Source organism: Ceratotherium simum, chromosome 22, assembly GCF_057802395.1.
Source record: "Ceratotherium simum simum isolate JZ-2026a chromosome 22, ASM5780239v1, whole genome shotgun sequence".
NCBI lineage: Eukaryota > Metazoa > Chordata > Mammalia > Perissodactyla > Rhinocerotidae > Ceratotherium > Ceratotherium simum.
Genome location: NC_141921.1, coordinates 19,144,051 through 19,288,229, shown reverse-complemented (window position 1 = coordinate 19,288,229; position 144,179 = coordinate 19,144,051). Strand labels below are relative to the sequence as shown.

General features: G+C 43.2%; 3 protein-coding genes across 5 annotated transcripts; 2 read left to right on the top strand and 1 right to left on the bottom strand.

Annotated features, from left to right (window-relative positions):
- Positions 1-5,823: 5,823 nt before the first annotated feature.
- Positions 5,824-18,592, top strand: MFSD2A (MFSD2 lysolipid transporter A, lysophospholipid). The gene is made up of 14 exons (XM_004426006.3): positions 5,824-6,029; positions 7,505-7,636; positions 9,319-9,443; positions 13,677-13,800; positions 13,919-13,997; positions 14,355-14,512; positions 14,975-15,065; positions 15,184-15,305; positions 15,509-15,592; positions 16,169-16,252; positions 16,349-16,461; positions 16,914-17,057; positions 17,149-17,325; positions 18,135-18,592. The coding sequence occupies exons 1-14, from the start codon at positions 5,937-5,939 to the stop codon at positions 18,196-18,198; spliced, it is 1,590 nt and encodes a 529-aa protein (XP_004426063.1). The 5' UTR covers positions 5,824-5,936; the 3' UTR covers positions 18,199-18,592.
- A 59,495-nt stretch (positions 18,593-78,087) lies between these two features.
- CAP1 (cyclase associated actin cytoskeleton regulatory protein 1) lies at positions 78,088-103,351 on the top strand. 3 transcript variants are annotated; one of them, XM_014784199.2, is made up of 13 exons: positions 78,088-78,240; positions 91,379-91,500; positions 92,128-92,228; positions 93,987-94,064; positions 95,630-95,773; positions 95,873-95,958; positions 97,324-97,429; positions 98,831-99,008; positions 100,393-100,577; positions 100,758-100,881; positions 101,025-101,107; positions 101,429-101,572; positions 102,178-103,351. In XM_014784199.2, the coding sequence occupies exons 2-13, from the start codon at positions 91,389-91,391 to the stop codon at positions 102,259-102,261; spliced, it is 1,425 nt and encodes a 474-aa protein (XP_014639685.1). In that variant the 5' UTR covers positions 78,088-78,240; positions 91,379-91,388; the 3' UTR covers positions 102,262-103,351. The 3 variants fall into 3 exon arrangements, with proteins under 3 accessions (XP_014639685.1, XP_014639686.1, XP_004426065.1); XM_014784200.2 differs by having other exon boundaries at positions 78,224-78,240; positions 91,376-91,500; XM_004426008.3 differs by having other exon boundaries at positions 78,240-78,258.
- A 70-nt stretch (positions 103,352-103,421) lies between these two features.
- Positions 103,422-125,584, bottom strand: PPT1 (palmitoyl-protein thioesterase 1). Its single transcript, XM_004426010.3, has 9 exons — positions 125,437-125,584; positions 122,249-122,358; positions 121,901-122,028; positions 121,508-121,578; positions 119,880-119,982; positions 108,682-108,772; positions 107,772-107,870; positions 106,200-106,271; positions 103,422-104,923 (listed from the first exon to the last, which is right to left on the bottom strand). The coding sequence occupies exons 1-9, from the start codon at positions 125,558-125,560 to the stop codon at positions 104,801-104,803; spliced, it is 921 nt and encodes a 306-aa protein (XP_004426067.1). The 5' UTR covers positions 125,561-125,584; the 3' UTR covers positions 103,422-104,800.
- Positions 125,585-144,179: the final 18,595 nt, after the last annotated feature.

Below are 144,179 nucleotides of genomic sequence, written 5' to 3'. Positions count from 1 at the left end.
ATGGCTCTCTGAGCCAAGGCTGACCTACCCAGCTTGTTCCACTCCCTCATTCTTATGTCTCCTCAGCAGTCAGAGTCTTCCTGGGGAGGAGATCTGTCTCTCTCTTCTGGGGAGGACCTTGAACTTGCGGAAGTCCAGGATGAGAAGATGCAAGGACATTGGTTGGTGGGGGGGCACCAGGTGTCCCAAGGAATCTCTTGGCACTCTCCATGCCCCTCAGCCCCCCGACAACTGAAGCTTAGAAGTCAGACCCGTCACAGCCCAGTCCTGAAGCCCAGGATAGGGGGCCTCCTGTGGAGTGGTCCATAGACTCATGGGATCAGACGGATCAGCCTTGAGGCCTCTCCTACCCCACAACTGCCCAACCAACATCCAGGCAGGCACTGGCAGCCTCCGGTGACTTCAAGGGCCCTCAGCTACTTCCTCCCCAAAGAGCCTCTCTTGGGACCCTCAAGAGTCCCTCCTTCCTACTTTTTGCCCTGCCTTCTCCCCACCAAGCAAACAAAGAGACTCTATGGGAACAGGCTGAGGCATCTTCATCACAGCAGCTGCTCCAGGAAGCCCTTGCTCCAGGGCCTGCCCAGCCCTTACCTTTCCAATCTGGCCATTCTCTGGCCTCAGGCCTTAGAGCGTCACCATCCAGGATGTAAACTTACCAGTTGCTGTTGAGCTAGGTATGTTTTAAGGCGTGGCTGTGCTCCTTTTCTCCAGAAGTCAGGGCGGTGTGTCTGCCAGTTAGAGACTGAAGAGATCTTGCCATTGGACGACAGACTGCAAGCTATCCCACTTGGCAACACTGGCATCTGGCAACACCTTCACTTAGCAACAATCTCCCAGCACAAACACCCCAATAGTCCCACCTGGATATCCTGCCCTGACAGCATCCCACTGTGCTGGAAATACCACCTTGAGTTACGAGACGTAAATCTAGCCCCTAGCCATTTATTTTTTTTATTTTTATTTTTATTTTTTTTAAAGATTTTATTTATTTTATTTTTTCCCCCCAAAGCCCCAGTAGATAGTAGATAGTATGTCATAGCTGCACATCCTTCTAGTTGCTGCATGTGGGACTCGGCCTCAGGATGGACGGAGAAGTGGTGCCTCGATGCGCACCCGGGATCCGAACCCCGGGCCACCAGCATTGCAGCGCGCACACTTAACCACCAAGCCACAGGGCCGGCCCATCCCCTAGCCATTTATGTCAGATTTTCTCCCCTCTGACTTAAGTGGCCTTACTTGGTGAGGTTTTGCTACTGATAGTGATCGTGATAATAATTATAATAAACCTTTTTAAGTGCTTACTATGTGCCAAGCACTGTTCTAACTGTTCTAAGCACCCTACATTTTTTTTTTTTTTACTTTATTTATTTATTTTTTTGTGAGGAAGATCAGCCCTGAGCTAACATCCGTGCTAGTCCTCCTCTTTTTGCTGAGGAGGACTGGCACTGAGGTAACATCTATTGCCAACCCCCCCCATCCCCTCTCCCCCAAAGCCCCAGTAGATAGTTGTATGTCATAGTTGCACATCCTTCCAGTTGCCGTATGTGGGACTCAGCCTCAGCATGGCCGGAGAAGCGGTGCGTCGGTGCGTGCCCAGGAACCGAACCTGGGCCACCAGTAGCGGAGCGCACGCACTTAACCGCTAAGCCACGGGGCCAGCCCTAAGCACCCTACTTAATCCTCATACGAACCCTACGAGATAGGTACAATTATTATCCCCATTTGACAGGTGGGGAAACTGAGGCTCAAAGTGATTCGGTAATGCCCAAGAGTAAACTGTAACAGTAGAGATGGGCTATGAAGTCAGGTAATCTGTCTCTGGGATCTTCGCACTTAACTCTGCTGCTCTGCCTCCCGAGAAGCTCAGGGTACCCAGTGGCCTCCTCCAAAGGAACCTCAAGGGAATATGCTAGGGCATACAGAGAAGCCCACCAGGCGGGGCATGGTGTCCTGTGCGGGCACAGACAGGTGGAGAGAAACAGGGGGAGCTCTTTTTTTTTTTGCTAAGGAAGATTTGCCCTGAGCTGGGGCCAGCCCAGTAGCGCAGTGGTTAAGTGCGTGCGCTCTGCTTCGGCGGCCCAGTGTTCGCAGGTTCAGATCCCGGGCGCACACCAACACACTGCTTGTCAAGCCATGCTGTGGCGGCATCCCATATAAAGTAGAGGAAGATGGGCACGGATGTTAGCCCAGGGGCAATCTTCCTCAGCAAAAAAAAAAAAAAAGAGGAGGACTGGCATCGGATGTTAGCGCAGGGCTGATCATCCTTACCAAAAAAAAAAAAAAAAGATTTGCCCTGAGCTAACATCTGTGTCAGTCTTCCTCTGTTTTGTATGTGGGTTGCTGCCACAGCATGGCCGCTGACGAGTGGCGTAGGTCTGTGCCCGGGCCGCTGAAGCAGAGCGTGCTGGACTTAACCACTAGGCCACGGGGCTGACCCCCAAGGGGAGCTCTTAAGTTCATTGTCCTAAGCTATAAGGCTGGGCTAGACCCATAAATGGTCAAGGATGGCCGAGAGGGTGATCCCACCACAGAGTGGGGAGCTGTCTGTCTGCTCCTCAGGGAGAAGCCCTTGTCCTCACTGCTGTCCTAGATGGAAAGAATGTTGCTACAAAGAATGGACCCAGGTCTCTGCTCCAGGCTCCTGAGGCTAATAGAGCTGGTGAGGTTGCCCTCTGACTAGTGTGGACTGGAGCCTCAGCCAACTCCAGATAGGAAGGGCCAAGAGGGCCAATGGAGACAGGTGGTCAGGACTGTAGGCACCTGGAGGACAACATCTCTAAAAACTACCCTCCCCAGTGGTGTTGCGAGGAGTAAATGAGATGGTATATATCAAAGCACTGAACACAGTGCTTCCCCAGCATAGAGTGGGTACTCAATAATTGGGAGCTGCTGTATTAGCAGCACCCTGATTCGGTTAATGGTGAATGAGGGTCTCTAGCGGTGTGTTATGGGGCTCTGCCCTGACCAACAGTATAGATGGTGGAATTGAAGTCGCAAGGAGCAGCCTGGATCTAAACTTAGAGAGGGAGAGAAAACAGTGGGCAATAGAACCAGCATTCAAAACAATTTCGATGGGCTGGAATAAGCAAGATGACGTTGTCCTTCTGTGAGCTTCAAGACGTTACACAAAGCAGAGGATCGGGGAGAGACCTGACTTGACCCCAGCTCCGGTGAAAAGGATCTGAATGATTTAGTTGATCACAACCTGATGGGAACTAATCACGGGAGAGAAAGGCTCTGAAACCCAGCAGTCTTAGGCTGCATTAACAATGTGTCATGTCCAGACTAGGGGAAATAATAGGCCTATTGTGCTGGCTTGGTCAGGCCATATCTGGAATCTTGCATTGCTACACTGAGACTGGAATCCGGCCAGGAGGGGGACCAGGCCAGCCTCAGCTCCCAGGCCCTTGTGCTAAGCACTTCCTGTGCATTTTCTTGTTTCATACCCGAAAAACCCTATCAGGTAGTCACTATTAATATCCCCACTTTACACGCAAGGAGGTTAACTGAGTTGCCCAGGTTAACCACATAGCTAGTAAATGGAGGATCCTGGGGCTTTTCCGAATGGGTTCCTCTTGTGCTTGTACCTGAGAAGGCATGCATCATTGAACACATATTTACTAAGTTCCTACTATGAGTCAGGCCCCAAGCTAGTCAGTGGGGATATGGCGGTGAAAAACATGTGGTTACTACCTTCCTGAAGCTCTTGGTCTGCCAGGGAGCTGTCATTTGTGATACAGTGTGATGCTATAGGAGTAAAGATTTTAGGGCTGGAAGGGATTGTAGAGTCTACCTCAGCTGACTCAAGCCCAGAGAGGGAAAGAGACAGAACAGTGTCACACAGCTCATAGCAGAGCCATGGGGGCCAGTCCATGCCTTCTTCATAGTATTCAACTGTCTTACTTTGGATCTCTTCTGCTCAGCAACGGCCAAGAGCTGGGTGCCAAGATGGGATCTGCCAGGACATATGAGGAAGCTTGGTGTGGCCATCTTGGGGCAGCCAGACCTGATCTCTCCTCCGGGCAATCAGAGATTTAAAAAAAAAAAAAAAAAAAAAAAAAGAGCCTGATGCTGAGCAACCACAGGAACAGGGATAAGTGGCCTTTGAGAATCTTAGCAGCCCCTTCACTAAGCAGAGCAAACTGGTCCCCATCAGCCTCTTGAGTATCTGAGAAGCCTGGGGTGGCATTGGCATAAGGGATCCAGAGGTGGTAGAAAGGACTGTTTTCTGGCATCTGTGTCTGGCCTCTGCTCTAAACTAATGTTCTTCGATCTTCTTCTTCTTCTTTTTTTTTTTTTGGTGAGGAACATTGGCCCTGAGCTAATATCTGTTGCGAATTTTCCTCTTTTTGCTTGAGGAAGATTGTTGCCAAGCTAACATCTGTGCCAATCTTCCTCTATTTTGTATGTGGATGTCACCACAGCATGGCTTGATGAGCAGTGTGTAGGTCCACACCTGGGATCCAAACCCACGTACCCCAGGCCACTGAAGCAGAGTGTGCAAACTTAACCGCTATGCCACCGGGTTGGCCCCCTTGCATCTCCTTTTTTTTTTTTGGTAAGAAAGATTAGCCCTGAGCTAACATCTGTTGCCAACCCTTCTCTTTCTGCTGAGGAAGATTGGCCCTGGGATAATATCCGTGCCCATCTTCCTCTGCTTTATATGTAGGATGCCACCACAGCATGTCTTGACAAGCAGTGCATAGGTCTGCGCCCAGGATCTGAACCCATGAACCCCCGGCCAGCAAAGTGGAGCGCTTATACTTAACCACTACGCCACCCAGCTGGCCCAGCATCTTCCTTTAAGTACACATTACTTAGTACTCTTTTTCAAACCTTTCCTTGATTGTTTCAACCCAGAGTGCCACTGCAGCTTTGTATCTCCCAGGACTTCTTGTTGGGGAGACACATGTACCCCCTTCAGCCTTCTGGTAATTTTTGCTGAGAGGGACAGAGCAGGGATGTTAAGAGGGAAGGCTTTGGAAAGGGACAAAACCTTCCAGGCCTGGCTCTGCCATGTAACAGCTATGTCACTTCTGTGAGTCTCCCTTTCCTCAGCTGTAGAATGGGGATGATAATAGTACCACCCTCATTTGGTGGTTGTGAAAGCTGAATGAGATTATGGTAAGCATGGAGGAAACTCTCCATAAAAGGCCGCCGTTACCATCATAGTGAACTGTGGTCCAATCTCCTCTCCACAACTTCCTTCCTGCCAGCAGGGGCAGTGACTGGGTAGCCTCATCTTTCTTCTCCATTGCTGAGGGCCCCAAAGATGCAGGAAGAGGGAATGGCCTGTATTGGGGGATGAGAAAGGGGCAGTGGCAGGAAGAGGGAATGGTTGGTCTTAGAGGATGAGAAAGGGGCACCCGTTGGTAAAGTGCCAGCGCTACATCCTCCAGGTTTGGAGGAGGGGGAGACTGGACCTGACTCCAAATTTTAAAGGGGACAGTGGCTTCCGAGCCCCCACCCTTCCTAGGCCTGGAGGTCAGAAATCATGGGGTGTAGGCTCGACTCAGGGAGAACTCACTCTAGGGGACCTCGGGCAGGTCACTTTCAGCCTTGAGGCTCAGGTGGGACTCCTGGCCTTCTCCTCGGGTTGCGAGGAGCACGCGCAGGCGGACGCCGGTTCCAGAGAATTGGGGAACGTGGCTCAGTGGCACTGAGCGAACAGGCGGCTTGGGCAGGCGGGAGGGCCAGCGGGCGAGGGGATTGGTTGGAGCCTGGGCATCCGGGCTCCGGGATTGGTCGGATCGGAGAGGGCGGGGCTGAACCTTTAATAGGCGCGAGGGGGTGTACTGGGGAGTGTGCTCCTCGCTGGCCTGCCTGCCGGGTTTACCAGTGCGCGGCGACTACGACGGGATCCCGGGCGGAGCGGAGGCCCGCGGAGCAGAGTTGTATCCCGGGGTCCCGGTCGCAGGCGGCGTGGCCCACGGGTCATGGCCAAAGGGGAGGGCGCCGAGAGCGGCTCCGCGGCGGGGCTGCTGCCCGCGGGCATCATTCAAGCCGGTGAACGCCCGGCCCAGGTGAAGGTGAGGGCCTGGCACCCCGGGTGGAGGGCAGGGGTTGGAGGGCAGGCTGAGATGGGGGCGTCGAGGGAAAGGCCTGGTTCTGGTAGCCCTTGGGCTACCCGGGGACAGACGGGCCCAGGGGCAGGAGAGGGCCCAGGGGTGTCCTTGGGGGCAGGGGGTGATGGAGAAGGTTTGTAGGCGCCGGCGCCCCCTTTTGCCCACTCCTATTCCGCATCTCTGCGGCCCCGCCAGCAGCTCCAACGTGGTGCCCGTCTCTGCCTAGCAGGTTTGCGTTCTCCTGTGTCGAGCGGCTTCGGTTTGCCCCCCGAGAAGCCAGCCAGACTCCAGAAATCTGGGAAACCCCCCTTGGATCCCCATCTCTCACCCTCTACTCCCCACCCCCACGCCTACACGTGAGCCTCAATTCTACTTTGCGGGCAGCTCAAGTTCATTCATAAGAACAGGGGCTCTGCTCTTAAAGGAGCCGCATGCCTGAGGCGGTTGTGTGAGTGTGGCTGTTGGCGCGGCGGCCCGGGGTGCTTTCCGCGTCTTGTGGTGCTTTGCGCGTCTTAACCTTTGGCCCCATCCCCAGCTCTCTGGACATAATGAAGGACAGAATGAAATCAGGAGACCCCAGGGAGAGATCCCGGGCAATAGATATCTGCCTGGGAGGTGACTGCCTTTTCCTTTTAATTTCATTAACTGATCCTTGGAAGGAGCCGGGGTGAGCAGTTATGCTGCTACCATGCATGAGTAATCTCTCCTTTCCCTGGGCAACCTCAACCTCCCTAGTGCTCCACCCAAAGAGGGCCCAGCCCTGCACCTAGAGGACTTTCCTCCCCACTCTAAGGTCCCCTAGGAACTGGGGCAGCAGGGACGGGGAGAGGGAGGGTAGGACAGCTCCTGGGTTTGCCTGAAGCTCTGGCTGCCTATGGAGGCCAGGGACGCCCTGGGACAGATGGAAGGAACAGCTGTCCCTGCAGCCAGCTGGGCTCGGCCCCTACAGTTCTCTAGAGCCCTCACCCAGTAGGCAGATGGGTCCTGGCCTCTGAACCTGAACCAGGGCGGGAGCTGGAGCTGGGCTTAGGCAGTTCTTGGAAGCAAGAGGATTTTCAGGTTGTGGCAGTTGGTGCCGGGCGGGGACAGGTCCGCTGCTGGAGCATGCTCCCCCTCCAACTTGGGAAGGAGTATGGCTGAGGCCTTGGGGGGAGTTTTTTAGGGATAGTGAGCTGATATGTCCTCAGAATCTGGGGGGTGAGAGTGGGGGTGTGGCTTAGGGGCAACTTCCTCAGTATGGATTCCCCTTTTCCAGGTTCCTAAGAACAGAGAATACCTTTCTTTTCTTGTGGGAGAGGTGATCTCCCTGGGTGGGAACAGGGCAAGGCAGACTTGTTCCTCCTGGCAGAGTTGGCTGGAGGGATGGTCCTGCCTCTGAAATCTTCTAGGATGGAGGCTAGGATCTTGAGCCTCCTTTCATCCTTTCCTCTTCTTCACAGAAGGAACCGAAGAAGAAACAACAGTTGTCTGTTTGCAACAAACTTTGCTACGCAGTTGGGGGGGCCCCCTACCAGGTGACGGGCTGTGCTCTGGGGTTCTTCCTGCAGATCTATCTGTTGGATGTGGCTCAGGTGAGTAGGCTGAGCCTGCCAGGGCTCCTCCGGCATCCCGAGGTAGGAAAGACTAGGGACTCCCCGGTAGGTTCATTCAGTTTTCCCCGTCTGTGAAAAGGGACTGGGAATCCCTACTTTTCTGCTTCTCAGAGTCACAGTGGATTAGAAACAAGAAGGATATGGAAAGTATCCAGAAGAGGAGTCTATCTGCCCCAGGAGTCTTAGCTGGCAGGGTCAGGCAACTCCTCCTAGCCTGGCAAGAGCAACAGAGCCTGGAGGGTAGGTGGTGGTGTGAGGGAGAATGGAGCCTGCTCGTGATGCTGTTCTTAGAAGAAACTGGCACACCATGTTCCTGGCTGGACAACAGTTAGCTGGCTTGCCTCAGGGGTTGGTGGATGTTGGCAGGCTTGTGGACGAGGTGCATCCCACCTTCCCCTGAGGAGCAGAGGCATGTCAGTGGGCAGAGGGGCCCTCAAGTGCTGGGCTAAGTTAGAGTGCCCCAGTACACAGGGTCTTTGACTGGGAGGGGTACTTAGGGTGAAGCAGGGTTCCTCTGTGCTTTAAGAAACCTTGGCCAGCAGCCTGGCATCCTGAGAATTCACCTTGTCTGGATGGGAGAGTGGGATGCTGAACAGCTATGGCTATTGGGGCACCCGCACTGGGCATCTTTTCTATGTAGCACCTAATTTGGCAAGCAAAGCATCTTTGTTGTATCCATTTATAGGTGGGGAACACTGAGCCCCAGAAAAGACAAATGACTTCATTTAGCTAGGTTTTTTTTTTTTTTTTTTTTTGTGAGGAAGATCAGCCCTGAGCTAACATCTGTGCTGATCTTCCTCCACTTTATGTGGGACGCCGCCACAGCATGGCCTGACAAGTGGTGCCTTGGTGCACGCCTGGGATCCGAACCTGGGCCGCCAGCAGTGGAGCACGAGCACTTAACCACTACGCCACAGGGCAGGCCCATTTAGCTAGTTTTTGAGTAACTCCCATGGGCTGGGCCCTGAGTAGGGTACAAATATGAGGAACCTGCAGTTAGTGTAAAACTGTGTTGTCGGGAGTGTTAGGGTTGGGAAAGTCAGATAGAGGAGACTGCAGTGTGGGTGAGGCCACCAGCTTCCCTACTTCCTGGAGCAATAACAATAGTAAGATGGATAGGAAGAGTGCAGAGAAGCTGTCTATTTGGGCCTGGAAGGTTTGGGGGGAGGTGGATAGCTTGAGTGGGTCTTGACAGGCCACTTTTTAAGAGCATCTATAGGCTCCTTTTTCCACATCTGAGATAAAGCTTGACCTTGTAAGATAGGGATCATAACTCCCATTATACAGATGGGGAAATTGAGGCCCACTGTGGTCACTCAGTAAATGCTAATCCTAATACCAGGTGGTTGGGGGCTCAGGGCTGTGAGAGGAAGGCACAGAAATGATTCGGGATTCATTTTAATTGATGGGAGTGTTTTCAAGTGGAGGGGAGGACATAAAGGGACTGATCTGGGAAAGTTTCTAAGGAGGCACACAGTGCTACTGCTATCAGAGAACTGTTATTGTCGTTATTAACAAAGCAAGTGAAGTTGCTTAAGGCCTGGGTGGGAGCAGCACAGGGCCTGGCTGAGGCTGGGAGGGAGCCCCTGCTTTTGCCTACCTGTAGGGTTGAGGTGGGTAGAAGGATGAACAGGTTGTCTTTTGCCTCTTCCCCATTCTAGGTGGACCCTTTCTCTGCCTCCATCATCCTATTTGTGGGCAGAGCTTGGGATGCCTTCACAGACCCCCTGGTGGGTTTCTGCATTAGCAAATCCTCCTGGACCCGCCTGGGCCACCTCATGCCCTGGTGAGTAGAAGAGGCTCCATTGAGGTGGCAGAAGGCAGGGCTTCCAACATGTCTACCCTTTGGTCCTTTCATCTGGCTTGTCACAAGCTGGGGGATGAGGGGAAGGAATGATGCAAAAACCTGGGAGTCAAAACCCCAGCCAAGGCCTCAGCTGCCCCAGACATGGGCACTGGGACACCCTTCCAGTTCATTCCCAGGCTGGCCATATTTCTAGATGGGGCAGCTTCCCCCAGCCCAGGCCCTGTTGCTCCGTAAGGTCCATTCTCTTCAATGAAGCTGGAATTCTGACTTCTCCCTCTCAGTCACTTCCCACAGTGGCAGAGGTAGTACTGCATAGTGGTTGCGAGGTTACACTCTGGAGCCAGCCTGCTTCAGTTTGAATCCCAGCTTCACCACTTAGAGCTGTGCAACCTTGGGCGAGTCACTTAACATCTCTAAGCCTCAAATTTCTTTATCTGCAAAATGGGGATAATAATTAGGCCTATCTCCCAGGGCTGTGGTGAGGGTTGAATGTTTCTTTGTATGTAAAGTACTTAGAACTGTGCCTGGCACATATTAAGTGATATATAATTTGGCACCCCCTCAGAGTGGCTCCTGGTAGGGCAATGATGGGAGGTAATAGCAAGAATGGACTAGCAGACCCGCAACCTCTTGCCCCTTGGATAATGTGAACTTTTTCCTTGGTACAAAGTGTACACTACTCAGCCTCAGGCTATGGGGCAAGATGGGAGGAGGTGGTGCCACAGATCAGACAGCAAAAGGAGACACACAGGACAGGCTGACAGGCCGGAGCTCTGGTTCCCTCCAGGACATCCTGCTTGGTGAGGGGGGGACCTACCTCTTTCATCTCCCGCCCATCCAGGCTCAAGTGGGCGCCTTCCTGCCCCAGGGGCGCCCATACCTGGTCTCCGGCCTTCAAGGCCTTCAAAGCTCTTCCCGCAGCCCCCGCCCCCCCACAGTTTCCTTTCTCACGAGCCCCCCCCCACCCACCCAAATCCCGAATCCCGCCAGCCCCTGGCTAAGACCCAGATTGGGGCCTTTGATCCTGGCTTCAGTGAGACTAGGAGGCAAGACAACCTGCTTTACCTGGGCAGGCTGCTCAGGCTGGTGATCCCAGAGAGCCAGCCCGTGAGGTACCGGCCTCCCTGGTAACCAGCGGGAGGCGGGGCTCTGCTGCCACATCTCCTCATGAGGCCCAGCCAATGGGAGGCAGCTGCTCTGGCCAGCACAGTGCAGCAGCAGCCTGGATTACTCCCGGTTACATTGGGCTGAGGAGAGGATGGAGTGTTGGACTGTTTGACGAAGGCTGATGGAGGAGCCCTTGTTCTGCGGGCATTCGGGAGGGGTGGAGGCGGGCAGAGAGGGAGAGCAGAGGAGGCCCTCCCTGTGGGAGGTAGGATCTGAGGGCCTCTTGCTGGGCAGGTGTGGCAGCTGGCTTGGTGAAGTTGCTGAGGGCCCTGCAGGCTGGTTTCTGATTTAGCGCAATGTCTGTATACATGTCCTCACCTGCCTGGGTGGTAACTCCTGGTGATGCTTCTTGAGTGGTACCCCCACCCCTGTGCCTGAGTGCCCTTGGATCACTCATGAACTGAGGCTTTGCCATGTGTATATGTGACTCCTTCCTGTTCATACCACCTTTAGGACCTGGGCCCCTCCTCAGGCCTGAGACCCAGCACCCTGACTCTTCTCGGTGTAGGAAGAAGGGTTCATGAGCCCTGTGACCCATGTCTCTTCGCGGGCCTCAGACCAGCCCCTGCCTTCAGCTGGCATTTAAATCCCCCCCTTCAGACCAGGAAGACTTTGACAGACACTTTCCCTGGAGTTCCCAAGGCCAGCCAGTGAGAGGCAGGGTATCAGCAGGCTCACACGAGGAGGCCGAGATGCTGCAGGGCTGGGCCTGAGCTCTTATTCCCAGCCTAGTGCTCTCCGCAGCTCCCGGGCTGTGGGCTTGTACCCTCCCACTGAGCTTTCCTGGTATGATAATCACAGCAAACACTTACCATGTCCCAAGCACTATCCCACATTTTAATATCATAAGTCTCAAAACTACTTCAACCCTATGAAATAGAACCAAAGTCCTCATACTGGCCTGTAAGACTCTACATGACCTGTTATTGCATTTCCTCTCCAACCTCATCTAATTCCATCTCCCGTGCTCCCTCCACTTCAGCCCCACTGGCCTCCTTACTCTTCCTCAGACCTGCCAGGCACATCTCCTGCCTGAGGGCCTTTGCATTGACTGTTCCCCATGCTTGGCACAATCTTGCCTCAGACATCTGCAAGGCTAACTCCCTCCTGTCATTCAGGTCTTGGCACAGATGTCACCTTCTTAGTGAGGGCTACCCTGTCCACTCGGTTGTGAATTGCACCCCAGCACTCCTAATCCCCTGTAGCCTGATTTATTTCTTTTCTCCATAGCACTTAATCTCCTTCTGTGTTATATAATTTTTTTCTTATTATAGTAAAATATACATAACATAAAGTTTACCATTTTAACCATTTTTAAGTGTACAATTGAGTGGCATTAAGTACATTCACATTGTTGTACAACCATCACCGCCAGCCATCTCCTGAATTTTTTCATCTTCCCAAACTGAAACTCTATACCCGTTAAACAATAACTCCTCATCCTCCCTTCCCGCAGCCTCTGGCAACCACCCTTCTACTTTCTGTCTCTGAATTTGACTACTCCAGGTACCTCAAGTGGGATCATACTATATTTGTCTTTTTTTTTTTTGGCTGGGAAAGATTTGCCCTAAGCTAACATCTGTTGCCAATCTTCCTCTCTTTTTTTTTTTCCTCCTCCCCACAGCCCCTGTACATAGTTGTATATTCTAGTTGTAGGTCCTTCTAGTTCTTATATGTGAGCGGCTGCCACAGCATGGCTACTGACAGACGAGTGGTGCGATTCAAACCCGGGCCGCCAAAGCAGAGCGTGCCGAACTTTAAGCACTAGGCCATGAGAGCTGGCTCGATATTTGTCCTTTTGTGTCTGGCTTATTTCACTTAGCATAATGTCTCCAAGGTTCATCCGTGTTGTGACATGTATCAGAATTTCATTCCTTTTTAAGGCTGAATAATATATATAACTTTTATTTTTATTTTTTTATTTTTTTGTGAGAAAGATCAGCCCTGAGCTAACATCCGATGCCAATCCTCCTCTTTTTGCCGAGGAAGATTGGCCCTGGGCTAACATCCGTGCCCATCTTCCTCTACTTTATGTGGGACGCCGCCACAGCATAGCTTGACAGGAGGTGCATCGGTGCATGCCCGGGATCCGAACCTGCGAACCCTGGGCCACCCTGGGCCACCGAAGCAGAGCACGCGCACTTAACCATTGCGCCACTGGGCTGGCCCCTATAACTTTTTAGTTACGTTTATTTTTTTCTTTGCTGACTAGAATGTGAGTTCCACAAGGGCAATGACTTGTCTGCTTGTTCACTGATGCATCCCAAGTAAGCAGAACAGTGCTCAGCACAGAGGTGGCACTTGAGTATTTCTTGAGTAAATGTTGAATGGAAGGTCAGTGCTATTACTATTCTCCAAATGAGAAAATGAGCCTCAGAGAAGTTAAATAACTTGCCCAACACTGTTATTTATAGTTATTTTGGTAGAGTCAGAATTAGATCCCTGACGTGTGGCTCCAAAGGCCTTTTAACCACCGTTCTCTGCTGCCTGTCTCTCCTGATGACATGAAGTTAGTCCATCTTGAGGTCTCACCACTAGTGATAGTGTGGGGCTCACAAGTGGGGGGCGACATTTGCCCCCCTTATACTTATTTCATTAGGCCTCTCCAGAAGGAAAACCTTCGCCTGGAGTTGGCCTCCCCAAGCCTGCACGTGTGCACCGTGTGTGTGCATGCATGAGAACACCAGGGTGAGGATTGCTCCTCCCTGCCTCCCCGACCCACCACCTGAGCTCTTGGCCTCCATTCTCAGCGCCCCCATCCCATAGGAAACCCCTGCCTCTGGAGCTCTCTCCCCTGGGGAGATGTAGGTGAGACTCAGGGTCTGACCTCATGTTCCTTGCTCAGGATTTCAGTCCAGGGGCCCTGTCCCAGGCTGCCCTTCCGGGCGTGGCCATCAGCCTCTTCCCAGAGACCCTGGGGTGGGTGGATTCAGGGGAGGAATTTCCTTCCTGGCAGGTACCCTGTGGGGTTACAGAGCAATCCAGGCTGGGCCCAGGTCCTGGGGTTTTGGCATCCAGCCCCCAATGAGACCTCCCCGTTCTCAGGATCATCTTCTCCACACCCCTGGCCGTCATTGCCTACTTCCTGGTCTGGTTCGTGCCTGACTTCCCACAGGGCCAGTTCCTGTGGTACCTGCTTTTCTATTGCCTCTTTGAGACACTGGTCACGGTGAGTGTGGGCACCCCCCCTGGTTGTCTGGGGGCAGGGGTGAGGGCAGTCCCTGGGGCCTCCAGAGTTGGTGCCCGAAGCCACGTCTGACTGGCCGAGGGCCTCTCTTCCATGCCAGTGTTTCCACGTTCCCTACTCAGCTCTCACCATGTTCATCAGCACAGAGCAGAGTGAGCGGGATTCTGCCACTGCATATCGTAAGTCTCTCCCCAGCCCACTGATTCCACCCACCAGGGACCCTGGGTCAACTGTTCCCTGACCCTCCTGCCACATTTCTCCCCTTGCTGGAAGTGAGTGTGAAACCATCTTAAAAATAACTCAATCTCTTTATTGCTCTGGTGAGACCAGAGAGGTGCAAAGACTAGCCAGAGGTCACATAGAGCAAGGCGATGAGTTTAGGCCAAGATGCTATCCGCCCCACCACCCTATACCCACCTGACTGGAGCTGCTGCCATCACCTGGGGCTAGAGCTGGGCTTCTCTCCATCTCACCTTCTTCCCTGGGGACCCACAAGTCATGAGCCCCCTCCAAAGGACCTCCTTTTCACTGCTCAGGGATGACTGTGGAGGTGCTGGGTTCAGTGCTGGGAACAGCGATCCAGGGGCAAATCGTGGGCCAAGCGGATACACCTTGTCTCCAGGACCCCAACGGTTCTGCAGTGGCCTCGGAAGGTGCCAATCGCACACACAGCACCACCTCACCCAGAGAAACGGTGAGGCTCCTGGCAGGCAGGGATTTGGGGAGACGAGGAACGATGGGGTGGTTTGCAGTTATCCTCAAAACAGTCATAATAACTAGTGTTCATTAGGTGTCTGGCATTTGATACACAAGCTGTTAACATGCCTACTTTGCAGATAAGGAAACTGAAGCATCAAGAAGCTAAACAATTTGCCCAGGGTCATAGAGCTCATGAGTTGCAGAAACTGGATTTGGGGAGATTTAAACTGTGCACTCTCCGACTCCACAGCCTGGCTTCTTAACATTTTGTTCCTCTGGACTTTGCCCAGGCTTGGGAAGCAGCAGCAGGCCCAGGATGACATTCCCATTTCACAGATGGAGATAGTGAGGCCCCCAGAGAAGAAGGGACTGGTCCAAGGTCATTGAGTGGAGCTACTGGGAGTTGGGATGAGATCAGACTGACTGTCTCTCTCTGTTGTCTTTACTCCCTTTCTAGCAAAATGCATACCTGCTGGCAGCAGGGGTCATTGCCTCCATCTACGTCATCTGTGCTGTCATCCTGACCCTGGGCGTGCGGGAGCAGAGAGGTGAGGGGCCCTGGGGAAGGGTACAGGCCCCAGCACAGGGTGGCTTTGTCCCTCCGCCTGGGCCCCAGGCTTTGGGAGGGGCCTCTGCTCCTTCCTCACTGTCCCCTCTGGCCCCCAGAACCCTGTGAGACTCAGCAGGCTGAGCCGATGTCCTTCTTTCGGGGCCTCCGGCTAGTCATGAGCCATGGCCCGTACGTCAAGCTTATTGCCGGCTTCCTCTTCACCTCCCTGGCTTTCATGGTGAGTGGGGTCCTGACATGCTCAGCCTTGGGAGGGTGCGTGTGCTAAGGACTCAGGTTGTGACAAAGCCGGAGGGATAGGCGGAATGGGGGTGGGATGAGCAGAGGTCCCTGGAGCATGGGGAGCAATATCTTGGGGAGGCTCAGCCCCAACATCACGTCTTTCCTTGTGTTTCCTTCCCCCTCTCCTGCCCCATCCCCCAGCTGGTGGAGGGGAACTTTGCCTTGTTTTGCACCTACACCCTAGGCTTCCGCAACGAATTCCAGAATCTGCTTCTGGCCATCATGGTGCGTGTGGGGCCCCGGGGGTGGGTAGGCAGCCTGGGCTGAAGTGGCATAGGCTGCGAGATGGTTCTTGGGGTAGTCAGGGGACGTTTCCCAGACTGGCCCAAGGTCGTGAAGGGAGGAGGGAGGTGTCTCAGAATATTTGGTTGGACCTGACCTCCAACTGCTTAGGTAGGACTGTGAAAGAAAGAGTTTGGGTACATATTTCAAAGCGTTATGTTGTACACCTTAAACTAATACAATGTTATATGTCAATTATATCTCAATAAAACTGGAAAAAAAGAGAAGAAGAAGTTTGGGGCTGGATGCTCAAGTAGAGAGCGTAGCAAAAGCAGGGGTGCGGAGGCCGAGGACTTCAGAACGTCGTGCTCAGCTGTGCTCAGGGAGGCAGGAGATGTGGTTGGGACTAGCTCTCGGCTCCCCTGGAGGCCATGAAAGGTGCCTGCAGCTTCCCCACTGCCCAGATGATGTCATCTGGCTCTCTCAGGCAGGGCTGGGAACACCTTTGGGGTTCTGGGAAGGGCGGGAGGGCTTCCCTGGCTCTAACCCACTTCCCTCACCCCCTTGGTCCATCCACAGCTCTCAGCCACATTCACCATCCCCCTCTGGCAGTGGTTCCTAACCCGGTTTGGCAAGAAGACGGCGGTATACATTGGGATCTCAGTGAGTGGCTGAAAGTGTAGGGTCTGGGCTGGGTTGGGGGTTGCTGGTGGGAGCCTCCCAGCTGACTCACCTTCCTGTCCCCACCCCCTCCCGTAGTCAGCAGTGCCATTTCTCATCTTGATGGTCCTCTTCGAGCATAACCTGATCGTCACATACGTGGTGGCTGTGGCAGCCGGCATCAGTGTAGCGGCTGCCTTCTTACTACCCTGGCAAGTATATACAGGCCCACCTATATAGAGTTGTGTTGCCCAGCCTCCCACCCCCAATTCTGAAGCTCCTTGGGGAGAATTCTGTGGAGGCTTCTCTTCCTGTAGGCCATTCTGTGGGTCCAGGTTGGAGGTGGGGCAGGTCTTCCCCATACAGTTATACAGGTTGTGAACTGTGCAAGAATACCTACTTAGTATAGGAAATGGGACTAAAATTTGGTCTGCACGCTACTTGCCAAGCTGAGCACCTAGAGAGTGCTACTTCATCTTGGAGGAAGGTGCCTTTTTTTCTTATTCACAAAAAGTTGCCACCTCCTCACTGAGCTGTGTGCCTGTGGGGCTGCAGAGTCCCCGAGGGCCACCTCTTCTCGTTGACACAGAGGCGCTGTATGGGCTAGTGGGGGCCCGGGGTTGCTGGGTGGGTGGGTCCTCATGGCTGGCACCGTTCTATGCAGGTCCATGCTTCCCGACGTCATTGACGACTTCCACTTGAAGCAGCCCCACTCCCGTGGAACCGAGCCCATCTTCTTCTCCTTCTATGTCTTCTTCACCAAGTTTGCCTCCGGAGTCTCACTGGGCATCTCCACCCTCAGTCTTGAGTGAGTGGGGCAGGGGCCTGGGGCAGTGCTGGGCACGGCCAGGCCCCAGCTGTGCCATCCTCATCATTCCCCTGCCCACTGGGTCCCACAGCTTTGCCGGGTACCAGACCCGTGGCTGCACCCAGCCAAGGCGTGTCAAGTTTACACTGAAGATGCTGGTGACCATAACTCCCATAGTCCTCATCCTGATAGGCCTGATGCTCTTCAAGCTGTACCCCATTGACGAGGAGAAGCGGCGGCAGAACAAGAAGGCCCTGCAGGCTCTGAGGTGAGAGCAGGGAGAGGATGGAGAGGTGGAGGAGGGGGCATCATCTAGTCTAAGCCCTCCACGCGGGCCTCCTGTGGCCAAGTCCAGACTCCCGCACGTCTGCCCTTGACGGCATCTGCCCCTTCCCATGGCACATTCACAACAATGGCAGCTGACATTTCCTGAACACTTAGCTGCATGCCAGGTACTGTGCTGAGTGGTTTTACATTTATTATTCAACAAATACTTATTGGAAGCCTACTATGTGCCAGCCATTGCTCTAGTGAATGAAACAAACATCCCTGCCTTCAAGGGGTGTGTATTTTAGGGAATGTGCATTCCTGATCTCCTGTAGTCCTTCAACAAGCCTAGGTGTCAGAGATGCTACAATTCCCACTCTGCAGATCAAGAAACTGAGGCTTAACTGGGAAGAGTGACTGGCCAATAAGGGGTAGAGGTGGAGTTTGAGCCCCGGGAGGGCAGTCTGACTCCAGAGCCTGTATTCTTCACAGCTCTCCCGGCAGGCAGGACCTCGAGTGTGGCCTGCGCCCTGCCTTTCAGGAGACAAGCAGGTAGGGTGAAGTGAGTCATGCCAGCCCATCAGCCAGCCCAGGCCAGAGCATAGTCCTGGGGCTTGTGAACAACGAACAGATCAACCAGCAGTTTCTGGGCTGAAAGTGGGAGTGAGCGAACTGTCTGCGTCCTGTGGTTTAGACTTGCCTTAGAGCTGGCTAAGACTGCAGGGCCCAGATCCCATGAGCAATGAGGCAGGTCGGGGCAGGGGACGGGTAAGGGTGCTTCCTTCAATCTGTCTCCTCTGGCTGTTGCAGGGAAGAGGCCAGCAGCTCCGGTTGCTCTGACACAGACTTTACAGAGCTGGCCAGCATCCTTTAGGGCCTGCGGTGTTGCCTGAAGCTACCATGCACACGGCCTGGGTCACCAGGGCACATGAGGAATCCGGGCCTGCTTGCCCACTCACTGAACATCTGGTGCCAGGAAGGGAGCCAAAGACTCGAGAGTAAGCGGCCCAGGACACCTCCTGTGCCCACTGTGGGGCAAATCGTTCATACAGCTGCCCGCCTCCCCTCTGCTCTCCCATGGGGCCGAGCCCTGGGGCTGCTACTGTGAATATGCCAAGGACTGATGGGGCCTAGCCTGGAACACTAATGTAGAAACATTTTATACAGAGACTAATTAATAACTTAATCACCATGTACATAGCAATGTGTGTATGTATATGTCTGTGAGCTATTAATGTTATTAATTTTCATAAAAGCTAGAAAACAGAGCTGCCTGTTTCTGTCTTTGTCCTCGGCCACTCACTGAACACTTCTGTGCTAAGACTCTGATAGTAAGAGCGAGCACTAAGCTGCAGGTGCCCTGGGTGGGGAGAATGTGTCTAGAGGTGTGATAACAGCATCAGCTAACCTTTACTAAACACCTCTCTGTACCAGGCACGGGGTGGAGGCTTCACGTTCACTTGGCTGGTGTTCTCACTTAATCTTTGAAACCATTTTGCTAAGTTACAACTATCTCCATTTTAAAGATGAAGAAACTGAGCTCCAGTGTAGAGAGGGACTTGGCTCAAGTCTGGAATTCCATCCCAGACTTGTGAGACTCCAGTACCTTCACCACCACCCTCCACTCCCCTGCGTCTGAGAACAACCGACCAACTGGCACACAGATGGCTGCTCTGCCCAGGCCCGTGCACTGTGCTTCCCGCCCTGCGCTTCCTGCCCTGTGCTTCCCGCCCTGCGTGTGCCTGAGCATGTGGGGCTGGCTGTGCTGGTGCAGACTCGGTGACTAAGGTCCAGTGGGGTGCTAGAGACCTGTTTCTCCATAACTGTTAATGACAGTGTTGGAGGATGAGAATGTAACTGTCTGGGTGTGTGTGTTGGTTCAAGAAGGGTCTCACCACTGGTGTGTTGGTGAAAAACCACCTCTGGTGGTGAGAAGGGTGGTGGGAAAGTCCTAGTTTACAGCATCTGCCTATTTCCATGGCGTAAATATTCCCACCATAGCCAATTTCAAGTTACCAGTCGTTGTACTGTCTTGTAAAATTCCTGAAAATGTAACAATCTGCTCTCACAAGCTGGTAGGAGCTTGCCCCAGCACATCACTGGGTTTCACACACTTAGGCCAAGCTCCAAAAATCAGAAACACAAAGCTGACAGAGTCAGGGCCTACTAGTCCAACCTATTTATTTTATTTTATTTTATTTTTTTTTTTAAAGATTTTATTTATTTATTTTTCCCCCCAAAGCCCCAGTAGATAGTTGTATGTCATAGCTGCACATCCTTCTAGTTGCTGTATGTGGGACACGGCCTCAGCATGGCCGGAGAAGCGGTGCTTCAGTACGCACCCGGGATCCGAACCCAGGCCTCCAGCAGCGGAGTGCACGCACTTAACTGCTAAGCCACAGGGCCGGCCCCAACCTATTTATTTTATAAATGAGGCCCAGAGAGGAAAGTGCGTAGAATATTCAGGCTTGGTTTTTACTTTGGGTGTGAGGCTCCATTTTTGCTGAGGAAGTTCTGCCAAGCCACTTTTATAAATTTATACTAACAGGCAGTGTTATACATGCTTAATAAATATCAATTCAGTTAGTCCTCCTAACTTCCCTATGAGGTAAGTATGTTCTTATCCCCATTTCTGAGGCGCAGAAAAGTTAAGTAGCTTGTCCAAGATCATCAGACAGGAAATGGAGGAGCTGACATTTGAATCCGGGCTGTCTAGGTGTATGTCCTGGGCTCTTAGCCACTCCTTTAGGCTGTTATGTGAACCAATATGTTTGCCACCACCAAGCCAGGTCCCACCGCCTTTGGTGCTGCCATCTCAGGGTCAGAGGCTGCCTGGGCAGGTCAGGAGCCCTGGGCTCTGGTCTGGCCTCCGTAGCTGGAGCACTCGAGGACTCTGAGATAATGTTTGCAGAGGTGCACTCACACCTCCCCTCTCCCTCCACTCCAATCATTAACCACCAAATCCTGTCTTTAAAACAGAAAAATTATTTTCAATTTCCTAACCACTCAAGCTTGCTTCTTTCTCATCCCTACAATTACTTACCAGGTCTTATCTTCTCTCACCTGGATGATTAGACCAGCATCCTCACTGGCCTCTGTCTTTGATTTGATCTCACATTTCTTCTGCAAACTATTCAAGATAACCCAATAGCTCTCTTGTTTGGAAACCCTTCTGTGAGTCCCCACTGCCCTCAGGAGGAAGTCCAAGACCCCTGCTGACCGCCCCAGATCTAGATGCAGCCCTTTGTGCAGGCACCTGCCCAGCCCCGGAATACACCTCTGGCCTCTGGTTCATCCGGCAGACACGAGTCCAGTGTGTCTTGGCTCTAGCCTGCCTCTCTAAAGCCTTTCCTGGCCCCCTGCTCCATGCCCCCTTCATCGTGGTCTCCCACACTGAGCCCAAGGCCGGGCATGGAGGGGTGGGGTGGGGCATGTGAAGCTAAATAAACATGAGCTTTGATGAAAAGGCTTTGTGAGCCCTACCCAACTCCCACTGACCCACTATAATGCTTCTCTCTCGGCCTCAGTTTCCCCCAACTGTACAATGAGAATTTGGAATTGAAAACCCTTGCCTCTCTCTAGTTTCATGCTCCCAGAAAATTGCTCTCTTCCTTAAAGACCCACTGCTGACTTCTTGGGGGATGATCTGGGGGTGGCATAGATGGGGGAAGTGGGAAAGCAATCTGGGATCCTAGAAACCCCCTGGGTCATTTGCTACTACGTGTCCTTTCTGGACAGCTCATACCTACTCATCCTTCGGCAGAGATGTCATCTTGACTTCCTCTATGCTTGAATCCAGCATTACTACAAAAAATCCTGCCTCTACCTCTCGACTCTCCTGCTGCCCTCAGCCATGCCAGTCACACCCCCACACTCCCCCAACCCCTGCTAAGGACCAGGTATGGCTTTGGCTCCACCTGCTGGAAGAGAGGGGCAACACCTTTTCAACACCTTCCAATAACAGACCAAGATCTGTCATTGACTGGCTCTGCGACCTTGGCTATCCATTTATAGAACAAATATTTATAATGGGCCTACTATGTGCCATGCACCAGCTAGGCTCTGAGGATAGAGTAGTGAACAAAATAGAGCTTACATTCTTGGTCGGACCAATGACAAGTAAATGGACATATAAATAAGATAATTTCAGATTGAAATAAGCACCATGAAAGAAAGAAGCAGGGTGAGGTAATAGAGGGGACTGGCAGGGAGGCTATTTTAAATTGACTGCTCAGAAAAGAACGTTCTGAGAAAGTGTCACTTGACTTGAATCACAAAAGAGAAGTAGCAGACATTTGAAGAGGAGGAAAGCATTGCAGGTGGAGGAGACAGCTAGCACAAAGACCTCAAGGTAGAAAAGAGCTTGGTGTATGTGAAGTACTGAAAGGAGACAGTGCAGCCAGAGTGTAGTGGACGAGAGGGCAGGTGGTACGAAGTGAGCTTGGAGAGGTATACAGGATCCTCCAGGGCCTTGTAGCCCACAGCAAGAGTTTGAATTTTACCTTGAGAACAGCCAAAAAGCCATTGAAGAGATTTAAACAGAGAAGTGATTTACATTTTTAAAAAAGGAAGGCAGAGGCACATGGCACAGGGCTTTATGGGCCATGTTAAGCATGTTGGTCTTTATCCTAAGAGCAGAGAGAAGCCATTGACAAGTTTTAAGTAGAGGAGTCATGTGATAGATCAAAAGTTGAGAAAGATTGTATCATCTGCTTTATGGAGAAAGGATTGAAGGAAGCGAAAGTAGAAGCAGGACAACTAATGCAGAGGCTGCTCTTGTAATGTTCTGAGGCCATGAAAAGTACCAGACTGGGGTGCTGGCAGAGGAAATGGAAAGAAGACAAATTTGGCAGCTGGTTGGCCTGGATTATTGAGAGAGAGGGAGAGGGGAAAAAATGCAAGTGATGCCTAGATTTCTCGCTTGGGAAACAGAGTGGCGCTTCAACTTAGTAACACAGGGAGCACCGGAGGAGAAGCAAGCTTGGGGGACAGAACAATTCATTTGTCACTTGTTTGTATCATTTTTACATGAAAAAAGAAGAAATCAGGGGCCAGCCCAGTGGCATAGTGGTTAAGTTCACATGCTCCGCTTCGGCGGCTTGGGGTTTGCGGGTTCGGATCCTGGGCACCGACATACACACTGCTCATCAAGCCATGCTGTGGCAGTGTCCCACATACAAAATAGAGGAACACTGGCACAGATGTTAGCTCAGGGCCAATCTTCCTCACCAAAAAGAAAAAAAAAAAGAAGTCACACTTAGAAATTTCACTGAGCCAGGAACAAGATTATACACTTTCACCAATATTACTATATAACGTTTAATTAGAGGTATTAGCCAATGCAACAAGATGAGATAAAGAAATAAAAATTGGAAAGGAGTAGGTAAAATTATCTTTATTTGTCAATGTTCGTATTCCAAGAGAGCCCAAATGAATCAACTGAAAAACTACTATAAAAAAGAAAATTCACTAAGGAAATGGGGTATAAAGGTAACACACAGGGGCCGGCCCTGTGGCGTGGTGGTTGAGTGCGCACGCTCCGCTGCTGGCAGCCCCGGTTCAGATCTCGGGAGCGCACTGATGCACTGCTTGTCAGGCCATGCTGTGGCGGCGTCCCATATAAAGTGGAGGAAGATAGGCACAGATGTTAGCCCAGGACCAGACTTCTTCAGCAAAAAAGAGGAGGATTGGCATGGATGTTGGCTCAGGGCTGATCTTCCTCACACACAAAAAAGTAATATACAAAAATCTATTCTCTTTATATATACAAACTGCAATCAGTTAAAACTGCATTATTCAACATGATATCCACTATCCTATGTGGCTATTTGAATTTAAATTTAAAATAATTAAAATTAAATAAAACTTAAAATTCAGTTTCTCAATCATACTAATTTCATTTTAAGTTCTTTTTTTTTTTTTTTTTTTTTCCTGGGAGGAAGATCAGCCCTGAGCTAACATCCATGCCAGTCCTCCTCTTTTTGCTGAGGAAGACCGGCCCTGAGCTAACATCTATTGCCAATCCTCCTCTGTTTTTTTTTTTTTTCCCCTTTTCTCCGCAAAGCCCCAGTAGATAGCTGTACATCATAGTTGCACATCCCTCTAGTTGCTGTACGTGGGATGCCGCCTCAGCATGGCCAGACAAGCGGTGTGTCGGTGTGCGGCCGGGATCCAAACCCGGGCCGCCAGTTGCAGAGCGCAGCGCACTTAACTGCTAAGCCATGGGGCAGGCCCTACATTTTAAGTTCTTATTAGCCATAAGTGATTAGTGGCAACTGTATTAGTGTATTTATAGAACACGTGGATCATTGCAGAAAGTTCTATTGTTCAGTGCCGAGTTAGAAGATACGGTGAAAGAGAATATCACATTTATGAAAGCAACAAAATACCTAGGAATAGGAAAGAAATAGATCTTTGTCAAACCACATGACTTAGTTTTTGGTCACAGGCCCCCTGTCTGGACCTCTCTGTACTTTAGGTCACAGCCAGAGTATCATCTCTTTGGGAGTCTTCTCTCACTCCTCTAGGCTGAGTTAGAAGTTTCTCTAGGCTCCCCCAGTACAACACACAGGTAATCCTCATTATTTGCAAATTCTATATTTGCCAATTTGCCTACTTGCTAAAATTTATTTGTAACCGCAAGAAGGGAGGCAAGAAAGAGAGAGGAGAAGAAAAAAGAAAAAAGCAGCAATGACAGAGAAAGCAGAGGGCCAGAGAAGGTTCAGGCCTGGGTGTTCTGGACTAGATCCAGAGCCTTCCCTTTTTCCTCCAGGGCAACTGGGCAGTGCAGGGTGGGGCTCACATCTCCAGGGCAATTAAGGAAGTCCCTGATTGCTGTGGCCTAAAGCCCTTTCCGGGGTGAGGCCCAAGCGCTAAAAAGGTCCAGCCCAGAGTGAGCTCTGATTGCTCACCATCCGGAAAATTGCCTTCTGTCTGGCAAAGATCGTGTTCAAACTGGCCTGAGTGGACTGGGTTTTCACCCCAGTGTGATCCAAAATGGCCTGGATAGCTTGGGATGAGTCTGGGATGTCCTGTGGTGACCTAGGGTCAGAGAATCAGGGAGGAGGCAGGACTGTCTGTCCTTATAAAGATTCATTAAAGATAGGGAATGAGCCTCTCTGTCTCCCACTCTAGTCACAACAGTCACTCATCCTATACTTTCTCCTTCAGGACACCTATGTAGCATGAAAGGATGTTTGTACTGGGGAAGGCAGGGGAACCACCCAGCCTAGCCCCCAGGCTCAGAGAGGGCAAAGGAGTCAGACAGGCAGCCAGAGGCAGAAGCAGCGTGGAATCTAGGTCTCACTCTTAAGCTCAGGGTTATTTTTATTTTCTCATCAAACTGTCAGTTTCTTAAGGACTAAGACTCTTGTCCTGTATCTTTTTATCCCCCTTCACTTCCACCAGGGCCCAGACTCCAGAGCTAGTTTCCCAGCAGTCTATGGCTGCCAGCGGATGGGCTTGGTCATTTCTGTTAATACCGAGGGGCAATGCAGTATGTGGGAAGACCTGTGGGACTCCCTGCTATTTATTGTTTTTCCCCACTTTTCTTTTTTTAATTTGTTTTTATTGAGTAACATTGGTTTATAACATTATGTAAATTTCAGGTGTACATCGTTATATTTTGACTTCTGTATAGACAACATTGTGTTCACCACCAGAAGTCTAGTTGCCATCTGTCACCGTACAAATGTGCCCCTTTACCCCTTTTGCCCTCCCCCATGCCCCCACCCCTCTGGTAACCACCAATTTATTCTCAGTGTCTATGTTGTTGTTTTTATCTTCCACATATGAGTGAAATCATATGGTATTTGTTTTTCTCTGTCTGACTTATTTCACTTAGCATGATACCCTCAGGGTCCATTCACATTGTTGCAAATGGCATGATTTCCTCTTTTTTATGGCTGAGTAGTATTCCATTATATATATACCACATCTTTATCCATTCATCTGTTGATGAGCCCTTACACTTGTTTCCAAGTCTTTGCTATTGTGAATAATGCTGCAATGAACATAGCGGTAAATATATCCTTTCAAATTAACGTTTTCATGTTTTTTGGGTAAATACCCAGAAGTGGAATAGCTGGATCATATGATAGCTCTATTTTTAATTTTTTGAGGAATCTCCACATTTTTTTCCATAGTGGCGGTACCAGTTTGCATTCCCACCAGCAGTATATGAGGGTTCCCTTTTCTCCATATCCCCTCTGTCGATGCAAAATAACCAATAACCATTCTATAGATAGGAGAAATAAGGTGAGTTTACTTGAGCCAGAGTGAGGATTATAACCCAGAAAGGCCTCAAAAGTGTTCCAGAGAAGCATGGTTTTCAGTACAGTCTTATACCTTTTAGGAACAAAGAACATACATTAAACACACCCAGGATACATTTTCATCAAAATTTCAAAGAAGTATCCAGGGGCCAGCCCTGTGACATAGCAGTTAAGTGCATGCACTCTGCTTCGGCGGCCTGGGGTTCACGGGTTCGGATCCCGGGCGCGCACCAATGCACCGCTTCTCAGGCCGTGCTGTGGCAGCGTCCCATATAAAGTGGAGGAAGATGGGCACAGATGTTAGCCCAGGGCCAGCAAAAAGAGAAGGATTCGCATGAATGTTAGCTCAGGGCTGATCCTCACAAAAGAAATTTAAAAAATAAAATAAAAAAACAAAGAGGTATCCAAACGTGACCATGATGTCAGGAAAGGGATAATCCGGGCCTTACCAATAGGGCATAGGAGGGGAAGTATGCATTCTTATCTTAAAAGAGTGTATTCTTTACTTTAATGGTTAAGCAGATGTACCATGTATGTTTGATAGGCCATAAGTCAGGCTTTTTAGTTTAAGCCAAATCAGTTTTGAACCCGAATAGTTACTCTATATACCTCAATATGTGAGACTCTCTTGTCACCTCCAACACTTGTTATTTCTTGTCTTTTTAATAATAACCATTCTGATCGGTGTGAGGTGATATGTCATTGTGGGTTTTTTTGTGGGTTTTTTTTTTTTTGTGAGGAAGATTGGCCCTGAGCTAACATCTGTGCCCATCTTCCTCTGCTTTATATGGGACGCCTGCCACAGCATGGCTTGATAAGTGGTCCATAGGTCCATACCTGGGATCCGAACCCACGAACCCTGAGCTGCCAAAGCAGAGCACATGCACTTAACCACTATGCCACTGGGCCAGCCCCTCATTGGGTTTTGATTTGTATTTCCCTAATAATTAGTGATGTTGAACATCTTTTCATGTGCCTGTTGGTCAGCTGTAAATCTTCTTTGGAAAAATGTTCAGATCCTCTGCCCATTTTTGATTAGGTTGTTTGTTTTTTGTTGTTGAGTTGTATGAGTTCTTTATACATTTTGGCTATTAACTCCTTACCAGATATATGCTTTGCAAACATCTTCTCCCAATTGGTGGGTTGTCTTTTCATTTTGTTGATGGTTTCCTTTGCTCTTCCCTGCCATTTCATTTTTTGTGTGTGTAAGGAAGATCAGCCTTGAGCTAACATCCGATGCCAATCCTCCTCTTTTTTGGCTGAGGAAGATTGGCCCTGGGCTAACATCCGTGCCCACCTTCCTCTACTTTTATATGGGACGCCGCCACAGCATGCCTTGACAAGTGGTGCATTGGTGCGCGCCCAGGATCCGAACCTGTGACCCCCGGGTCGCCGAAGCAGAGCGTGTGCACTTAACCGCTGCGCCACCGGGCTGGCCCCTCCCTGCCATTTCTTAAAGGAGCCCAGTGGCAGAGGCCACCAGGGAAGAGACCTACATTGTCTAACCCAACCCCCACCTGATGCTTGGATGCCCTCTACAACATCCTTGCCTTGTGGCTGGCTGGCACGCCACCATTGGCAGACAGCTCGTTATGGTTCAAGTCAGCCTATTTCATTTCTGGAGAAAGCTGTGAAAAAGATCTTCCTCATCTTGAATGGGAAGTATGTCCTTGTGGCTTGCCCCCACAGATCTTGGATCCACCCTTTGTTTTCTGCACAAAACACTCCCTCCCTCTGTCCCATCTCAGACCTGCAGGGAGTTGAAGATAGACCCACATCCCCAGAAATGGATTCAAGGCTTGGTTTCATTCTTCTAGTTGTACTTGTTTTAATTTCCTGTAAAAAGTATGCATTTATTTTGCTTTTGTAATTAAAAAAGAAACTCATTTTAAAATTTTTTATTAAGGTATAATTTCATATAGGAAAATGTACAAATCCTAACTGTATATCAATTTTTCCACATGTGTACACCTATAACCTCCACCCACTGTAAGAAATAGAACATTTCCATCTCTCTGGAAGGTTCTCTGTGCCCCATTTAATCAATACCCAACCCACCAGAGGTAACAACTCTTCTGATTTCTATCACTAATAGATTAGTTTTGCTCATTCTTGAACTTCTTATGAATGGAATCATATAGTATGTATTCTTTTGTGTCTGGCTTCTTTCTCTTAGCACAATATTTTTTGAGATGTGTCTGCACTGTTCTGTGTATTAAAATTTTTTTCATTTTGATTATTACTGGTAATATTCCATTTTGTGAATATATCACAAATTATTTTATTCTCCAGTTGATAGATATGTGGATTTTGTCCAATTTTTGGCTATCATGAATAAAGATAAACTAATCTTTCTTGAGTATATGTCTGGATATGGAATTATTGGATCATAGTGTAGGTGTATATTTGGCTTTATAATAAACTTTCAAATAATAACATATGAGAGTTCCAATTACTCCACATCCTCAGCAATCCTTAATAACGAGTTTTCTTAAAAAGCCATTCTGCTGAACATATTAAGTATCCTGTGGTTTTAGTTTGCATTTTTTAATGAGATATTATTTAAAGCACTCTTTCGGGGCCAGCCCCGCGGCTTAGCGGTTAAGTGCGCGCACTCCGCTTCTGGCGGCCCGGGGTTCGGATCCCAGGCACGCAACGACGCACTGCTTCTCCGGCCATGCTGAGGCCGCATCCCACATACAGCAACTAGAAGGATGTGCAACTATGACATACAACTATCTACTGGGGCTTTGGGGGGAAAAACGGAGAAAAAAGAGGAGGAGGATTGGCAATAGATGTTAGCTCAGGGCTGGTCTTCCTCACAAAAAAATAAATAAATAAATAAAAATTTAAAAAAAATTTTAAAAAAGCACTCTTTCATATGTTTATTGGCCATTTTAATGTCCTCTTTTGTGAAACGCTTGTTTAAGTCTTTTGCTCAGTTTTGAATTTAATATTTGTCTTTTTCTTCTTGATTTTTGGGAGTTCTTTGTATACCCTGGATATGATTTCTTTCTTTTTTTTTTTATAATTTTATTTTTTTCTTTCTTTTACCCCAAAGCCCCAGTAGATACCTGTACGTCATAGTTGCACATCCTTCTAGTCGCTGTATGTGGGACGCGGCCCCCGCATGGCCGGAGACGCGGTGCGTCGGTGCGCACCCAGGATCCGAACCTGGGGCCACCAGCAGCGGAGCGCGCGCACTTAACCACTAAGCCACGGGGCCGGCCCATGGATATGATTTCTTTATTAGTCCATATCCTGCCTATTTGCTTTCTGAATGGTATGCTTTGATGATCAGGTGTATTTAATTTTAATTAAGTCTAATTTATCAATTTTTTATGGTTTAATGCATTTTGTGATCTGATTAAGAAATCTTTACCTTACCCAAATATCAAAAAAAATTCTCGTGTGTTTTTATTTATGTCTGTTGAAGTTTTTATATTTTGGTCTACGATCCATCTCAAATTATTTTTTGTGTATAGTTTGAGTTAAGGTTGAGGGTTCATTTTTCTCCACATATATGTAATCGTTCCAACATCATTTATTAAAAGGTCATCCTTCCCCTACTTAATTACAGTGACACTTTTGCTGTAAATCAAGAGAGTGTAAATATGTGGGTCCATTTCTGAACTCTTTATTCTATTCCAGGGGTCTATTTGTCTATCATTGCTTCAAAAGTTCCCTGCATTAATTACTATAGCTTTATAGAAAATCTTTTTTTTTTTAAAGATTTTATTTATTTATTTTTCCCCCAAAGCCCCAGTAGATAGTTGTCTGTCATAGCTGCACATCCTTCTAGTTGCTGTATGTGGGACGCGGCCTCAGCATGGCCGGAGAAGCGGTGCATCGGTGCACGCCCGGGATCCGAACCCGGGCCGCCAGCAGCGGAGCGCGCATACTTAACTGCAAAGCCACGGGGCCGGCCCTAGAAAATCTTAAAATCTGGTGATGTAAGTCCTCCAACTTTGTTCATCAAGAGTTCTTGGATATTCTAGGTTCTTTGATTATCATATAAATCTTAGAATCAGCTTATCAATTTACACACACACACACACACTCACACACACACACCCAGAGCTTGCTGGAATTTCGATTGGATTGCATTGAACCTATAGACCAATTTGGAAAAAGTTGATATCTTAATGGTATTGAGTCTTCCAATTCATGAGCATGGAATATCTGTCCATTTACTGAGGTCATCTTTAATTTCTCTCAGAAATGTTTTGTAGTTTTTAGTGTCGAGGTCTTGCACACCTTTCAATAGATTTATTCTTAGGTATTTAATATTTTTCATGCAGTTATTAATGGTATTCTTTTGTAAGTTTCATTTTCCAATTGTTTCTTGCTAGTATATAGAAATACATTTGTTTTGTATATTGACCTTGTATCCAGTAGTCTTGTTAAATTCACTTACTAATTCTATGAAATTTCAACATATTTAATTTAAAAAACATTTCATTCATCTTAGAGTTCAAGCTAGTATTTTGATTATTTTTAAGCATCCCATTCTTTGACCATCTCTGCTTATATTTCTGGCTTGCTTTCTTTAGTAGCCTGAATCCAACAACTTTTCAACCTCTTCAGGACATCCAGCCCATCGACCCTTACACATTTGTATTGCCCTTCACCTTGCCTACTTACCTACCTTAAGGTCCATGGTCTCACAATTATTGTTACTTTCTTGCCCCCTTTCTCCTCTATAGATCTTTCCTGGATACACTCCGATTTAAATCCAAATCTCAGGCTCAACATGGTTGAGAAAAAGACACAACAATATTGACTAGTTTCACTATAATTTATGGGCCCATAATGCTACTCATTTCCCTGGTTTTTTGTTCTCCCACTCTTAGCCAACTATTTCACGCCCTCTGTCTCCTCAAACTGCTAAAGCCTCCTCTCCATCTTTACTCTCAACTAATGATCTTGCTTCTTATTTCATTAGAAAAGCAATCAGAAGAGAACCTCTACATTCTCCTACCACCACATCAACCTGCCCACCAGCATCTGTGCCCTCATGTTCTGCCTTCCCTCTTTTAACTATGAGTGAAGTGTCCTTGTTCCTATCTAAGGCCAACACCTCACCGACGCACTGGATGGCATCTCTGCTCCCCTACTGAAGCACATTCCTTCTATAATTATTTTGTCTCTCTCACTCCTGCATCTTCAATTTTTCCCTCTCTACTGATTAATTCCTGGCAGCTTACCAATATGCCATGATATCTCCTATCTTAAAACCCAAATCAAGGGCCGGCCCTGTGGCTTGGTGGTTAAGTGCGCGCGCTGCAATGCTGGTGGCCCGGGTTCGGATCCCGGGTGCGCATCGAGGCACCACTTCTCCGTCCATCCTGAGGCCGAGTCCCACATACAGCAACTAGAAGGATGTGCAGCTATGACATACAACTATCTACTGGGGCTTTGGGGGGAAAAAAAAAAAAAAAAAAAAAAAAAAAAAAAAAAAACCCAAATCAAACCAAATCCCTCCTCTGACACCATACTTTTTTCTAGCTATAGCCTCATTTCTCTACTCCTCTTTATAGCAAAATATCTTGAAAAACTGATTCTATTCTCTGTCTACTTTCTCTACTCCCATTCTCTCTTGAACCCACTCCAATCCATTTACCCTAGCCACAGGGAGTGCTGTAAAAGGGAGCAGGGGACAGTATCTAGAGAGAGGGATGATTGGACTCTAATCCAGTCAGGCTTTGTCCCCACCATTACACCAAAATTGTGCTTGTCAAAATCACCAATGACTTCCATGTTGCTAAACCCAGTGGTCAGTTCTCAGCTGCCCTGTTACTTTCCCCAACTGCAGCCCAGATGATCACTTCCTCCTTGAAACTCACTTGACCTCACAGGGCCACCCTTCTCTCTTTGTTCTCTTCTCCCCCCTGGCTTTTCCTCCCATCTTCCTAACCTCTACCTGGAGCGCCCAGGACTGAGTCTTAGACCTCTTTTCTTGTCTATACTGCCTGCCTTGGTTGATGGTTCTCAACCCTATCAGATCCAAACCCCCTTTTAATTTAATTGATTTTATAAATGTTTCACCATAAAGGATTTCAAACATACAAAAGTAGAGAGAACAGTACAATGTATTCCCATATACCTATTACTTGGATTCAATATTTAACAATATTTCTCCCCATTTGCTTTATCTATCCCTTGTTTTCTTTTTCTTTGCGGAAGTATTTGAAAGCAAATCCCAGACACCATGTCATTTCACTCCTATCTACTTCAGTATGCATTTATTAAAGACATGGTCCATTTTCTTGGAGAACCACAACACCGTGACCATACATAACAATATTTAAAATAGTTCTTTGGTATCATTTAGCATCCAGTCCACAATTACATTTTCCCTAATGTCTCAGATTGTGTTTTATTACAGTGGATTTGTTAAATTGGGATCCAACACGGTCTGAACATTACATTTTAGTGTTGTGGCCTTTCAATCTTTTTAATCTCCCACAGTCTTCCCTTTTCCTTTATTTTTCATACCATTGACTTAATGCAGAAACCAGCTCAATGGTCCTGTAGAATGTTCCAAATTTTGGATTTATTCCCTTTTTAGAACAAATCTTTTGTAATTTGCCCTTTACTGTCCTGAAATGAAATTCAGAAATAATGTAACTACTGTATTAGTGAGGGCCTGGCAGGAAACAGATGGCACACTCAAGCCGAGTCCAACTCAGGCCAGTTTAATGAAGGGATTATTGACAAAGATGTGGGCAAAGTTAAGGGAACCAACAAGGAATAAGGAAGCACTGGAGGGAGTGTCTGCCATCCCTAGGCTTGAAGGGCCAAGATGAGGAAGTGGTATCTCCCTTTTAGCTGAACCCACCAGAAGCCATTGGGCAAGGGAGCTGGTTGATGCCATTCACAAAAGTCAGCTTCCTGGGGCAGAGAGCAGGGTGCAGAAGAGCAGAGAGTAGACAGGGTCTGGAGGGGCAAAAGGAGAATACCCCCCACACCAATCTACACACATAATTTCAAAATAATGAATTAAATTCCTTGTAATATAAGGAGGAATAAGAGGAAACTAATGCATAAAAATATGATATATTTGAACACGTAAAAATTATGCACAACTTACCAGAAGCCCTAATGTAATCATCAGATGCTTCCAGCCATTCCTAGAAGCACTATGCCTGCCAAAGCTGCACATGCAGACTGATCCAGGAGAACTGGACTGGCATCTGAAATACAGAGAGCAGCCGTGTTGTCGATTTTAGGAACAAGACAAAGCACCCTCTCCCATCAGTTACACAGAATTGGTGTTACTGGGAAACTTTCTGTATATTAAAACCACACAAAAAATACTCTGTGTTGGGGCCAGCCCAGTAGCGTAGTGGTTAAGTTCATGCGCTCCGCTTCAGCAGCCCAGGGTCCGTGTGTTCGGATCCCAGGGGCAGACCTACACACCGCTCATCCAGCCATGCTGTGGCAGTGCCCCACGCACAAAATAAAGAAGAAGATTGGCAATAGATGTTAGCTCAGGGCCAATCTTCCTCACCATAAAACAAAGAAAGAAAAAAAAATACTCTGTGTTTATGTGGAGAATAGATTTAGGCTCTAGGTTGAGATAAATAATTAACATTTTTCACCAAATGAATGTCTGCTAGGACATTTGAAAATCACGTGGAATGTGGGACAATTCTGTTGTGCAGGATTGTCCTGTGCATTGCAGGAAGCCTAAGAGCCCTGGCCCTACCCACTAAAGCCTTAGGGTGCTCCCCACCCTAATCATTATGACACCCTCCTCCCCTAAGTGTTCTGGCAATTTTCCAAAATTTTCTCTACTGGGTGGATCACCCTGGTGGAGAATTATTAACTTAGGTGATCTCCCCTGGTCCCATGGATTTAAATACACTGATGCCTTCCAAATTATTCAATCTCATCCTCTCTCCTGAATACACACTTGTAGATTCAGCTTCTACTTGGTGTCTCTATTTACATCACTAACTGGCACCCCAAAATTTACACGTCAAAACCAGAACCTTGAATCTACTCTCCAACATGGTCACCCCTATTCTTCTCCTCTCCCGGATTTATTTTAGTTTAGTAAGTGTCAATTTAATTCTTCTAATTGTTCAGGTCAAAAATATTAGAATCATTCCAGGGGCCAGCCCCGTGTCATAGCGGTTAAGTGCACGCGCTCCACTGCTGGTGGCCCAGGTTCAGATCCCAGGCACGCACCAACGTACCACTTGTCAGGCCACGTTGTGGCAGCATCCCATATAAAGTGGAGGAAGATGGGCACAGATGTTAGCCCAGAGCCAGTCTTCCTCAGCTAAAAAACAGAAAGAGGAAGATTGGCACGGATGTTAGCTCAGGGCTGATCTTCTTCACACACACACAAAAAATATTAGAATCACTCCAGTCACCAGTATTTTTTTCATGCACCACATCTGATCCATCAGCCAATTCAGGTGGCTCTACCTGCAAAATAAACTCCAATCTGATTACTTTTTACCACCACCATTATCACCATCACCACCACCTTGGTTCAAGCTGTGATTATCTCCTTAAACTGTTATACCAGCCTTCAAAATGGTCTCCCTTCTTCCATCCTGGTCCCTACTTTCTAGCTGCAACATGGCAGGCAGTGTGATCATTTAAAAAATATGAGTTAGGGGCTGGCCAGGTGGCATAGTGGTTAAGTTTGCACACTCTGTTTTGGCTGCCCGAGGTTTGTGGTTTCGGATCCCGGGCATGGACCTACACACCGCTCATCAAACCATGCCGTGCCAGCATCCCATGTACAAAATGGAGAAAGACTGGCACAGATGTTAGCTCAGGGACAGTCTTCCTCACCAAACAAAAAAATAATAAATAAATAAAAAATGTGAGTTAGATTAGCTCATGCCTCTGCTCGAAACTCTGCAAGAATTCCCCATTTCACTGAGAGTTAGAAGTAAAGTCTTTGCCATAACTGCCCAAGCCCTAGGGCAGCTGGTCCTCTTAGCTCTCTGAGCTTGATTTTATTATCCTAAATATCTCTCCAGATTTGTCCACTTCTCTATATCCTCACTGCCACCACCCTAGACCAGACCATCATCATCTCTGACCTGGGTCAGTACTCACAGCCTCCTCGCAATCTCCTTGTCCTCCATCTTGCCTGCTTAAATCCATTTTCCACATTGTAGCCATAAGGATTTTTCTCTAACACAGATCTGACCATGAGACTACCTTACTTAAGACTTGTCATCAATTCCCCATTGTCTAGAGGACAAGTCTAAACACCCATCATGGCACCTCTACCCATCCACGCTGTCTTCCTTTCCCTTGTTGGACGAACCTGAGTGTGTTCCTGTCTTAAGCCAACCCTTCCACTTGTGCACTGGAATCTACCTCCTCTCTCTTACTCAAAGTCATTGTTTCTGAAATTACTCTGTTTCTTTCTGCGACATCAGTTTTCCCCACAGTACTGGACTATTCTCATTAGCACAAAAACATACTGTCGTATCTTCCATATTGGAAAAAGAAAACCCTCTATCTAGATCCTGCTCCATTCCTCTGCTCCCTTTTACAGCTCCCCCAGTGGCTAGGGTAATAAGTCATGATCATTTGAGACACTGCCAGCTGCAAGCAAAGGGAACACAGAATGGGGAATGGAAGGAGTAAGTTATAAATTCTGATTGTGGCCATGTGAGCTGATACAGAAATGGAGATTGTCGCAACTATGCATATTTTCTTCTTTACTTTTTTGTATATCTTAACCAATTTTTCCCTCTCCTCTTCCTCATTATCTTATCCAGGGAGTACTGGTGGAGGTTAACTTTGTGATTTAGTCTTTCACTCACAGGATGTTGAGGTGGTGTTGTGACTCAAGTAGAATAAGAGTTAACACCACCCTGAGATGGATACAGTGATTGATGGGACTTTGTGTCTTCGTTTTTTGGGGAAAGGGTGAACACATCTGTCTTAGTGTGCTAGGGCTGCCATAACAAAATACTGCAGACTGGGTGGCTTAAACAACAGAAATTCATTTTTTCACAGTCTAGAAGCTAGAAGTCCGAGATCAAGGTGTTGGCAGGTTTGGTTTCTCCTGAGGCCTCTCTCCTTGGCTTACAGGCAGCTGCCTTCTCATGGTGTCTTCACATGGCCTTTCCTCTATGCACACACACCCCTGGTGTCTCTGTGTGTCCAAATTTCCTCTTCTTTTAAAGTCAGATTAGATTAGGGCGCACCCTAACAGCCTCATTTTAACTTAATCACCTCTTTAGAGGCTCTATCGCCAAATACGGTCACATTCTGAGACATTAGGAGTTGGGCTTCAACATATGAATTTTAGGGGAACACAATTCAGCCTATAACAACATCTGTATTTATATGAGGGATAGCTGCATCATATTAGGGGAAACGTTAATGTTGTTTGAAAGCTAAATATGGATAGAAGAGTGCACTGACTAGCCAAAGGGGTAGACCACACTAGATTGTTGGTATCTTAGCACCATTCTCACTTCCTTCTATGATTTCCCCTATATTTTGAGGGCTGGAAGCTTCAAAACTACATTTCCCAGATTCCTTTAACAGCAGGGTTCCAGACTGTGCCCTGCAAATGAGAAGTGCTCATGTGAGATTTGGAAGGCAGAAGGAAAGAGAAAGCCATCATTACTCTATCGGTGGTGAACAGGCCCAGGGCTTCCACAGACATCAGATTGGGTGTGGGGTGTAGCTTCCCGGCATCCTCCTATGAATCATCCACTTTGGCACCTCTGGCAGCTGAGATCACTGGAGGTGGTTCTTTGTGATTCCCACACTTCCTGATTTTCTAACATTAGCAGACATATTTTTAGCTGCAGGATTCTTTGCAAATACTTCTCAAAATTTTATATTATCATTACTAAGCCCTCTTCCTCTTCCTCAAGAGGAAGCCTAGCTGGGCAGGCCAAGTTGGACTAGACTGTTCTCTAACCAAGGGAAGAGGCAGGGAGCTGCTTCCTTATCCGCTCTCATAACACCCTCAGGGCTTGTGTTCTAACATTTTTCCCAAGAAAACTCTGCAACTGGTGGTTGGTTGTAGGACATTAAGGGTGATGGACCAAACATTGAAGTAAAATCAGAACACTTTAGTTTTAGGCCCAGCCTTACTTTGTAATTGCTGCTTGGGTCTTAGTTTCCCCATGTATAAAATGGGAGCAAGGAGGAGAAGAAAACAAATGTGAATAATAGCTAACATTTACATACTGCTTTCTGTGTTCCAGTCATTATTCTGAGGACTTCTCATATATCCACCCATTTAATCATCACAAAAATCATATGAGAAAGGTACTATTCCTATCTTACAATTGGGGAAACAGATATTAAGAAACTTGCCTAAGTCACCCAGGAGTCTGTGTCCTCGTTGGGGCTTTTAGCCATTAAGCTATTTGGCCTCTTGTTACATGAAAATGTGTGATAAATGGCAATTGATTTATAGTTTGGAAATGACTAGTTTGGGATGTAGTGCCGTCTGTTCCAAGTTCTTTAGACTCCCCAAACAAAGTAGTAAGTCGTTGGATCCAGGAACTAAAGACGTCAGGAATCTCTTTCTATTTCTTCCTCTTGTATGTCATTCTTTCTCTCCCTGCACGCCATTCCTCAGCTTTCTGCTCCACATGGCAGGTAGAAGACGGCCAATCCATAGCTCTCAAGCACATTTCTCCTCTGTTCAAGTGACCTTCCCAGACTGAATTGGACGCTCCTGATTCTAATAATAGGTTTCCCTGAGAGAGAGAGAGAGAGAGAGAGAGAGAGAGAGAGAGAGAGAGAGAGAGAAAGTGAGGAGAGAGAGGGAGACCCTATTAGCCCAGCTAGAATCAGGAATGGATTGCTAGTCCAATCAACTGGTCACAAAGGGCAGAGTCATGTAGCCCAAACTTGGTACATAGGGCTACCCACTTGGGGGTGAGGTGGGCAGACACATCAGGAGGTAGTACTTCAGCTCTCACGACTATAGAGATATTTAGGTCCTGCATCGTATTTTTCAGCAGCTGAGGGACAGTAATATGTCTCTCTCCTCATGGGAAAACCTCTGACAAGAGATTTTCACATATTGAGGTATATGGGGTAACTGATTCGGCTTAAACTAAAAATCCTGACTTATGACCTATCAAACATACATTGTACATTGGCTTGACCATTAAAGTAAAGAATATACTCTCTTAAGATAATGCATACTTCCCCTCCTACGCCCTATTGGTAACGCCCTATGGGTAATGCCCTATTGGTAATGCCCAGATTAGTCCCTTCCCTGACATCACGGTCACGTTGACCTGATAATTTTGATAATTTGCAATTGAATACCTCTTTGAAATTTTGATAAAAATGTATCCTGGGTGTTTTTTGTGTGTGTGTGTGAGGAAGATCGGCCCTGAGCTAACATTTGCCAATCCTCCTCTTTTTGCTGAGGAAGACTGGCCCTGGGCTAATACTCGTGCCCATCTTCCTCCACTTTATACAGGACGCCACCACAGCATGGCTTGACAAGCGGTGTGTCCGTGCGCGCCCAGGATCCAAACTGGCGAACCCTGCCTGGGCCACCGCAGCGGAGAGCGCGCACTTAACCGCCTGCGCCACCGCGCCAGATCCTGGTGTTTTTAATGTATGTTCTTTGTTGTAAGAAGATATAAGACTGTACTGAAAACCATGCTTCTCTGGAATGCTTTCTAAGGCCTCCCCGGGTTATAATCCTCACTCTGGCTCAAGTAAACTCACCTTATTTCTCTTATCTATAGAATGGTTATTGGTTATTTTGCGTCAACACCTCTTTCTACTCCAGGCCTGGCAGCCAGCCTCAACCATCCAGGGACAGGTTAGCTAAAGTGGAAAGAGCCCTACGTGCAATCTGAAGTCCTGGGATGGGATTGACTTCCAGTTCACTACTTACTAGCTTTGTAACACTGGGCAAGTTATATAACCTCTCTGAGCCTCTGTGTCCTCATTTCAGAAAAATCAGAAAATACAAACAATTGTAACTAGAAAAAGAAAACCACACTCTTTGTCCCCTTCTTTCTGCCTTTCACCCAGGCTCCTTTTTATGTAACATGCACAAACACAGACTGGAGGAGTCTAAACTAAGGGTTTAGTTTCAAAGTTTTTGGCAGGGCCTTTGTGTCTTTGTGTAGAAAAAGGAGAAGCCATTAAGAGGTACCTGACTCTTCAATAGGCCTGCTCGCTATTCCCAGCAGGTCTAAAAGAACACAGTTTGGAAGGCCAAGGATCAAAGACATAAATCAAATTTTTTCTGCATTGCAAATAAAAGTCCTAACATCCTGGCGAGAGAGGCAGCTTTGCAAATTATGGGAGTAAAGGGAGTGAGGTAGCTAAGTCAGGAACAGTTAGTGAAACCCAAGAGTGGAGAATTGTATAAACCTCCAGGGGAAGGTAGGGAGGAGGTGTTATATAGGACAGGTATGGAAGGGGTAGGTTTCCCCTTCCTGTTCAAACTCAGTCAGTGGCAGCAGGGCCACCTCTGTCCCACAGAGCCCCTTAGAGAAAGTTAGAAAAGGGTGCAGGATGCAGGGTGCATCCCCCTCTCTGAGTGGATACAGCTCTGGGCCAGGGTGCAGGGTCTGGGGAGTGGAGTGTGGGCTGATGACCTTAAACACTGCACCATCTCCAAGTCTATGCTCAGTGGCCTTGAGTGCCGGCCCTCATCGGAGACTAGCGGGCTGCAAGGAACATCTGCTGACAGGAGTGGACCCAAATGGAGCCAGAAGAAGGGTGGTGCTCAGGACTCTCCCCCATCTCGAGAGACACCTGGTGGGATGAGAAAAAGAAAGGCCAAGCACACAGGTTTTGTATGTAGCCCAGGCCCCTACCCTCTGAGATTATTTAAAATTGCCTCTAACCTCCAATCCCAATCCCTGCTCAGGAAATCCACAGCCTCCTTAAGACTCCTGTGTATTCCTAGGAATTACATTCTCGTGTTATCCCTCCGGGTTCCGGATTCCTTCCATATGTATGACCTCACCTCTTTCTCCAAGTTTTACAAAAACTACTCACACTAAGTACATTAAGTTTAAGTAGTAGATATTACAGAAGATGGGGGTGGAGTCAGGGAACAGATGAAGGAAGTGTTTACATTGAAGCGATGTGCACTTAAACTTTGTATAAGGGAAAACTCCAATCTTAAAACTCTTTTCAGTTATTCTTCCATTCTACAGGTTTCTCACTGCTATTTAACCCTGTATACACCCAATTTTCCAGAATTTTGCTGGCTTCTGTTTCTCTCCCCTTGCCATCTCCTCCTCTCTCTAGAATTGCCTTCTGTACTCCAGATATGTCTTCCTCTATTATGCAGAGCAATTTGGCCCTCCCTAACTCTGAAACTACAACATGGATATCTAAGCTCATCAAAAGGGGTCTTATATTTAATGGAATCCATCCTTCTTGTAATACAATTACATAGGATACAGTGGTAAGAACCCAAGAAAAAAAAAGTTAGCTTTATTCAACCATGCAATTTCCTGGTCAACCTCCTGGGTAATGTGATACTTAATAAATAGGAGGCATAGAATATTAGGTAAAGTTAGAGGTAGAGTGATTTTTTAGCTAGACTGAAAACTTGAGTTGTCACCTTGATCTCCACATTGCTGGGAAATGTAGAATATTCTGCAATATTTAGTTTAGTCAGGAATATATTGATCTTTTATTTTTTTTATTTATTTATTTATTTTGTGAGGAAGATCAGCCCTGAGCTAACATCCATGCTAATCCTCCTCTTTTTGCTGAGGAAGACCGGCTCTGAGCTAACATCTACTGCCAATCCTCCTCCTTTTTTTTCCCCAAAGTCCCAGTAGATAGTTGTATGTCATAGCTGCACATCCTTCTGTATGTGCAGAAGGCTGCACATAGTTGCTGTATGTGGGATGCAGCCTCAGCATGGCCGGAGAAGTGGTGCATCTGTGCGCGCCCGGGATCCGAACCCGGGCCACCAGTAGCAGAGCGTGCACACTTAACCGCTAAGCCACGGGCCGGCCCTGATCTTTTATTAACTTGATCTTTAAGTAGAAATTAAGGTCTCTCAACAATGAAACCTTCAATTTGCTACTCCCTGAAGTATGGAAGAGAAAAAGTTGGGTTTTGTGGGGTCTGAGGATTATATAGTTTTATGGGGTGCCATTTTTTTTTTTTTGGAGGAAGATTGGCCCTGCACTAACATCTGTTGCCAGTCTTCTTCTTTTTCTTTGTTTTTTTTTTTCTCCCCAAATCCCCAGTACATAGTTGTGTACCATAGTTGTAGAGTTGTAGCTCTTCTATATGGGGCACCTCCTCAGCATGGCTTGATGAGCAGTGAGTAGGTCCACACCCAGGATCCGAACCGGCAGACCCGGGGCCACTGAAGCAGAGAGTGCAAACGTAACCGCTATGCCACCAGGCCGCACCCTATGGGGTGCTCTTTTAAATGGTGGTTCTTAAACATTAAAAAAATTGTTATTAAAAATGTAACTCGGTGAGCCTTCAGTGTCCTGCTTTGGAAATGATGAAGTGGAAATGATTTAACTAGTGTAATTACTAGTTAAATTAGTTTGTGTAATTTTGCTTAAAGATGGAGCTGTTTAAGTCTAGTAGTTAAATTACTACTAGTTAAATTACTTTGTGTAATTTTGCTTAAAGATGGAGCTACTTTAGTCAATGCAAATCCAAAATGTTTTTATTGTCCATGACCTGGGGGCAGAGATCAAAGCAAAAGGTCTCACTTCCAGTTAAGTTTCCTAAGTCAGAGAGTTTGCTGTATTCCAAGAAGTCCAACTTCAGTGACTCACAGCTCACGTCTCACATGGTAGAGAGGCGGGGCCAAGTAGAACTACTGACGTACTACAAACGTAGTATGCTCCTCTATGGAAAAGAGATGATTAAGGTGAAACACAGCTTCATAATCAAGAAAATTAGGATCATATTTTTCAATGAGATCTCACGGATATCCACACAGCTGGCAACCTGCCAGGATTCTTGGACAGGACAAAAAGCAGTGATTGCTGAGTTAAGGGTATGGATGTTGAGTGACTTGGAATGGCTAGGAGAGAAGCTTTCTCAGGGGGTCAGCAAAATAAAAGGTCCCAGAGACACAGCATTTGCTGCTCTTTTCCCCCAGCTCCTCAGGTTATCAACATCCTGAATCTCCTTTTCCTGGTAGCTGTCACAAAACCTGGGAGGGGCGGTTATCAACTTGCTTGCAAAAAGGTGGGGTCCTTTATAAGAAAAGAATACATAAGTATGAATACAAAACTAAGTGCAGGGCCTTGGAAGGATCTCATGCAAGGAAGGAGTCCTCAATCTTAAGCTTCATTAGCTTCACGATAAATGTCTCTATTTCTCCCTGAGATTTAGAAAACCCTTTTCTTCCCACTATTATTTCTGGCCATTGATCCTTCTGGAAGTCAGCATGGAAAAGGATCAAAATCCACCATATTAATTCCTGCTGAGTGATGGCATAACTTCAGAGCAGCAAACCTGGGATATCATACAATATCCTTTCAATAGCTCATCATAGGTCAACTTTGTAATGAGAGAACTGAGTACAACAGTAGGAACCTATCCGGAAAACATCAGGTTCTTATGACTATTTTTCCAGCATTCTCATGCTGATCTCTCAGAGGTTGTTTGCACTAGTTGCACAATGAAGTGTGGAGAAGAGCCAAGATGATTAGGCAAGTTCTGCTATTTATAACTTCCCATTGCAGCAATACCACCCTCTTTTTTTTGATTTGCTGGGGGATCACACTGTTTTTATGAGATGGCCCCTGGCTTCCTACATGTGGCCAGGGCTGACACGGTAGGCTATGTTTTCCATTTGCCTTTTAAATTGGCCCTTGACTATATATCTGATATGATCTGATTTATATTTTGAAAAGTTCCCTTTGGCTGTTGTGTGGAGAACCGATAGTGAGGACAACAGTGAAAGCTGGCAGATAAATTAGGGGACCTATTGCAGTAGGCTAGGCAAGAGAGGATGGGGGTTTAGACTTGGTAGGTAGGACTTCTGGGAAGAGGTTTGATTCTGGGTATCTTTTGAAAGAAGAGTCAACAGGACTGCTAATGAATTGGATGTGGGGTGAGTACTGGGGGGTGGGAAGAGAAAGAGGATTCATGGTTACTTCCTAGGGTTTTGCCTGAACTAGATAAAATTTCAGAAAAGTAGAAGATGGGGGCAAGTGCAGGGTTGGAAAAAAAAGAATCAAGAATTCTCTTTTGATGATGAAATTGACCAAGTCAAACTCCACAGACTACGGGACACGTATTCTAAACAATGCAGATTTTCAAGTCAATCACTAAACTGTCCATCCATTAAAGAACATGCTCTATAAATATCAATGCAAATAACATATTGATATAAATAAATTTTGCTTCTTTTACCCTGAAATGAAGAAGCCCATTCCCGTCACTGTTATAACTAGGTCAGCATAACCAAGAAGTGGAGACTTCTTTTGGAGACTTTCTTCTGGAGTCTTTCCACTTCTTCTGGAGACTTTCAAGGTTTAAAAAAAATAAATATAAAAAGAAGTAAAACACAAATGTCCCCCATGTCTTTAGGCTAAACAATGATATCTAAAAGGCAAGTCTGGAGGTTTAATTATCAGCAACAGATAATTCTGAAAGAGAATCTTGTTAAATGGGGCAAAGTCTTCTTCTTGTTAAATGGGGGAAAGTCTTCTATGTGCCTTCTTATTAATTGTTTAATTAATTAATATAATAATCTCACATGCAAACAAAAAATGCACCCAACACCTTCCAAAAGGAGACAACCCATGTCCAGTTATGGCATCCATTCCTTCCCTGATTACAGTCATTCATTTAACAAACATGCAATGAATATCTTTTATGTACCAGGCACAGTGCTAGATTATGGGAACCTAATTACGAACAAAACATACTCCCTGCCCCTATGAAGTTTGCGGTCTAGTTGGGGAGATAGAAAAGTAAACACATGGGGATTTTCAACTTCAGCAATCTGGAACACTAGATAACCTGGAAATGTTCTTATGATAAACACTTAGAAATGCTGGGTAAAATTTAAGGAAATGCATAAGTGAGCTGGTAAGAAGAAAGAGAAATCTCCAGAGTCCAAAGTGAAGAGAGAGCTGAAAATCAGAGTGGTAAGCATGAGAACAGATGGTGAAGCTACCCTGGGGGAGGACTTAATCCCAGTAATCTAAAATATTCTAAGATCTATTCAGTGTGGGAGGGGACTACACAGGATTTGAACCCAAGGAGGTGAGAATCATTGGGTGCTACCTTGAAGGCTGGCTACCACAACCTGCCTGGCAAAGCACTAGACCAACTGAGGTGCTGCAGAATGACAAGACATTGTGGATTGGTGAGGGGAAGAGAAGTCATAAATACCGTAATCAGTTCCATAAGTGGGGACTGTGGCCTCTACTTGTATTTCCTTCCTTGCTGTGTCATAGATATTTTTCCTCTTTTATGGAGGTATAACTTTGTGAGATAATAGAAAATATATATATTGGTCTCTGCCTCCAGTTCTTGGCACAAAGCTCCTAAAACTCTCATAATTTCCTAAATGATAAGAGCAGTAGGAGCATCTTTTGTTCTAATATTTGTTCTTTGATCCCAGGTCCTGACAAAGAGCTCCTAAATCCCTTGAAATTTCCTAAGTGATAGGAGTGTCTTTTGTTCTAATGAGGTGACTCTTGGTGGGCTCCTGGATGGTGGCTGGTCACCAAAAAGACCAAGCCATGACCCGACGCTTGGAATTTTTAGCCCCATCCCCCATTTTCCAGAGAGGAGAGAGGCACTGGAAATGGAGTTAATAATTGATCATGCCTATGTGATGAAGCCTCCATAAAAGTCCCAACAGTATGTGGTTCAAAGAGCTTCCAGTTGGTGAACATGCGAAGGTGCGGGGAGAGTGGCGTGCTCAGAGAGGGCATGGAAGCTCCATGCCGCTTCCCATATACCTTGCTCTATATATGTCTTCTATCTGGATGTATATCTGTGTTCTTTCCTTTTATTTTTGCTGAAGAAGATTTGCCCTGATGCCGCTTCCCATATACCTTGCTCTATATATGTCTTCTATCTGGATGTATATCTGTGTTCTTTTCTTTTATTTTTGCTGAAGAAGATTTGCCCTGAGCTAACAGGCATGCCAATCTTCCTCTATTTTTTTTTTTTAGTATGTGGGCCGCCAGCACAGCATGGCTGCTAACAGAGTGGTGTAGGCCCAGGAACCGAATCCCAGCTGCGGAAGCGGAGCCAGCTGAACTTAACCACTAGGCCCCTGGGGCCAGCCCTATCTGTGGTCTTTATCATATCTTTTATAATAAACTGGTAAACAGTAACTGAATGGATTTCCTGAGTCCTATGAGACACTCTAGCAAGTTAATCGAGCTTGAAGAGGGGGTCTTTTATAGCCAGTTGGTCAGAAGCACAGGTGACAACCTGGACTTTCAATAGGTAACTGAAGTGGAGAGAGGGGCACTCTTGTAGGACTGAGCCCTTAACTTTTGGGATCTGATGCTATCTCCAGGTTGATAGTGTCATAATTGAGTTAAATTATAGGACATCCTGCTGGTGTCACAGAGAATTGCTTGTTGTGAGGAAAAAAAACCCACGCAGTGGTGTCAGAAGTGCTGTGGGTGTGGTAGTGATGTGACAGTAAAGGAGAAACAGGAGGAAGACTGGGTTTTTCCTTCTCAAACTTACATATAGTAGTATGCAGAAAGTCAGATATATTTAAAAAGTAATTATCCTTCTCTTTCCCTTTCCCTTCCCCTAGAATTGTGTATGATGTGGGCTGGTGACAGTTAAATTTGTCATTTTGCCCACAAGTTGCAAAATATGTAGGGGTATCATGATGAAACTAGGGAAAGAATGGATGCCATAATTGGACATGGATTTTCTCCTTTTGGAAGGAGTTGAGTGTATTTTTTGTTTGCCTCTGAGATAATTACATTATGTTAGGCAGAGGCATTTGAAAAATTATATATGGTATGAAAAAAAGTGGGAGGATGTTGCTTGGCAACCCATGGTTGGAATGCAGAGGACATCTGTTGTTTTTCTCTATCAGCATTCTATCTCCTCCTTTTGGAGAATGCCTCCTCCCACACTGCACGCTGGCTTGGTTCTTGGTCAATCATGGTACTCTGCCCTTCCCTAGTCAGAGAATGGCATCCAATTCCAACTAGGCCAATTGGAGGTGCTTTCTCTGGAAGAATATTTTAGTGGAAGACAGGAAACTCTTGAAGCTGATTCATTCAAGGGCAGCATCCTGAAGGGACTTTCTATTTGTTTCTGTTAACTACATATCCAGAACTGCCCTGGTTCCTGAATGCCTTGATACTTGGCTGTTAAGATTGTCTTTTGATTTTGTAAATTTTCACATTTTCTTTCAATAAATTCCTTTATGTTCCCCCTGAAGTTAACCGGAGTTGATTTCTGTTGCTTGCAGTCAAAGGACTTTAATTAGTAGTTAATCCTTTAGCATTAAGCTCAATTAGGAGGGTCCCATGGCAACTTCCACAGTGTCTGGATTGGAAAGGTTTCAGGAAAGGTACCAGTAGTTGCTGATACGTCGTATTCAGAACCACTACCTAGGGTATGGACTTACAGGTTTTACACTACAAAAAACTCCAAGGAGTGCCATTCGCATAGATTATAATGTGAATGGTGCCCTTGGTGTTGTGCAGTACAGCGACCTGTTACTCCTCTCTCATAGTCCCTGTTGCTGGATTTGGCTTTTTTTTTTATTGATGTCATAATAGTTTATAACATTATGATCTTTTAGTTGTACGTTACTGTTTGTCAGTCACCATACAAATGCGTCCCTTCACCCCTGTGCCCACCCCCAACTCCCTTCCCCCTGGTATCCTCCAAACTGTTCCTCTGTCTGTGTGTTATTTTACCTTGCACATATGAGTGAAATCATGTGGTGTTTGTCTTTCTCTGTCTGGCTTATTTCGCTTAACATAATACCCGTGTTGTTGCAGATAGGATGATTTTGTCTTTCCAATGTCTTTCCATTTTGTCTGTCCATTCCATTGTATATATATACCACATCTTCTTTATCCAATTATCTGTTGATGGACACTTGGGTTGCTTCCACTTCTTGGCTGTAGTGGATAATGCTGCAATGAACACAGGGGTGCATAAGCCTCTTCGGATTGTTGATTTCAGGTTCTTTGGATAAATACCCAGTAGTGGGATAGCTGGATCATAAGGTATTTCTATTTTTAATTTTGTGTGTGTGCGCGCGTGTGTGTGTGTGTGTGTGTGTGTGTAAGGAGGATCAGCCCTGAGCTAACATGAGATGCCAATCCTCCTCTTTTTGCTGAGGAAGATTGGCCCTGGGCTAACATCTGTGCCCATCTTCCTCTACTTTATATGGGACGCTGCCACAGCATGGCTTGACAAGTGGTGTGTTGGTGTGCACCCGGGATCTGAACCTGCAAACCCCAGGCCACCAAAGCGGATCGAGAGCTCTTAACCGCTAGGCCACTGGGCCAACCCCCTCTATTTTTAATTTTTTGAGGACTCTCCATACTGTTTTCCACAGAAGCTGCACCAGTTTGTATTCCCGCCAGCAGTTAATGAGGATTCCCTTTTCTCCACAACCTCTCCAACATTTGTTATTTTTTGTCTTGATGATTATAGCCATTCTAATGGGTGTAAGGTTATATCTTAGTGTTGTTTTGATTTGTATTTCCCTGATGATTAGTGATGTTGAATATCTTTTCATGTGCCTATTGGCCATCTGTATATCTTCCTTGGAAAAATGTCTGTTCACATCCTCTGCCCATTTTTTGATTGGGTTGTTTGTTTTTTTGTTGTTCAGTTGTGTGAGTTCTTTATATATTATGGAGATTAACCCCTTGTCAGATATATGCTTTGCAAATACTTTCTCCCAGCTGGTGGGTTGTTTTTTAATTTTGATTCTGGTTTCATTTGCCTTGCAGAAGCTCTTTAGTCTGATGAAGTCCCACTTGTTTATTTTTTCTTTTGTTTCCTTTGTTCGTGTTGGAATTCGAAAAGATCCCTCCACGACCAATGTCAAAGAGTGTACTGCCTATATTTTCTTCCAGGAGTTTTATAGTTTCAGGTCTTACTTTCAAGTCTTTGATCTATTTTGAGTTATTTTTTGTGTGTGGTGAAAGAAGATGGTCTGCTTTCATTCTTTTGCATGTGGCTGTCCAGTTTTCCCAGCACCATTTATTGAAGAGACTTTCCTTTCTCCATTGTGTGTTCTTAGCTCCTCTGTAGAAGATTAGCTGTCTGTAGATGTGTGGTTTTATTTCTGGACTTTCAATTCTGTTCCATTGATCTGCTTGTCTGTTTTGCTACCAGTACTATGCCATTTTGATTACTATAGCTTTGTAGTATATTTTGAAATCAGGGATTGTGAGGCCTCCAGCTTTGTTCTTTTTTTCTCAGGATTTCTTTCGATATTTGGGGTCTTTGGTTGCCCCATATGAATTTTAGTATTCTTTGTTCTATTTCCGTGAAGAATGTCATTGGGATTCTAATTGGGATTACATTGAATCTGTAGATTGCTTTAGGTAGTATGGACATTTTAACTGTGTTTATTCTTCTGATCCATGTGCGTGGGATATCTTTCCATTTCTTTACGTGATCGGCGATTTCTTTCAATAGTGTCTTATAGTTTTCATTGTATAGATCTTTCACTTACTTGGTTAAATATATTCCTAGATATTTTATTCTTTTTGTTGTGATTGTAAATGGGATTGTCTTCTTGACTTCTCTTTCTGTTAGTTCATTATTAGAGCATAGAAATGCAACTGATTTTTGTTTTTTTTTTTTGTTTAAAAAAATTTTTTTTTAATTTATTTATTTTTTCCCCCAAAGCCCCAGTCGATAGTTGTATGTCATAGTTGCACAGCCTTCTAGTTGCTGTATGTGGGACGCGGCCTCAGCATGGCAGGAGAAGGGGCGCATCTCTGTGTGCCCGGGATCCGAACCCGGGCCGCCAGCAGTGGAGCGCGCGCACCCAACCGCTAAGCCATGGGGCCGGCCCACAACTGATTTTTGTAAGCTGATTTTGTACCCTGCAACTTTGCTGTAGTCATTGATTATTTCTAACGGTTTTCCAATGGATTCTTTAGGGTTTTCAATACATAAAATCATGTCGTCTGCAAACAGCAAGAGTTTCACTTCTTCGTTGCCTATTTGGATTCCTTTTACTCCTTATTCTTGCCTAATTGCTCTGGCCAAAACCTCCAGTACTATATTGAATAAGAGTGGCAAGAGTGGGCACCCTTGTCTTGTTCCTGTTCTCAGAGGAATGGCTTTCAGTTTTTCCCTGTTGAGTATGACATTGGCTGTGGGTTTTTCATATATGGCCTTTATTATGTTGAGGTACTTTCCTTCTATACCCATTTTGTTGAGAGTTTTTATCATAAATGGATGTTGGATCTTGTCAAATGCCTTCTCTGCATCTATTGAGATGATCATGTGGTTTTTATTCCTCGTTTTGCTAATGTGGTGTATCACATTGATTGATTTGCAGCTGTTGAACTATCCCTGTGACCCTGGTGTAAATCCCACTTGATATTTTTAATGTATTGCTGTATTCAGTTTGCCAATATTTTGTTGAGGATTTTTGCATCTATGTTCATCAGCAATATTGGCCTGTAATGTTCATTCTTTGTGTTGTCTTGTCTGGCTTTCGTATCAGGGTGATGTCGGCCTCATAGAATGTGTTAGGAACTGTTCCATCTTCCTCTATTTCTTGGAATAGTTTGAGAAAGATAGGTATTAAATCTTTGAATGTTTGGTAAAATTCTCCAGAGAAGCCATCTGGTCCTGGACTTTTATTTTTTGGGAGGTTTTTGATTACTGTTTCAATCTCTTTACTTGTAATTGGTCTATTCAGATTCTCTATTTCTTCTTGATTCAGTTTTGGGAGGTTGTATGAGTCTAAGAATGTATCCATTTCTTCTAGATTGTCCAATTGGTTGGCATATAGTTTTTCATAGTATAAATCCTTTGTATCTCTGTGGTGTCTGTTGTAATTTCTCCTCTTTCCTTTCTAATTTTATTTATTTGAGCCTTCTCTCTTTTTTTCTTAGTGAGTCTGACTAAGGTTTTGTCAATTTTGTTTATCTTCTCAAAGAACCAGCTCTTTGTTTTGTTGATCTTTTCTACTGTTTTTTTGGTTTCAATTTCATTTATTTCTGCTCTAATTTTTTTCTCCTGTTGATTTTGGGCTTTGTTTGTTCTTCTTTTTCTAACTCTGTTAGGCATAGTTTAAGATTGTTTATTTGGGATTTTTCTTGTTTGTTAAGGTGGGCCTGTATTGCTATGAGTTTCCCTCTCAGGACTGCTCTAGCTGCATCCCATATGAGTTGGTATGGTGTATTTTCATTTTCATTTGTCTCCAGATATTTTTTGGTTTCTCCTTTAATTTCTTCAATGACCCATTGGTTGTTCAGTAGCATGTTGTTTAGTCTCCAGATCTTTGTCACTTTCCCAGTTTTTTTCTTGTAGTTGATTTCCGGTTTCATAGCATTATGGTCAGAAAGGATGCTTGTTATGATTTCAATCTTCTTAAATTTATAGATGCTTGCCTTGTTTCCCAACATATGGTCTATCCTTGAGAATGTTCTATTCACGCTTGAGAAGAATGTGTAATCTGCTGTATTTGGATGGAGTCCTCTATGTATATCTATTAAGTTCATCTCATCTAGTTTTTCATTTAAGTCCACTATTTCCTTATTGACTTTCTGTCTGGATGATCTATCCATTGATGAAAGTGGGGTGTTAAGATCCCCTACCATTATTGTGTTGTTGTTAATATCTCCTTTTGGGTTTGTTAACAGTTGCTTTACGTACCTTGGTGCTCCTGTGTTGGGTGCATATATATGTAAGTGATATGTCTTCTCAGTGGAGAGTCCCTTTTATCAATATATATTGCCCCTCTTTGTCTCTCAATACCTGTTTTATCTTGAAGTCTACTTTGTCTGATATAAGTATGGCAACACATGCTTTCTTTTGTTTGCCATTAGCTTGGAGTATTGTCTTCCATTCTTTCACTCTGAGCCTGTGTTTGCCTTTAGAGCTGAGATGTGTTTCCTGGAGGCAGCATATTGTTGGATCTTGTTTTTTTTGTGTGTGTGTGTGAGGAAGATCAGCCCTGAGCTAACATCTCTGCCAATCCTCCTCTTTTTGCTGAGGAAGACTGGCCCTGAGCTAACATCTGTGCCCATCTTCCTCCACTTTATGTGGGATGCCACCACAGCATGACCTGACAAGCGGTGCGTTGGTGTGCGCCTGGGATCCAAACCTGGGCCACCAGCAGCAGAGCACTTGCACTTCACCACTACGCCACGGGGCCGGCCCCTGGATCTTGTTTTTTAATCTATCTTGCCACTCTGTGTCTTTTAATTGGAGAATTCAATCCATTTACATTTAGAGTGATTATTTATATATGAGGGCTTAATGTTGCTATTTTATGGCTCATTTTCCAGTTCTTTTGCATTTGCTTTGTTTCTCATCCCGTGTGTTTCAGACTATCAATTCAGTTTGGTAGACCCCCATTTCTTGTAGTGGGGGTCTTGTGGCAATGAACTCCCTTAGCTTTTGTTTATCTGAGATAGTTATTATTTCTCCATCATATCTGAAGGATATTTTCATTGGCTGGAGTATTCTTGACTGAAATGATGGGTTTCTTGGTTTTCTCTTTATTTATCATATGTGTCTCTTTTCTGTTTATTTATTTAGCGGTTACCATGAGGTTTGTATAAAAAATCTCATAGATGAGATAGTCCATTTTCTGATGGCCTCTTATTTCCTTAGACTAAGTCCATTCCATTCCTTTCCTCTTCCTCCTCTAAGTTATTATTGTCACAACTTATTCCATCTTGTGTTGTGAGTTTGTGTTTAAAGTGATGAGGTTAAATTTATTTTTGGTGTTTTCCTTCCCTTCATCCTTGATGTTATAATTAAGTGTTTGCTAACCTATTCTGATGGAGAGCTGCAATTTTTATGATTTTGTCTACGTATTTTTCTCCTTGCTCAAAGCTTTGCATCCACTTTCTCCTTTTTTTTTTTTTTTTTTCCAGGCATTAGGGCCTTCTTGAGCATTTCTTGTAGTGGGGGTCTTGTGGCAATGAACTCCCTTAGCTTTTGTTTATCTGAGATAGTTATTATTTCTCCATCATATCTGAAGGATATTTTCATTGGATGGAGTATTCTTGACTGAAAGTTTTTGTCTTTCAGAATTTTGAATATATCACTCCACTCACTCCTAGCCTGTAGAGTTTTTGCTGAGAAATTGGCTGACAGCCTGATTTGGATTCCTTTGCACATCATTTTTTTAGTCTTGCTGCACTGAATATCTTTTCCTTGTCATTGACTTTTGCCAGCTTTACTACTATGTGCCTTGGAGAGGGTCTTTTTATATTGATATATTTAGGAGATCTATTCACTTCATTCACTGGTATTTCCAGCTCCTTCCCCAGGTTTGGGAAGCTCTCAGCTATTATTTCTTTGAACAAGCTCTCTGCTCCTTTTTACCTTTCTTCTCCCTCTGGAATACCTATAATCTTTATGTTGCATTTCCTAATTGAGTCAGATATTTCCCTGAGAATTTCTTCATTTCTTTTTAGTCTTATTCTCTCTTCTCCTACATCTGGATCATTCCTGGATTCCTATCCTCAACAATGCTAATTCTTTCCTCCATATTGCCAGCTCTGTTCTTTAAAGATTCCAGATTTTTCTTTATCTCCTCCATTGTGCTTTTCATCTCTAACATTTCTTTCTTTTTTCTTCTTTATGAGGAAGATTAGCCCTGAGCTAACATCCATTGCCAATCCTCCTCTTTTTTTGCTGAGGAAGATTGGTCTTGGGCTAACATCCATGCCCATCTTCCTCTATTTTGTATGGGATGTTGCCACAGCATGGCTTGACAAGTGGCGCATCAGTCTGTGCCTGGGATCCGAACCTGTGAATCCCTGGCCGCTGAACCAGAGCGTGTGAAATTAACTGGCACACCACCTGGCTGGCCCCCTCCAACATTTCTGATTGGTTTTTCTTTATAGTTTCAATCTCTTTTGTGAAGAAGTTCCTGATTTTATTGAATTGTCTATCTGTGTTTTCTTGTAATTTGTTGAGCTTTTTTATGATAGCTATTTTGAATTCTCTGTTGTTTAGGTTACAAATTTCTGTGCCTTCAGGATTGATTTCTTAGTGTTTGTCATTTTCCTTCTGGTCTGGAGATTTAATATATTTTTGCATACTGCTTGAGGGCATGGGCTTATTTTTTCTCATTCTGAAAATATCTGGTTGCAGCTTCCACTTGCCGCCACTAGGTGGGGGTCAAGAGCTGTGTATTCTGAGCCTGCTGTGCTCCCTGGGTGCTCTGGCGGACCAGTTGTGCTGGGGCACCAGGTGGTGGGGAGGAGCTCTTTCTTTCACCTGCCCATCCCGGGGGCTTCTCACACTTCCCTTGTTATCTGCTCTCCTGGGGTGCTAGCTTAATGAAGGCACCCCCACAACAGTTCAGTCCCCTCCATATGGGAATTTCCCACCAGCCATGTGTGAGCTTGGAGAGGGATGGTTTTCCCACTGAGAGCCGCCCCTCCCCCCTCTCTCTCTGAGAGCCATGTGGTCTCAGAGGGGAGGGGCTCTTTCTTTTCCCTGTCCAATCTTGGGGGTTTCCCATGCTTCTCTCACTATCTGGTCTCCCGGGGAGCTAGCTTGATTAAGACACCCCACAACAGTTCAGTCCCCTCCATATGGGACTTTCCCACAGGCTATGAGAGAACTTGGAGGGCAACCGTTTTCCCACAGATGGTTGTCCCTCCCCTGCTCTCTCTGAGAGCCACGTGGATCCTGTCCCAGGGTCGCTGTCGTTCGGGTAGGAGAGGGGTTCTCCTTACCTCCTTCCACTTCCTCCAGGGGTTCAAGCACCTCCACCTTCAGATGTATGGCTGTGTGAGTCTCTCAGACATTTTTTGTGTTGTGTGAATGTCCTCTGTCAGTATATGAATGTCCTTTTTGTTGTATCTTAGTGGGGGAGAGTCTATGGAGAAAGCTCACTCTGCCGTGATGCTGATGTCACCCCCCCTGGATTTGGCTTTTTTTGCCAGCCACATGCAGCTCTCTCCTTCTCTTGAATTTTCTCTCAAGTGCGTAGTTGAGCTTCCCTGCAATCAGTCTGGGCATACCAATCCATCAGATCGGTTTGTATGTGTCTGAATCAAATAGTGGACAGAGATCAAGACTTTGTTTCTCAGGAGCCTCTTGGGAAATCAATGAACACACTGAATGCTGGTGCCTTCCCAAATTCTTATGTTGAAGCTCTAATCACTAGCATGGCTGTATTTGGAGATGAAGTATCTAAGGAAGAAATTAAGGTTAAATGAGGTCATGAGGGTGGATCCTTGATCCAATAGGATTAATGTCCTTATAAGAAGAAACACCAGAGAACTCGAATTCTCCCTTTCTCTCTCCACAAGCATGCACTGAGGAAAGGCCACGTGAGGACATAGCAAGAAGGTGGCCATCTGCAAGACAGAAAGAGAGTCCTCACAAGAAACTGAATTGGCTGGCACCTTGATCTTAGACTTTTCTGCCTCCAGAACTGTGAGAAAATTAATTTCTGTTTTTTAAGCAATGCAGTCTGTGGTATTTTGTTATGGCAGCCTGACCTAAGACAGATTTAAATAGATATGTGGAGATGAAGGATGTTAATGAATTTCACTTATCAGAAGCATGGACTCCCAAACCGTGTCCAATCACGTTGCTACATAAAGAAGTTAAAGTGAATTGATTGAGTGTCTTCTTCTTTGTTGTGGGGGAGGACAGGTGAATGTAAAATGTGGGCAAGAATAGAATCAACTCTTTTTATGTTTTCTTCAACATATAATCCATAAATATCTTGTCACTATAGCAAGGTAATTATTACACCACCACCACCACCACCACCACACACACACAAATACACACAAGCATTAAAACAGAAATGATATTAGTCATTAGGGAAATGCAAATTGAAACCACAATGAAATACCACTTCACACCCAATAGGATTGCTGTAATCAAAAAGACAGACAATAACAAGTGTTAGAGAGAATGTTGAGAAATTGGAACCCTGATATAAAAAGCTGGTGGGAATGTAAAATGGTGCATCCACTGTGGAAAATAGTTTAGCAGTTTCTCAAATAGTTAAACATAGCATTGCCATATGACCCAGCAGTTTTATTCCTGGGTATATACCTAAGAAAACTGAAAACAGATGTTCATACAAAAACTTGTACACAAATGTTCGTAGCAGCATTATTCATAATAGCCAAAAAGCAGAAACAACTCAAATGTCCATCAACTGTTGAATGAACAAAATGTGGTATATCTATAAATGAAATAGTATTCAGTTATAAAAAGGAAAGAAGTAGTGATATTTGCTGCAACATGGATAAACCTTGAAAACATTCAAGAGAATGTTTTCTGCTTAGAGAAAGAAGCCAGACACAAAAAGCCGCATACTGTATGTTCCACTTATATGAAATGCATGGTATAGGCAAATTCATAGAGACAGAAAGTAGATTAGTGGTTGTCAGATGCTGGGTGGGGGGCATGAGGAATGACTGCTAATGGGTATGGGGCTTCTTTTTGGGGTGATAAAAATGTTCTGGAATTAGATAGTGGTGATGGTTTCAAGACCTCATAAATATGCTAAAAACTACTGAATTGTACAGTTAGAATGGTGAATTTTATATGTGAATTACATCTCAAAAAGAAAATCAGAAATGATAATAAGCTAACTTCTATACTTATAGATCTTGGGCAATCAGCCGTTTGGTAACAACATCCAATTTTGCATTTTCTACCAAAATGTTAAGCAAGAAAGAATTACTTAGAGAACAAGGAGAAAGAGTTGGTTATAAATTATGAAACATTGATTTTAAAAAACATCTATATATATTGGGCTGGCTCCGTGGTGTAGTGGTTAAGTTCGGCACTCTCTGCTTCCGTGGCCCGGGTTCACAGGTTCAGATCCCAGGGGTGGACCTACACTACTCGTCAGCCATGCTGAGGCAGGAACCCACATACAAAATAGAGGAAGACTGTCACAGATGTTAGCTCAAGGCTAATCTTCCTCAAGCAAAAAAGAGGAAGATTGGCAGCAAATGTTAGCTCAGGGCAAATCTTCCTCACCAAAAAAAAAAAAAAAAACCAATCTATATTGTATATGAGCCTAATTATAAATACAATATAAAGTTCTACAAAATGTAAGTAATACCTAAATGCATAGTGTAGAAAATTAAAGTCTCCTCAATTATATTGTATGAGTTAATGTATGCTAGCAGTTTAACAAATCCTGACATCTCAAATGCCTAATAAAATAAAAATTTATTTTTTACTTCTGAAATCCAAACTAGGACTTCATTATTGATGAATAAACTGCTCTCCTCCAAGCAATGATTCAAAGACCCAGGATCCTTTCATTTTGTGTCTCCATCTTCAACACAGAGCTTCCAAAGTTGCCATAGAAAGAGAAAGAGCGTGCAGAATTGTCCACAATTCCATTGACCAGCTCTCAGGCACATGGCTGTACCTATCTGCAAGGGAGGTTGAGAAATGTAAGCTAATAAGCGCCCAGGAGAAAGAGGAAAGAGATTTGTTGAATTGTTGACCAGTCTCTGCCACACCCACCTCATGGATAACTCTGTCAACAATTTAGAGCAAAATCCTCCCAACTCTTTTTGCAAGCATATATTAATAAATAATAGCACCTTTTTATGAAAATGGAATCATACTATGCATATTGGATGGATAGGCTATGCATGGATAGGCTGATTCAGATAGAATCTACACTTATTTAGTTGTCCTCCATATACGTTCAGAATTTAGAATATACTGACTCAAACCTTGGAAACCTCAAACAGACGTTATGCACTGTTATTCAGATATTTTTCATGCTGATTCAGATGCTACCCAGCACACTCTCTCACATGCTAGCCTGTGCCGATGGCTAATCCCAAGTAAGAAAAATTGAATGGGAGATTCACAGCTCTCTTGAGGTTCATCTGTCTATAGAGTCACCTTCTTTACTCCTTCAAAAGAAAAATTGATATTCTCTGGCTTTTTATATTATCTATTGGTTTTATTTTAACCTCAGATGCTGTTAATCATTCTCATTTCATGGTACATTATCATCACTGATCAATGCAATGCTTTATATATATATTATATTATATATATAAATATATATATAATTTATATGTATTGTATAGTATATCTATTTTATATATATACTATATTATATATATATTCCATTTCATTCCATAACCCACTTCCTTTCCCAGCCCAGAGACAACCACTGTAATGTGCTTAATATGTATCTTTGTGGAGCTGGCCCCATGGCCTAGTGGTTAAGTTTGGCATGCTTCGCTTCAGCGGCCCGGGTTCGGTTCCTGGGCACAGACCTACATCACTCACCGGCAGCCACGCTGTGGTGGTGACCCACATACCAAGTAGAGGAGAATTGGCACGGATGTTAGCTCAGAGTGAATCTTCCTCAGGAAAAAATATATATATGTATCTTTGTGTTTGTGTTGGCAAAATGCATAGTGGTGTGATTTGTGTCCATATATTTTAAATTTCCATAAGTGGTTTGTGTTTTAAACTCAGCACTGTTTTTAAGTCCAAGATTCATCTTTGCTGTTAAGTGTACATCTAATCCATTGTTCCCAACTACTGTATAGTACTCCATGGTGTTTATTCACCACATTTTACATATTTACTCTCCAAATGATGGAAACCCAGATTGTCTCTGCTCCTCCACACCACAAATAATGCCTCAATTAACATTCTAGTTCATGATCCCTTATGGACTTGTGTGGGAATTTCATTGAGATATAGACTCAGGAGCAGATTTGCTGGGTCGTTAGGTATATACATACACTATTCGACTATGTGCCACTATATTACATTCTAGAATAATTGCACCAGTCTTTATTTCCATCATGAAGAGTTCCTATTTCCCCAACAAAGCTCACCCCTATCTCTCTAATTTTTGCTATCTGATTAGATGTAAAGCAAAGCCTCATTGTTAATTTATATTTTTCTGATTATAATTTAGTTTAAATATCTCTTCATACGTTTATTACCCTTCTGCGTTTCCTCTTCTGTGTATTGCCTACTAATATCCCTTTCTATTTTTAAAATTGGAGTTGCTATATTTTTCTTGTTGATATGTAGGAATTCCTTGTCTTTTCCAGATCAGGCCTCAGCAAACTATGGCCCACAGACCAAATTTGGCATACTTCCAGTCTTTGTAAATCGAGTTGTATTAGAACATAGTCACACTTACTCACTTTCTGTCTATGGCTGCTTTCCTGCTACAACAATAGAGTTGAATAGTTGTGTCAGAGCCCATCCAGCCCATAAAGCCAGCCTAAAATATTCACTGTTTGGTCCTTTACAGAACGAGATTGCCATACTCTGCTCTAGAAAATAATCTCTTATTGGCTTTAGACATGGCAAACATCTTCTCATTTTGTCATTGTCTTTTAACTTTTTCCATACAGTCCTTCACTGAACCAAAAATTTGGGTTTTAATACAATCAAATTCATTAATTTTTTTCTTTAAGTTACACTTTTTTGAAGTGTTAAAAAAATTTCTTCCCTGCCCCTAGGTTACAAAAATATCTTCATATTTTTTTTTCTATTAAATTCATAATTTTACCTTTCAGTTTAGGTCTTTAACCCATTTGGAGCTCACCATTATATGTGATATTAGATAAAGATCTAGTATTATTTTTCCCCATAAAATGAGCCAATTTATTATGCCCTTTCTACTAAATAATCCAATTAGCCTTTGTGCTAGTTTTCAATGTATTGCCTCACAGTTCCAAATCTACCCTTCATTGCCTCCTCAGCTAAAATTAAGACATCCCTTTAAACATTTCTCCCTTGCCATCTTGCCTGATGTTAAAATTTGTCAGTAGAGGATGCTGGACGGACATAGGAGAAAAAGGAAGTTTTCCTCTTTCTGGTTCCTCCTCTTGTCAGGTTCTTGCAGTATGCAGTTTCTGTGGTGCTAAGCTTGCAGCACATGGCTGCTCCAGCACCTGGTTCCTACCATGTGCAGGGGTCTGCAGTGCCCAGTATCCAGCAGTTTCCCCTGGCACCCCTTTGGATACATTTCCAGCAAATTCCACAGGTGCTGCAACTTAGCAACTTCTCCACCATCGAGTGATGAGGCCACTCCTTCTTCAACCCATTCTGGGTCTAAGCCAGAGAGCAAGGGAAACTCTTCTTTGGGCATTTTATCTTGCCCTAGAGGTAGTGTCTGTTCCTTACATCTGAGATTCTTATATCCTTTAGGGCTCTCTTTATTTCCTACTACCCTGTTCAAATTACTGTGTGATTTCTGTCTCTTGGTTGGACCCTGACTGATACAGTCATATTCTCATTGATTTGTGCTACACTTTTATCATATATTAAATTCCACTATTTGTACATAGGTCTATCTCTGAGATCTCTGTTTTGTTCTATTGGCCTATTGGCCTAGTTTAATCATAAATGAGATATTAAGTGTGAAGTCCTTAGCCATTACCTAGCATGTAGTAGGTACTCATTAAATGGTAGCTATATTGATCATGGTAGGGACTATCCATCTTGGCCCTCATAGAGTGCCCACCTAAGACCAAGAGTGCCCACCTAAGACCAACAATCTGGCTTTGGTTTAATTTTATGGGCTGGAAGAAGGGAGGAAGTCCCAGTCGGGGAGAGGGGCCTGTTTCTTAGTTCAATCAACTTATGAATGAATGAAAATCCAGAAATCAATGGATTTCTCTGACTTTAAGCTACTGCTTTAGCCATCATCCATAATTTAATTCACGTAGGCATTCATTCCTGTAATGATTCTGATAGGTCTATTCTATAATTTTTAAATTTTCTTGGACATAATTAATAATCATAAACCTGTACAATGCAACCTCATATAGGAACTCTAGTGAATGTTCCAAGTATACACAGTACTTTGTTTCTCTTACGTTCTTGTTCCAAAAGGGAAGTTTCTCTCACTGGTTAAATATAACTGAGTTATAAAACAAAATCTAAACAAATAGAAAACATCTCCTATTCTTGGAAGGGAAGGCTTAAAATGTCCAGTCTATCAAAATTAATACATTTAATACACTTCTAATGACAAACTTAGTAACGTTTTTGAAATGGACAAAACAATATTTAAGTTACTTTTGTAGATAGTCTCCAGAGATGAACATGATCAATTCCTTCCCTCTCTGATGTGGAGTTATCCCTCCCCTTGAACCTAGCCTGGACTCTAACTCAATCAATAGAATGCTGACTTGCTTAATCAATAGAATGCCAAGAATGTGGTTCTCGGACTTCCAAGGTTAGATCATAAGAAACATTGCAGCTTCATCTGGGTGTCTTAAAATGTTTTCTCTTAAGACACTCTCTCTCAGAACCCAGACACTATGGTGTGAGAATTCCAAGCCACACGGACAGGCCACCTGTAGCCACTCTGATTGACAGCCCCAACTAAGCTCCCAGCAGAGAGCCAGCATCAACTTCCATTTATGTGAATGAGCCATCTTAGATATTCAGCCCAGTCAAGACTTCAGATGGCTCCAGCCCCAGCCACCATCTGACAGTAATCACATGAGAGAGCCCAAACGAGGACTGCCCAGTTGAGCCCAGTTAACCCACCTGAGCATGACAGATAATAAGTTATTGTTTTAATTCCATAAGTTTTAATATGGTGTGTTATGCAATAATAGATAATTGGAGCAGAAATTGATACCAGAAGTGCTATCCTGTTATGACAAAAATCTAAAACATGTGGCAATGGCTTGGGATCAGGGAGTATTTGGAAGCTAGACAGGCCTCAAGGAGACTACTAGTGAAGATTTGAAGGAGAGAAAGGAAATTGTTATTGGAGGCTGGAGAAAAGGCAACCTCTGTTATGTAGTAGCAAAAAGTTCAGAAGAATGTCACCTGTGGTAAAACACAAAATAGAAAATATACTTAAGGTATAGGTGAATTTGGCCAAGGAGATTTTTAGGCAGAATGCTAACAGGTTTCTTTTAGTTGTCAACGATAAGGTAGAGGAAGAGAGAGATAAGCTAAAAAGGGAACAGTTCAGCTTTCTAGAAGAATTTAGAGGATATATAAAGGGCTCAAAGGGCTCAAAAGTTTCTCAAAGGAAGAATGCTCTTAAGATTAAAGACGAAGTCAAGAGTGCAGTTTAAGAGTTTAAGAGTCTTTGTCAAGACGTTAGAAGTTTTAAGTGCATGTTTAATAGATCCTCTCAAGTAAATGAAGTGGCTTCTAAGAATGCTAGAATGCCTCTTAGACTCTTTTTTATTTACTAGACAAGAGAGCTTTTAAGAATCTTAAAGGTATTTCCTACAGCATACTGAATCTCAGACCAAGGTGGAGAGGGGCCTATCTTGAAGACATTTATGGGCATAGCTTATGAGAACCTAAATAAAATTCACAGAATACATAAAAATGTAAGAGAACTGCATTTGTAGGAGCACCACCAGCTTCAAGTAAAAAGGGCAGTTCAAAATGAAAAGAACGCTTGGAACTCTGATCTTCCCATGGGCAAGACGCAGGCTCTGAAACTACACAGTAGCAAATATAAGCCACTTCTTATGGAAAAGGTAAGACGACTCAAAGTGAAGAACCAAGAGTCTAGGAGGCAGAGCTCAGAGCCACAGGGAATCACTCTCAGGGAGCAGGACTGGGTCCCAATAACAGAAACGGAAGCATGTACCTGGCTGGGATTTCAGAATTGCTACAGAACGCTGACTGTTATGTGCCTCCACTTTTGAACAGAAGTGTTTATTGCAGTTATCTTATCCCCATAAGACCATTGTGTGCTGTGTTTGTGTTGCAGACAACTTTGTTATTTCTTTCACAGGTCTTTAGATCAAAACGAACCACACCCAAGGAGCCACATATGAAGAGCCTCATCTACACCTGGACCTCATTTAGATGATGAGATCCTGAACTTTGAGCTGATGCTGTAAAGTGATGAGACTTGGGGAGTCCTGGGAGAGTGAGTGTATTTTGCACATTCAATGGATGTGAATTGTGTTGCCCTGAGGGTGGGCTTTTTAGATAGTCTTTTTATTTTATTTTTATTTTTTGTTGAGGAAGGTTCACCCTGAGTTAACACTTGTTGCCTATCTTCCTCCTTTTTTTTTTTTTTGCCTTTGCTTGAGGAAGATTAGCCCTGAGCTAAAATCTGTGCCAATCTTCCTCTATTTTGTTCATGGGTCACCGCCACAGCATGGCTGATGAGTGGTGTAGGTGTGCCCCTGGGATCCAAACCTCCAAACCCGGGCCACCAAAGTGGAGTGTGTCAAACTCAACCACTATGCTGCGAGGCCAGCTGATAGTCTTTAAATATGTACACCATCCGTCTCTACTGTATCTGTAGTATGTCTTCTTTTTAACTCTATTTTTTTGTGCCTTTTCTTCATCATTTCACCAGAGGTTTGTCTATTTTATTACTCTTCTCAAAGAATCAACTTTTGGCTATGTCAGTCTTTTTTAAATCACATGTATTTGTTTTTTGCTTATTTAGTTTCTACTCTTATTTTTATTAACTCATTACTTCTATTTTCTTTGGATCAGTTCTGTTGTTCTTTGTCTAACTTCTTGGGTATAACACTTAGCTCTTTAAATTTCTGCCTATCTTTTCTAATATAAGCACTCAAGGCTATGCATTAAGTACATCCCAAAAGTTTCAATACATAATATTTTTTAAGTCATTCAGTTCTAAGTATTTTCTGATATCCTATATGATGTCATCTTTGATCAGTTTAGCAGTATATTTTAAATTTTCCAAACACATAGGGCATTTTAAGTTGTTGCTGTTACCTTTTTCAACAAGTCTAGAACATGGTCTAGAGTATGGTCAATATTTACAAAAGCTCCATGGAAAGGCTTCATGAAAATATATACTCTCTAATATTGGGTAACGTTTTCTAAATAAAATCTATTAAATCAAACCTTTTTTAAAAACTGTTTCTTAGTCTGGGATCACCCTGTCATAATTGTACGCCATCTGTGACACCTTTTGTAGGGAGTAATCCACTGTTTCCTTTCTTTGTTAATGTTATATGAAATATTTGAATATTTTGTGGTGTAGGCAGTATGTTTGATATTAAACTATGAATTCATGGAGTTTTACACCTAATAGTTTATCAATATTTTAAGATACTGGTATTTGACATCCTCTTTATATGAACAAATTGACTCCAAATTTTAAGCTGGAAAATCATTGTAAAATTGTTCCAAAAATTATTACAACCATGTAACTTATAGAGATTTTCAATACTTAGATTAAGAATTACATACAAATTATTCATAATGTCTGTGTTCTGATCATCAAACAAAAATAATAAAATATTGGTTATAAAAAGGTATATGCTAGCATAGAAATAGACTGAGTTCAAACAAAGATCCCAGTGTACATGGGAATTTTAGTAATGACAAAATGGTATTTTAATTCAGCGAGGAATGTATGACTTATTTAAAAAATGGCACTGGCACAACTAGCCATCCGCCAGAAAGAAAGTAAGATTGGACCCCCAAACTCACTACATTCAGAGATAAATTCTGGATGCTTTAAAGTTTAAAGTTAAAAAAAACCCTAAAATTTTAAAATAATATTGTGGAGTCTGAAGACATAATTTAAGATTTAGAAAGACCTTTTATTTTTATTTCTATTTTTTTTGTGAGGAAGACTGGCCCTGAGCTAACATCCGATGCCAATCCTCCTCTTTTTGCTGAGGAACATTGGCCCTGGGCTAACATCCGTGCCCATCTTCCTCTACTTTTATATGGGATGCTGCCATAGCACGGCTTGACAAGTGGTGTGTCAGTGCATGCCCAGGATCCAAACCTGCAAACCCCAAGCCGCCGAAGCAGAGCACATGCACTTAACCACTGTGCCACCAGGCCGGCCCCAGAAAGACCTTTTAAACAAGGGAAGCACTCAGAAGATCAAGGAAAAGTTAGATTTATTTGGCCTCATAAAAATCCATTTTTTTAAATAAGGGAAAAGATAACAAAGCCCATAGATAGATTGGAAATATTTTTGCAATGGATGGCATTGAAAGGAGGTTAATATCTGTCATATACAATGAGAGTCTATAAATTAATTTTTTTTAAAAAAAGACAACTCAACCATCTGCAGCTATGGGGACTATACTTCATCCCATTAACCTCCCTCTTCTAAGTTTTCCCTCAGGAAGAGGGGCCTGTGACAACCATGGAAGAGGAGCTGCTCTCCAAAGATGTGTGGAAGAGTGGATCCCTGAGCAGTGCAAGGGATGGACTATGTCAGCAAGGGGTGGACTGTACGCATGACCTCTTAGATTTACCTTCAAAAAGAGAACTGCTGTGAGGAGTGTAGGTAGCTAACATCTTCCAACTGCCATACCATTGGGATTTGCCACAGCATCCATGTCAGGGCACACTCTCCCTGGATTAAGTCCACTCAGTGGCCATAGTAGAACTGGGTCATTTCTGCCTTATGTGGGATTCGTCTAACAGCAAATCAACCTGGCCAAGGCTTTCTCAGAACTGCACTGCATTCTGAGGCTCTTCTTACCCAATCCTCCTTTCACAGGTGTCAGTCTTGCATTATGATCTGAAGATTCTCCCTGTCTACTTCTGCCTCCTCTCATCTTTATCTTTCCTCTCATCTTTATCTGCATTTCCCCCTTGAACTTCCAATTCTATCCTTGGCATTCACTTGTGAGAGGACTCAAATTTATACAGCTTCTAAGTTTTGGGGTGATTCGTTATACAGCAATAGACAATGGAAGAGTTTGGTATGGTTGCTGCCATAACAAAAGCCTAAAACATGTGGCTTTGGCTTTGGAACTGCATGGCAGAGAGGCTGGAAGGGTCTTGAGGAAAAAGGGCCTCAGTGAGAGTGTTAGCTGAAATCTCAGGGGCCTGGAGGAGGTTTGTTGGTGGGATCACAAAGGAAAGTGAGGAAAATGTCATTTAAAGCTGGAGGAAAGGGGATCCTTTCCCAGAAAGCTTGGCAACACTGTTTTCATGTGAAGTAATACAGAAAATTAGAAATGTCCCCAATGAGCTCAAGGATCCAGCCAGAGAGATTTCTAGGCAGAATACTGAGAGTGCTACCTGCCTTCTACATGCTGCCTATGATAAAATATGAGAGGAAAGAGAGAAACTAAAAAACAAACTTAAGAGCCAGCCCCGATGGCCTAGTGGTTAAAGTTCAGCACGCTCTGCTTCAGCAGCCCAGATTCGGTTCCTGGGCATGGAACTCCACACCTAGTCTGTCAGTAGCCATGCTGTGGTGGTGGTTCACACAGAAGAACCAGAAGAACTTACAACTATACTCAACTATGTACTGGGGCTTTGTGAGAAAAAAGAAGGAAGGTTGGCAACAGATGTTAGCTTAGGGTGAATCTTCCTCTGCCAAAAATAAATAAATAAATAAATAAACTTAAATATAAAGAAGACCACATATTGTATTATTCTATTTATATGAAATTCCCAAATAGGCAAATTTATAGCGACAGAAAGTAGATTAGTGGTTGCCTACGGCTGGGAAGTGAGGGTTGGGGGAAAATGAGCAGTGACTACTAATTGGTACAGGTTACTTTTTGGGATGATGAAAATGTTCTAAAATTGATTGTAGTGATGGTTGTATAAGTCTGTGAATATACTAAAATGCATTGAATTGTATGTTTTAAATGGGTGAATTGTATGCTATGTGAATTTGTTGAATATCTCAATAAATCCTATATATCTATCTAGGACCAGGACTTACTGGACTTGAATATAAATACTGGTTTTCATTGTCATCTTCTCCAAATGGTAAATGATTCTAAAATTAAGAAATGGCTCTTGGCAAAAATAAAATCCAAGACACTGTCAAGAAAACATTATTGCAAAATGAAGTTAAGGGTTAAGACTTCAAAAAGATCTACGGAGGTGCCTCATAAAAACTGTCAGATAGAAAAAAGGCTCTCCAAAGATCTTAAGGATGTCATTTCACAGCAGTATCTCAGGGATCCCAAGGTAGAGAAGAGCTTATCTCAAAGAGAGTTGTGGGAGTGGCTTTTGTTAAATGGAGTGGATTATGAATTGATGCATAAAAACTCCACAAGGGTTTCAAGGGAATTGCTCTGGCAGAAGCATTATCAGTGCAGACTAACAGGGACATAGTACCAAATGAAAAGAGGCCCTTAGATCCCTTCCCTTTTACAGGCAGGAAGCAGGCTGAGAAAGCTACTCAGTTTTGAACTCAATTTTCTTGTGGAAAAAAAAAAGGATGATTCAGAAGGCAGAACCAAGAACCCAGACACTGGAGCCAAAAAACACAGTGAACAAGAACTACTCTCAGGCAATTGGACTAAGCTCTAATCAACACATGCTCTTTGGATTTCAGAATTGGCTCTGTTGTATATCTCCCGCTTTCCCTCTTTTTGAAGGAGAATGACTATAGAGGTTATCCTATGCCTTTCCCACCATTGTATGTATGATGTGTGTAGGGGAGAGATAACTTGCCTTTTTAGTTCACAGATCTGCTATGTAGGGAAGGGGTGTGAGGGAGAAACCAGCTAAGAGTTAAATTAAGAGGCTCTTAAGATAGTCCAGGCAAGAGATGATGGTGGTTTGGAGTAGACAGCAGTAGAGAAAGTGATAAGTGGTAAGAGTCAGAATATATTTTGAAATTAGAGCCAACAGGCTTTGTTGATATATTGGAAGTAGGACATGAAAGAAAGAGTTGAATATGACTCCACAATCTTTAGCTGGAAGAACTGGGTGAATGAATGTCCCCTCCAACCATTTTTGTCTGTCTCCTCTCAGAGCAGAATTTTCAAACATGACCTACACTGCTGTCTCCATTTTCTCACCTCTCAGTTCTCATCCCACTCCTATCTAGTCTCTGCCTACTACCACTTTGCAAAATTGCTGTTGACAATATCACCAATGGCCACCACATTTCTAAATCCAATGGACACTTTTCCACCTTTTTATTTGATCACTCTATTGCATTTACTGCAGGTATCTACTGCCTTTTCGAAACATTTTCTTCTTTTGGCTTTCTTGAACCTTGTATTTTTCTGATTTTTCTGCTACCTCTCTGGTTGTACCTTCTGAATCTCCTTTTCTGGCTTCTCTTTCTTGTTTTTTGTGAGGAGATCAGCTCTGAGCTAACATCTATGCCAATCCTTCTCTTTTTGCTGAGGAAGACTGGCCCTGGGCTAACATCTGTGCCTATCTTCCTCTACTTTATATGGGACGCCATCACAGCATGGCCTGACAAGCCGTGCGTCAGTGCGCGCCCAGGATCCGAACCCAGGCCGCCAGCAGCAGAATGCGAGCACTTAACCGCTATGCCACGGGGCCGGCCCCCTGGCTTCTCTTTTTTTTTTTTTTTTTGTTTAATTTTTTGTTTATTGCAGTAACATTGGTGTATAACATTGTAAAAATTTCAGGTGTACATCATTGTACTTCTATTTCTGCATAGATTACATCATGTTCACCACCAAAATACTAATTACAACCCATCACATGATCATCCCTGGCTTCTCTTCTAACTCAATATTAATGTAGCTCCTCAGTAGCTCTGGCTGACCCCTTTTTTTCTCACTCTATTCTCCTTCAATCCTAGAATTCCTAAATCCACACCTTCTGGCCAGACTTGTCTTCTAAGCTCCAGTTCTTATGTCTACTTGCATATTCAGGAAATCCCATAGACACCTCAAACTGAACATGTCCAAAACAGAACTCATCACCTTTCTCCATCAAACTTACTCTTCCTCCGATGTTCCCAGTCTCCATAATGAAAAACCATCTACCTGACTGCTCAAGCCAGAAAACTAAGTCTACTGGGCTACTCACCCTCTCTTACACACACCCCCATAGACAATCAATCACTAGCTCCTGTAATTTCCACCTCTTAGATCACTCACTTTCAAACCTGCCCATTTCTTTTCATCTACTGCTGCCTCTGTAGTCCAAGCCATCATTATCCCTTGTCTGGACTTCTGCATCACCCCCCATCTTTATTTTGCTGGCTGCCTTGCATCCACTTTGGCCCACCATGGTATGGCCAGCACGTTCTTGTTCAAACACAAATAGGACCGCGCACTTCCTCAGTTTAAAGTCTTTCAATGATCTCTATACCCTTGGAATGTATTACAAAATCCTTGATATAGCTTATAAGACTTTGCGTCATCTGGACCCTGCTGTCTCTTTCTCTTCAATCCCGTATCACTTGCCTTTATTTTCTGTGGCCAGTCACACTGATCTTTTCTCAATCCCTTGAACCTGCCCAGGTTCTCTCACCCTTGGGCCTTCACACTTTTTCTCTGCTCAAACAGTTCTTCTCCATTCTCTTTGTCTGGCTAACTCTTACTCATCCTTCAAGTCTCAGAGTAAATAACATTTCCTCAGGCCCTAATCACCCTAGATTAAGTCAGCTCACTCTGTTGTGTGTTTCCTTAACCTTCTGAACTTCTGTTTGGCATCACTTTGTTTGTGATTCTTGTAATTATTTAGTGGAATATCTGTTTCGTGTCTGTCTTCCCCACAAGACTGTTAGCTCCATGAGGACAGACTGTGTCTATTTTATTCACCATTGTATTCACAGTGCCTAGTAGTGCCTGGCATGTAGTTAGATGCTCATTAAGTATTTCTGGACTGGCTGACAATCAGGGAAGTCCCAGGTAGCACTGGCCTTTAGGCATAGGCTGGAATCGCCTAAGGCTACCACCGTCTACTCCCTTTCCTCCTTTAAGGGAAGTTGTAAGGGCCAGGGAAAAATGTAAGTACTTGATGACTTCATGCACTGTCTAGTACAATATGAAAGAATATTCATCACAATTTTACTTATTAGAGTGAGAAATTAGAAAAAAATCCAACAGCCCCTAAATGTCCAACAATATGGGAATGGCTTCATATATTACACTAGTGGTTTAAAAGTATTGTCTAATACATCTAATCCTTATTTTTCAAATAGAACCTGGCACGGGGCCCCAACATGTAAAATGTATTAAAATGGGGTTACTCTAGTTGAATGGGGGATGGGACAGAGCTTAATCTCTTGGGTCTCCCCAGCTTTCCCTTTCTCTTCCCTTCCCCCATTTTTCTGTTCCTCCTCCTCCAAATCTGGAAGGCTCTCCAGTTCCTAGTTCTATTCTTTCTTTTAAAACCAAGTCATTGTTTCTGTTTAAGTTTCCACGAGACACTCCCAAATGCTTTGCTGTGTTGCTGTTAAGTTAGCTCAAGTTGGTTTTCTGTTACTTGTAATTAAACAAAAACAAAACAAAAAAACCGTCAAATAATACTGTTGCAGCTTGAGATTCACTTATGTAATGGAAAGAGAATTGGGTTTGGAGTCAGAAAACTGGTTTCAAATCTAGGTCCTGACTTTGGGCAACTTAACCGATTGAACTCAGTTTTCTCATCTGCAAAGGGGATTATATTTAACGTTTGGGAATACTTTTTAAAAATACTAATATATTAAAAGATCCGATATTGAGCAGCCTCTCAACAAATGTTCAATAAATAAGATTAAAGTCTTATTAGAAGTTGCTCTTGGGCCGGCCCCGTGGCTTAGCGGTTAAGTGCACGCTCTGTGATGCTGGCGGCCCGGGGTTCGGATCCTGGGCGCGCACCGACGCACCACTTCTCCGGCCACATGGCCGCGTCCCACATACAGCAACTGGAAGGATGTGCAACTATGACATACAACTATCTACTGGGGCTTTGGGGGGAAAATAAATAAATAAATCTTAAAAAAAAAAAAAAAGAAGTTGCTCTTACCCTCTCCAGCTTGGCCAGCCAACATCAGCGTGGCCAAAATTAGCAAGGCTGCCATCTTGTGGCGATTTGTTGACACACTGTCCAACGTCATTTAGCACATTTGAAGCAAGATGTTCAAGAACCTAAAGCTACATAAGAGGATGGCAGACACACCAGAAAGACATTGGAATGAAGGTAATAACTAAAGAAATGAGACAAACTTAATTCATCATTGCAAAGAGCAAGGAATAAAGAACTTAAGACTGAACTTTCAGGAACTGTCACATGCAGCAGAGAAGTCAGGGAAAGGGACAGAAAGAAGTGACTGATGAAGGAGGAGGAGAAGTGAACAAGTATAATTCAGTATAACACTCAAGTCAGGGTTGACATATATATTTGTGTTGATAGCTAACCTGATCCTATCTTTTTTTTTTCAAGACTTCAAAAGCCATTAACAAAATAGCTAATACCATAATCCTTGTAATACCATTGCCCCAGGCCATTCAAATGTTACCTCTGCCTCTTAAGTTAATGCTTCACCTTCCTTCTACACCTTATTACAATATACCATTGGTACGAATTTTAGTAGTTATGAGGCTACTGCCTCTCAAGGGTTATCACCATTCCACCTACCAGCAGGAATGGGGTGCTCATTGGGGTCTGATTCAGTTCTAGAATCCCATCCTGAGAATCTGCTTTCTAGGGTCACTTCTACTAGCAAATATTTTAGAATTAATTTCTCCCCAAAGCAGAGCCTGAGACAAGGGCTTGCGAACACGTAGTTTATTTTCAGAAGTGATCCCGAGGAATAGGAATTGGAGATTAGGAAGAGTAAAACAGGCAAACCAGGAAAGTCAATCCAAGAATGAGTGATCCAGAAGGTCACTGCTTTGGGCATGTGGACTCTATTACCCTAGAGATACTCTGAGGTAGTGTAGAATGTGCTTCTTAATTGTCCAACCAAGGGAAGGAGGAGAGGAGTATTTATTCACCAGCTCCCTCATTGGTCAAGGGTTTCCCAATTGCTGGTTAACTCCCTTGCACTCTCAAGTTAGCACTTCCAGGTTGACATATGAGTCAAATTGATGTGCAAGTTCCTACAGGCATCCCAGGATCCATGACAGAAGCCCTGGGGCAGAAAGCAAGATACTTGGAGAAAGCAGTTGAAGCTTTGGACTGTCAGGTCACACCTGCATGCACCTGGTAGCCACAGCAATGGCTGGAGTAGAAAGGTGGGCCAACAGTTACAAAAGGTGCCCATAAATGGCCAGCAGTAACAGACAACACCTTGCCAGACTGAGTTCTACCCTATAGGATGCACCATAAGTTCTGAACCAATAACCAATGTGTGGTAGTGTTTCATTCATAGTCAAAATAGATCCCAGAAGAAAAGGGTAAACATGGAGTGGCAATTTTATTATACCTAATTAACTACTTTTAAATGCTTATCTTCACGTCTCTGTGATTCTGAGCATGGCTATTCACAAATTATATTACCCAAGGGAGGAATGCTTCCACCAGAGGACATGAAAAGAGTTCCATTGGGGGGCGGGCCCAATGGCATAGTGGTTAAGTTTATGTGCTCTCCTTTGTCGGCCCGGGGTTCACAGATTCAGATCCCAGGGGTGGACCTACATACTGCTCATCAAGCCATGCTGTGGCGGCATCCCACATACAAAATAGAGGAAGACTGGCACAGATGTTAGCTCAGCGACAATCTTCCTCAAGCAAAAAGAGGAAGATTGGCAACAGAATTTAGCTCAGAGCCAATCTTCCTCACCAAAAAAAAAAAAAAACATTTTCCATTGGATTGAAAACTAAAGCTGCCATTTTCCAATTTGGGCTTGTCATGCTAGTAGGTGAACAGAAAAAAAAAAAAAGATAGATTAATTCAGTGGTGTGCTAGAACCAGCTCATACAGACTTACAGGAGTTGATTGTGTGCATGTATTAGTTTCCTATTATTGCTATAACAAATTTAGTGCTTAAAACAACACAAATTTATTATCTTACAGTTCTGCAGATCAGAAATCTGAAATGAGTCTTTTAGGGCTAAAACCAAGGTGTCAGCACAGCTGTGTTCCTTTTGGAGGTTCTAGGAGAAAATCTGTTCCTTACCTTTTCCAGCTTCTAGAGGCTACTCGCATTCCTTGGTCACATAACTAAGACTTCTGCTTTCATTTCACATCTCTTTTTCTGACTCTGACTCTCCTGCTTCCTTCTTTCCCTTATAAGGCTCCGTGTGACTGTACTGGGCCTATCTGGATAATCCAGGATAATCTCCCCATCTCAAGATCCTTAATTTAATCACATCTACAAAATCCCTTTTGCCATCTAACACAGCATATTCACAGGTTCCAGAGATTAGGATGTGGACACCTTTGGAGGGCCATTATTTGGAGGGCATACCACAGGTGCATTTTTCTCAACTCTACATTCAGTGACATAACATTGGTAGCTTAAAATTGGCCATGGTGGGGATATTTGCACTATGGAAACTGGCAAATGCTACAAATTACGAATTTTACCCCTGGAGGGCCTATTGTTAAACTTTACCTGCATACCTCTGATTATGATGGCTGGCTAGGGTGAATGAGCCTATTATCAAGGCAAAAGAGAATTGTCACAATGCAATAGAGGGAGGGAGAATTATGATATAATTCAGAGGTTACCTGGGGTATCTCCTAGTTCTGCCATGTTTAGTGCAGAAAATTATGGGGTTATACAGGCAGGACCACCAAGGTCTGCAATCCCTCAAGAAAGGTTTGGGTCACCTACAGAAAATTCATTTATAGCCTCAACTATGTAATTAAGTTCTAGTTAATGCAGTACAAGTGGGAGTGATATATGCCACTTCTGGATCAGGGCCTTTAAGAGAGTAGCATGCCTCCTTCATGCCCTCTTTCTCTTTTCCATCACCATGACTCTGATGAACTAAGGTGCTGGTTCAAGACAAAGAGACTATGGAGTTGAAGTGGATATGTGAAGTCAAAACTATCAACTAAGGCCTTGTGATCAGTTACAGAAAGGTTTTTTTTGCCATTACAGTTCAATAATTACATATTGCATCTAATTTTCTTCTCCTTTCCTTTCCCTCACCCCCTACCAATATACATAGGGTGTGGTATGTGGTGGTGGTTGCCTTTAAAGTTCAGTTCATAGGCTGAAGAACATTGGGGCAGAATCATTATGGAACTGGAGGAAGAATGAACATTAGTCAGAGATGCTGGACCTGGAGCTGGAGGAAGTAACTGATGAGACTTTGGTCGATTCCTTTTCTGGGGTGGGTGGGTGAGTGTAGTGATGACAATTTAGGTTATAAAAAAGAGAGTTGTTTTAATTTGGAGTTTTGTCATTTTTTGAAGTGTAAGTATAGAAAGAAGGGTATACGTTGATGTTGGCCATTTCCAGGGGTTTATTATCATGGACATCTATCATTCTTATTGAACACTCAGCATCTGCAACCCCTTCATATATTTGGGCAATATCCCAAACAAAGAAAGAGTGCACTTTATACCATCAAAGTGACAATGCTCACTGTTACTTTCCTAGTGTCGTAGACACAGCCAACCCCATTCTCTTTGGTTTGGGTTCCCTGAGACAAGTGAGTTGAGGAAGGCAGAAAAGCCAACAGAGGGTTTATTAGTGAGGGGTTACTGCTGTGGGCGACTGGGGCTTGGTCCCTCTGGGGACTCTCAGAAAGACTGTGAAATGTGCACCTTGGAAGTGTCCCTCTGAGGGACAAGGAAGCTGAAATATTTGTTGACTCCTGGTTCTGGCTATGAGACAGAAAGCAGAGTGTGCTTTGTGGAGTTTCTTAGAAAACTTGAGCTTTCCACTTTCACAGGCATCCTGTTGTGCTGTGTAGGGAATCCTCTATTGGTTAATGAATGACCATTTAGTTGTAACTTAGAGGGGAGAGACAAAGTGAACAACAACTCACTCTGCCATGATGCTGACGTCACTCCACCTTTCCACTTTCAGATGCTGCACCTTCCCCTGCCTCTTTCTTCTTTCCTTAAACACGATGTGATGGCTTGGGCTTACAACAGCCACCCCACAACTCTAAGGGCAAGTCAAGCTGAATCACAGAGATATCAGCTCTGACATTACTGAGTCAGTAAAACTGCCTACCTCCATTCTTCTTGTATGTAAGAAAAATATACTAATTTTTTATGTCACCACAGGCAAGTTTTCTGTTACCTGGAGCCAAAAGCATATATATTCCTAACTGATTTATCTAGTCGTACTTGCATTCAAGGGCACAGGCCCGGACTTTGAATCAAAAGGTAGCAACATAAAGAAGCAGACACTGTGGGGAAACTTTCTAGTGATGGGGCAGTAGTGGCAATGGTTCTGGTGGCACCATCCAGTGTGTTGACACTACAGACCTTATTTTGCTTTCTGGTGGTTTTCACCAGGGACACAGACAATAGACTGCTCCGTATTGAAGAATAACTCTTACTATTAATCGAGTATTTACTGTGAGCCAAGTGTTTTATAAATTTTCTCTGCTAATCTTGATATCAACCATTCAAGATGAGTATTAATATCCTTCTCTGAGGTTAACTGACTTGACCAAGATCACACGGTTAGTAAGTGGCAGAGTTGGGATTCAGGTTCAGGTCAGAGTGACACCAAAGCCAGATCTTAAGCACTACATTATATTGCCAATATTTCTTTTGCCAACTTGTAATTTTTGGACTTGAGACCTTAACTCATAGCCTGGGGCCTATTGTAGGAGGCGAAGAAAGATGGGCTCACATAGATTGTTGTCTGTCATTGGCCCCTTCTGGCAGGGGAATACAGGATCTGCCCAAATGCAGACAGGCCCCGAGCCAGGCTGCACAGATGCAGGCAATCCTCTGAGTCAGGCTGGGAAACGCTCCAGATGAACCACCAGACTTCTGTGTCTGAAACTCTGAGAGATAAGGAAGAATCTTGGGTGGCACCTTCATAGACAAAGCGATTCTGCAGGTTTAGAATGTGCTGAAATCCAAGCAAAATAAGAAAGTGGCAAAATACATGTAGAGGGGCACTGTGAGAATCAACTCTCTGTTGGCGATTCTTGCTTGCAAAATGATTAACTGCATTCCTTTCTCCCTTTCTCTTTCAAGGTTGAATTTTGAAGTCTGAGGCTCAAAACCCCAAAGCCCTGATCCAGTCTTCCTCCCATCTTCCATTCACCCGAGCTCCAAGTCTCAGAGCCATCGTGGCCCCTCTCATCCTTTTCATTTACCCAAATTTTTCCAAAAATATCTATTGAGCATCAATTTTGTGTCAGAGAGGCAAGGACTCTAACCTCAGGGTACTCACAGAGAAAGAAGACATTAAAAGATAATTGCACAGGGCTGGCCCGGCAGCACAGCGGTTAAATGCACGCGCTCCGCTCTGGTGGCCCACAGTTCACAGGTTCGGATTCTGGGCACGCACTGTCAAACCGCTTGTCAAGCCATGCTGTGGAAGCGTCCCACATAAAGTAGAGGAAGATGGGCATGGATGTTAGCCCAGGGCCAATCTTCCCTAGCAAAAAAGAGGAGGATTGGCAACAAATGTTAGCTCAGGGCTGATCTTCCTCACCAAAAAAAAAAAAAAAAAAAAGATAATTGCACAAATAATTATTTTTTTTTTTTAAAGATTTTATTTTTATTTATTTACTTTTCCCCCCAAAGCCCCAGTAGATAGTTGTGTGTCACAGCTGCACATCCTTCTAGTCGCTGCATGTGGGACGCGGCCTCAGCATGGCCGGAGAAGCAGCGCGTTGGTGCGAGCCCAGGATCCGAACCCGGGTCGCCAGCAGTGGAGCGCGCTCACCCAACCACCAAGCCACGGGGCCGGCCCAACACAAATAATTATTTAATTAGGATTGTGATAGCTACCAGGAAGGAAAAGTAGTATTCAATGAGAGTGTATCCCCTGAGAACTAGATCTAGTCTGAAGATTCATATTCAAGTCATTCCTTTCCTATTTGTCTTCCTCCTTGTCATCAGAACCCTCACTATCTCCTTTATAAGAATGGTGTCTTCTGCATTGTCCCCTCTGCTGCATCCTCATACCACAGTCCTGATTCAGACCCTTGCTACATCTTTGTGTCTGTCTTCTAACAGGTCTCCTTGCCTCTTTTTTGCCCACTCAAGCCGATGCTCTACACTGCAGCTAGAGTTGTATTTCTAAAAGGCAATCTGACCAGCTCCTCCTTGCTTTTACATTAAGGTTTTACCTCTCTCTCTGGGCACAACTTGCTCAACCTCTTTTTTTTTTTTTTTCCAGCCTTATCTCTTATTCTTCTCCTACAGGAACCTCTCACCCTTTCACCTTAGCCAGTCACAGATTCCTATCTTCACTACTGTTTACTCATGTTTGCTCTGCAATGTTCCACCCATCCATCTCAGCCTACGAAATGACTACTCTGAGTTCAAGGCAGTCACTGGACATGTGCTCGATGAGAGCCCAGCATGGATGAGGTACTAGGCAAGATCAGTGAAGAGGAAAAAGCCAGAAGCCAGTAGTCAGCACATCTTCTGATGACCACCCCAGATGGCAATGCCTGTTTCCACAACAGACTGTAAGCTCCACGAGGATTTACAGTGACAGGGTCTGACTTGTCCACTGCTGTGCCCCTAGCTGTATATGGTACAAAGTAGCATGGTGCCTAGCACAGAGGAAGAACTCAATAATTTTTTTCGGTGTCTAAACAAATGAATGAATAAATAAAAGTGACAGACACTGCTCTTAAACTGCCTCCCACTAGAGTTATAAGTGCATATGTTTAGATTCCTTAAAAGATTAGAAGTTCCTTAGAGGCAGAGATTGTGACTTATTCATGTGTGCACTTTTTACAAAGAATCACTTTACAAATAACCAAAGCATAGGTTATTGCTTCTGCTTCTCATTACAACCCCATGAATTATTATCTCCATTTTATAGACAGGAAACTTTCTTCCTTTTCCTTTTTGTTTCCTCCTCTCTCTCCTCTTTCTCTAGAATGCATGTATAGTCTAGATATTTCCTGTCTCTAATCTAGAAAGAAATTTAGAAGGGCTAAACATAGAGCTGATTACAATGAGGGCCAGGGAGGCCATTTGCCCTGGGCTTCGCATACATGAAGCACTCAAATATAACCTTTTGTTGTTATGTCTGAATGAAGTTAAAGTGTGTATGTGTATGTGTGTGCATGACAGTGTTTTTGTTAAACGTAAATATTTAAAATATACTACAATTTTTGTACCATATTTTGTCATGTGGTCATTTTTCTTTTAAACATACTGGGAGTTATAAAATTGAGAAGAGGTCCAAGTTCAGAGAAGTCAGGTAACCTGACCAAAGTCTGACCCCTAGAAAAGCATCTAACTCAGTACTGGAACCCAGGATGGCTCCCTATCCAGGGGCATCACTGTCTCAAAACTGCTGCAAACAATTCCAGTATAGTCTATCATAGGAGTTAAGCTCATGGGATTTAGAGTCAGATAGATGTGTTCCTTTCAAAGTTCCACCTCTTACTTTGTGGCCTTGGCAAGTAATTCAGCTTCCTCATTTGAAAACTGGAGGCGCTCATGGTACCTACCACAGAGAGTTCCTATTAAGATTAAATAAAAACGCGCTTGAAGCATTCAGTACAGGCCTGGCACGTAGTCAGCGCGCAGTAAATAGTAGCTGTTATTATAAGAACTGTATTTGTTGAATGAGTGACTCTGGCATATAACGCCTGCATTCAACTTGAAGCTTGAAGCTGTCACAGTCGTTCAGCTGAAGGGGTGGGAACTGTAGCACCCGTCAATTTTTTCTGGAAATAAATATTTGTGGGAGGATAATCACCAGTTGGAAAGCGTGAGCCTTGAGGGAACAAAGCTCTGATCACCAGGCCGGAGGAGCACGGAAGCGAAGTCTCGCCTGCGGGCTTCGGCCACCGTGAAGAACCTCCCCCCGACTGAGTGGCAGCTGGCCGGGCACGCCCAGCCCGGGGCGAGGCTGCTTCAGACGGCGGGTTTTAGCGGAGTGGAGCAGCATCTCCTCTAATTCCCCTCATCTTATTCTCGGGGACCACACCCTGCGCGGCCGGATGAAAGACTCCAAGACTGTGGGGCGGAGGCTTCTGCGCGGCCCCAGACCTGACCATCTATGGTCACAGAGCGCACCGAACAAACAGGAAGTGGGGCGAGCTTCCACCTTCCCAGGAGAGCGAGCGGGGCGGCTGGGGGCACGCCCAGAAACCCAGGGCTGGGCCCATGCGCCCTCACCGACCCCCTCCCCACACCCAGCCTCCGCAGGTCCTCCTAGAACACTGTCCAGACCAATGGCCTTCCCACGTCACAAACGGGGAAACCGAGGTATGCACGCCCAGAGAGAGGTGGTGCTTAGCCTCGATCCCCGCGGAGAGTTGACGGCCGCCCAAGATTCCCGCCCTCAGAGAATCCTGCCCCTAGTCCCTCCAAGACCCCTTCCGGACTGCTGTGAAAAGGCACCAGCTTTTACCATTGAGGCCAAACTGACAGGAGAATTAGCCACTCATCTGTCTTCCTTTTCTGGAGGTGAAGCTTAGCCAGTAATTTCGGCCCTTCATTGGTCCGGGCGATTCGGCTCCTACAGTTGACAGAGGGGCGTGGCCTAGCCTTGAGCACGCCCCCCAGGTTGCTCCCGCCCTGGGGGCAGGGCTCTTTCCTCCAATGTGTCCACCCGGCTAACGAGGATTCTCTCTCCCGGGCGTGGTGAACTGGGGGCGGAGTCACGGGCACGGCGGCCAGACTTCCTCCCCGGTCCCTCCTCTAGCCTGGCGTTTCAGCCGGCCGTTCATTTCCGGTGGGGGCGCCGCGCCCAGTGAGGGCCCGGAAGTGGGTCGCGCGAAGATTGCTGGGCGGTTCTTGCCGGAAGTGGAGAGCGGCTGAACGCAGTCCCGAGGTGAGGTACAACTCTGAGGTGAGGGTGCGCGGCCGGGTAGAGACTGGGGTCCCGTCCGCGGCCCACTGGCCCCTGGCGTTGCTAATGGCCTTTCTGGCCTATGCGCGTGTGGCGAGCTCTGCTGAGGGGGTCGGAACGGAGGCCCTCAGGCCGACCCGGGATCCTGGGCGCGGTTTCTTGAGGTGGGGCCGGGGTGACTAACTGAGCGCGAGTCTCCTGGGGAGGCTCCTCCGCTGGATTTCTCAGTCCTGGCCATCAGCCTCAGCAGAGGCCCGATTCCTAAAGTGCCCAGACTGAGAGGAACCTCCGAGACCTTAGAGTCTTCCCTGTCCCCCATCTCGCCCCCATTGCACGGATGGGTAAATTGATCCCCGGAGAGACGAGGCTGGTTTAAAATCATGTAGCGAGTGAGGGAAACAATCGGAATCAAGACCTCAATTCCTTAGATTATTAGCTCCAGATCCTTCCCATGTACATTTCCGGGGAACCTCTCTACCTTGGAGTGGTCTTCCGGTCAGTGTCTTCTAGCTGCAGGTTAAAGACCACCCGCTGCGTGGAACTTTTTTTTTTTTTTTTTTTTTTAATGCAACCTGTTTTTAATGCCTGGGGAGTTTTTAAAAAGAGAGAGGGGCAGGTCCTTGCATTCAGGTAGGCTCCCCTTCCTCCCAGTCTGCTGCTCCTACTCTGGAAAGCCAAGTTAACTTTATTGAAGGTGTTGCATACTCCTGGACCTGAAATCAGATGGCTCAGGGTTAGTCTGGCCCCATTGCTAAGTATCTGTAGTCACAGATGTCTTATTTAACTTCTTTGAGCCTCATTTTTCTCCTCTGTTAAGTGGAGATCTCTGCTTACCTCACAGAATTAAAATCACTGTAACAAATTGTGTCTATTCTATGTCAGGCACTCTGCCACCTCTGGGGAATGCGGTTTTGAAACAAAACAAGCTAAACCCTGCCCTCATGGAGCTAACAGTGTTTGTAGGGACGTTTAAGTACCTATAAATGTGACGAGTGTCAGGAAGGAAGAACGGTGCTATGGAGGTATGTAAGGACAGAGGATGAGAACCTTTTAAGGTAGAGATTAGTATCAGAACTTTGTCAGTTGAAGCTCTTTGTAGGGATCCCTGTTCAAGTGGAAAATGGGGCAGCCCAGCACATGCATCATTCACCAATCGTTTATTGAGCCCTTAATGAGTGAGAGACACATTAAATGAGGCCTTTGGCCTGGTGGCTAAGAATCCAGTTGTTCTCATGGAGTGGAGGAGGGGACAGACAAGTCGGGAGTGGCTAACAGTGTCATAGTGCACTGTGTGAACACAGGGCTGAGAGAACAAAGGACGAATACCTGAGCCAGGTGTCCAGGCTTTGAGGAGGAAATGGGAGGCTACGTCTTTCAGGATTTATTTAGCCAAATGGTGAATCTAGAAAAGGGAAAGAGTACAAGTGCAAAGACATGGAGATCTGGACATGTGAAAGACCATGACTAGTTCATTGTGACTGGAATTCCGGTAATGCTTGGAGAGGTGGAGGAAGTGGGAAGTGGTGAGGTTGAATATGAAGGACATTGTAAACCATGCTAAGGAATTTGGATCTTACCCGGAAAGCTGTGGGGAGGCTTTGAGGGGTTTTATGTAGGATGATGATGTGGTCAGATTTATGTTTTAGAAAGTTCAGTCTGTCAAGTGGAAGTGGACATGATGGGGAAGTAGACCAGTGTTTGGGAGCTTTTGCCATAGTCATGGCTTGAACTGGGACAGTGAGAGTGGGAGGGAGAGGAAGGATTGGATTTGAGCAATATTAAAAAGATGGAATCCGTAGAGTTGGAGGCTGATTGTTTATGGGAATGAAAAAATAGGAGTAGTCTAGGACAGTTGCCTGGTTTTCTGGTTTAGGGAACTGGGTGGTACCATTCGCCGAGATAGGTAATGTGAGGGGAGGGATAAGTTGGGGTGGTGATACGGAAAGAAAATGAATTTTGGATATATTTAGTTTGAGGTGTTTGCAGCACATCCAGGCAAAGATGTCTAATAAGTTGTCCCAACTAGAGGAAACAACAGGAGCAAAGATGTGGAGGCAGGAGAGGGCTTATGTTGTTCAGGAGCCTGGAGTTTGTGGCAGAAAATAAGACCAGAAAAAAAGGTAGATGGCTGCCAGGTTGTGAAGGGCTTTTGATGCCTTGTTTGAATGCATTTGGATTTTATTTTGTGGGTGGCAGCTAATTGAGTTGCTGCGGTCCAGCATAAAGAAATTTCTGTAGGTATTTCCCACCTTTTTCTTCCCCAGAAATACTTCATCAATCAGGTGGACATATTTATGTCTCAGAGGAGTTTAAATAAAATGATAGCTGTGAAAGTATCTTGTCAAGTACAACCTGTCATGCAAACCAAAAGTAGTGGTATTATTCAAATTCAGTGAGTGTATTTTTGCCTTGAGGGGGTTAGCTGTTTAGTTTGTAAAATGTTTTGTTTCCAACCTGAGGGGTGATCTTTATTCTCACCCCTTTTCTTGTTACATACATTTGTTTAGTTGCAGTTATTTTTTAACCCGAGACTGAGCCTTTAAAAAGTGACTTCCTCTTTTCAGTTTTCTGTGAAGCATTGTGAGTCCAAGATTGATTTTACTTAAGCAAATGCAAAGTGTCATTGGAAGTTGAATCCTCTGGTTTGAAATTTAATCCTGAGATTTGAAATCTGAGGATCCTCAAGCCATATCTTACCCAGTCCTAGTGATTATTCCTTTGAATTGTCATTTTCAGGTTCTTTCTTTACTTTCTACTAACCTGGCTTTCGTACCTATACTGTCATGCCTTGCTTAACGACGGGATACTTTCTGAGAAATGCATCGTTAGGTAATTTTGTTGTTGTTCCAACATTGTAGAGTGTACTGAAGAGGAACAAAATTTGCCACCCCAAACTATGTCTCTTTAACATGAGGATTATTTTAGACTGGTTATTTTTAAGAAACAAAAGATTTAGAAATTTTTCTTGCCTCCTTAACTGCCTAAAAGAATTCAGATAAAAAAACCTGTTTAAGGAAGCGAGCTATCACCTTAGCTTAACTTGAACTAGGTGGTAGACAGGGAGGAAGCTAGAAAAGCCTGTTTGTTGGGCTCCCCCTTTGTGTTCATCTGTTTCTGTGTGGCCAAACACTGTTTTCCAAACCTTTCACCTACCTGTGAATTGCCTTCCTTCCCTTTGAGTCCCTGACTCCCTGCCCCCAACATCATCTTTTGTCTTTAGCTGAGGATGGTATTTAAGGTGAGGGCTGCGGCCATATTGGCAAGTTACTCGGTTTTCTCCCACGTATACATGTTATTAAACTTTTGTTTTTCTCTTGTTAATCTGTGTCATGTCAATTTATTTTTTTATTTTTTAATTAATTAATTTATTTATTTATTTTTTCCCCCAAAGCCCCAGTAGATAGTTGTATGTCATAGCTGCACATCCTTCTAGTTGCTGTATGTGGGACGCGGCCTCAGCATGGCCGGAGAAGCGGTACGTCGGTGCGCGGCCGGAGTCCGAACCTGGGCCGCCAGCAGCAGAGTGCGAGCACTTAACCGCTAAGCCACAGGGCGGGCCCTGTGTCATGTCAATTTAATTCTTAGACTAGCCGGAAGAACCTAGAAGGGCAGAGGAAAATTTCTTCCTCCCCTACAGTGCTTGCACAACCTAGACAGTATAGCCTACAACACACCTAGGCTATATGGTACTAATCTTATGGGACCACTGTCGTATGTATATGCGGTTTGTCATGGACTGAAACATCATCTGCAGCACATGACTGTATTTCAGCTTCTCTGCCACAACAAGACTAATCTTTTAAAAAGAACCATTTTCATCTTGTTACACTTCACTGACTTCATATTCCCTAAGAATCAAGTCTAAACAAAATTTACAAAATTCTCCACAATCAGACCTTTATCTTAGTTTTCATTGGATGGTACAGATTGACATTCTAATTTAGAAAATCCTAAACTGCCACATTAGCATTTTATTTATACCTCTTGCACTTCCCTTTTGTTCCTTTATTACAGTAGAACAGGGTTTCTCAACCTTGGCACAGTTGACATTTTGGGCTGGATAATTCTTCGTTCTGGGGTTGTCCTGTGTATTGTAGGATTTTTAGTGGTGTCACTGGCCTCTGCCCATTAGATGCCAGTAGCACTCCCTCAATTGTGACAACCAAAAATGGCTCCAGATGTTGCCAGATGTCTCCTGGAGGACTGAATTGCCCCTGATTGAGAACCAGTGCATTAGAAAGCGTCATAGGTGTGATTGTGCAGTGTCTTATCTCTCCAACCAGATTCTCTGAGGGCAGGCTCCATGGCTGTGCTTAGCACAGTATATGGCACGTGATAAGCAATGGGTACCCTGCAGTGAATGAGTCTTGAGTTTCACTGAGGCATTATGAATTATTGTTCATTCAGGGAATTCCTGGGTGGTCTTTGAAGGACTTGCCTTTTTGTTTTTTTTCCTCAGAGGATTGATCTTAGTAGGGAAAGGCCACAGATTAGGCACTGACTAGAAGCAAGCTTTGTGTTATTTGACAGCGCAAGTCAGTGGATTTATATATCCCCTATAGTGGGGATATATAAATTCCTGTTTTGTTCATGTTGCCTGCATTTAGATTGCTCGGTTTATTGGACAGGAATTATAATTTATTTTAAATTGCATATAGTTTATGATGTTGGTATTCAATGTTTATTTTGATTGATAAAATTGTTATAGTTTCATTTTAAATTAATGGAGCTACAGCATTCACCATGAAACTATTTCTTCTTGATATATCATCATGTAAACCTAATAAAAAGTATCAAAGCTTTGAAAATATTCCTCAGCTATAGTGCAGCTTTGTTTGCCTTGTATTGCCAGACCTGTTGTCTGAAACTTTTCCATTCAACTGGAAAATAATTATAGTTGAAATGTTTAACAGAAGGAGCAAGCTTGCTTTTTTTGTTTGTTTTTTGGGTTTTTTCCTCCAGAGGTCATTAAAATTCCTATACTTAAGTTAATTATAGACTTACAGTCACAGATCTTTTCATATCTCTAGTTATAGCTGAATCATGGCTAGGGACAAATGGCATCCTTGAATCTATCTTTACGCATGAGAATGGGAAATGCTGTTCTGTTTAAAGCAGTTTTTCCTTATATAATGTAAAAGATGCCTGATGAATGCTCTTATGCAGTTAGTCTTCATAATATTCCTTAATATATAAGAGAGAGGGGGACCCATGGCCACACAAAGTTATCTGTTTGCCCCAGGCCATTGAAACAGCTGGTTCCCAAGTCTGACTTCAGTTTGTATGCTATCACTAGTTTTACTCGCTCCTGGAGTTTCAGATAGAGGACGATGTTTAAGGAGGGAACAGGAGACAAGTGCTGATATTGGGTTGGATTCTTTCCCTCCCTAGAAGATAGGCTTTTCTTTCTCTTTTAATCTAAACCTCAGGTGGCAGTGACTCAGGCACTAAATGTCATTGGTTTCATCAGGGAAACCAAATGCTTGGGGAAGAAGAGTGGCTTCTGATTTGGGTTAGATTTAGATGCCATGTTTACTGGGGCAAAGTGGTGTCTGTCTGTTCTTCGGTTTCTGGGTTAAACCAGCCAACCTGTAAGTATCCTGTTAGTGTGTCTAGGTTTTGCTTTGTAACATGTTAGAACCCAGTGATGAGAATTTCTATGTTTTTAGGAGTAAAACTAATGCTTTATAGCTTGGTGGTAGCTTAGGAGAGATATCCAAGTGGAGCTGTTTTGTTTGTTGTTTGTTTTTTTATTATAAAGAAATTATATAACTATGTTAAAGAAAGTTTGGAAAACAGGAAAATTGTCTAAAATGCCATCACTCAAATATGATAAATACTGTAAATTTTGTGTTCTCTTCAAGTTTTTCCACAGTGCATTTAGCTATTCCCCTATAATTAGAAATCTAAGCTAACATTACAGTGAACATCTTCATGCTTGTCACTTTTCCCACATTAGGATTACTTTGTTAGGATAACATCTCAGGTACAGGACTACAAAATCAAGGCCAAGAGAAGCATTTTGAAGCAGATCAGTGTACAGACCGACTTGTATAGTTGCTTTTTTTTTTTTTCAATTTTAGTTAAGGGTATAACCTAGAGGAACAACTACTAGACAAAGTAGAAAACATTTTAAGCATAGCAACTTCCTACTCAAGTAGAAATTCATACCACTGGCTTAACTGCCTGGTGAGCTGAGACAAGAATTGCGGGTTAACCTGGTTCCGTTTACCTCTGAACAACTTCCTTGAATAGGCAGAAGGAATTGGGTTGTTTGAATTGTTAGAATGATAATATGAAGCAGCTTTGGCAGGAATCACTGGCCATTTCTGATTTTTTTTGGTTTCAGATCACAAAAGAAATTGCTGGAGAATCAAGCTCATAGTTTCTTTTTGCTCTGCATGATATCCCTCCTAGAGCCTATCCATTCTCATGACTTTGTGACATTTCTGTGCCAATGACTTGGAAACGTTGATCTCTACCCTTGATCCTTCCCCAAATTTTATTTCTGACTACTTACTGGACATTTCCACTTAGAAGCTTCATCTTCTATTCAAACTCTGCACATCCAAAACTGACCTCATCTTGTCCTGACTAGTACATGCCAGAAACCTGTTTCTGCCTATAGTGTCATCATTCTCTTAGGCTCCCTGATTTGGAACTCTGGAGTCATCTTTGACTCCCTTCTCTGAATGCTACTGTACTCAATAGTCAGTACCACACAGTTAGTACTTGTTCTGTGCTTAATGCACTCTTGTTTTGTGTGACCTCCAAGAGCAGAACCAAGATCAGTGGGTGGAAGTTGCAGGGAGGCTGATTTTGCCTCCATATAAGGAAGAACTTTTAAATACTTTGAGCTGCCTGAATGGAATGGGCTGCCTCCAGATGTCTCGGTTCTCCACACTGAAGGTGTTTGAACAGAGGCTACCTGACTAATTGCCGAGAATGTTACAAGGACTGTTCTGGCATCAGACGGTGTTTTTACAAGATGATTTCTAGAATCTCTCCTAATGAAGGTAGCTTTGCCTCTCCTGCTAGACTCCCTTAGGGCAGAAAAACTATTTTACACTTCTTTTATATTCCCACAGCACTTAATTCAGGTACTGGTCACTTAGTTGCCTAAAAGTGATTATTTGTAGGTTAATTGATTCTTTTCATTTGGTTTCTGTATCTGGTTAGACATAAATATTGTGGATTTTTTTCTTTGAAATATCAAAAATATTTTTTGCAGTAGCACTTTTATTTTACAACTAGATGAATAATGGCTCTCAACCTAACCTAGACCCTAGTATCTTCCGTTTTTTCCAAATCCCATGTTGTTTATCAGAGTACTTACAAACATTTTGCTTTCATCGTATTTTTCTGTCACTCAAAACCCTTGAATGGCTTCACATTTATCATAACATCAAATTCAAATACTGCCCACCTTTCAGTGTCTTCCATAACCTAGCCCAGCTTGCTTATGCAGCCTATTTCCCATGATACTCTGTGCTCTGTGTGGGCTAACCTACTCACACTTTCTGTACATAGCCTCCTTGGGTCTCTCCTCTTTGCTTTTGATTGCTCTGGAATGTCTTCCCTTTTTTCTTTTGCCTTTTTCATCAAGATGCCCGACTTTCCTTCCGAAACCAGACTACCTCCAATCCTCCTTGATTTCTTCTGAACTTGCAGAGCTTATAGTCGTTTATTTCAGAACCATATAACATTCTGCAAAGAAAAAGCTCCAATATATGGGCTGATACTTTTAACTTTCCCCAATCCAAGTGAAGTTAGATAATCTCTAACAGAACTTTTAAAACTATAGTCTTCAGTATTTATTCCATTGGTATTTCATTTGTGTTGGCCTTCCCAATAAGAATGAAAACTTCTGCCTCCAGGAAGCTTCCCACCACCACAGGTACCATGTGTCTTCCTTTTTTTCAGTAGCTGCCGCAGTGCTAAGCACTTTAATGTTATTAGCATCTTCTGTGTGCCAGGTTCTTGGTGCTCGAATTAGTGGGGCTGTGGATAGAGAGAATGGATAAATTCCCATCCTCCTGGAACCTATATGCTAGCACACGATATGTAGTGATAACATTTAACATTTGAACTGCTTTTTAAGGCTCCCAAAGAGACTACTCGTCTGTAAAATCAACTGCTTTGATCCTTACAGTAAGGATCCGTAAATGACTGTCCTAAAGTTACACAGTTATACAAGGCAGAGTTGGGACTCAACTGTTCGTCTCCTGAATCTTAGTTTTATTTAGACTTGTGTAATTAGGACTGCCTCTCTTTCTGAAGCTTTTATGATGAATGCAAATAGTTGGGAATCTGTACATTCATTTATGGAGGCTTACCTATAGTTCTTGGCTATTGTCAATCAGAAATGGCAAGGAACAAGATTAAGCAGAGCTATAGTTTTCTGCTCTGTCAATTCTGTATTCTTGGGAAAAGCCTTATTTGAAATATTTGCCTTCCAAATACGTGTTGTTTATCCTGAAGGTGAAAAAATATTGGCTTCCATGGAGAAAACTGAGAGCAGAGAAATTGAAAGCTGCTAATAATGTAACTAAAGACACCATAAAGAGGGCTTGAACCCACAGTGCTGTGCTCAGCAAACAGTGGGGGCTGGATGCTGTGATGAACCACGTAGTCACTGTGGAGTGATGGGAAGAGCCTCAGACGAGGATTCAGAAAATTTGCTCAAGGCTTAGGTTATCTGGCAAGCTTTCTAACTCCTGTTAGTTTCTTCATACTAAAGATGGGGATCAATATCTTCATAACATACCTCATACAATTATTTAAATCTCAAAAGAAGCAATAGATTGATGATATAAAGCACTTACAACTATAAGGGAGTATTATTTTTAATTAATATTATATAAACAAGGTTCTTTTTCTTGTGTTTTTAACTTGGTTTGAAGATCTCTATGTCAATGTAATTTGTGCCCAAGAGGACAGCAGTTATTTGAAAGATGGAAGTGTTTATAAGATCCTACAAACAGACAGGCAAAAAATTAAAAAAAAAATTTTAAAAGAAAGGAAAAAAATACTTCCCAGATTTGACAGAGAGAGGACACAGCCAGACTTATGCTGAGAGGAGAGAGGGTAAAGGCCCTTATTTATTTATTTTTTTAAAAGACCCTTATTAACCTACTATATTCATAGTGCCTACCACTTTTTTTTTTTTTTAATTTTATTTATTTTTTTCCCCTAAAGCCCCAGTAGATAGTCATGTCATAGCTGCACATCCTTCTAGTTGCTGTATGTGGGACGCGGCCTCAGCATGGCCGGAGAAGCGGTGCGTCGGTGCGCGCCGGGATCCGAACCTGGGCCGCCAACAGCGGAGCGCGCGCACTTAACCGCTAAGCCACGGGGCCGGCCCGTCTACCACTTTTATAGTACTGGAATTACCAAGACAAGACAGGGTCTCTGTCCTAGGGTGGCTAATTGCCTGTTGACTGTTGCATACTAATGATTTTAAACTAGTGTGTTAAATGTGTGGTAGAGATAAGTGCACAATGTTGTGGGAGCACATACTGGAAATGCTTCTTGGGGAGGTGATACCTTAGGTGAGACTTAATGGACAATAGGAGTTCTGGAGAGGGGGCAGATTGAGAAGGAAGAGCTTACCAAACTGGAAAAGTTTCCTGGAGAAGGTGATACTTCACCTGAGTCTTAAAAGGCAGTAAGAGTAATGAGAAGGGACAGATGGGGAAGGGAGAACAACCAAGTGGAGTCGAAGTGGATAGCGTTAAGGCTCAGAAGTGAGAGAAAACATGACTCTTTCTGGAAAATGCAGATAGTCCTGGGTTGCTGTAGTGTGTTTAGGAAAGGTGTGGCAAGAGGTAAAACTGGGGGAGTGGTAGGAGATAAAGCAGGACCAAATTATGGAAACCCTTGTTTGGACTTTACTCTGAATGACCTGGGGAGTATTGAGTGATATTAAATAAAAGACTACCATAGTTACATTTGCATTTGAGAAGGATCACTGTGCTAATATGGAGCATGGGTAAAGAGGGTATATTACTGGAATTAGGGGAGACTAGCAAGGAGGTTATTGCAGTAATCTAGGGAAAGTCATGAAGACCTAGTTTTTGTCAATCAGGATGAAGGCAAGGGCATCTGTTCATGAGATATGCAAGATAGAGCCTATTAATTTTGATGACTGATTGGATTTGAGGGAGTAAGGAAGAGGTAATATAGTTAACATTTATGGAATCCTTATGGAATTATTTTTCAGGACAGAGCCAAGCACTTCTATATGTATTTCCTCTTTATTCTCACTGCAGCCCTTTGAATTTTGTACTGTTGTCGCCATTATACAGATAAGGAAGCAGAGGCTAAGAAAGTTTGGTAACACTTATAGTCACAGAGCCAATGAGTGCTGTTATTCATACCCTCAAACTATCAGACTTATCTAAAGACCATGGTTTGGGGGCTGGCCTGATGGTGTAGTGGTTGGGTTCATGCATTCCACTTCAGTGGCCCAGGGTTCACTGGTTCGGATCCTAGGCGCAGACCTACTCACCACTCATCAAGCCATGCTGAGGCGGCATCCCACATAGAATTAGAAGGACCTACAACTAGGGTATACAAGTATGTACTGGGACTTTGGAGAGAAAAAAGAAAAAAAGAGAAAGATTGGCAACAGATGTTAGATCAGGACCACTCTTCCTCAAACAAAAAGACCATGCTGTTAACCACTATACTGCCTAACAGTTCCCAGGTTACTAGCTTGGTCAATGACGTGATTGATGGTAGTGCTGGATTATTGAGACAGTGGAGGTAGGGTGTGGGAAGATGGTGAGTTCTGTTTCAGATATTTCACTTTGAGATGCCTTTGGGACATCCGGATAGAGATGTCTAGGTGGAAGCTGGATCTAAAATTCTGAATCCCAGAAGAATGGCCTGAGCTGGATATGGTGCTCTGAGAGTCGTTAGTCTATAGGTGCTGGTGGTGGTACCACTTGGCAAGCAGGCTGGATAGTACCGGGACACTGGTAGTTGAAGGCTTGGGAGTGGACATGACCACCTAAAGAGCATGAATATGTGTGTGTAGAGAATGAGACAAGATGTGTCTTTCGGTCCCTTCAGTTCTGGATGTTCTTTCCTATAACATCTCAGATTTCACCCCACCCCCACCAAAAACAAAAAACTAGGTATTGTTCTATATTTGGTTAGTGGTAGAATGAGATGAGCTATAAATGATAGCTGTATTGTCCCTTTTCATTCTGCTTAAGTTAGAGAGCAGAACTGTAGCTTCTTTAGCAATGAAAGCTTACAAGCATAAGTGAAATATGGAAAAAAAGAACCAAAATCCCATGAAGCTATATTAAGCTTTCAAGATTGGTAAGTGTTCACCAACCTTGGCAGCCCTTAGAAATGCTTGCACTGTGTTTCCATATTTTATAACGGAACGAGTGGTATTTATTAATGAAAGATAGCTTGGGAGTTTATAGCATTTGCTGCCTTTTCTCCTGGGATTTATAGAGTGGTGGATTATATGTGAGTCTGTCCCTGGACAGTACCCAGAATGGGCAGCGATTTGTATACTCAGGTAATGGTGGCATCACATAAGGGAGAATATATTGGCTGCTTCTGGTTTGCTCTATTTGTGAGTAGGGCAGAGACTTGGAGGCTTCTGCTGCTTCTCCAGGCCAGGGAATGGAAAGGTTTATTTGGTTCACATTCTCATTTTTTCTTTGATTCTCTTTTAAACAACATTCTCTGGCAAGTCACTGGGCCCGGAGAGACCAGAGCCTGTCCACAGAAAAAAATGGACGGGGATTATATTGTCTTCCTTACTTTATTTTGTGAGCGGCTTATCTCTTGCACAGGGAGGACAATGTGTTAAGTTGATATGTTCTGGCATGTTGTCATCTTTGAGGGAATTGTCATTGCTATGGTCATTTTAGGCAGCATCAAGGGAGTTGAGTTCATTCGGCTTCAGTTACCTGAACTAATGAATGCTTTGAAATGGAATCTCTCCAAGTCAAGGCTTTGATTGAAATTTCACTAATTTTTGTGAGATCACTTATGGTCTCAAGCATTTTATGTAGAAACAAATTGATAACATTTAACACTTATTTATGTGTATAATATGGGCAACTTTCAGAATGCTTGTCCCTCTGGACTTTTGGGATGCTATACTTCAGGTTCATTAACTTCATAAATATTGAACACCTTCTACTTGCCAGATCATGGTCTAGATGGTACGTATAATAGGAAACAAGCCAGAGAAGGTCCCTTCTCTGGTGGAGCTTACTTTCTTTAGGATATTAGACATTGAACCAGGCGAGTTCAGATAAATTAGTTCTTGTGAAAGATCTGTAAGAAGCTCTTCTGGATGTGTCTGTTCTTCCCTACTACATATCCAGATCCTGCCCATCCTCATTTGCAGCCTGGCTCAACTGGCAGCTTCTCCGTGCTCTCCTTATCTGATCCTTCCAGCTGATATGTTCTTCCCCTCTCTGAAATCCTATGTTATTCTATCTGCAACATTTCTTATGTCACCTTAAGTTTTTTTAAATATTTGTTTTATAGTTGTTAGTGTACATGTCAAGTCTCCACTATTAGACTAAGTTATTGAGGGCAGGGTAAATATCCTATTCATCTCAGTTTTAGGCATTCCATGTGCAGGCGGTAGGATGTTGCAGGAAAAAACACTGAACTTAGAGCCAGAAGACTTGAATTTGAGTACTGGCTTCCCCGTTAACTAGCTATGTGAGTGTAGGCAAGTCATTTAACTTCACTGAAATTGTTTCCTATCTCTAAGAGTATAGTAATTATCCTTCCATTCCTGAATATTTGTTGGGAGGCACAAACTGAGATAATGTATGTGACTATACTTCGTAAATTCTAAATTCTACACAAATATTTGGTGGTATCATAGTAAGTTTTCAGTAAGAATTTGAATGAGGAAGCATTTGTTGTCAGTGAACACCTTTTCCTGGGTAGTTCTCTTGCTTAATGAGGTCTTTATGGTTTTGCAAATATGCTGTTTTCCATCTTATTTTATTATTAAATGATTCTGTTCCTCAGAATTGGCGTGCTCTTCACCCCCAGGAGTATTCTGTCTTTTCTCCTTAGGTGCAATGTAATATTAAAACAACAAATGACATTTGATCTGTTTCAGCAGGTGGTGTATTATGGCTGACATGCAAAATCTGGTAGAAAGATTAGAGAGGGCGGTGGGCCGCCTGGAGGCAGTATCCCATGCCTCTGACATGCACTGTGGACATGGAGACAGTGCTTCAAAAGGTAAGCAATATACAGCCCTGCAGAATACTTTTGAGTGAAGACTCAGTGTCTTGGCCTGAAATTTTTCTCTCACACTGTATTCTCTCCTTTTGGAGCTAACTTCCCAAAATGCTTAATCTAGAAAGTTCATCGCCTGTAATTCATATTGCTGTGAACAGATAAGGGAGGAAGTGACTTGTGCAGGGAAGCCTGTGGTTAAGTTATTTTAACACAAGAACTTCCTGCTTGTGTGATATTTCCTGTTCTTTCTTTAGCAAAATGACTCCAGTGTAAGTCAAATGACAAGTGATACTAAAATTTCCTTTCTCCAAGTGATTGGCAAATTGGCCCTCTTGCACCTGCACCAACTGAATCATGGAATGTTAGATCCAAAAGGAACCTTGAGGGATCATTTTGTTTATTTTCATTTTATAGATAAATAAAATTAAGCTCAGAGAGGAAAAGGGACTTACGGTCACACAACCAGTTAGTGGTGGTATTGGAACTAGAACCCAGGTTTCCTGATTGATGTTCCAGTTTTCTGTTTACTTTATTACCTTGCCTCTCCACTTTCATATCGAAGTGCTTTTTAACAAATCATCTTTTTGATGCAGGACTGATTCTTTGTGGTGTGTCTGTCTTCAACAGGAGCAGCTCCATATGTGCAAGTATTTGACTCACTGCTTGCTGGTCCTGTGGCAGAGTACCTGAGGATCAGTAAAGAGATTGGGGGAGATGTGCAGAAACACGTAAGGATGTTTTGCCCCTTTTTCCCTCTTTTAAGGACTGGCGGCTTTCTTCAAATCCTACTCATCTTTGGTTTCAGAGCCCTTGAGAGGCTCCCAGCTCCTCTTCTACCTGCACTGAGGAGCTCAGTCCAGGCACTAGAATGGTTCCTCAGCTGTTCCAGGCACCTTGCTTTTCTCACATATTCTGCATAGGCTTCTTTTATACAGATAGCTTGCTTGGTGCAAAAAATAGGACTCAGTTCCTCTTTTTAGTGAGAACATGCTACCAGTCTGAACCCAACGTGTTATATAACCAAACCTAGGGTGGCTTATTCAAAGGAGCCATTATCATGACTTAGCACTTATAAAACTATGCTTGATAGTTAGTTATGCTAATATGAGTTATTTTTACACTTAGCCCACAGCAAGAATATGAAATAGGCGACGACAGGTGCTCTCCAGCCACCTGCCTTCATGTGCTGCCACCTACTTCATCACCACCACCCCACACTCACATACATATTCTGTCTCTCTCTTTGGGACTCAAAATCTTCCTGCTAGTCTTCTGAGTGATCCTTTGTAAGCAATAACTATGTTTAGGATTTTCCTGACTCTTCAGCAAGACTGGTTGCTTGATCTTTAGAAGATCCATTTTGAGCCTCTTGTATACCATCTGTTGGCAGTGATGTTAGCTCTAGAGAGTGGGGCTGGGACTTAAATAGGGGTATGGCGGCTTGCATGTTTACTTTATACAGTGTGTAACACTTGAAAAGATTTTAAAACATGTATCACTTTTATATTTTAAAAATGCAAATCCAGAAAAAATAGAGGGGCCGGCCCCGTGGCATAGCAGTTAAGTGCGTGCGCTCCGCTGCTGGCGGCCCGGGTTCGGATCCCGGGCGCGCCCTGAGGCACTGCTTGTCAGGCCATGCTGTGGCGACATCCCATATGAAGTGGAGGAAGATAGGCACAGATGTTAGTTAGCCCAGGGCCAGTCTTCCTCAGCAAAAAGAGGAGGATTAGCATGGATGTTAGCTCAGGGCTGATCTTCCTCACACACACACACAAAAAAAAAAAACAGAAAAAATAGATTACCTTACTTGAATTTTTGTATTTTGATAGTGTTGTAGCCTGTTTCTTAAACTCTTTTGACCATGACCCTCAGTAAGAAATATATATTTGTAACTGAGGTAAAAGTTTCACAAAACAGTGCTCATACTACTTGTACTGCACTCTTTTTTGTTTCACTTTTTATTTGGAAATAATTTCAAGCTAATGTACTATACTCATTGTTTTATTTTGTTCTATTAAGTTGATTTAATTCATTATCTATGAATGAGTCATGATCCAACATTTGAGACATAGCTTTAACCTAAAGGAGTAAATACCTTGAGAATTTTAGTCATAAATTTAGGCTTTTTCCTTTACTCCTACCTCTAGTTTTTGAGAAAAGAGGGATTTTTTTGGTGATGAGAGATAGGAGGGATATTTCAGTGTACTTCATATCACACTGCATTTGCAGTTGCTAACTTGACTTCATCTAAGGCTAGCCCTGATTATCTTCATTTCCAACTGTGGATATGTATCCCTGATTAGATCCAACAGGAACAGGGGTATATGTAATTCTGCTATCAGTCCCTGGAATCCTGAATATCTGAGGAAAGCAACATGAAGTGCCTGGGTTGCTACCAGAGTACATGGAAGTGGAGGCTTCAGGTTATTCTTATCAGGATGTCTCCAGTTGTGTCATCAATAGCTGATTCTTCTCCTTCCCGGCAGGCGGAGATGGTCCACACAGGTCTGAAGTTGGAGCGAGCTCTCTTGGTTACAGCCTCTCAGTGCCAGCAGCCAGCAGGTGTAAGTTTACTAATAGCTGCTTTCGTTTTGGTTTGATACTCAGGACAAGTTGAGAGGTTTCTGCTAAGCTATCACAACATGCTAAAACAGACCTACCAGACTCATGTACGTTCACTCCAAGTCCAAGTCCCAGGAGTAGAGTCAGACTTAAAGTGCCACTATAGCAGTGTACCCTTGAGTATATATTGGGCGAGATCCTAAACTCTTAAAGTACTGCTTCTTCCCTCATTCTTCAGTGGTTGAGGATCTCCCTTTAACTTTACTCCTGCCTCAAAATTTATGCTGCCAAGGTGTGAAAATGAATTAGAGAAAATTTAGATTTTTCTCAGAGCCAGAGATTTTAGTTTTGTTTCTTCTGCATTTGAGTTAAATGCAGAGGGGTAACAAAATAAGTCTTCCTGCTAATGCTGTACTAAAACCCTTGGACCCTTGCATGCCTAAATAATGTAAAATAGTGTAAGATTAATATATTAGACTCTAATTCTTAATCTGTCTTGAGTGGTTAAAGCGTTTTGTCTAAACCTTTTCTCCAAACCCACACTTTCCACAATAAATCAGGCAGCTGAGACGCTATTATATTTCCCTTGCTTTAGACCAAGGATTGACAAACTATAGCCTGCAGAACAAATCTGGCCTGCCACCTATTTTGTAAATGAAGCTTTTTTGGAACACAGCCATGCCCATTCTTTGAAGTATTGTCTGCTGCTGCTTTATGCACTACAACAGCAGAGTTGAGAAATTGGAACAGAGACCATATGGCCTGCAAATCTTGAAATATTTACTGAGTGGCTCTTTACAGAAAGTTTGCCGACTCCTGCTTTTACTGTTTTTATGCTAAGATCTGAGAATTGAGATGTTCAGGAAACTGAGCTTTGGAGGAAGGATAAAAACACGGCAACACAAGATTCGTCCATTTTGCTAAGCTGCCTGCTGAAAAGCCAAGCCCCCTAATTGCATTTGATTCAGCAGATCTCTACTCAGCAGCTGCTGTATGGCTAGCAATGTGTTGAGGGCTAGAAGGATTATAAAAGAGGGCTAAGACAAAGCTCTTGTCTTTGAAGACTTAGTGAGAAAGAAAAACATATTCACATAGATCCATTAATAGTTTTGTAAGGTGAAAAGTTGGTTATGCTTACAATAAATGCAGTAGGAGGCCAGTGTGGCTGGAGTTGGAGGGCTGTTCTTCATGAAGCATGAGGGACATTTGGATAGATGGAAAAAGAAGAGGCCATCATGAGTAAAGGCCCAGAAATGAACTAGTATTTCCTATTAGTGGGGCAGAAAAGAGGTGAGTGGCTGAAATGGTAGAATTTTGTGGTATAGCTGGAGATGGGTCCTGATCATGAAGAGCCATAAAATCCAGCCTGAGGAGTTGGAACTCTTTGAGGAGAGGGAGGTGATGAGCAGTATTTTATCCATACGAATCTGTGCAGGATGAATACAAAGTTTATTTGGGTGCTTATTGTAGTCTATAAAGAATTCTTGCCTTCGGATCACAGTTGACCAACATATAAAGCTTTTGTAGAAAGACTCTAACCTGAATCTCTTCCTGCATCTTTTCCTAGAATAAGCTTTCTGATTTGTTGGCACCCATCTCAGAGCAGATCCAAGAAGTCATAACCTTTCGGGAGAAGAACCGAGGCAGCAAGTTGTTCAATCACCTGTCCGCTGTCAGCGAAAGTATCCAGGCCCTAGGTTGGGTGGCTATGGTGAGCAGCACAGCTTCCATGAGAGGGAAGGGATGGAGTGAAAGAGAAGGAGATATGGCTGGAGAGGCTCTGGGTCACTGACAGCTTCTCTTTCTCTAGGCTCCCACGCCTGGTCCCTATGTGAAAGAAATGAACGATGCTGCCATGTTTTATACAAACCGAGTCCTCAAGGAGTACAAAGATGTGTAAGTCCAACCTTTCCTCACGGGGTAAAGGACAAACCCAGCTGATTACTTGCTGGAGTAGTGCTTTGGGGTTAAGGCTGCCCTTGGCTGCTGTGTTGGTTCTCGTCTCTCAGGGCTGCTTTCTGGAACGTTTGATAGATAGTGGCTCATAGACTCTACATTTGCAAGCAGGAAGTGTTTTTGCTTCTACTTCTGCTTTTTCTCCAGGGTTTGTAAAGTCCCTTTTAGTCTTCTGATCCTTACCCTTCTAGGTTTAGGAGGTTTTGCTGGAGGTAAAATGGACTAATGCCCTTTAATTTGCCTGTTTAGACAGGATTTTGTAGAGAATTTTAACTGGCTCAGTGGTAAAACATTCAGTAAGATTTACTAGGAAATTATTCTTGACTATTCATGTAGTCAGGTAAAGTGAAAAGAAGGCTGCCTCATCAATGCAGTATTAAGCAAGAGGGGGGTCATTGTATGTCTAACCGTGTATCTCCACCAGTCCTAACTGACTTCTCCATTGCTGGTTTTGAGCTGGAGTGACTGTAGGCAGCCATTCCTTAGCTGCATAACTATCCAAACCCTTTCTTTCTTCCATCCATCATCAGTCAAACAACATTTGTTGAGTAACTACTCTTTGAAGGAATAAGCCTTCATGTGTGTGAAATATGTCCCAGAAAACCAGGAATCTCCTTGATCTTTCCAGCAACTTGGAATTAAGCATCGCAATGTTTCGTTTATACCCCACCATTATACTCCATCACTTTACAGTTAAGGAAATTAGGTCTTATGCTAAATAACCGTAAAGTCTTTCAACTAATATAGAAGAGAGGAGACTTGAACCATAGTGAGTGCTATTTCTATAATTTAATGCTGATTATTTCCTCCTAAAGGGAAGTTTTTGTTTTTATTTTTTGGTGGGAGGGCATATTTTGATACAAGGTACTGCGCTATAAAAGGCAGTTGAGTTTTTTGGAGTCCTAGAGTTCCACAGTGATGCTTGAGAGATCTCCTCTCTACCATGGCTTCATGTACAGAATGTCTGCTTTTATCAGTTTTGTATATTAGGTTCTGCCTAAGGTCTACTTAGAAAAAATGTTTTTGCTACTTAAAAAAAAAAGTTTGAGGAATACTGCTGTAAGAGGTAGCAAGAGATATCTGGAGTCCCTATCCTAATGGACTTTGGTCTAATTAGGGTAATGGAATAGGTTAAAAAAAAGAAGAAGAAAAGCAAAGCTCAGTGATGATAGAAAAGCTGCCATTGAGCAGAGCCTAAGAAACACCCCAGGCAGGAGGATGTGAGCTCACAGATAGGAGGAGTTCTGGAATCACTATTGTAATGTACCCTGTCTGCCTGTGAGAGTTGTTCTTTAATTTTCCCAGGGATAAGAAGCATGTGGACTGGGTCAAAGCTTACTTGAGTATATGGACAGAGCTGCAGGCTTACATTAAGGAGTTCCATACCACCGGACTGGCCTGGAGCAAAACGGTTAGTGATCCTCCCTCCCTGCTTTTATCCCTCCAGGATGGAGTCCACAGGTTTCTTAGACTTTAGCACTACCAAGGTCCAAGAAGGAATGCCAGCCTTTTCAGTGGAGGATAGAAAGAAAAAGGGGAGAAGAAAAGGGGAAAAAAGAAAAGAGTAAAGAAAGCAAGAGTCAGAGAAGGAATATTCAGTTCTATTCAATTTCAGTAAACATGGTGAGGGACAGTGATTGGGCTGGAGGGGAGACAAATGAATGAGTTACATTATCCTATTCCTCGAGAAGCTTAAAATACAGATACAAAACCCCAATACAAATTACCAAGCTAAATGCTATAATAAAGATAAACACTACAGGGCCAGCCCTGGTGGCCTAGTCGTTAAGTTCAGTGTGCTCTGCTTCAGCGGCCTGGGTTGGGTTCCAGGGCACAGACCCACACCACTCATCTATCAGGGCCATGCTGTGGCGGTGGCTTACATACGAAGTAGAGGAAGATTGGCCACAGATGTTAGCGTAGAGCGAATCTTCCTGAGGAACAAAAAAGGGTACACACTACAGAGTATGAGGAAGAGAAGAGTGATTCTTACTAGGAGAGATTGTACTTTGAAGGGGTATACTCTGATCTGAGGCTTTTTCAAGTATAGGACAATGAGAAGTGGGAGAAATGGGGATACCAGCAAACAACAAAGCTTAAACAAAGTAAATATAGAAATTGGTCATCTCTGCCTTCAATGAGGAGAGATCATCAGATTTTTAGGAGAAAAGGCTGGAAAAGAAGGTAGACTTTATAATAGGTGATAAATAATTATCATAGGTATTTGAGCAAGAGATAATGATCAGATTTGTCCTTAAAAGAGTCTCAGTTTGTAGGTTAGAGATAAGGGCTTATGCTCAGACTTTGGAAGTACTCATGGTGCTAGGGGCTGGTACAAAAGAATTTGCAGGAGATATAACCAAGATAATAGAAAGATCTAATGAGATTGAAGGAGTTGGAAGACTCAAAGAAGATTGGACAGTCAAGCTTGGATGGTAATGTCTTTCACTGAAATAGAGACACGGGGGTGATTGTACAGGTAGGGGAGCAGGCAGGAGATGAAGAAATCAGTCTTGGACTCATTGAGTCTGAGGTACTGGTGACACACTAAGTAGATTTTTTAGAACTATGAGTTTAAAGCTGGAATTAGGTAGAGGCCAAAGGAAAAATCTGAACGTTAAAAAATGGAGCTGAATGGGAAAGGGTGAGAAGGAATAAAGCCAAGTTGGTTGTTGGTAGGGAGCATTAATCATTGTGTCAAGGGCTACAACAGTGGGTACCCCGTGTACCCTGGACACATGTAGGACCCTACTGAGAATAGTACAGAGGGGAAGAGAGAGGATGGCTATGTTACCTGCACTTATTTTTCCAGGGGCCTGTAGCAAAAGAACTCAGTGGACTGCCATCTGGACCCTCTGCTGGATCCGGTCCTCCTCCCCCTCCACCAGGCCCGCCGCCTCCTCCAATCCCCACCAGTTCAGGCTCCGATGAGTCTGCTTCACGCTCAGCACTGTTTGCGCAGATTAATCAGGGAGAGAGCATCACACATGGTAAGTGAATATTTGGCAAGAAGAGTCCGTACAGTAAGTTGTTGGGGCCAGACCCTACCAACTAGAGACCCAATGATCTGTAAGTCAGAACCCTGGTTTGTGTATGGGAAAATTCATTTGGGTGTCACATTCCTTCACGTTCCCCAAAGAGACAGCAAAGCTGGCTTAAATGGAAATTGAAAATGGGTGGTTATAGTTGGGGGAAGCCCTCTGCCCCATAGGAAAGTAATTTAATATTCAGTGGCATATATAGCTACCCTGTTGTGCCAAGGCATGATGCCAGCAGTTTTCCCTAGAGCTTTTTGCATGTTACCACATGGTTTCTTTGGGAAGTCAACATGTCAAGGGTTAACTTCCCCAGAGGATGTATATTAGTTATATGGGAAATTTGCATAAGAATTACCTAATGTTGGTATAGGGAAAGTAGAAACCCTTATACACAGCAGGTAGAAGTCTAAATTATACAGCTCTCTTCTAGGAATCTACCTATAAAAATTTCTGAAATAAAGAAGTTTTATACAGTGTTATTTATAGCAGCTAAAAATGGTGTAACAACCTAAATATCAACAGTATGAGAAATGGTTAATTGTAGTGCATCCTCTTAATGGAATATTATGCAGCCATTTAATCTTTTTCTACAGTGAACCATGCAGTGTTTAAGAAAAAAAATCTAGTATTTAAACTACAACCACAAGGAGTGGTGAAGCTAAAAAGGCCATTCAGTACTGGTTATATAGATTGGGCCATGTTCAAGAGTAAGGAGTGCTAGCCTGCTGAGGGTGGTTATGGAATCTTTTCCCAAAAAAAAAAAAAAAAAGGTAATTTTAGAAACTAGAAGTTAACATGAGAAAATTTTTGTTAAGTGTTAACTGGTTAAACCAAATTTAACAGTGTATGGTTATAACCGAATAAAAAACAACTATCAATAGAAAAAATAATGAAAGGAGAGTTTCAAATGTTAACACTGATGGGAGGGTGGTAGGTTAGCTGAGGGTGAGGTTTTTTTCTTTTATCAAATTTTCCTGACTATCATATATTACTCTGTTGCTTTAAAAACAACGTAGATATTTTGAGAGTATATATTTGGTATGTGTCTTTCTAGATCTTTTTCTCTGCATTTACATACCCATCCCCGCTCCATACACACACACACTACATGTTTTACTTTTTAAATGGAATTATATAATTTAACTTTGGAGTAGAAGAGAAATTATAAAAGCACTTCTCCAAAACTGCTTGTGAGAGAACATGTCAAAGGCTCTGGTTTTTGGCTTTGAATTTTTTGTTAAGGAACAGTTTAACTTCTGATAGCAGAAGTTGGTTATTGCCGCAGCCCAGAGCCCTGGTATGAAGGGCAGGAACAAGGCAGCTCCTGTTCTTACAGCCCTGAAACATGTATCTGATGACATGAAGACTCACAAGAACCCTGCCCTGAAGGCTCAGAGTGGTCCAGTACGAAGTGGCCCCAAACCATTCTCTGCACCTAAACCAGGAGTCAGCCCATCCCCCAAACCAGCCACGAAGAAGGAGCCAGCTGTACTTGAACTGGAGGGCAAGAAGTGGAGAGTGGTGAGTTAAAGATGCCAGGACTGGGGGACCAGGGAGTAGGGATGGGGGGTTAAATGGAGCACAGCCAAATGAGGGCACGATTCTGGATTAGCTTGCAAGAACGAAAGTTTGGGATAGCCTGTTTTTGGGGGTTGTGTGTGCTTAGTGATGAGATTCCTGAAAGGGGTATCTCTTTAACAGGAAAATCAGGAGAATGTTTCCAACCTGGTAATTGATGACACGGAGCTGAAACAGGTGGCTTACATATACAAGTGTGTCAACACGACATTGCAAATCAAGGGCAAAATTAACTCCATTACAGTAGGTGAGTTCTTGTTGTTGTCCTAGGCAGGCTCTGTCCTAGAGCCTGAGAGGGTGGGAGCCATACCTACTCTATTCCTAAAGATTCTTAAATACATTACTTTCCTTTAAAGTTACACTGTTAACCTGCTCCCTTTCTTCTCCTAGATAACTGTAAGAAACTTGGCCTGGTGTTCGATGACGTGGTGGGCATTGTGGAGATAATCAATAGTAGGGATGTCAAAGTTCAGGTAACTTGATATCTGGACTCCTTCCTTTGGTCCCTGAGAAATTAATTAAAAGAGGCAGCAGACTCACAGAAGTTGCGGTGGGAATCTGATTCTACAAAGTCTGTAAGCTGAGCTGCTTTGGATGTGGCAGGAGAAGAGTTGGCTCTTACAGTGAGCTCTTTCCAGCTCCCATCCCAACCTGCCCCTAGTATCCAGTATCTGTTGAGACCTGTGAGCTTTTCCTGTAGTTTCTGAATCATGTGAAACAGTGAAAGCTTTCCCCGCAGCTTACTCTTGTTCTCCCCAGCTACTGAGACTCAGGGTTCTTGGTTTTCTCTGCAGGTAATTGGTAAAGTGCCAACCATTTCCATCAACAAAACAGATGGCTGCCATGTTTACCTGAGCAAAAATTCCCTGGATTGTGAGATAGTCAGTGCCAAATCTTCTGAAATGAATGTCCTCATTCCTACAGAATGCGGTGACTTTGTAAGTTTCTTGATCTCTTTAGTAGTATGATCTAAAAACAGAAGGGACTGAAGGCTTCTTACATGGGAGAAAGCTAGTTGATGGACATTCTACACTGAGTGGGTCAAACCCAGCAACGCACACCGACATGTGAGGTGGTCCCACTCCCACGAAGCAGAGCTCCAAAGGACAGTGGTTTCTGCCTTTCTTAGGTTGAGCAGATGCTCAGGGTAGTAAAAAGGAATGGGATTGAGGCAGAGCCCCCTGTTGAGCTGGTGCCATGAAGCCATACACATTCTCATCTGTGCCTCATAGTTTTATCTGTCTAAGATCACTGATCAGTGAACAGTAAGAAACAGATTCAAACCTGCATCTGTCTGGCTTTGGAGCCTTTGTACTCATTCCTACACGGAATGCTCCTTCGTTGTGTCGGTGGTAGGGGAGAGGGTGGTATAAGATGGTGCGCCTCTAGTCACATAGCCATGCTTTTTCAGGGGGTTCAGTTTCTCTGTCACTACATCCTACCTGCTCTCAGAGTTTAATGAAAGCATTGGGAGAAAAGTGTAAGATTTAACCCTAACTTATTTTTTAGCTCAGATTTAAACCTGTTGTTTCTTTATTTGCAGAACGAGTTCCCAGTCCCTGAGCAGTTCAAGACCCTATGGAATGGGCAGAAGTTGGTCACCACAGTGACAGAAATTGCTGGATAAGCGAAGTGCCACTGAGTCTTTACCCTCTCCCTCACACCATGGGATAAATCTTTATCAAGACGGTTCTTTTCTAGATTTCCTCTACCTTTCTGCTCTTAAACGGCTTCTCTGCTTTGAGAAGCACAGCTACCTGCCTTCACTGAAATATACCTCAGGCTGAGATTTGGGGTGGGATAGCAGGTCAGTTGATCTTCTGCAAGAAGGTGCAGCTTTTCCATATCAGCTCAACCACACCGCCAGTCCATTCTTAAGGAACCGCAGACCAGGACTGGTATGTTTTAGCTTTCAGCCTTTGCAGGTTATTTGACCAACAGTCTTTTGGGAAGAATAAAGCAGTCCCCAGGAATTAAGAGATCAGAATGTTCACACAAGTTAATATTTTCTAACAAAAAGCATGAAGGTAGCAGAAGCTAGTGTGATTCCAGTTGGTTCTTCTAACCAAACTAATTTTTCAGTGTTGACAAGTGAGGCAAGTATTGTACTGGACCAAAGGCTGAAGCTTGGCCATCTAGCATTCCAAGCAAAATTGTTTCCTGTAAGCATTCCTTTTATTCTGCATTCCATCCTGGGTCTGCCTCAACCTGAGATAGTCGGTTCTCTTGTACCAGCTGCTGTGGCAGTGCCCTGCACCCAGGCCAGTTAAAGGTGTCTTGGACCCTTTCTTTCTCTGGGATCCCTGCCCAGCACCTTCCTACAGAGATGACTTAAAACAGAAAAAAAAGAAAAACCTACCATTCCAAGGAATCTGGCATTCCCTCCTCCTTCCATGCTAGGTGCCTGTCATCCATCTTCACTGCCTCTTTTGCCCTGTCATGCTCAACGCTTTTGGCCTCTGTCCAGGCACCTGAACAGGGGACTAAAATCTCCATTGCAGGCTGGTTTTAGGTCTTATGTAAAATTCTTGCACAGCATTGCTAATGTAAATTTCAGTTTTTCCCTCTAGGACAAACACTTAACCAAAATATGCAGCTTTTTTTGGTGGAAAGAGAGATTGTCCTGTGACTTTTACCCATTTCCTGAGGCCTGTGGAAATAAACCTTTATGTACTTAAAGTTATACAGAAAATAGAATAAAATTAATACCAAACTTGTTTAGTATTCACCTATGATATTTCCTGTACAGAGATGTAAGGATATTGAAAAGAAAAATGACACCAAGGATAAGAAACTACTCTTTATTTCAGACGACCTCATAAAATTATTTTCACATTCCCCCCAATTCTTGCCCTTAATCTTCATCTTTCAGTGGAAAAATAAGGCGTGAGAGAGGTGAAGGAAAGATCATAAAGGGTCAACTTTGCAGCACCAACAAGGTGCTTCTCTCAAGCATAGCTAATCATTTCCCCAAACTGGCATTCTGTAGAACATTCTTCCAAAAAGTGTTGATAGGTTTTCATGGGATGGGGGAGTAGGGACTAAGACGTCCATGCTCAAATGGTATGGGAAACAGTAGATTAAAGTTAATTTTCTTTACTGTAACAGGAATTTTCAGAGTCCTTAATATTCTAATGTGAGTTGATCTCCAAGAGGAGAAAAGGGGTATGGGATATTCCCCAAGCTTTTTGAGCAAACAATCCTTTTCTCACAGAGCATATCAGAAACAGTTTGGAGTGTACTGATAAATATGATTTTTTGAGATGGAAATTAGAAAGCCTGATCTCTTCACATTTTTTCTCCCATGCTCTGCTGACACCAGCAAGAGTGACTCTAGAATCTTGACCACTAGTCATATTAAGAAAGGACAGGTTAATCAAGGATGGAATGGAAAGAACCAGCTGCCTCCTCATTTTTCATTTCCCTTGCTACATTTTTCTTCACATTTCCCTAAGCTGAGCAATATGTACACGTCCTCCCTTAAGGAATCCAATTGGATGCTACTTTCCACCTTTTGTGACAGAGCAACTAATTCATCACTACCCGAGGAGACAAAAAGAGTGCTGCAAGGCAATATGGGGGGACTAGGGGAATTTGTCTAATAATTGCTAAGACACCACAGGAGGCAACATGCTCAAAGAGAGGAGGGCAGCCGTAAGAGATTATGCAGAAACATCCAAGCAGTACTTTCCCAAGCACTGGTTAAATCTTCACGAGCAAAACTGAGAAAGCATTTATGTGAACACCTCAGGCCTAGGTTCTGGCCTCTTGGCTTGAAAATGGGCTCAATTTTCCTGAGAAAAGTGCCCTTAGGATCTATCTCATTGGTTTAGTTTGTTCAGTCTCTTCTGGACCTTGGCACAGTTCTGACACTGACCTGTAGCAGACTGTTTCCTAAGTCAGCTTGATCACATCAAAGGGTTGTAAAACAATCTCCATGGTTATTAACTAATTAAACTTGCATTCAACACCATGTGCTGATAGGATGAGGCAAAGAATAAGATTCAGATCTTAGATCTTTCCGAGCAGGGCATGTTAGATGATGACTAGAGAGGAGGATTAGTTACAAGCTGGGTCTGAGCTCAGGCTTGGGCATGAAAGGAACTATCTTCCACTGATTTGGAACCATAGGGGCTCCCTGAGCTCTGGTGCAAACTGCAAAGGTTTCATTCAAGGAAGGGTATGATGTGGGCATAAAACCATTCCTCAGACAGTTGAAGATGGTCCCCTTCTACAGCCAGAAACACTAGCTGTCCTGCCTTGTCCATTGCTTTTAGCCCCAGGCGGTCCTGCAAAAAGAAAGGCCATAATTAATCAAGAGGCTTAATGAAAAGTTTTATTAGAGTAAAATAGTAAAGAAATAGAATGTTAACTTGAGATATATTCTCAAAATGCAATCTTTTCCCTTAGTATTAAAATGTAGGTATACTGTTGAAAATGCCAAAAAGGATATCTCTCTCCTTTTTTTCCTAAGCTTTAAAAATGTATATGTAATTGAGATTATTCTAGCCAGTTTTATATTCTGTTTTCTAAAGTTTCCCAAAGCTTCTGGTGGACCACTTATGGGTGGGCAAGCCACAGACAAAACTCCCTCAAAATGTCAGTTAAGTGGGACTGAGCCAAACACAGGAGAACATTAACTAGATAACTTAAAACATATCTAACCCTTAGATAACAAACCTCAGACACTTTCATATCCTGCAATTGCAAATATTACTCCTAGCAGGGGTGCTGCAGAACAAGCATGGTTGGGAAGGTGAGCAGTTATGACGGTGCCAGAATGTTGCTTCTGCTGAGACTACTATCAGTTTGAGTTTCATAAGGAAGTTCTTAGTTGTAATTTCCAAAACTCTTAACAGACCCTAGCTTCCCTTTCCTTTTACCTCACCCAAGCTGGGGCACTAATGCAGGAAAAAGCCAAGAGAGGAGACAGTTGGCCTCTGAAATTACTTGGAGGAATTCTAATAGAAGGTGAATGGTTCAGATGTGGCACTTGTGCATTTTTAGAAGAGTCTATCCCATATAAAATCCTTTGAGCGTGGAAGGCCCCAGAACTGGAGGTGAAATGCTGCAACTTCTGCTTAGGAAACAGGACCTACTGCTAAACAAAATTCGTAAGTCTCTTCCTATTCAGTCTCCTGCAGCAGGAGCTCCCCTGTCAGTGCCTAATTTGAAAACAGGATTTCCACATCTATTACTATTTTAAAGTAACACCCTTCTCTTCTATTTTCATTATGCATGGAGGCTTCTTGGATTTGTAGCAGACTGCACCACAGCAAAGGAAGCCAATTCTAACTCAGAAGGAAAGAGTTAGAGTCCCTTGCACATGCTTGAGAACCATGAGGTACGGGTCCTTCCACCTTCAGGATGTAGATTCTGGAAACCAATGCCTGATATGTTAGTGCAACAATCCAACCTAACAAGCCTTGCTCATATCAGACATGAATCAGATGCCTCATGAGCACCTACTGCTCTGGGGTGAACAGGACAGGGTCTACCACCAAAGAACCTAGTAGCTTCAGGAACCTGAGGCTGAAAAGAACAGTGCCTCTTCTCCCCAGTTACCTGTGTGTACAGAGTGGTCTCCTGTAATGGAATGGTTTCCTTGGCTTGGCCACTTCTGTAAAATCCAAACCACTGCAGGGGAGGAGGAAGAAATAAGGTCAGATCAGACATACAGCACACACTGCCAAACTAAGACTGGCTAGTACCAACAAACTGAACATCATAAAGCTGTAGCAAGGAGGAAAAACAGGATGTCTTGAGTCACCTCTTTTTAAGGGTGGATCCTGAGGATAAGTTAATCTTTCCAAAGAGCTTTCCAATTCCTCAGAATTTCTCCTTCCTACAATTATTGAGCACCTACCCTGTGAAAATTCTTGTGCTCAACTCTAGACATTAAAAGATGAATATATACATGGTCCTGTTTTCAAGACGCTTTAGTCTAATGAGGCATAGAAACAACTAATTGTTTAGCACAGGAGTCAGCAAACTTCTGTAAAGGCCAGATAACAAAATATTTTAGGCTTTAAGGGCCACATGGATGCAACTCTCAATGCTGCCATTGTAATGCAAAAGCAGCCACAGAGGATATTTTAAAAATGAATATGGATTTATTGCAATGAAACTATTGACACTGAAATTTGAATTTCATATAATTTTCACGTCACCAAATATTTTTTTTCAACCATTTAAAAATGTAAAAACCAGGGCCGGCGCCATGGCATGGTGGTTAAGTGCGTGCGCTCCGCTGCTGGCGGCCTGAGTTCGGATCCTGGGCACGCACCGATGCACCGCTTGTCAGGCCATGCTGTGGCGGCGTCCCATATAAAGTAGAGGAAGATAGGCATGGATGTTAGCCCGGGGCCAGTCTTCCTCAGCAAAAAGAGGAGGATTGGCATGGATGTTAGCTCAGAGCTGATCTTCCTCACAAAAATAAATAAATAAAATAAAAATAAAAATGTAAAAACCATTTTTAGTTCGTGGACCGTACAAAAGCAGGTGGCAGCCTGGATTTGGCCCACAGGCTGCAGTTTACATGCTAGTCCCTCGTGGTCTGACATAATGTGATAACTGCTCTAATGGAGGCCGATGGTTCCACAAGAGGGAGCAAATTCTGCTTGGACTAGGGATGGCGTCCTGGATGGAGGAAGTGACATTTGAGTTTGGCCTTGACAGATGAATAGGAGCTTGTCAGGTGGAGAAGCTCAGGGAAGGGCATTCTAGAGACTGAAAAACTTGATCAGAGAATGTATGAAGTGGGCAGTGAAGGGAGGTTAGGTTGGAAAAATAGGTCAAAGCCAGGTCAAGGCAGACCTTGAATGCCAACCTTAAGGATTTATAGACTTTGGGCTGGTGGTTCTGAACCTTTTCTGAGTCACAGATCTCTCTGAAAATCTGATAAAAATTATAGACCCTTCCTCAGAGAATGCAACTACACAATTCTGCATACAAGTTGTCGGGGGGTGGGTTATAACCCTCAGTGTCCCATTTATAGATCTCAGGGGAGGAAGCCCTGCTCTATACAAAGGCTGGTGGAAGGACTGAAGGTTTTTCCCCCCGCAGGCAGCTGTATTCTAATGCCATTCACTCCTGTGGTCTCCTGGCATGTTGTGGCCTGCCTAAGCAGTGTCTCACCTCAGAATCCACAGGGTCCACAATGGAATCATTGAGGAATTTCACCATTACAAACTTCTTCAAGGCCATCAGGTTTTTCTTATAGGACTCGTTGACACCCTGGAGGAAAGACCATCAGGGACATCATCATCAGGTTCCAGCAGGGGGATTAAAGCCTTTCAGTGCTCTGGTCTCCCTGACCGTGGGCCACCATGTTTCTTCCCCATGGTAGGGGCTGCTTTTCCAGCTTCCTGCCCAAAATATACCTTGTATAGCCTTTTCTTACCATCCTATCTGATTGACATGCCCCCATCAACCACGGCACACAGGTGCCACCATGAATCGGTCACTGCACTCCACAGGGATCCATCACATAGGTTAAAGGCTTCTAGCCAGAAAAAGCCAAGGCAAAACCAAAAAACTGCAAATTCTGCGTGGTTCTGCTATACTATTCTATTTTTTCCCTTCATTTTGTTTTTAAAACCCCCAGATAAGTTCAATATAAATTGAGCCACCTAGTTTATCAGAATCTCCCAAACCATGCTCGTGTTTGGGACACACTCAGTCCCCTCTGAAGTCTCTCTTCTAAGTAAATTTCTCTTCTGAGAAAATTTGACCAAAAAGGGACCCACCAGGAAGGCTTCGCTCAGTCAGACAGCAGCTGAGAAGTTCCACTAAGCCAGCCAACAGCCTACCGAGCTCGCCCTGCTTCTTCCCCACTAGGCAAGGGAAAGGGCCTAAGGGAAAGAAGCCAAATGAACTTCAGCCTTCCTAAAAAGAACTGAATCTCATAAGCACTGGCTCCCAGAAAACAGAACTTCTGTTTCCCAGGCTCTGCCCAGGATATTCTGGTAAACAGTCACTGCTGATCTGTTTATAATTCCCTGAATGGAAAACTGAATGCACAACTATGGTGGCCTGGGTTGCTTACTCTCTCCTGATTAATATCTGCCAAGAAGACGCTGTGGTTGCGGTACACATCCTCCTGTATGGGGTCGTGCCAGTATTCTGCTTGCACCAGGCTGCAGGAAGAAAAAGGAATGATGGTGACCAAGCTGCATGTCAGCCAGCACGCCTGGGGCATGCACTGTGCACAGGCCACCAGGAGACTTCACAAGGACAAAAGACCAGAGCCCTCAAGCCCAGACCTTGCCCTCTAACAGGGAAGACAAGACTTCCACCCACAAAACAGTCCAGCAACAAGACACCTGAGGCAAGGATGTGCTATTTAGCACAGTACAGAAAGTCTTAAAGATTTAAGAAAAGGACTCACCAATGCTGGTTCCAATATTGAGAACCAATGTGGCATTGAGCTTCGTCACATTTATCATGCCTCCAGGTCATGGTGGCACATGCTGTCCCCTCCCATAACCCCACCTCCTTCACCCTCGTTTGTTTCCTAATCATCCTGCAAGACCCAGCTCAAACACCACCACCTCTGCCTCCTCTTCATCCAACCATCTATCTCTTCATCCATTTTGCCATCCTCAGACTGGGATGGAGGTCTAACCTTTCAATCACAGAGCATTTATCATACGATTGAGTGATGACAGTACTTTCCAGGATTCTGGTATGTCATGCAATTTTTAAGGACAAAAAGCAGGTATTTGGTGGTTATAATGGTATTATTGAAGACTATTATTTCAGACATCTGTTCATACCTTTTTACTTTCTCTCCAGTCTCCACTTCCCCTTCCCTTCCCTCCCAACCCTCCCCCCATCAAAACTGACACCTTTACCACAAGGCCTCCCAGCAGCTAGTTTCCACTTAGTTCCTGCATCTAAACAGCAGCATTCCCACCAAACAAAATGCTCAGCATGGACCTACTGGGAGAAGTCCTCTGGGGAAAGGGAGGTATCAGAGCATGCGTAGGACTCTCTATCCCAGCTTGGCAAGGAAAGAAATCAAAATTTCTACAACACAAGCATCCCAGCCAGAGTGGAAGAGCTGCCCAGAGGCAGTGGTGCTGAAAGCTCTACTCAGCAGAGCAGGACTGCACGAAAGCCCAATGGAACCAGCTATGTCAGAGATGACAGCAGCTCCTAGTGCCCAGAAGCAGATAGGACTGAGGTTAAAGGAAGCAGCAGCTGGACTGTTGGCAGTCAGAGTACATTCTATAATCCATTTATAAATGTATCTGAAAGCTTTTTTTTTTTTTTTTGTAAGGAGATCAGCCCTGTGCTAACATCTGCCAATTCTCCTCTTTTTTCTGCTGAGGAAGACTGGCCCTGGGCTAACATCCGTGCTCATCTTCCTCCACTTTATATGGGACGCCACCACAGCATGGCTTGACAAGCAGTGCATCGGTTTGCTCCCGGGATCCGAACGGGCGAACCCCAGGCCGCCGCAGCAGAGCACACGCACTTAACCGCTTGCGCCACCGGGCCAGCCCCATCTGAAAGCTTTTAAGTGTTTAGTTTCACTGATTTTTTAAAATGTCAGGAGCTGTGAACATTTATAAAATACTGATACTATTTTAGTACTGGTCTTGTCATGTTGTTTTAGCATTGCCCTCACTCACCATGTGAGAGTGTTGGTTCCCTGTGTCTCCTACGGGACTATAAGCTCCTGTAGCAGCGAGTGTCTGGCACATAGCGGGTGCTCAGTAGTAAGGGTTTGCAGAATGAAATGGATGGATGTCAGACAAGCTATGAAAGAAGTGGGCTTGGCACTGAAGGAGGAGTAGGATTTAGAGGCGTGAGGAGAAGGGAGGGCAGTATAGTTCAAAGAACAAGGGAACAGAAAGCTTCAAGAGTGGGTGGTCAACGGTGTCAAATGCTGAGAAGTGGTGAGCACTGAGCACACACACTTTTCACAGAGGTGGTGAATCAAAGTTTCTTCAAAAAATGTAAGGGAATGAATACAAAGGTCTTTGGATCTTGCCAGGCCAGGTTCTGGTGACCCAAAATTGCAGTGGGGAGGCCTAATGGCTGATGATGAAAGAAAGGAAAAGGCAGTGGTCACAGGTCACCTTTCTGTGTGAAAAGGAAACAGAGCTAAGAAGGGGCAACAGGAAGAGATGAAGGACATTGTGTTTTGTAAGAAGCCTGGTGCACAGAGGACGAGGGGAAAGACCTGAGGGTGAGCGGAGGCTGAAAGTGCTGTAGAAAGGGGGGATGTTAGGGAGGGGGAAGGTTCTTCAGGAGGTGGAGAGAGAAAAAACATGGCTTGTACTATTATCTCCTGTTTACCACTGAAGGGCCAAATTCAGAGAGGTTAAGTAACTCTCCTAAAACTACACATCAGTTGTAGAAAAGGTAAGATAGGAGCCTCAATCTGTCTGAGCCACGGTCTTTCCAATGCAGCACACTGCAGAGGAAGGAAAAGACAGCTCCCTGGGCAGAACTACCCAACCACAGGCCACTCCGGTGAGAGGAGCCTTTACCCTCTGAGGCCTGCTCTAGCCACTGTGGCTTACAGACAATAAAAGTAACACTTGTACAGCACTTACCACATACCAGGCCTATTCTAAGCACTTCACATATATCAGCCTATTTAATCCTTACAAGAATCCCACAGGATGGGTACTATTACTATCCTCATGTTAACAAATGCAGCAACCAGACCCAGCGTGATTAAGTAGCTTGTCCAAGGTCATGCTGCTAAGAAGTAATAGAGCCAGAACAGTTAGGCAGGCAGTCTAGCTCCAGAAGCCTTGCTCTAACCACTAGACACACCGTCTCTGCTGCCAATGGGATGCAGATAACACCAGCCTTATGTCAGACAGACATAGGTTGGCATCATAGGTATTTTACCTCTGAGCCTGTTTCTTTACAGGGTTATTGTGAAAATTAAACAAGACATGTAAAGTTCTAGTACTGTGTCCACTCGTGGTAAAATTTAATAAAAGACAGTGATATCAGACCTATCATTATTCTATTTTGTTCCTCCTTGCCCTCACTCTGATCCAGCTACCAGCGTAGTTTTCATAGAGAAATGCTGTTTGAAGGCCTAGCCTGAGAGAAACAAGAGCCTGAAGCAGAGGAAAAGAGGGCAGCAGAGGATGTGCTGAGGTGACACCACAACTCTCTAAGGAATTCAGCCTAGATCATGAGATGATTTTTGGTGGAAAATGACACACTAATTCTAAAATTCAGATCGAACAATACAAGTCCAAGCACAGCCAAGACTTGAAGAGGAGTTAAGTAAAAGTTGCTATGGTAACTAAAACAGTGGGGTAATTGGGTAGAAATAGACAAATCAGTGGAACAGAACAGCCCAGAAACAGACTCAAGCACAGACAACCTCAGGTGGATGAAAAACATGAGAATGAAAAACAAAACCTTAAAAACAAGAGGAAAATCTGAGATAGGAGAAAAGCCTTATGCATCAATCATAAAGACTGATCAATTTGACTGAATCCAAATTAAAAGCTGCTATACCTGATGCTGGTTGCACAACACTGTGAATGTAATTAATGCCACTGAAACTTACACTTAAAAATGGTTAAAATGGCAAATCTTGTGTTATATATTTTTTACCACAACTTTAAAAATATTAGTAACTAATATACCAAAAACCAATGAATTGTACACTTTAAATGGGTGAACTGTATGGTATGTGAATTATATCTCAATAAAGCTGTTAAAAAAAAACACACAAAAACCTGCTGCACCAAAAAAGGTACTATAAACAAAATTAAAAGATAAGCCACAGACTGGGAGAAGTTAAGTGTAACATATCTACCAAAGAAAGGCCTAATATTCAAAATATATGTGCAGTGTGTGTGCATAATACAAAGCATTAAGAAAAAGACAAAGCACCCAACAGAAAAACAGGCAAATGCAATGAAGAGGCAGTTCACAGAAAGGAGACCTGAGTGGCCCATAAACAGGAACAGATGCCCAACCTGACTAATAAACAAGCACATGTGGATAGAACTAGGAACCACTCCACACACATCTGACTGGCAAAAATTAATAGACGGAGGGTCAAAAGTTAGTAAGAATGGAGAGAACAGGAACTCTCACACTCTGTGGGTGGGAATATAATACGGTACAGTAACCACATTGGCAATACTGAGTCAAGTTTAAAACACATTCTAATAATCACTGTAATAACAGCAGCCAACATACACTGATTGAGTGTTTTCAAGGTACTGTTCTACGCACTCTACATCAATTAGCTCATTTAACCTTCTCTACAACCCATGAGGGATAATTATTGCCCTATTTTTCAGATGATGAAACTCAGGCAGAGGGGGCAAGTAACTTCCCCCAAATTACCCAGTTAGTAACTGGCAGAGTCTACACGTAGACAAATTCTCGTTCAAAGACGTTCACTGCAAATTCTTATTTATAATGAGAAACTGGGAATGCTGAAATGTTTGCAATATGGGAATCAATAAACTGTGGTGTAGTCACATAAGCTAGAATGCCACACAGCAGTCAAGATGAGTGAACTAGATGTATATGTAACAACATGTTTAGATCTCACAAAATATTGAGTGAAAAAATAATTTGCAGAATTAAATGCACAGTAAGATATTCATTACATGAAATTTTAAATATACAAAATGACACTATATATTGATTATGGATCAATGTATATGTACGTATATAATAACATTTTTTTTTAATGGACAGAAAGAATATACCCTGATTTCTTGACAGTGGTTGTCACTGTGGAGGGAGAGCAGAGAATGGGACCTGGGAGAGAGATGTAGAAGAATTCAATTCTATCTGAAATGTTTCAGTTCTAAAAAATTCTGAGGTAAATATGACAAAATATTAAATTTAGGTCCTAGGGACACAGTAGTTTGTTACATTACTCTCTATACTTTTCTGAATGGTTGAAAAGTGTCTGAGGGAGCTTGAGTGGATGCTTCAATATTTCCAGAAGAGGGAATAGCAAGTTGAGGGCAAAGGTGTGGGGAGAAGGGGACACCTGAGGAAAAGTGGGACACTCTGAGAGCCATTATTGGGGGGCACAGGGCTGGGAGCCAGGGGCCAAGGGGAGGGCAAGCTGAGAGAGCAGAGCTGGCACAGGGGCAGACAAGAGGCCAAGGCCAGGGCAACACTGGGATATTCGCCATGGCAGGGAGTGGTCGGGAGCAGGTAGCGACAGCAGGAAAACTGGAGGAAGGAGAAATCCAGGAAGGGCTGCCAGCATCTCAAAGGGAAAGAAGAGGGCAGATTTCACACCCCGGGGTGAGAGAGAACTGTTACACTCACCATTGCTCATTGCCGCCCCCCGCAAGGGTGACCAGGGGCTAGTACTTGAAAAATGCTACCTCACTGGTTACTCAGAGCATTAGGAATATCAAATTTGCTCTGCTAAGGTTAAATTACCTGAACAGTGTAGAAGACATCTTTTGGGGTCTCTGCCTAAACCAGAACAATTCTCCCCTGTCTGGGAACTGCACACTTCCTGCCCCCACCTAACAAGTTACAGGAGTGGGTATGGTTGGTACCATGTGGTCCCACTTCTCTGGCCACAGCTGATAAGAGCAAGGCAGGAACCTGACCTGAGCTGGGTCCTGGTCCCTTCCCTAAGAATTTGAATTGGGATGGAGAGATTCTAGCCTCAGACTGAGATCACCTCCTAAATAGAGAAGATTAAAGACTCAGAAGCAGTGCAAGGCCACCTTTCACGAGGTGGAGGGCAGGAGAGGCTGATCTGCACGGAGAGAAAGAAGAAGCAGTGACACAGAGTGAGAAGCAATAACGACAGATGGAGAGAGACTGTCTTCGCTCTTGATGGCGCCCATCTCTTGCTTCCAGTCCCCATAAGGCCTGGGTACCAAAATACTATGAATTTCTTTTAAATTTTAGATTGGTTCGATTTGGTTTCTTTCTTGCAACCAGAATCTTCCCTAATACAAAGGGCAACCTATGACAATCCTGCAAAGAGAAAACTATTTCCATTTATTACTTTGAGCTCTCACCATCCCCCTTCCTACCACTCTACTTGGACTACTAGCCTCTTTAGATCTCATACTGGTCATCTGTTAAAATGAGTTTTATCCATACAAAGAAACTTTAAAAAGTAAAAGCACAACCCTACAAACTTAGAACTCTATAAAATTAGAAAAGTATCTTAAAAGTTAATCTGTAAATGAGCTGTTGAGAACTCAGAATGCATTTCCCAGGAAAACCATCTCCTGGCTCACAAGTCTAGTTCAGCTACAATGTTATGCAATGGATCTCAAGTCATTCCACTTCTCTCCAACTCGCTGTGGCCACCCTGGTGTCCAAGCCACCATCACCTCTTACCTCGACCACCGCAACAGCCCCCAACTGCTCTCCCTGCTTTCCTCTATGCCCTTTACAATCCACTCACCACAAAGCAGTAAAGATCTTCCAAAAACATAAATCACATCCTGTTATTCCCTTGCTTAAAACTTCCCAGTAGCTTCCCACAATGTTTAGAAGAAAATCCACACTCCTTATGTGGCCTTCAAGTCTTTGCAGGATGTATGATGTAGCCTGTGCTTCTCTGTCCAACTCTCCCATCTGTCACTAAACTCTAGTCACCCTGGCCTAGAACAAGCCAAACTTGTCCCAGGCTCGGGGCCTTTGTGCCTGCTGTTCCCTCTGCCTGATTCCTCTTTCCTTAGCTCCTCCTATGCTCCTTCCTTCTCATCCTTCAGACCCCAGCTTAAATATCTCTTCTTCAAAAGCCATTCTGTCCAAAGCAGGTATCCCCTCTGTCACTTACTCTCCATCACTGCATCCTGTTTATTTCCACCACGGCCTTAGCACCACAGAGGTTATCTAGTGCATCAGTTTACTTGGAGACCCCCTTTCCCCAGTAGCATGTTTATGGGAGCAGGCACCCTAATTGTCTTGTTCTCTACTGTATCTGTGAGACCTACAACAGGGCCTGGCAAATAGCAGTAGTTCCATATTTGATGAAATTATGAATGAAATACTTTACAACTGCAACTAAAAGTTAGAGAAAACTAAACCATTGCAATACTTATAAATAAATGAAACAGAAATCTCAAGTTGAATAACTATTTTAAACACAGCACCACTAGTGGTAATAGGCCGAACCTGCCTACTTAATATGAACTGCACCCTGCACTGAATGCTTTACATCAATTTATCTAATCCCCACAACCACCCTGCAAGAAAGTAGCACTATTAACCTCACACTAGAGATGAGGAGGTGATGGCTCAAAGACACCCAAGGCCACACAGCTAGCAGTGTTGAACTGAGCCTCTCCAACAACCCCCTAGAAAGACAGTATGGAAGGTTATTTTTTTTCTTTTTGCATGTCTGAAGACGTCTTTATTTTCCCTTCACATTTGATTGCTACTTTGAGGTTCGGTATAGAATTCTAGGCTGGAAATCACTTTCCCCCAGAACACAAAGGTACCGCACGATTGCCTGCTAGCTGGTAGTGTTGCTGTCAGGGAGTCTGCTGCCCTTAGGACTCACTGTACGCAGCCTCACTGGGATCTATTCTTTATCCCTGGTGCTCTGAAATTTCACAGGAATATACCTTGGTGTGGGTCTTTTTCATTCCTTGCCCTGACTACTTGGTGAGCCCTTTAAATCTGGAAACTCATGTCCTGTAGTTCTGAGTTTTCTTGTATTACTTCCTTGATAATTCCAATCCACCCTTCTTCTCTTCTCTTCTGGAAACTCCTATGAGTCAGATATTGGACTCCCTAAACGGCTTCTCTAATTTCATCTGTTCTCCCCTTTGTTCTACTCTACCTCTTTGAGTTTTTGTTCTAATTTCCAGGAGATTCCTCAACTTTATATTCCCATGTCTCTAATACATTTTTTTTTGGTGAGGAAGATTAGCCCTGAGCTAACATCAGTTGCCAATCCTCTTTTTGCTGTGGAAGATTGGTCCTGGGCTAACATCCATTCCCATCTTCCTCTACTTTATATGTGGGACGCCTGCCACAGCATGGCTTGATAAGCGGTGCACAAGTCTGCACCCAGGATCCGAACCTGTAAATCCCGGGCCGCTGAAGTGGAGAGCGTGAACTTAACCATTACACCACTGGGCCGGCCCCTCTAATACATTTTTTATATTGGTTATCTTATTTTTAATTTCCACGAGCTTTTTCTCACTCTCTTACTCTTTTTCTTTAAATTATTCTATTAAACCTTTTATATGATTTACATATTCTCTTTTGTTTTTCTCCCCAAAGCCCCAGTACATGGTTGTATATCCTAGTTGTAAGTCCTTCTAGTTCTTCCATGTGAGCTGCCGCCACAGCATGGCAACTGACAGAGGAGTGGTGCGGTTCTGCGACCGGGAACCTAACCCAGGGCCCCTGAAGCAGAGCACACCAAACTTCAACCACTAGGCCATCAGGGCTGGCTCTCTCTTACTCTTTTTTTTTTTTTTTTTAAAGATTTTATTTATTTATTTTTTCCCCCCAAAGCCCCAGTAGATAGTTGTATGTCATAGCTGCACATCCTTCTAGTTGCTGTATGTGGGACACGGCCTCAGCATGGCCAGAGAAGTGGTGCCCGCCCAGGATCCGAACCCCGGGCCGCCAGCAGCGGAGCGCTCGCACTTAACCGCTAAGCCACGGGGCCGGCCCTCTCTTACTCTTTAATTGTTTGTTTTATTCACATTCTTTTCTAGTGTCACGGATGCAATCTCTTATCTCTGAAGATGATAACTACAGGCTTTTTAAAGGTTTTCTTCAGCTCCTGGAATTGCCATCTGTTTCTTTCAAGCTCCTAACTTTTTGTTTGTGTTGGTCAGTCTTCCATGTCGGAAGATTTCCTCAGATGTCCGACTGCGGGTCATCAGCTCACTGCTCGTGTTTACACGAGGGACTACAAAGCTCACTGGTAGCTCTTCACGTAAGAACAGAGCTTATGGGGCCGGCCCCGTGGCTTAGTGGTTAAGTGCGCGCACTCCGCTACTGGCGGCCCGGTTTCGGATCCCAGGCGCGCACCGATGCACCGCTTCATCGGCCATGCTGAGGCCACGTCCCACATACAGCAACTAGAAGGATGTGCAACTATGACATGCAACTGTCTACTGGGGCTTTGAGGAAAAAAAGGAGGAGGATTGGCAATAGATGTTAGCTCAGAGCCGGTCTTCCTCAGCTAAAAGAAGGAGGATTAGCATGGATGTTAGCTCAGGGCTGATCTTCCTCACAAAAAAAATAAGAAGAAGAAGAACAGAGCTATCTACTGGTGGCTTCACCACATGACAGTCAAGAGGAGTCCTGATTTGTTGGAGTATTCCAAAACATCAACCTGTAGGTCTTTTCTCTGGGGCTGGTCAGTTTTTCCAGAGAGGGGTCCGCCAAACTTCTGCCTAGCAGGTAATAAGCCTGGCTGCTGTCATTCTGGGAGCCGAGTGGGAGAGATGGGTTTTCAATATGGTGTCTTACCACCATCCTGTGCTTATTATCTCCAAGGCTGGTCCTTCTCTAGCTAAACAGCTCCAGAGAATAAATTTTGCTTCTCTTGCCAGAGTAGGGGTGGAGCAATCACTTGGATGTGCACTAAAGGAATTGGGAAGTCTGATCACTCCTTATATAGATTTTCCACAAAAAGTTCTGTTTTTAGTCCCATGCACTTACCCCTGCCTTCCAAAGTATCTTATGTGTTTAATTCCCGAGCCTTTCTGGAGCTGTAAGAAGTGAACCTGCTCCCTTCTTGTCAGTGCATCCCTCTACAGCCATTAAGGTTTCAGCTTTTTCTGTGCTGCTAAAACAATTATCACCTATTCTTCTGCTTTCTGTCTTTCAAAAGCATGTCAATGTCTTTATTATCTTTTATCGCCTCTCCTGTTCTCTTTGCCCTTGTGGGTTTATCACTTTTTATTCTTTTTTTTTTTAAATATTATTTATTTACTTATTTCCCCCCCAAAGCCCCTGTAGATAGTTGTACGTCATAGCTGCACATCCTTCTAGTTGCTGTATGTGGGACGCGGCCTCAGCATGGCCGGAGAAGCGGTGCGTCGGTGCGTGCCCGGGATCCGAACCCGGGCCGCCAGCAGCGGAGCGCACGCACTTAACCGCTAAGCCACGGGGCCGGCCCATCACTTTTTATTCTTTTGCTACCAGTTTATTAAAGTTTAAGGAGGAAGTGAAGATAAACACGTAGGTTTTATTAACTCTGTAACCAAGGGTTGTTTGGTTCACAAAAGAAAGAAATAGAAAGAAAAGGATGAATTTTTCTGAGGCATCTGGGCAAGAGTTAGAAGAATAAAGACTAAAGAGTAAAGAACAATGAAGTTTAAAGAGGCCATATATACCCATGAGAACAGAGAATATGTAGGACATAAATAACCAAGCTGTTACTAGTCAAACCAGGTGAGGGGTAAAGTTTAGCAATGGTTTGAGTTGCCTGAGGGGGAAGGAGGTGGAGATATAAAGTATCTTTGTTTCCTTCACTGACCATCAGGTGTCCACTACTGACCCAAGACAGCTTCACGGCTATGCTTGTAGCCAATGGGTAGGAAAGGAAACGAGAGCTAGCTGCAGGTTGTTTCTGTACGCGGGTCATTCACAAGGCCGTTTCTGGGAAAATGGCTTGTTCAAGGAAGTGTTGTACTGAAGAGTTGTTATTAGACAAGAACAATACACTTGGAAAACCACTGGACAGATACCATGACCATATTAGTTGATCCCAAATCTCAGTTATCATCTAGAATACTCCAGACCTACTGAATCAGAATTTTCTATGGCTGGAGCCCTGGAATCCATTTTTAATAAATTTCCCAGGGGTTCTGACACATATTTAAGTTGGAAAACAACAGACCAAGAACATACTCCCAAATTGATTCTGTATATTTTTAAATACCCAAACACATTTGAGTAGTTGGGGACACTGATGTAGGAGGCTAACCTCTTGCTGCTGACAACATATAGAATCTGTCCTCCGAATATTAACGGTAATTCCTTGGGCTGAGTATTTTCTAAAGGCTTTTTTGTTTGTTTTTTAAAGATAGAAATTTATTCTGTTGTAATTATACTGTTTCTATATAGAAAAATGACCTCCCTTTCTTTTTTAAATTAATATTAGAGCAGTTTTAGGTTTACAATAAAATTGAGCAAATAGTATACAGATGTTTACAAAAAATATCTCATTTGAATATCACTAGCAACTACTCCTGGAATCACTGTTGGCATGAAAGTCAGCATGATGTTTTCATGCAGTAACAGCCTGTATTGTTTTCAGCTAGCCATACATACCGCTCTTGAACAGCTTTGGTGTAAGCCCCAGCATTCAGTGTTTTTCTGATCAAGTCACAGATGTGAGAGCTCTCTCCTGGGCAATGAGGGAGTCCAAAAATACCTACAGTAGAAGACAAAAATTCATCCTTCAATAATTATGTATTGAAGACCTTCTATGTCCAAGGCACTGTGAAAAATAAAAACAAACAAGAGCCAGTCCTTGATCTCATTCATTTATTCTTCAAGAAAATAATGTATCAAGAATACTATAACCAGCTTCCTCCTGGTGCTCCCACACTCTTTCTGCCTCAGGACCTTTGCACCTGCTCCTCCCTAGAGGATGTACTTCTTCTCTTACTGCTTCAGTGGCTGGCCTCATTCTCAGGTCTTAGCTTAGCAAAGTGACTACTGACTACCCTAACTCAGTAGGGCCCAATCCCATTACCTTCCCCTCCCCCAGTTATACCTTCATCCTCATCAATAACATTTGAGTGGGGTACCAGGCATAGTTCTAAGCATATACTGGCAATAATTAATTTAATCCTCAAGAGCACCCTGTGCAGTAGAAATCATTATTTGCCCCATATTACAGACAGGAAACTTTAAAACAGAGAGGTTAAACAGCCATCCAAGGTTAGACAGTAAGTAATAGGGCCAGGATTTGAACACAGGCAGACTGGCTCCAGAGCCCACACCTTTTACCAATACAACCACTATTCTGTTCCTCAAATATCATCCTATTTAGTTCTTTCTGCATTTATTTTGTTTGTTTACTTGTTTCATGTCTATTCTCCTCCCCACACTAGAATGGAAGTTTTATGAAGGCAGGGACCTTGTCTGTCTTTTTTCTAGGTTTTCAACAAATATTTGTTGAAGGAATTATAAAGCTGTTTTTACCAACTTGCATTTGAATAATACTTGTACTTTTAAAAAGTATTTTCCTACCTATTATTTCATGTCATGCTCTGAAAACTTCCTACAAGATGGGCAGGGCCATATTTTAGTTTCCCTCATCTGTGAAAGGGACCTAAAATACCAAATTACTTGCCCACGAGTAATAGTTAATTGGGTGAATCCAGCTTTCCTGATTATAAGGAGAGTCCTTCTGCCCCTCCACTGTCCCAGGTGATAGCTGTATCATTCATTACAGGGACAAAGTTCTATTCCAAAGACACATCCTTCCCCAAAAGTATCTAATTCTGTCTAAATAGAAAACCTGTTGTTTTTCAAAGGATTTAATCTCTACTGTTATATTTTACAGACAAAAAGGCTTAGACACTATTCTCTGCCTAAGCCTAAATTCAATAGGACATCTCCAGTGTCAGAAAATGGGAAAGGCTGTTAGATTTTCCTCATTCCTCAACCACCACCTGCGACGTGGCTGCAACCATCTCACCTCCAGGAGATCCTGTCAGTTAGAGAGAAGTAGATGGCAACTTAACGATTCACCTGTGTTCCAGGCCTCTGGAACCCTACATCTCTTCCTATTTCTTCATCAATGCTGGCTAGTTTGTTATAAACCAGAAAAATAGGATTTTGCAAGGAAGTCTGGCTTCTTGGACAAATAGAGCTGCTAGAATTTTAAAAAATAAAGTGGTCACATGGGTTAGAACAGAGAAAAAAGGAGGCAAAGAGGCCCAAGTTACCTTGATGTTGCCCCCCAAACGTGATCAGATTGATCATGGGAGGTGACGGACATCTCTGAGCCACTGCCCTCCTGGGGGGAAAAAAAGGATTATCAGCTCTGACTGTCAGATGGAAACGTATCGTCAACAACCAACTTCACGGATTAAGCTACTTAATTCTCTGTGGTTCCCCAAAGCCACAGACTTTCAGGATTTTCCTCTGATATGGCCAAACACAAATCTTTATCCTTTCATAGAAAATAAAGTTCCATAAAGCTTCTTACATGAGGACATTTTGGAAAAGTTTTTCTTCGAAGATAGGTGAAGATCCCAAAAGAATTAGAGGAGGAGATCTAGCTGAATAAAAGAAAAACCATCAATTCCATGTAAGTGGTATAACAGAAAGGGACTTACAGAAATTGGCCTCCCTGGGAGAATCCCATAGCATTGTAGCCTTGCTGCAATTTAGGATCCTTAGCAAGAATCTGACACACTGTTGTTACTTGGGAATTGACATTCAAGAAGAAGCTGTTCTCCACATCCTAAAAGAGGAGCCACAGTGAAGTGAAAGGATGAAAACCACCACTGGCATCTTCTCTAAGAGGTGGACCTCTTTAGGTGGGTAAACTGACACAGGCCACTCAACGTTAAAGTATCATTGCATGATTTACTGCTAAAAATACAAAGTAAAGCATTTTAATAGTACATTCTATGAAATCAGTCAGCAAACCTTCAAAGGAACAGAGTTGTGAAGCAGCTTACCTCCATCAGAGTTTTCCCAATCTCTAAAGATAAGACATAAATTCCAGGTATTTTCTTCTCAACCATTTTTTTAATAGCACCCATGCTTAAGGGATTACAACAGCTGTCTCCTAGATAACAAAGACAGTGATGGAAACTCATGAATCAAAACAACATTATTTATTAAAAAAAAAAACTTTTGTGCTTCAAAGGGCATTATCAAGAATGCGAAAAGACAACACACAGAATGAGAAAATATTTGCAAAACATATCTGATAAGGGTTTAATATCCAGAATACACAAAGAACTCTTACAACTCAACAAGAAGATAACCTAACTAAAAAATGGGAAAAGGACTTGAACAGACATATCTCCAAAGAAGATATACAAATGGCCAACAAACACAGGAAAAGATGTTCAACATCATTGGTCATTAAGGAAGTACAAATCAAAACCACAATGAGATACCACTTCAGACCTACTAGGATAGCTTTGATTTTTTTTAAAAATTAATTAATTAAAAAAATGGAAAATAAGTGTTGGCAAGGATATGGAGAAACAGGAACCCTTGTACATTGCTGGTGGAAATGTAATATGATGCAGCCACTGTGACAAGTTTGGTGGTTCCTCAAAAAGTTAAACATATGATTACCACATGACCCAGCAACTTCACTTCTAGATATATACCCACAAGAAATGAAAACATATGTCCATGCAGAAACTTGTATATGAATGTTTACAGCAGCATTATTCGCAATAGCCAAAGGGTGAAAATGACCCAAATGTCCACCAATGGATGAATGGATAAACAAATTGTGGTATATACATACAACGGAATATTATTCGGCCATAAAAAGGAACGAAGTACTGACACATGCCACAATGTGGTTAAACCTCAAAAACATTATTATAAGTGAAATGAGCCACACACAAAAGGCCACATATTGTATAATTCCTTTTATTTGATCTATCCAGAATAGGCCAACCCATAGAGACAGAAAGTAGACTGGACATTTCCAGGGGGTGGTGGGAGGTGGAATCGAGGAGTGATTACTTAATGGATACAGGTGTTTTCTAGGGTGATGAAAAAGTTTTGAAACTAGAAAGAAGGAGTAGTTGCACAACATGTGAATACACTAAATGCCACTGAATTGTATACTTTTAATATGGTCAATTGTACGTTATATGAATTTCACCTCAATAAAAAGAAAAAAAAGAACATTTTTTGCTTAGCTCATGTTTACCAAGTATAACAAACTTCAAAAGCTCACACAATATAATTGGGACACCAAATTTACAACTGAAAAATAAGCAGAGGTGCATATTCCCCTCCCTTATCATCCGGAACATTTGGGGTTCACAGACTCTGGTTTCTCCTCAGGGCCAGGACTAGCATAAGACAAGGGAAGCTCCTAGGAAGCAAAATTTAAGGAGGCACGCCCTCTCAGGTCATGCAAGCGCCGACCCTGAATTTGTACAGACTAGAGAGTGAGCGCCTCCTAAACTCCTGTTCTCTGGCCTCCTCGCCGCACCCTAGTCCCAGCCTGTTTCTTTTCCTGTTTCAGTGAACCAGAACTAAGAACCGGAAGCAAAGCGACTGGCCACTGAGGGGCAGAAGTGGACTGAGATCATTTTCCATTTTGAACTTAATCATCCCATTTTCAACCTGAGACAACGCTTAAGAAAGCTAAGGCCTGGAGCATCTTCTATTTCTCTCATAATAACATTCACCGCACTGAACTGTATGCCTCGTGATCTTGCCCAGTCTCACGGCTTTAAATACCAGCCATACACCCAAGACTCCCAATTTAAATCTCCAGCCTGTTATCTCTGCTCTAGACCCTACACTCCAAATGCCTCTACAACACCTCCGGACGTCTAACAAGCATCTCAAACTTAGTAAGTCCAAAAGCAGCCTCTTGGTCTTCTCCCCACCCCAAATTTGCTCGCCCTACAGACTTCCCCATTTTGGCAAAACGACAACTTCATCTTTCTAGTTGTCCAGACCAAACCCCATGGAATCATCCTTGACTCCTTTCTCTCTCATCCCACATCTAATCTGTTAGCAAATCCCACTGGTTCCACCTTCAAAATATATCCAAACTTTGACCACTTCTCAACATCTCCTCAACCATTAGCCTGTTTCAAGCCACCATCATCTCAATTATTGCAACAGCTTCCTAACTTGTCTCCCTGCAAATGTCCACAACCCTCTACAATCTATTCTCAGTATAGCAGCTAGAGTGGTCCTTTAAAAATGCAAGTCGGATCATGAGTGACATATGAGAAGGCCAACAAGGCCTTCCCATCTCATTCTAGCCAAAGTCCCTATAGTAGCCTTAGTAGGCCTAATAACATCTGCACTCCACCCCAACTGGACCCCTAACCTAAACCCTTGTTTTCTTCTTGCTCACTCAGTTTCGCCCACATTGATCTGAATGTTGTTCCTTGAACATACCAGACATACTTCTGCCTCAGGGCCTTTGCATTTGCTGTCCCTTCCACCAGACAGTCACATGGCATCTTCATCTTCATCCACTTCAGGTCTTTGCTCAAATGTCACTTCCTCAGTGAATCCTTTCCTGACCTTGCTCTATAAAATGGCAAGCCCCCACCTCTGGTCTCTATCCCCCCTCCCTGCTTTATTTTTCTCCATTGCGCTTATAACCATTTGACATATTATATGTTTTACTTATTTATTTCTTTATAGTCTGTCTCTCCCACTGGAAAGTAAGTTCCCAGAGCAAAGAATTTAGTCTGTTTCACTGCTGTATCCTCAACATCTAGTAGGCGCTCAATAACCATGTATTAAAAGTATAGATGAACTATGGGTGCCTAACAAATCTCGGTTCAATGTGTGAATGAAGAAAAGGATGGATGCCCCGGTCACGTAGCCACAGCCCAGCCCGCCTGACCAAGTGCCCGATGCTGCACGCTGACGCCACTGCCGTGAGGATCAAAGACAGCACGAAAAACCCTAAGGCGGCGCACAGCCCTCTGTGAGCGCACACCATAAGGCAGCTCCTTCTCCTTCTCCCTTTGCAGTGCACAGCAGCCCCCAAATCCTAAAACGTCGGGCCAGCCGGGTGCTGTGTGACCACGGTCCTCGCCCTCCACACTCCCAACGACCCCAGGCTGGGAGATGGAAAGAGTCGCCAAACCCTTTTGACCCTCTTCTCACTCACTCCCTCCCTCCCTCCCTCACTCACCCATCCCATGCCAGATCACCAGCGGCAGCGGCGCCGGCGGATCGAGTTGCCCCAGCGCCGTTGCGGCGCAGGATGCCCGCAGGAGAGCGACGGCCAAGAGCCACAACGAGCTGGGCGACGCCATCTTGACTCAATCACATGACCGCGCTCCCCCCGCGAAGGCTAGGAGCGGACGGGGGCGGACCGCGCCCTCCACGCCTCTGCCTTGGCCGCCTGGCGGAGTGGGCGTGGGCCCCGGCGTGTCGCTCTAGTAGACAGCCCGCCGCGATGAATCAAAATGAATGCCAACCTTTTTTCAGCGCTTACCACACATCAAACGGTATTCTAAGTGCTTTACATCTGTTAATTGATGTAATCCTCATAACAACGCCGTATATGCACTTCTCCCCATTTTACAGGTCAGGACACTGACGCACTGAGAATTTGGCTAAGGTGTCAAGGTCACAGAGATAGCACATTGGTGGGTCCAAAGTCCAAGCTCTTAACCACTGCACTCTGAAAGAAAAATACTTTGTGGAAAGAAGGAAGAAAGGAAGGAAGGACTCAGCTTTCTATTAGAAATGGAAGGGAGGGATAATTTCCAGCCGGGGCTAATTATGGTAGGGTGTGGTGTTTGTTCTGGATCTTGAAGGAAAGATAGGATTTCAACAGGCAAAGATGAAATGCGAGAGAAGGACTGGAAATGGCTAAGGTAGAGAAAAGAAAAAGTATGGTGTGTTTTCTAGAAATGGCAGGGCTTCTAGACTGACAAGAGCATCTGTTGGACGTATAAGAGCGGTGGAAATAGCCACTGCCACTTCCTGGTCTGATATCAGAACTGGATTATTGCAGGAGCCAGTGATCTACCATTTCCCCCTTTTCCATGCCCCTCTTTAATCCACTTTATGTTCTATTGCCAGGTTCGTTATCTCAATCCACTTTCATCTCAGTTCCCTGTTCAATTTTTTTTCAGAAAAATATCGAAATAGTTTGAATAGAGAATTTGTTAAGTAAATTAGGGTGTATCCACTGCACAATGGAATATTATGAGGCGAGTGTTATAAAGGATAAGGCAGATTTAAATATAGTGGCATGAAAAATGTCCTCAATAAATTGTAAAGGAAAAGCTGGTTAAACACTCACAGGAAGCCCTTTTGTCTGATGCTGTTGGGATTGGTGGGTAGCTGTTAATTGAAAAAGTCAATTAAAATGCAGAATCATAAAGTATTATGCAATATACAGTTTTATTTAAGAAAAATAAGTTTATTATTATAAGCATTTTCTTTTAATGTAAGACTTATAAATGTAAATTCCTTCACCAATCTTTTGAGGTAGCCTCAGGCCTTTTCTCTGATTATGGGGCCTCTGATTGAAGCATTTCTTGGAGTGATTTGTGCTTCTTGCCTTTGACAAATCATCTATGATTTCTTTCAATGTTTCTTTAAAGTGGAGCAATAACTGGAAAACGCTATGAAGCCATCTGAATGCGAAATTCTTCTGGATGTGTATAGTTTTCCAATCACAGATTTCTCATCCATACCTAATTTAACAATTTTTTTAGCAACTTACCTTTAAGAGTCTTTCCAAAGCATTCAACTTAGTTTTCATAGAAACATCTCTTGTATCTTTATACTCGTATTTCATACATTTTCAAAAATTAAATTAAATTATAATAGCAAATATCACTGACATAAATAAGTAGAATAAACCCAACTGACATTTGGCAGTCAGGTAGCTCAACTGGCAGAAAAAGAACTACCCAGAAGCTCTCAAAAGTAACGTCCTAGCCATGTTTAGCGTGCTGTGGACATCTGTAAGCACATTTTAGAATTGGGCGAGTGGGTTAAACAGGAACTAAGAAACTACCTATGCGATTTTGCAAAAAATATATATGTTGTGGTGATGGTTGCACCACTCTATATTTAGTAAAAATCATTGGGTTGTACACATGAAATGGGTGAATTTTATGGTATGTAAAATCTCCCTTAATAAAGCTCTTCTTTAAACATCTATATATTCACGTATTTCCACAGCTTTTCACCGAAAGGCTGAAGCATTGGCAAGAAAAAATAGAGAAAATAAATATAGAAAAAGATCAGGGAACTGTTACAAGTAATATTCTTGGGGGCTGTATTATAAGGAACTTTCACTTTTTACTTTATACACTTCTGTATGGTTTGAATTTTTACAGGAAGGGTAAATAACTTTTATTTTAATTTTCTCCAGGTTTTTTCCCCAGTTTTATTGAGATATAATTGACATAAAACATTGTATTAGTTTAAGGTATACAACATAATGATTTGATATATGTATAGATATATAACTTTTATAATCAGAAAAAATAAAGATTTATAAATATATACATTAAAAGTTATAGTACTACTAGGTTAAGATAATGGAATAAAGCTTTCTCATAGACTTTGTTTCCACCAATACCTAAGAAAATTTAAAAAGTTAAAATTTCATCCATAGCAAACAAAGGGTAACAACTCAGTATCTTAAATGTCAACAAGTGGTAGTCAAGGAAAGACATAGCAGATTCTGGTCTGGAGCATGTCAAGGCTTCCAGTCCTGCCTCCATTCCATCAAAACTCATACTGTTAGGTCCACAAAATCCTGGGAATTAGCACATACCTATGCACAAATATTCTAAGAAAAAAGAAAATTAAGTGGTTTCCTTTTTTTTTTTTTTTTGAGGAAGATTAGCCCTGAGCTAACATCTGTTGCCAATCCTCCTCTTCTTGCTGAGGAAGACTGGCCCTAGGCTAACATCCATGCCCATCTTCCTCTACTTTTATATGTGACGCTGCCACAGCATGGCTTGATAAGCAGTGCGTCTGTGTGTGCCCAGGATCCGAACCTGTGAATCCCAGGCCCCCAAAGCAGAGCGCTTGCACTTAACTGCTAAGCAGTGGGGCCGGCCCCAAGTGGTTTCCTTATCTTTCATCCCTTCTCTCTGGAAAGTGAAAATGGCTACTGGGAGAAAAAGGTAAAATGAGAAGTGAAGAATAGACTAACTCTGTTAGGTAGCAGTGAAGACTCCAAGAAATCATACTGAATTGAGGGAGGTGCCAAGGATTGAGGCTGTTTCCCACAGCAACCCCTAGTAGAGGGAAGTCTGGAATAGACACTTAAAACCTCGAAAGTGATTGCAGAACTCAGGTCTTCTAACAAAGGCTGCACACCACCTCCTCTGAGTTCTGCCCCCTCTCCCTCTTCAGACAAGCTTAAATCATAGAAAAAGTGCATACAGCATAAAATAACAGCCCTCAAATTGCAGTTCATTAGGAAAACCAAACCAGTTTCAGATAAAGTGGGAAGGAATTCAGGAGGCAAGTAGAAACGGAAAAAATTCACCCTAAGTGCTTTGAGCTTTAGAATAACCTAAAAAAAAAATGAGCTCAGTAGACTAAGAACTCAAAAATGAGATAATAAAACAACTGAAAGAGATGAATAGGGAAATTGCGCATCTGATAAAGCAAAGACCAAAACAATATCATAGAACTAATAAATACATCAACACAGCAAGCAACAGAATAGACACGGCTGGAAATGGAATATTGATGTGGAAAAAAGGCTTGAAATAATCACAATAAAGGCAAATGAAAAACACAAAGAGATTAAAACAATCAGAGAGAAGCTAATAGATATGGAAGACAGAGGTTACTGGGGTCCCTGGAGTTGAGAACTCATTAAATGGAACAGAGGAAGTATTCAAAAATATAAAAACAGAAGTTTCCTCTAAAATGATGAATTAATCTGTAGCTTGAAAGGTCAAAACAAGACATTTTGATACAAAATATTCAATTCTGAGACCTATTTTAATTAATTTATTGAAATTCTGGCATCCAGGCAGAAAAAGTAGATTTACAAGAAAAAAAAATCAGGCTGTCCTCAGATTTTTCAATAGCAACATCCAGAGACAGAAAACAATGGAGCATTGTCTACAGAGTTTTGAAAGAACAAAAGGATGATCCAAGAATATTATACCCAACCAAGATAAATAAAGGTACCATGCAAATTCCCCCAAATATAAAAGGACTCATAGAAAAGAGAAATACTTGAAAGTAGAATTCAGACAATTAAGAAATAGGATAAAATTAAGAGTTTAAGAATTGAGAAATTTTGGTAAAAGGATTTGTGATGATCACTGAATCCATTTAAATATATAATTAATACTGAACACTTTCGTGAATTATTGTTTTAGAGCATATATATCTTATATAAATTAACAATGTGTAATAATATGACTAAGAAATAGTGGGCCTTAAGGGAAGAGGTTACGGAAAATAGAGTGTGTGCACCGATGTCCTGATCTTCCACAGCAGGGTGAGTTGATTCTAATTTAAAATATATTTTTTAAAAAATAACAGAGCAACATAATATCAATATTGCTTTTCCTAACCTTAAATTGATATTTTAAGAAATAATAGCACTTGTAGTGAATAAACCTTTATTTGATGTCCAGCTTTTCTTTTAGTTTCTTCAAGTAAGCTTAAATTTAATACTTTTTAATTTTTTTGTGTGTGTGTGAGGAAGATCAGCCCTGAGCTAACATCCATGACAATCCTCTTTTTGCTAAGGAAGACCGGCCCTGAGCTAACATCCATGACAATCCTCTTTTTGCTAAGGAAGACCGGCCCTGAGCTAACATCTATTGCCAATCCTCCTCGTTTTTTTTCCCTTTTTTCTCCCCAAAGCCCCAGTAGATAGTTGTATGTCATAGTTGCACATCCTTCTAGTTGCTGTATGTGGGACACCGCCTCAGCATGGCCGGACAAGCGGTGTGTCGCTGCGTGCCCAGGATCTGAACCCGGGCCGCCAATAGCAGAGTGCGCGCACTTAACTGCTAAGCCATGGGGCCAGCCCCCTTTTTAATTTTTAATTAAAGGTATATTAAGATACCATTTTAAAGAGTAGATCTATCTATCTATATGTCTATTTGTCTACCATTCTATCTGTATAAAAGCATGGAAAGATATTTAGAATGATGTTAACCAAATATTAATAATCGTTATTTTTAGATAGTGGGGTGTAGGGGTTTTAAAATTTTTTTCCTTTGTGCTTTTTTTTTGCATTGCTTAAATTCTTTACAATGAAAATGTATTATTTTTATAAGAACAATAAACTGGCTTTTCTTAAAACAAAACAAAACGAAAAACAAAACATCAACACTTACTTCTCCCTAGTCTTTGGGATATGATTGAAGCTTTTGTATTTAAAATAAAAACTGAAAATTTTCTTTCCAAACCTATCTCCCTTTATTCCCACATTAACAGGGCAGATCTATAAGAGGTGTTCCCTGCTTCTGCTCCTTGTTCCAAATGATCTTTACCATCTTGAATGGGCTCACCATCCTTATTCCACCTACCTAAATAGAGCTCATCCCACAAAGTTCAACCTCTGGCCTCTCTCTTCCATTGACCCCTTCAGCGCTCACCCTTCATCCCAGCATTTTTTATTCAAATAATTAAAAGTCCACATAGAGAAGTACCAACAGAGTTCTTACTTCCGCTGGATTTGATTTTAAGAGGAACCATTTAGCAAGAAACAAGTAAAGTTCTCTCAATTTAAGTAAATTCCAAGTTGTTATTTTAATAAGCAGCCTCTGAAGCTTATTAATATTATAATAGGAAGTGAGAACTTGCAAAGCCTGAATTTCAATGTAACTTCAAAGAGTACTGAAAGTTAACAAGATACATATCTACTCCCTGAATAGACAACGAACCATGGGGACATAGAGAAGTATCTGAATGCTCACAGGTTTCAATTTTCTTTTTTGCACACAAGAAATGAAAATGTTTTTTGTTTTTGTTTTTTTTGTGTGAGGAAGATCGGCCCTGAGCTAAATCTGCCAATCCTCCTCTTTTTGCTGAGGAAGACTGGCCCTGGGCTAACATCCATGCCCATCTTCCTCCACTTTATATGGGACGCCACCACAGCATGGCTTGCCAAGCGGTGCATCGGTGCGCGCCTGGGGATCTGCCAAACCGGCGAACCCCGGGCCGCAGCAGCGGAGCGCGTGCACTTAACCGCTTGCGCCACCGGGCTGGCCTGGAAAATGTTTTTTATAGATTACAATTTTTAATAAAGTTGCTTGCTATTAAAAAAACATGCTTATTAATAATCAAGGTCTAGATACCTACTGGCTTTCAATAAAATGAACAGAGATTTCACCAAGTGACCACACATAGTAAATACACTTGGACTGAGAAACAATTTACTCCTTCGTCTAGGCCATGCAAAAAGACCGTGATATTATTACCTGGTGGCAGCAATGGAGAAAGGTAATATCAAGATTTCTAGGTTTTTAAACTATTGGAGGCTACAAAGATGATATTAAAAGTGAAAGAGTTATATTAGACATGCCGTCTACATTAAAAACTTCTGAGAAAATGCTTTCATCTTCTTGCCCAATGGAAAAGAATATCATTCTTTTTTTTGTAACATAGAGACAACTGTTAAAGCTTCTGAAATTTTTTACCATATATAGATATATGTGCACACAATGTTTACATTTTAAGAAAGGCTTAAAAGAGAAGATAAAGTCTGTCTTCCTCCCCATTTCTTACTAAGTCTCACTTCGTAGAGGCCAGTCTGTTAATAATTTCTGCTGTTTAGTTTTCCTGATGTTTCCCATGATTTCTTCAATCAGTATAATTATTTACTGGTTTACCAGTTTTTAACTGTCTCTTTCCGCATTAAAAGATAAAGAAATTAACAAATTTTCCCTTCTTTCCACTTCTCTCCACTTCTAAATTTTGTTAATTATTGTAAATATTTATATTATTTTGTGACTAAATGAAATACAAAATTAATTTGTATATAGAATGACTAAAAATTAAAAACCAAAACCCAACATCTACCATATAATAATTCTATAAATATTAATTATAGACCCAAGTAGTGTGATTAGACTCTTAGTGATGGAAATATATTCCTATGTCGTTAAAACTTTGTAACTCAAAAGGGAGCCTTCCACATATTAGGATCTTATGGATCTTTTATTTTTTCCCAAGCTTTTTTCACTTTGTCTGGTCTTATACCTCTATTACTTATATCCCATATAGTCCTCTTTATTTGATTCCATTTTATTTTGCTAAAGTATAGCTTTGAGTAATTTTTTCATACAGAGTTTGTAGTGTTAAACATTTTGAGTTCTTACATGTTTCTTATTTTGCCCTCACATTCAGTTGGCAGTTTGGCTAGGTATAGAATTCTGACAAAGACTCTCTCCTTGACCAAACTTTAGACTGTCACCTCTGAGGCCCCTTTTTGATTATGCCTCGTCCTTGGGCTCTGTCCTCAGCCTATCTTGCCCAGTTTCAGTAAGAATCCCCCCATCATTGATATCTGATCACCATTGATATCTGATCAAGTTCCTTACTCCCACCCTTGATGTTTAAGTCCTTGGCCTGCTTTTAGCAAGAATCCCATTAGGTAAGTTTATCAAGAATCTTCCTACCCTTGATGTCTCTTCATAGTAATTTTCCATCCACTGACCCCCTCACTCTGCTCTTTGCCTTTAAGTCCCCAGCTGCCTTTGCTGTATTTGGAGTTGAGCTCAGTTTTACTGAAGCCTCTCTCCCATATTGCAGTAGTACTGAATAAAATATCTTTACTGCCTTTACCTAGCATCTGGCTCTATTTCTCTTTAACAATTCTAGGTTCAAATACTTCTTCCCTCACAACTTAGAAGACATTCATTTTAATGATGACAAGTCTCATTCCTTTATAGAGAACCTGGGGTTTTTTGTTGTTTGTTTGCTTTTTTTTCCTCTTTGGTTGCTTGGTTTCCCACTCATATTCCTATAGAGTTTCCTCTGCACGTGTGTTTTTCCAATAGGTCTGTTCCTTAACCTTGGGCTCTATGTGAGCAGGAGGTGCATATCACATCATCAGGCAGACTTCTTTGTAGGGTGAATGGAGAGTAGGCAGGCAGTCTGGTGACCTCCATAACTGACTCCATCATGAGGATGGACTGCACCACATGAATCGTTCCTGAGTGAAGCTGCTGCTCCCCAAGCCCCGTCCTTTTACACAAGTTTGATCTGCTTTCTGTTAGGCTAAATATTTTCTCTAGGACCCCTCTCCAGGCAAATCACCACTGTCTTCAGAGAGTATCTATGGTATGCAGACAAACCCTTAAAAGAAAGCAGTTGGGTTCCTCCTTTAGTGGATCACTGTGTCAGATTGTCTGTCAGAAATTCAAACCATTTACCCCCTTCTGTGCTCTCCCGTATCACAGGGACTGGAAATTTGGGATCTACACTTTCCAAAATCCCTTACCAGTGGAGTTCAGGTTACTGCCAGCCAATGAAAGGTGTTCAGATGAGATTTGGAAAGCAAACAAGAAGCAAAAGCCATGTATTATTGCTTCTCAGGCAGCAGTAGGAAGACAAGAGGTTTTTCAGTGGCAGCCAAGTATTTCCCCACAAATCTCCCACCTTAGTGCTGCATGTAGCAGTAATCATTGGAATTCCTAAAACTTCTGACTCTCTGAAAGCTAGTGGCAAGTCTGAGAACAAAGGATGACTTTCCCTGACTTTCAGTCCTCCAGCTCTTCTAGTGGTTTGGTAAAACAGCTATTTCCTTGAAATAAATTCCTTCTTGCTTGAAATATCTAGAGTAGTTTCTGTTTCTGTCACTGATCCCCAATTGACACAGTGACAAAGACAAGGAGAGCTGGGAAGATAAACATGCTTTGAGACAAAATTGGCTAGAGAATTTCGTGGTGAAGGCAGGAGGTGGCGGCTCTGAGAAGAGAGAGGAAAGGGTTGAATCACTGGGGCTCGCAGCAAAGAACAAAGGGCCCAAGAGCCTTTCAAGGAGAAGGTGCCTGGGGAGTTGCTTTTAGACTATGAGGACACCATCTTCTTCGTTTACTACCGTATCTCTAGTGTAGCACATGCTTGACACAGGTGTACAATAAACATGTTTAATAAATGCATAATCCAGTAGACAACTGTACCTTTCTTCATACTTCAATTAGGATACTTTTGGTTGCAAATAATAGAAAATCCAACTCAAACTGGCTTAAGTGGTAAAGGGAATTTATTATTCCACGTAACTGAAAATTTTTCAGAGCTATGCTGTAACTTGATATTAGAACTTTGGGCAAGGCTTGGTCCAGCAGCTCAACAAGGATCTAATTTCTTTTCATCCCTTAGGTCTGCCTTCTAAAATGTTGGCTTCATCAAAAGAATGACTTCTTTTGTTGTCCCAGGATTGATGCTCATAGCTCCAGGGTTACACACTGTCTCTTTCACATCTTATAGGAAACAGGGAGTTGTTAGCCTTGCATTCCTAAAAAAGATATGATTGGATTGGATTAGATCACATGCCCACCCCCTGGACCTATCACTGTGACCAAGTACGCACCGATATGCTCCACCCCTGAGTTCAAGTCAGCTTCCCTGGACAAAATGAATGCTATGAGGGAAGACAAAAAAGTGTTTTCTATTCTTAGTATCTGGTGTACTCAACTTTATTGCCAATTCTTGGGGGGACCCACATGTCTATATAGCTGCGTCTGGGCACAAGAACCACTTGCAGGGGGACTCACTGGATAGATGTAGACTCCACAATGCATAAGACACATCCAAATGACTCCACTTAGTGAGAGAGGATCCCATCTATCTCAATGACAAGCCCCAGCCATTCTCTGGGCAAAGATGTTCATTCCCTGGAACTGGTGCTGATAAGGAAGAGGGTATGCCTCTGCGCTAGGATCTGATCCACCAGAGGCAAGGCCTGGGTCTTCAGAATTTCTTGTAGCTACTGAAATGAATGATCTAAAACCCTAGATCTCACTTCCTCTTAATGACTCCAGGACTTAGCTTGTTAATTTATTCCCTCTCACTTCTACATCATCAGAATTTCCCTCTCTACTTGATTGTTTCCATGCGCATACAAATATGCTGTAATTTCTCCTATCTTAAAAATGCACCTCCCTTGAACGTCACACCCTCCTCTGTTTATTACCCTATTTCCCAGCTCCTTTTACAGAAAAAAATCCCTCATAAAGTTGTATATACTTGAAGTCTCTATTGCCTCTTCTCTCATTTTCTCTTGAACCCATTTTAATCAAGCTCTTATGCTCATAACGCCACTAAACTGCTCTCATCGAGGTCACCAGTGAGCACCACTTTACTAAATCCAAGGGTTATTTTTCAATTCTCATTTTTCTCAGCTTCTCAACAGCATTTGGCACGATCATTCCCTCCTTCTTGAGACCCATTTTTCATGTGGCTTCCAAGATCCCATGCTCCCCACACTTTTCCTCCTATCTCTCTTGCTGCTCCTTCTCAGTCCCCTTAGCTAGTTCCTCCTCCTGCTCCTAACCTCTAAAGGCAGAGTGTCATGAATCAGTCCTCCAACCTCTTCTCTATTTATATACACTCCCTGGGTCATATCATCTGGCCCCATGACTTTAAAAGCAATCTATTACATACGGTAGTATTTACAGGGAAAACAATAAATGTCCATATTTTGCTTTAAAGTACTCCTACCCATACGTCAACATAATAAAGGCCATATATGACAAGCCCACAGCTAATGTCATACTCAATGGAGAAAAACTGAAAGCTATCCCTTTAAGAACAGAAACAAGACAAGGATGCCTACTTTTGCCACTCTTATTTAACATAGTGTTGGAAGTCCTAGCCAGAGAAATCAGGCAAGAAAAAGAAATAAAAGGGATCCAAATTGGAAAGGAAGAAGTGAAACTGTCACTATTTGCAGATGACATGATTTAATATATAGAAAACCTTAAAGAATCCAAGAAAAAAATTTTAGAAATAATAAACGAATACAGTAAAGTTGCAGGATACAAAATCAACATATAAAAATCAGTTGACTTTCTATACACTAACAAATGAAGTAGCAGAAAGAGAAATTAAGAATACAATCCCACTTACAATTGAAACAAAAAGAATAAAATACCTAGGAATAAATTTAACCAAAGAGGTGAAAGATCTGTACACTGAAAACTATAAAACATTGTTGACAGCAATTGAAGAAGACACAAAGAAATGGAAAGGTATTCTGTGCTCTTGGATTGGAAGAATTAACGTAGTTAAAATGTCCATACTTCCTAAAGCAATCTACAGATTCAGTGCAATCCCTATCAAAATTCCAATGACATTTTTTTTTTTGTGAGGAAGATCAGCCCTGAGCTAACATCCATGCTAATCCTCCTCTTTTTGCTGAGGAAGAACGGCTTTGAGCTAACATCTATTGCCAGTCCTCCTCCTTTTTTCTCCCCAAAGCCCCAGTAGATAGTTGTATGTCATAGTTGCACATCCTTCTAGTTGCCATATGTGGGACGCGGCCTCAGCATGGCCGGAGAAGTGGTGCATCGGTGCGCACCCGGGATCCGAACTCGGCCGCCAATAGCGGAGCGCGTGCACTTAACCGCTAAGCCACAGGGCCGGCCCTCCAATGACATTTTTCACAGAAATAGAACAAAGAATCCTAAAATTTATATGGGACAAGAACAGACTCCAAATAGCCAAAGGAATCCTGAGAAAAAAGAACAAAGCTGGAGGTATCACACTCCCTGATTTCAAAATATACTACAAAGCTATAGTAATCAAAACAGCATGGTACTGGCACAAAAATAGACACACAGATCAATGGAACAGAATCGAGGGCCCAGAAATAAACACACACATCTATGGACAGCTAATCTTCAACAAGGGAGCCAAGAACATACAATGGAGAAAGGAAAGTATCTTCAGTGAATGGTGTTGGGAAAACTGGACAGCCACACGCAAAAGAATGAAAATTGACCATTATCTTACCCCATACACAAAAATTAACTCAAAATGGATTAAAAACTTGAATGTAAGACCTGAAATCATAAAACTTCTAGAAGAAAACATAGGCAGTACACTCTTCAACATCAGTCTTAGCAGTATATTTTCAAATACCATGTCTGACCAGACAAGGGAAACAAAAGAAAAAAATTAATAAATGGGACTACATCAAACTAAAAAGCATCTGCACAGCAAAGGAAACCATCAACAAAATGAAAAGACAGTCTAACAATTGAGAGAATATATTGCAAACCATATATCTGATAAGGGGTTAATATCTAAAATATACAAAGAACTCATACATCTCAACAACAAAAAACTAACAACCCAATTTAAAAATGGGGAAAGGATCTGAACAGACATTTTCCAAAGAAGATATACAGATGGCCAACACGCACATGAAAAGATGTTCAACATCGCTGACTATTAGGGAAATGCAAATCAAAACCACAATGAGATATCACCTCATGCCTATCAGAATGGCTATTATTAAAAAGACAAGAAATAATAAGTGTTGGAGAGGTTACGGAGAAAAGGAAACTCTCATATACTGATGGCAGGAATGCAAACCAGCGCAGCCACTATGGAAAACAGTATGGAGATTCTTCAAAAAATTAAGAATAGAACTACCATAAGATCCACCTATTCCACTGCTGGGTATTTATCCAAAGAACACAAAAACACGAATGCATAAAGATACATGCACCCTATGTTCACTGTGGCATTATTCACAACAGCCAAGACTTGAAAATAACCTAAGTGCCCATCAAGGGATGAATGAATAAAGAAGATGTGGTATATATACACAACGGAATACTACTCAGCTATAAAGAAAGATGAAATCTTGCCATTTACGACAACATGGATGGACCTTGAGGGCATTATGCTAAGCGAAATAAGTCAGATGGAGAAAGTCAAATACCGTATGGTCTCACTCATAAATAGAAGATAAAAACAACAACAATAACAACAAACACATAGATACAGAGATTAGATTAGTGGTTACCAGAGGGGAAGTGAGGAGGGATGAGGGTGAAAGGGGTAACAGGGCACATGTATGTGGTGATGGATGGTAATTAGTCTTTGGGTGGTGAACATGATGTAGCCTACACAGAAATTGAAATAAAATGATGTACACCTGATATTTATATAATGTTATAAACCAATGCTACCTCAATAAAAAATAATAATAATAAATACTCCCACCCAGGGAAAAGTAGGGGAGGATGGGACAAGATTGGCAAAATATTAGTAATTAATGAAGCTAGGTGATGGGTACATGAATCTTCATTATATTATTCTCTCTACTTTTGTATATGCCTAAAATTTTTCTGTAATAAAAATAAATAAATAAATAAACAAATACAATCTATATAGTGAACCCTTCTATATTTCTGTTTCCAGCCCTGGCCTCTTTTCCTAAACCCAGACATGTATTTTCAACTACCTACTCAACATTTCTACTTGATTGTTTAATAGTCATCTCAAACTTAACATGTCTGCAATGAACTTGGGATCATCCCACTGTCCACCACACTCCTCCCCACCCCCCCAAAAAACCCAATTCCTCTCCAGGGGTTTCCTGTCTCTGTAAATGACATTATATTCACCCAGTTGCTCAGACCAAAAACTTTGGAGTCACCCTTCCCTCCTCTTTTTCTCTTATAATCCACAGCCAATCCCATCAGGAAAATACATTCAGAATCTGGCAACTCACCACCTCCACCGCTGCCATCCTTGTCTGTCATTTCTCCCCTGAGCTACAGCAAAGGCCTTCTAACGTCTCCTTGCTTCCACTTTGGCCCCTACAATTTGTTCACCACAGCAGCCAGAGTAATTCTTCAAAAATGTGAATCAGATCATGTTACTCCTTCTTCTCAACTTTCTGATAAGGTTCCATCATGCTTAAAATAAAATCCAATATCCTTACAGTGGCCTGCAAGACCCTGCATTAGCGGTACCCAGCCTCCAGCCTCACATCCCTGGCTGCATCTCTCAGCCCTCTCACTGTCATTCACTGAGCTCCAGCACACCGGCCTCCTGCTATTCCGTGAGCCCACCAAGCAGACTCCCACCCCAAGATATCTGCTGTTTCTTCTGCCTGGAATGCTCTTCCCCCAAGTATTTGCATGGGTTACACCCTCACTTCATTCCAATCTCTGTTCAGTAGTCACCTACATAGAGCTTTCCCCCAAATAATATATGTAAAATAAATGCTCCTGTAACTCTCTATCCCCTTTCCTGTTTAATTTTCCACCTATTATATATCCATTGTTTATTACCTACTTTGTAAGCTACATAAGAGTAAGAACTTTGTCTTATTTACGACTATATCCTTACCACCTAAAACAATTCATAGCACAAGTAGCATAAGTAGACAACTAATATTTGTTGAGGGAATGAATGATGGAATGAATGGGTCTTAGATCAGGGTGGAAGACAGCTCTGTTTTTGAACACTCCCAGATGAGGGGATGTGACTCTCTCCTTCTCCACTCCCGGCTTCTGTTATGCTCATCTGAACCATGCTGTGTCCCTTTAATATCCAAAATGTTTGTTGTTAGGGTGGAACCAACTAAGTGAGCATGGCCTTGGATTTACTATCCCTGTAGGAGGTAGGCAAGGAGGAGCTCTCTGCAGCCCTGTGAAAGCACCAACTTGCCTGAGAGAGTCTATTGCCTGATCCAGTAACGGGACTGTGAATGCTGCTGGCTGGTGCCCCAACTCCTCCTGTTTGTCTTTGGCAAGCCCAACTTCTCTGACACCATCTTCTGTTCAATTCTAGAACTGTTGTCGGGCTCTGCAACTCTGCTCTGCCCCAGGGTCTCAAGTGTCTGAATATGCAATTTATAGTGCCAAAAATCTAACAAAATGTCTAGGCTTCTCTGTAGACCTCAAGACTGGCCACCCTCTGAAGATAGACAGAGGTAAATGCAAGCTCCTCATCATAACCTTGGAAGCTCCTACCGGTTCTGCCCTACCTATCTCTCCACTCATCTTGGACCACTCTCCTCCTTGCTCAGAAAGTTCTAGCCAAAATGACCTTTCTGTTTCTTAAATACCCCAAGCTCATTCCCACTTCATGGCATCTGCGCTTGCCTGTCCCTCCTCCTGGAACGTTCTGTCCCCAGAACTTTACATGACTGGCTCCTTCTTTTCATTAGTTTTTCAGCTCAAATGTCAGCTTTTCAGAGATGCTTTCACAAAGACCATCCGTCTATATGGCATCATTGTCTTTTATTTTCTTCAGAGTAATTTTGACTCTTGTCCATTTTTATTTACTTGTTCGTTGTCAGACTGCTCCCTCTAAAAGAGTGCTGACCAATAGAACTTTCTGCAATGATGGAAATGTTTTTATATCTGAGCTGTCCATTACAGTAGCCACTAGTTACCATATGACTCTTAAGCACTGGAAATGTGGCTGGTGCAACTAAATAAATGAATTTTAAATTTTATTTCATTTTTGTTGATTTAAATTTAAATAGCCACATGCAGCTAGTGGCTACTGTTCTGGGCAATGCAGTTCTAGAATGTAAGCTCTAAGAGAGCAGGGACTTTGTTTATCTTATGCTTTGCTGTATCCCCAGAACATAGAACAATTAAATACTCCTAACCAAAACATTCTCTAGAGGATGAATTCTTGCCAAGGTCTAAGGATTGGGTTGGATGCAGCACTAAGGCCTCAATTGATTTGACTTTTGTCTTAGGAACAAGATGAAGGTTGAGACTCCTTTTCTTTTTTTTTTTTTTTTTTTTAAAGATTTTATTTATTCAGTTTTTCCCCCCAAAGCCCCAGTAGATAGTTGTACGTCATAGGTTCACATCCTTCTAGTTGCTGTACGTGGGACTCGGCCTCGCGTTGGACGGAGAAGTGGTGCCTCGGGGCGCTCCCGGGATCCGAACCCGGGCCGCCAGCATCAGAGCGCGCGCACTTAACCGCTAAGCCACGGGGCCGGCCCGAGACTCCTTTTCATAAAAACAAAATATTGCTGAAAAGTCAGCCTAACAACATTGAAGAAAAAATTTTTAAATAATGAACTTCATTATTTACTTTAATTCTTCTAGCAAACATTGCAACTATTTTTATTTTTGCACACCACCTTCCAGATTTTGCACACACGCAGACGTCTTTTCAATTTTTTGCAAACACAGACAACACCATCAAAATTTTGTCCATGGGGAACATCTTCAAGGCCAAAGTCTATAGCTCAGATGGAGATACCCAGAGAGGAGCCTTCACTTCCCACAGGCACTTGGAAAGCCCCATGAGTGGAGACACAGGGCTCGGCCCTGGGTATGCAGCAAGCGATGATCATTTGGGGTGGCCAGAAATTGAGGAAGGCAAGGGCTCTGCTGGTTTATTCACTTATCCAATAATCATTACACTCTGCTATAGAATCTCAGAGATATTTTCTTTGATTCTATAAGCTCTACTTTCTTTCTTTTTATGGCTAGATAGTAGACACAATAATTTATTAAACCTATTCTATATTGGATTATTGAGCATTTAGGTTATATGCATTTTTGGATCTTACAGAATTCTGCAATTAACTCCTCCTGCATAAAGCTTTTTACTTTCATTGTATTATTCCCTTATAGTGTAGTAGTTAAGATTACAGGTTCAGGAAAGAGAATGTCTGGTTTTTAACACTAGTTCTACAACTATGTGTGGTACTTTGGGAAAATTACTTCTCTGGGTCTCAATATTTCATTTGTAAAATAAAGTCACTAATATCACCTTCATTATAGGATTGTTGAGAGAATTGAAAGAAATAAATTACATGCAAAATGCGTGGTCCTGAGTTAGTACTCAATAAGGGATAACCACTACTATTATTCATTATTGACCCAGAAGTAATTTCAAGAATATTAATATCTTCAAGACTGTTTCTAGATTATGGTGATGGTTGTACAACTCTGTAATTATACTAAAATCATTGAATTGTATACCAAATAAAAGACTATTGCTAGTTATGGCTATTTTGTTTTGTAAATGGTATTCCTGTTTTCATTCGTATTCTGACCTCAGTTTTATCACAATCTCATCAGTAACGGGGGCTATTATTTTAAATATAGTTTTCTTTATTTTAGAAGGGCCAAATGAAATGTGCTTTCTTTTGAATTTTTTTCCTGATTACTAGCCAGGAGGAATATTGTTGCATGTATTATTTACTGTTTGTTCTTCTTTTTCAAACTCTTTGCCCATTTAATTATGGCAATTGAAGACCTTCTTTAACAATCTATTCCTTAATATATTTAGTTCAGTCACAATAGTGAGTTGGTCTCTAACAGGGAGAGCTTCAAAGAGGCCAATTTTTGCTCCTCAAAGGCCCCCTCGATGTTCCACTAAATCCATAGATTAGCCAAGGATCTTCCTATTAATTAGAGCTTTTCCCGGCATAGTCCTTCCATCCTAGAGTACCTGCAGCGTTTGCCTGGGGCGTGCGTGTTAAAGATAGAAGAAGAAAAAACTTTGAACACATGCTCTTTTCTTCTTGATCTTTGTGACAACTGATCGGGGCTAGGAATTTTGCCAAGGTAAACACATCCTCTTTAGGAAAGTGAAAGGTTCTCAACCATCTTCGAGGGGCGCGCTCCAGGGAACAATTCCACAACGTGCTCACAGGATAACTTCGGATTGAGAATACCCCCAATTTGGAGACAGTAAGGCTCCGACTGGAAAGAAACCATCACTACCTTTTCCTAGTAGGATAGAGTTTATTAAAGTATATAGAATGTTGTAACTCTTATGGTTCCATCTAGATAAACTGAGGATGATTTGCAGAGAAGTTGGTAAGCTGCCCAAACAGAGGCCTCCTAGCCCAGAGTTTAGGCTCTGTCACTGTGCCCAAAGGAATCAGGCTCGGAGAATTGATTCACAATAACCAAATTCACAGAGTCTAAGCCTTCATAAAGGGGTTCTGCAAGTTCTGCTTGTGATGGTCATGCCCTGAGAGATGAGAAAAGGAGTACAGGTGTTAGTCTGTTTATGTGAGAAAGGGTGAAGTTCAGTAGCAGGATTGGAAACCTCTAAGAGGACTGAGTGCTCTGGGGTTGGGGCTCCTGCTGGGTGCATCTTGCTTGTTCAGATGATATCCTGAGAACACAGATGACTCAGTGGCTTTTTCCTTCTGAATACACAACTTAAGATGTTAGCCCAGGAATAATCTGTGGTTCAGGAGGGGCCACTAGCAGCACTTCCAGTCACCTCTATCCTGAGAGAGAACACCATTGGGAGAAGGATGGGCCATTAGGGAGAATGAGGCTATTGGTGCCATTGTTTTTTCCTTTGTCTACTGGTACCCAATAAATAAGCACCCTTTCCCCCTTTTATTAATAGCCTCATGTTAAGAGGGATCCATTCAATTGTCTCTTGTGGTTGGACTAGGAAGAATCGGAATTTCTTCCATCCTTAATTCTCCTGGCTCACTTGGGAGCCATTCAGAACAAAACAGATGCCAATTTATTAATGAACATTCTCTTTGATGTGATGCTCTTGCCTGCTGAGAAGCAAAATAAAGGCTAGCAGGTTAGCCCTGAAAAGCATTGGGATGCTTGAAGCTCAGCTTTATTGGCTATTAGCCAGAAACACTAAGCCATCAGAGTAAACAGTCTATTTAAGTGGGCACAGTCAGTTATTTACTTAGAACAAATAAAAACTCTTGTTTCTAAGTGAAATAGAAAATGCACACAAGATTATTTCACCATAAGAGCAGTTACCAAAACTTGCAGTCTACACAAGGTAATTGAACTCTATAGAGACCAGCAATCCCTAATTGCTTGCTGGTTGCCCTCAGAGTTATTTTGATGCCAGCTACCAGAATTTGATAACTCAACTATTAGTAATAGTTGAATGGCACTTTATAATAAATAGATAAACTGAATTACAATGATCAATGGCCCTTAATAGAATAATATGATTATAGCCACCAGGAAAAAATATCTA

Bases quoted from the DNA above. Each gene is read 5' to 3' on its own strand.
- CAP1 (XM_014784199.2), top strand. From the start codon at position 91,389: ATGGCTGACATGCAAAATCTGGTAGAAAGATTAGAGAGGGCGGTGGGC. The intron at 94,065-95,629 runs GTAAGTTTACTA...ATCTTTTCCTAG, and splicing joins AGTGCCAGCAGCCAGCAGGT to AATAAGCTTTCTGATTTGTT. The intron at 97,430-98,830 runs GTTAGTGATCCT...TTATTTTTCCAG, and splicing joins GACTGGCCTGGAGCAAAACG to GGGCCTGTAGCAAAAGAACT.
- PPT1 (XM_004426010.3), bottom strand. From the start codon at position 125,560: ATGGCGTCGCCCAGCTCGTTGTGGCTCTTGGCCGTCGCTCTCCTGCGG. The intron at 119,983-121,507 runs GTAACTTGGGCC...CTTCTACTGTAG, and splicing joins GTTTGGGGGGCAACATCAAG to GTATTTTTGGACTCCCTCAT. The intron at 108,773-119,879 runs GTATGTATGGCT...TTCTTCCTGCAG, and splicing joins ACCAAAGCTGTTCAAGAGCG to CCTGGTGCAAGCAGAATACT.
- MFSD2A (XM_004426006.3), top strand. From the start codon at position 5,937: ATGGCCAAAGGGGAGGGCGCCGAGAGCGGCTCCGCGGCGGGGCTGCTG. The intron at 14,513-14,974 runs GTGAGGCTCCTG...CTCCCTTTCTAG, and splicing joins CCACCTCACCCAGAGAAACG to CAAAATGCATACCTGCTGGC. The intron at 16,253-16,348 runs GTGAGTGGCTGA...CCCCTCCCGTAG, and splicing joins CGGTATACATTGGGATCTCA to TCAGCAGTGCCATTTCTCAT.